The sequence below is a fragment of the Xenopus laevis genome, chromosome 8L (genome assembly GCF_017654675.1).
Source record: "Xenopus laevis strain J_2021 chromosome 8L, Xenopus_laevis_v10.1, whole genome shotgun sequence".
Lineage (NCBI taxonomy): Eukaryota > Metazoa > Chordata > Amphibia > Anura > Pipidae > Xenopus > Xenopus laevis.
This window is the reverse complement of record NC_054385.1, coordinates 132334591-132456968: the sequence shown is the minus strand read 5'-3', so window position 1 is coordinate 132456968 and position 122378 is coordinate 132334591. Positions and strand designations below refer to the sequence as shown.

The 122378-nt window shown below is 43.7% G+C and overlaps 2 protein-coding genes and 1 long non-coding RNA gene across 4 annotated transcripts; 2 read left to right on the top strand and 1 right to left on the bottom strand.

Moving 5' to 3' along the window:
- Window positions 1-23872: 23872 nt before the first annotated feature.
- Window positions 23873-85046, top strand: kcnn3.L (potassium calcium-activated channel subfamily N member 3 L homeolog). Its single transcript, XM_018231699.2, has 8 exons — window positions 23873-25514; window positions 44301-44396; window positions 66054-66472; window positions 68485-68626; window positions 74472-74582; window positions 77358-77485; window positions 82621-82690; window positions 83121-85046. Exons 1-8 carry the CDS (start codon window positions 24768-24770, stop codon window positions 83415-83417), a joined length of 2010 nt encoding a protein of 669 aa, XP_018087188.1. The 5' UTR covers window positions 23873-24767; the 3' UTR covers window positions 83418-85046.
- Window positions 85047-85075: 29 nt separating this feature from the next.
- On the bottom strand, window positions 85076-97638 carry LOC121397259. Its single transcript, XR_005963612.1, has 3 exons — window positions 97038-97638; window positions 87520-87596; window positions 85076-86210 (listed from the first exon to the last, which is right to left on the bottom strand). It is a non-coding gene; the product is annotated as an uncharacterized LOC121397259 (long non-coding RNA).
- A 3550-nt stretch (window positions 97639-101188) lies between these two features.
- adar-a (dsRNA adenosine deaminase) lies at window positions 101189-118896 on the top strand. Of its 2 annotated transcripts, none has more exons than XM_041573760.1 (15): window positions 101189-101648; window positions 103010-104286; window positions 105072-105252; window positions 105753-105883; window positions 106946-107081; window positions 107280-107494; window positions 107661-107814; window positions 112604-112775; window positions 112860-112953; window positions 114239-114358; window positions 114459-114592; window positions 116284-116466; window positions 116886-116998; window positions 118023-118147; window positions 118276-118896. In XM_041573760.1, the coding sequence occupies exons 1-15, from the start codon at window positions 101604-101606 to the stop codon at window positions 118511-118513; spliced, it is 3318 nt and encodes a 1105-aa protein (XP_041429694.1). In that variant the 5' UTR covers window positions 101189-101603; the 3' UTR covers window positions 118514-118896. The 2 variants fall into 2 exon arrangements, with proteins under 2 accessions (XP_041429694.1, XP_041429693.1); XM_041573759.1 differs by having other exon boundaries at window positions 101220-101648; window positions 105750-105883.
- Window positions 118897-122378: the final 3482 nt, after the last annotated feature.

Sequence of the window (122378 nt, the reverse complement as noted above, 5' to 3'; positions counted from 1 at the left end):
CGCCGGCTAAAATAGAAAAAAAAACGCTAATCACACGCGGCGATTTGTTTTCCGAAGTCGACCCAAAGTTTCCTCGTGAGGCGACTTCAGAAAACGAGGAGATTAGTCGCCAGGTGACCAAATCTCCCCAAAACACCCAGTGTGGCCTGACCCTTCCTGGGACTGGCACAGAATCAGCTGATAAGAGGAGGATGTTTATTTAACTGGGGAGAAGCTTTAGAGTCCTGAGTCACAGAGACATGACAACACCTTTAGGGCAGAGACAGATTCTCGGAAATTAGTCACCCGGCAACAAATCTCCTCTTCTTCGGGCAACTAATCTCCACAAACTGCCTTCCCCTGCCTTTGTTCCGGCTAGAATGTAAATGGCCGGCGGGATGGCCCTAAGAGCTATTCGTTTTCCGAAGTCGCCCGAAATTGCCTCACGAGGAAACTTTGGGTGACTTTCGAAAACAAAGAGCTCTGAGTGCCATCCTGCCGGCGATTTTGATTCTAGCCGGAAGGAAGGTGAGATTAGTCGCCCGAAGAAGAGGAGATTTGTCGATGGGCGACTATTACCCCCGAATTTGAGCTTGTGTCTCTGCCCTTATCATTCTGACACAATGCCCACTGTCCCTGGCATTCCTTAACCTCTAAACACTTCCCACACTCCCTAAACCCACTGTCATTAGATTCCCAAACACCTGCACTCTTCTTTATTCTCCTACTCCCAGCTACCCTAGATTCCCATGCCCCTGTCCTCTTCACTTCTTCCCTTACAAGTGCAAAAATATTTGGGAATTGCATTTAAATGCAAGTTGTTTTGCCTTGTAGTGAGGGGCAGGGGCACTACTTTCCGATCACCATAAGAATCTCATCATTTCTAATGTGATAAATAACCTGTACATGTGCTGCCACCTACTGGTCATATTGTTGCTTCCAACCTCTTTGTTCCTACTATAGCTAATGCTCTATTAGACAGATAAGTAGGGGTATATTTATCAAAAAGTGAAGTTAGCGATCACCACAGTCTGCTACAGTAAAATACCGCATCTCTCCCAAAAAAAAAAATTTCACTTTCATCCTTTGATAAATATGCCATATAATATCCCATATAAATTAATGGAGAGATGCGGTATTTCACTCTAGCAGACTGTGGAGATCTCTAACTTCACTTCTCAGCTGCCATAAAGCAGGACAGGACTGCTGCTTACAATGGGGATCAGATAGGATCTGTGCAGCCACTGGGACAGAATTTTCTGTTATACAGATAGCTAGAATCTCAGCTGCCATAAAGCAGGACAGGACTGCTGCTTCCAATGGGGATCAGATAGGATCTGTGCAGCCACTGGGACAGAATGTTCTGTTATACAGATAGCTAGAATCTCAGCTGCCATAAAGCAGGACAGGACTGCTGCTTACAATGGGGATCAGATAGGATCTGTGCAGCCACTGGGACAGAATGTTCTGTTATACAGATAGCTAGAATCTCAGCTGCCATAAAGCAGGACAGGACTGCTGCTTACATTGGGGATCAGATAGGATCTGTGCAATCACTGGGACAGAATGTTCTGTTATACAGATAGCTAGAATCTCAGCTGCCATAAAGCAGGACAGGACTGCTGCTTACAATGGGGATCAGATAGGATCTGTGCAGCCACTGGGACAGAATGTTCTGTTATACAGATAGCTAGAATCTCAGCTGCCATAAAGCAGGACAGGACTGCTGCTTACAATGGGGATCAGATAGGATCTGTGCAGCCACTGGGACAGAATGCTCTGTTATACAGATAGCTAGAATCTCAGCTGCCATAAAGCAGGACAGGACTGCTGCTTACAATGGGATCAGATAGGATCTGTGCAGCCACTGGGACAGAATGTTCTGTTATACAGATAACTAGAATCTCAGCTGCCATAAAGCAGGACAGGACTGCTGCTTACAATGGGGATCAGATAGGATCTGTGCAGCCACTGGGACAGAATGTTCTGTTATACAGATAGCTAGAATCTCAGCTGCCATAAAGCAGGACAGGACTGCTGCTTACAATGGGGATCAGATAGGATCTGTGCAGCCACTGGGACAGAATGTTCTGTTATACAGATAGCTAGAATCTCAGCTGCCATAAAGCAGGACAGGACTGCTGCTTACAATGGGGATCAGACTGCTCTGTTATACAGAATTTTAGCCATAAAGCAAGGCTGTTTTGTTACAGATAAGAAGAAGGATATAACCTTGCATAACCTGTTGATCTGTTTTCCCCAGCTTTTCTTTACTTAAACTGATACAGATCATGTTGATGGTATCTCCGTAGTTGTTGAGGATTTATCTGAATATCAGGATTACCCAGCCAGTCAGTTCTGGTATTTCTGAACATTTAAAACAAATTTTCCTTTTCTTGGCTGGGAATGAAATCCTATGGAGCGGCAGATCAATATGAGCAGCACAAGGACACTTTTGCTATTTATAAACCGTACAGAGGGGATTAGTGGCCCTGACACATTTCGGCAGTAGAAAGCTTTCCGATAGCTGTGACCCCTGGATAGAATTTAGTGAAGGAGAAATGGGATTTATTCCTTGTATCCCTCTCATTCATTATGGACTCAACTGCTTTCATCATCTATTAACCAGAACAAGTGGGAGTCTTATTACTGACACCCCTGCGCTCCAGCCAAGTGTGAAATAGATCCTGTTTGTGATAAGTGAGGGTGTGCCCAGAGCATTCCTTCTCTATTTGTATTTATTCTGTTTATTATATGGTGCTGTAATGTTACTACCTGCCTCTATATATATATATATATACTGTATATATATATATATATATATAATCAATGCACCTTCAGTAAGCGACTGCTGCACAATCCTACACTGAGAAGACACAAATTAATGGTAATTGTCACCCTAAAAATGACTTTTTTTTTGTAGCCTGCACAGAGTTTAATTTTTATGTCCCTTAAACGTCACTAGTGTATTAGAGAGTCAGCTCAGTGGAGCAGAACGGAAGGAGATGCCCTGGCACAATCAGGCTGACAGCGCCAGTGTTGTTATAGGGAAATGAGGCACCGGCAGAGATAAAGCAGAACCAAATTAGCCGGTTCCCTGTAGAGTTGAGCTACAGGCGCAGAGAAAGGGCTGGGGATTTGCTGCCTGGAAAGTGACCAATAGAATAGAGAACGACCCTCGCAGAAGCAGGATTTAATGAGAGATAAAAGGCCGGGAGTAATCTGCAGGGTTCTGCTCTCTGCACTTGTATCCAATAACTGCGTAGCTGGAGAGGAGACAGATAACACTCACACACAAGTCCAGGGAATAGGGAGCAATCCCAGGGCAACTCCAGCCCCAGCATTCCCACCCTTAGAGACTAGGGGCACAGCATTCCCACCCTTAGAGGCTAGAGGGCACAATATTCCCACCCTTAGAGGCTAGAGGGCACCGTATTCCCACCTTTAGAGGCTAGGGGGCCAATATTCCCACCCTTAGAGGCTAGAGGGCACAGTATTCCCACCCTTAAGAGGCTAGGGGGCACGGTATTCCCACCCTTGGAGGCTAGGGGGACAGTATTCCCACCCTTAGAGGCTAGAGGGCACAATATTCCCACCCTTAGTGGATAGAAGGCACAGCATTCCCACCCATAGAGGGTAGAGGGCACAGTATTCCCACCCTTAGAGGCTAGAGGGCACAGCATTCCCACCCTTAGAAACTAGGGGGCACAGCATTCCCACCCTTAGAGACTAGAGGGCACAGCATTCCCACCCTTAGAGGCTAGAGGGCATAGTATTCCCACCCTTAAGAGACTAGAGGGCACAGCATTCCCACCTTAGAGACTAGGGGCACAGCATTCCCACCCTTAGAAACTAGGGGGCACAGCATTCCCACCCTTAGAGGCTAGAGGGCACAGCATCCCCACCCTTAGAGGCTAAGGGGCCAGTATTCCCACCCTTAGAGGCTAGAGGGCACAATATTCCCACCCTTAGAGGCTAGGGGGCCAATATTCCCACCCTTAGAGGCTAGAGGGCACAGTATTCCCACCCTTAAGAGGCTATGGGGCACGGTATTCCCACCCTTAGAGGCTAGAGGGCACAGTATTCCCACCCTTAGTGGATAGAAGGCACAGCATTCCCACCCATAGAGGCTAGAGGGCACAATATTTTATTAACATGTATTTATATAGCGCCAACATATTGCGTAGCTCTGTAAAGTAAATGTGATTATACAACTACATCACATGAATTATATACATAGAACATATGGAGTAACAAACATCACAATCAATACCAGTACAAAAAGGTGAGGAAGGCCCTATGCAAAAGAGCTTACACTCTAAAGGGAAGGGAGTACTACACAAGGTGTGGGAGTGGGCAAGATCGAAGTAAGTGGGTGAGAGATGTGGTATTGTATGTGGTGTTGCGTTTGGTAGTTAAGCAGAGTGAGGGGAGGCTTCTCGAAAGAAGTGCGTTTTCAGAGATTTCTTGAAAGCAGAAAGGTTGGGAGAAAGTCGGTCAGACCGTGGGAGAGAGTTCCAGAGGAGGGGTGCAGCCCTTGCAAAGTCTTGAATGTGAGCATGTGAGGAGATAATGAGAGAAGAGTTGAGTAGCAGGTCAGTAGAGGAGCGTAGTAAGCGAGTGGGTGAGTATATAGAGATGAGTTCAGAGATGTAGGGTGGGGCAGAGTTATGAAGTGCTTTGAAAGTCAGTGTCATTAATTTGAATTTGATTCTGAAAGGTAACGGAAGCCAGTGCAGGGATTGACAGAATGGCGAGACAGAGGAGGAGCGGTTGCTGAGGTGTATGAGCCTCGCAGCAGTGTTTATTATGGACTGGAGAGGTGACAGTCTCTGGAGGGGGAGGCCAATTAAAAGAGAGTTACAGTAGTCTAGACGTGATATGATGAGAGAGTGAATAAGAATTTTGGCAGCGTCTTGGGTGATAAATGATGGTATTTTGGATATGTTCCTTAGGTGGAAGTGACCTGATTTAATAAGTGACTGGATATGAGGAGTGAATGACAGGGCAGAATCTAGGATAACCCCAAGGCACCGGGCCTGGGGAGAGGGGGGATAGTGGAATGTTAACTATGATGGATACTTCGGGGATGTTACTGGTGTTAGTTGGAGGAAAGAGAACCATTTCAGTTTTAGAGAGGTTTAATTTAAGGTAGTGTTGTGACATCCAGGTAGAGATAGCGGACAGTAGAGATGTCGCGAACTGTTCGCCGGCGAACTTGTTCGCGCGAACATCGGGTGTTCGCGCTCGCCGGAAGTTCGCGAACGTCGCGCGACGTTCGCCATTTTGGGTTCGCCATTGTTGGCGCTTTTTTTTGCCCTCTCACCCCAGACCAGCAGGTACATGGCAGCCAATCAGGAAGCTCTCCCCTGGACCACTCCCCTTCCCTATAAAAACCGAAGCCCTGCAGCGTTTTTTCACTCTGCCTGTGTGTGCTGAAGAGATAGTGTAGGGAGAGAGCTGCTGCCTGTTAGTGATTTCAGGGACAGTTGAAAGTTTGCTGGCTAGTAATCGTTTTGATACTGCTCTGTTATTGGAGGGACAGAAGTCTGCAGGGGTTTGAGGGACATTTAAGCTTAGGTAGCTTTGCTGGCTAGTAATCTACCTTCTACTGCAGTGCTCTGTATGTAGCTGCAGTGGGCAGCTGTCCTGCTTCTGATCTCATCTGCTGACTGCTGCAATAACAGTAGTCCTTGTAAGGACTGCTTTTATTTATTTTTTTGTTGTTTATACTACTACTACTACTACTACTATAAGAGCCCAGTGCTATTAGTCTAGCAGTGTTGGGGAGTGGGACTGGTGTGCTAATCTGCTGCTCCTAGTAGTTCAGCAGCACCAACTTTAATTTTTTTTTTTTAATATTCTTTTTTTTTTATTTTACTTTTTTTTATTTTACTACCGCTGTAGTAGTGTATAAGTTGACCTTTTAGGCATTATTTGCCCTGTAGGCATTATTTGCACACTGTTTTCTTCAACCCGCCATCGAGCTGTGTGACCTTGTTCACATTCTGTCTAAATATCCATAATATTACCGTCTCCAGAAAAAACACCGGAGTCACTTTTTTCAAGCAGCCATAATATATTTTACGTAATCCGTATCCACCGCTGTAGTAGTGTATACGTTGGCCTTGTAGGCATTATTTGCACACTGTTTTCTTCAACCCGCCATCGAGCTGTGTGACCTTGTTCCCATTCTGTCTAAATATCCATAATATTACCGTCTCCAGAAAAAACACCGGAGTCACTTTTTTCAAGCAGCATTCATATATTTTACGTAATCCGTATCCACCGCTGTAGTAGTGTATACGTTGGCCTTGTAGGCATTATTTGCACACTGTTTTCTTCAACCCGCCATCGAGCTGTGTGACCTTGTTCCCATTCTGTCTAAATATCCATAATATTACCGTCTCCAGAAAAAACACCGGAGTCACTTTTTTCAAGCAGCATTCATATATTTTACGTAATCCGTATCCACCGCTGTAGTAGTGTATACGTTGGCCTTGTAGGCATTATTTGCACACTGTTTTCTTCAACCCGCCATCGAGCTGTGTGACCTTGTTCCCATTCTGTCTAAATATCCATAATATTACCGTCTCCAGAAAAAACACCGGAGTCACTTTTTTCAAGCAGCATTCATATATTTTACGTAATCCGTATCCACCGCTGTAGTAGTGTATACGTTGGCCTTGTAGGCATTATTTGCACAGTGTTTTCTTCAACCCGCCATCGAGCTGTGTGAGCTTGTTCACATTTTGTCTAAATATTGATAATATTATCGTCTCTAGAAAAACCACTTGAGTTACTTTTTTTCAAGCAGCATTCATATATTTTACGTAATCCGTATCCACCGCTGTAGTAGTGTATACGTTGACCTTGTAGGCATTATTTGCACACTGTTTTCTTCAACCCGCCATCGAGCTGTGTGAGCTTGTTCACATTTTGTCTAAATATTGATAATATTATCGTCTCTAGAAAAACCACTTGAGTTACTTTTTTTCAAGCAGCATTCATATATTTTACGTAATCCGTATCCACCGCTGTAGTAGTGTATACGTTGACTTTGTAGGCATTATTTGCACAGTGTTTTCTTCAACCCGCCATCTAGCTGTGTGTATTATCGTTTCCAGAAAAACCAACTGAGTTTTTGTTGTTGTTGTTGTTTTTTTAAAAATAATGCCAGGCAAAGGCAGGCCGCCACGCAGAGGCCGTGCTAGGGGCCGTGCTGCTATGCAATCCTGTGGCCCTAGCAAATTTCCCAGTTTTAAAAAGCCAATGACCCTGAACTCCCAAAATGCTGAAGAGGTAGTTGACTGGCTTACACAGCACACCCCATCCTCTACCGTTTCTAACTTTACCACAACATCCTCCTCATCCTCCACTGCTATGGCCACCCCACGTAACACTTCCTCCACCACCGGTGCCCCTTCTTCACTGGGGTCAGAGGAGTTATTTTCCAATGAGTTTCTTGAACTGAGTAATGCGCAACCATTATTGCCAGAAGAAGATGAAGGAGATGAGGACCTTACACCAGATTTAATTCTGGCAGAGAACACGATAGAGATGGACATAATGAGTGATGAGGAGGAGGTCCCCGCTGCTGCTTCCTTCTGTGATGTGTCAGAAGAAATTGATGCATCTGAGGAGAATGATGATGAGGAGATTGATGTTTTGTGGGTGCCTAGTAGAAGAGAGCAAGAGGAGGGTAGTTCAGATGGAGAGACGGAGAGTCAGAGAGGCAGTAGGAGAATAAGACTTAGAAGAAGCAGGGAGGACAGCCCGCAGGGATCAGCAGGGCAACAACATGTATCGGCACCTGTGTTCAGCCGGCCAACGCACCCGCCATTGCCGCCAATACCGCCAACTCCGCCAACTTCTACTGTTACCGCCAGATCGCACACTTCCAAAAAGTCAGCAGTGTGGGATTTTTTTAATGTGTGTGCCTCTGACAAAAGCATTGTAATTTGCAATGAGTGCAGTCAGAAACTGAGCCTTGGTAAGCCCAACAGCCACATAGGTACAACTTCTATGCGAAGGCACATGAGCGGCAAGCACAAAGCACTTTGGGAGCAACACCTCAAAGGCAACAGGCAAACTAAAAGCCACACTCCTTCTGGTCCAGCATCTTACTGCTCTACCTCTGCTCTCCTTGACCCGTCTGAACCACCCTCCACTCCGCCTTCCACCTTGACCACCTGTTCCCATTCCCAGTCATCTGCCACCAGCCAAGTTTCTGTGAAGGCCATGTTTGAGCGTAAGAAGCCAATGTCTGACTGTCACCCCCTTGCCCGGCGTCTGACAGCTGGCTTGTCTGCACTCTTAGCCCGCCAGCTTTTACCATACCAGCTGGTGGACTCTGAGGCCTTCCGCAAATTTGTAGCAATTGGGACACCGCAGTGGAAGGTACCCAGCCGCAATTTTTTTTCTAAAAAGGGAATACCACACCTGTACCAACATGTGCAGAGCCAAGTTACCGCATCTCTGTCACTTAGTGTTGGGCCAAAGGTCCATATGACTACTGACGCATGGTCCTCCAAGCATGGTCAGGGCAGGTATGTCACCTACACTGCCCACTGGGTGAACTTGGTAATGGCTGGGAAGCAGGGAATGGGTAGCTCAACAACAACAGTGGAGTTGGTGTCACCGCCACGGATTGCACGCGGTTCTGCCACCACCTCTACTCCTCCATCGCTCTCTACCTCGTCTTCTTCTTCTTCTTACTCTGCTGCTGGGTCCTCCTTCTCCTCCTCCACACCTGTGCACCCCCAGCTCCCCCTAGGCTATTCGACGTGCCAGGTACGCCGTTGTCACGCTGTCTTGGGGATGACGTGCCTGGAAAGCAAAAACCATACCGGATCTGTACTCCTGTCATCTCTGCAGTCACAGGCCGATCGGTGGCTGACCCCACACCAACTGCAGATCGGAAAAGTGGTGTGTGACAATGGAAGCAATCTGTTGGCAGCGTTGAGACTAGGCAATTTAACACATGTGCCCTGCATGGCACATGTGTTAAATTTAATAGTCCAACGTTTTGTCTCCAAGTACCCAGGATTCCAGGACGTTCTCACCCAGTCCAGAAAGGTGTCGGCCCATTTCAGACGTTCCTACACAGCCATGGCACGCCTTGCTGACATTCAGCAGCGCTACAACATGCCAGTCAGGCGTTTGATTTCTGACAGCCAGACTCGCTGGAATTCAACGCTCCTTATGTTGGAACGTCTGCTGCAACAACAAAGGGCCGTCAACGAGTACCTTTTTGAACTGGGTGGTAGGACTGGATCTGCACAGCTGGGGATTTTTTTCCCCCGTTACTGGGTGCTTATGCGCGATGCCTGCAGGCTCATGCGACCTTTTGAAGAGGTGACAAATATGGTCAGTCGCACCGAAGGCACCATCAGCGACCTAATACCCTTCGCTTTCTTCCTGGAGCGTGCCGTGCGACGAGTGACAGATGAGGCTGTAGACCAGCGTGACGAGGAGCTGGAAGCGCACGATTTCTGGTCGGAATCACCAGAACGAACCCAGGCACCTGCTGCAACGCAGGGAGAGGTGCCAGAAGTGGAGTCAGAGGAGGAAGGTGGCTTTGTGGAGGAGGAGGAGGAGGACCAACAGGAGCAGGCTTCCCAGGGGGCTAGTGGTGACCTTTTGGGGACCCCTGGTCTTGTACGTGGCTGGGGGGAGGAGACCGTGGATGATGCAGTCCTTGATAATGAGGAAGCGGAGATGGATAGCTCTGCATCCAACCTTGTGAGAATGGGGTCTTTCATGCTGTCATGCCTGTTGAAGGACCCCCGTATCAAGAGGCTTAAGGAGAAGGACCTGTACTGGGTCGCAACGCTACTAGACCCTCGGTACAAGCATAAAGTGTCAGAAATGTTACCAACATACCACAAGTCCGAAAAGATGCGGCATTTACAAACCAGCCTGCAAAACATGTTGTACAATGCTTTTAAGGGTGATGTCACTTCAGGAACTCATCAACATTCCAGGGGCAGAGGTGCCAGTAATCCTGCCACGAGCACACCTGCAAGGACAAAGCCCTTTGGCCAGTCTGTAACGTCAGACATGCAAATGTTTTTCTGTCCAAGGCAGCGCCACAACCCTTCTGGATCCACCCTCAAAGAACGCCTCGACCGGCAGGTAGCGGACTACCTGGCATTAACTGCAGATATCGACACTCTGAGGAGCGATGAACCCTGGACTACTGGGTGCGCAGGCTTGATCTGTGGCCAGAGCTGTCACAATTTGCCATGAACCTCTTGTCTTGCCCAGCCTCAAGTGTGCTCTCAGAAAGGACCTTCAGTGCAGCAGGAGGGATTGTAACTGAGAAGAGAACTCGCCTAGGTCACAAAAGTGTCGATTACCTGACCTTTATTAAAATGAATGAGGGGTGGATCTCGGAGGGTTACTGCACGCCGGAAGACTTGTTCTGACTTCTATGCAGCTGTCCTTCTCTTCAAGCCTCATGACTCCACACACAGCTGTCCTTTAGCGTCCTCCTCCTCCCTCCGCCACCGTTACAAACTAGGGTGCAAACCCTACTGGTTTAATTTTTTCTGGCCTCTGTGCTTCAGTGGCTGCAACCAAAAAAACTGGGCAAACAATGTCTACAAGGTCAACGTATGGCAAAAAATGACTATTTTCAGCATTTATATGGCATATTTTTTCTGGCAACTGTGCTTCAGTGGCTGCGTCCAAAAAAATGCATATTTTCTGCATTTATATGGCATAATTTTTCTGGCAACTGTGCTTCAGTGGCTGCGACCAAAAAAATGCATATTTTCTGCATTTATATGGCATAATTTTTCTGGCCTCTGTGCTTCAGTGGCTGCAACCAAAAAAATTTATATTTTCAGCATTTATATGGCATAATTTTTCTGGCCTCTGTGCTTCAGTGGCTGCAACCAAAAAAATTTATATTTTCAGCATTTATATGGCATAATTTTTCTGGCAACTGTGCTTCAGTGGCTGCGACCAAAAAAATTACTATTTTCAGCATTTATATGGCATATTTTTTCTGGCCTCTGTGCTTCAGTGGCTGCGGCCAAAAAAACTGGGCAAACAATGCCTACAAGGTCAACGACGTTGACCTTGTAGGCATTGTTTGCCCAGTTTTTTTGGCCGCAGCCACTGAAGCACAGAGGCCAGAAAAAATATGCCATATAAATGCTGAAAATAGTAATTTTTTGCCATACGTTGACTCAACGTATATGGCAAAAAATGACTATTTTCAGCATTTATATGGCATATTTTTTCTGGCAACTGTGCTTCAGTGGCTGCGACCAAAAAAATGCATATTTTCTGCATTTATATGGCATAATTTTTCTGGCCTCTGTGCTTCAGTGGCTGCAACCAAAAAAATTTATATTTTCAGCATTTATATGGCATAATTATTCTGGCAACTGTGCTTCAGTGGCTGCGACCAAAAAAATGCATATTTTCTGCATTTATATGGCATAATTTTTCTGGCCTCTGTGCTTCAGTGGCTGCAACCAAAAAAATTTATATTTTCAGCATTTATATGGCATAATTTTTTCTGGCAACTGTGCTTCAGTGGCTGCGTCCAAAAAAACTGGGCAAACAATGTCTACAAGGTCAACGTATGGCGAAAAATTACTATTTTCAGCATTTATATGGCATATTTTTTCTGGCAACTGTGCTTCAGTGGCTGCGTCCAAAAAAACTGGGCAAACAATGCCTACAAGGTCAACGTATGGCAGTTGTTTAAAGAGAACAGTAGATTACTAGCCAGCAAAGCTACCTAAGCTAAAATGTCCCTCAAATCCCTGCAGACTTCTGTCCCTCCAATACAGAGCAGTATCAAGCAGATTACTAGCCAGCAAGCTTACTATCATCTGTCCCTGAAATCACTAACAGCTCTCCCCTACACTATCTCTTCCAAGCACACACAGGCAGATTTTTCAGATACATTTTTGCCCTTGATCCCCCTCTGGCATGCCACTGTCCAGGTCGTTGCACCCTTTAAACAACTTTAAAATCATTTTTCTGGCCAGAAATGTCTTTTCTAGATGTTAAAGTTCGCCTTCCCATTGAAGTCTATGGGGTTCGCGAACCGTTCGCGAACCGCTCGCATTTTTGCGCAAGTTCGCGAATATGTTCGCGAACTTTTTTTCCGACGTTCGCTACATCCCTAGCGGACAGGCAGGAGGAGACGCGAGTTAGGAGTTCTGGGTTGAGATCAGGAGATGAGAGATAGATCTGAGTATCGTCAGCATAGAGGTGGTAGTGGAAACCATACGAGTTGATTAATTTGCCGAGGGAGGAAGTATAGAGGGAGAATAGTAATGGTCGCAGGACAGAGCCTTGAGGAACCCCAACAGAAAGAGGTAGGGGAGAAGATGCTACTCCATTGTAGGAGACACTGAAGGAACGATTGGTGATGTAAGAAGAGAACCAGGACAGGGCTGTGTCACGAAGGCCAAGTGACTGGAGGGACTGGAGGAGGAGAGGGTGATCTACAGTGTCAAATGCGGCTGAGAGATCAAGCAGTATTAGTAGTGAGAAGTGATTGTTGGCTTTAGCGGTTAAAAGGTCATTAATTAGTCGAGTCAGGGAATATTCCCACCCTTAGAGGCTAGGGGCACAGTATTCCCACCCTTAGAGGCTAGGGGCACAGCATTCCCACCCTTAGAGGCTACAGGGCACAGTATTCCCACCCATAGAGGGTAGGGGGCACAGCATTCCCACCCTTAGAGGCTAGGGGGCACAGTATTCCCACCCTTAGTCTCTAAGGTTGGGAATGATGTGCCCTCTAGCCTCTAAGGGTAGGAACGCTGGGGCTGGAGTTGCCCTGGGATTGCTCCCTATTCCCTGGACTTGTGTGTGAGTGTTATCTGTCTCCTCTCCAGCTACAGCAGTTATTGGATACAAGTGCAGAGAGCAGAACCCTGCAGATTACTCCCGGCCTTTTATCTCTCGTTAAATCCTGCTTGTACACAGCAATCCCACCCTTAGATGCTAGAGGGCGCAGCAATCCCATCAGTGAGAATGAATAGATTTTTATCTGTGTGAGTATTAAGTGAATTCTCACCCACTGGTTGTGATACAAGGGCTCCCCTAGTGGCCAGTTATCACAATTACACTGAGTATAATGAGCAGCCCGAGCCCTGCGCCATCTCTTGTTCACGGGATCAATAACTAATGTACTGTTAGCCAGCATGGCCTCTCCTTCTCCACTCTCATTTACTAACATCCCAATTACATCAGAAAAGCCAATTATTCTACATTAATTCTCCCATCAGAGCAGGGACGCTAATCGCTTGGCCTTCTGGGATATGTGCAGTATTTAGGGTGGGACTGGCATATACAGCACCCACCCCAGTCACTATCTACTACATCCAGTGGCTGTGAGAGCGGGTCCTAGAGATCAGTTAGCCTTTGGGCCAAGTCATTGGTCCAATCACTTCATTGCAAGAAGCACCGGCAGCCAATTACACTCACATTCATGGGGGGGGGGGGGATGTCATTTAATCCTTGAACCCCTAAAAAAGTTACTGTGTCAGTGCAAAAATACAGGGAACTTGGGGGCCAACATTGCAAGTAATGTTTCTAGTACTTCCATCATTGTGACTCACTGTACTGGTGGTTACTCCCTAGTACTACCCTTCCTATGCTGATGGTGAGATCTCCTTTCCTCCCCACCAATGAATCACTCATTCCCCTCTCTTGGTAGGGAATCCCATAACATGACTGTCCTTACAGTAAAGAACCCCTTCCTATGCTGATGGTGAGATCTCCTTTCCTCCCCACCAATGAATCACTCATTCCCCCTCTCTTGGTAGGGAATCCCATAACCTGACTGTCCTTACAGTAAAGAACCCCTTCCTATGCTGATGGTGAGATCTCCTTTCCTCCCACCAATGAATCACTCATTCCCCCTCTCTTGGTAGGGAATCCCATAACCTGACTGTCCTTACAGTAAAGAACCCCTTCCTATGCTGATGGTGAAATCTCCTTTCCTCCCCACCAATGAATCACTCATTCCCCTCTCTTGGTAGGGAATCCCATAACCTGACTGTCCTTACAGTAAAGAACCCCTTCCTATGCTGATGGTGAGATCTCCTTTCCTCCCACCAATGAATCACTCATTCCCCCTCTCTTGGTAGGGAATCCCATAACCTGACTGTCCTTACAGTAAAGAACCCCTTCCTATGCTGATGGTGAAATCTCCTTTCCTCCCCACCAATGAATCACTCATTCCCCCTCTCTTGGTAGGGAATCCCATAAGCTGACTGTCCTTACAGTAAAGAACCCCTTCCTATGCTGATGGTGAAATCTGCTTTCCTCCCCACCAATGAATCACTCATTCCCCCTCTCTTGGTAGAAAACCCCATAACTTGACTGCCCTTATAGTAAAAAAAAACCCTTCCTATGCTGATGGTGATATTTCCATTCCTCCCAACCAATAAATCACGTATTCCCCTCTCTTAGAAATGAATCCTTAGACAGGTTCATACATTGATTTGTACTTGTTGATCATAGCTCCTTTTCATGATTCTGAAGATGTGGCTAGCAGGAGATGTGGTTGGCTGTTGGTGTGGCTGGCTGTTTCTGTGGCTAGCAAGAGATGTGGCTGGCTGGAGATATATTTGGATGGATATGTGGCTGATTGGACACATTGCTGGATGGTGATGTGGCTGTTAGAGATGTGGTTGATTGGAGGTGTGGCTGGTTAGAGATGTGGCTGTTAGAGATGTGGTTGATTGGAGGTGTGGCTGGTTAGAGATGTGGCTGTTAGAGATGTGGTTGATTGGAGGTGTGGCTGTTAGAGATGTGGCTGTTAGAGATGTGGTTGATTGGAGGTGTGGCTGTTAGAGATGTGGCTGTTAGAGATGTGGTTGATTGGAGGTGTGGCTGGTTAGAGATGTGGCTGTTAGAGATGTGGTTGATTGGAGGTGTGGCTGGTTAGAGATGTGGCTGTTAGAGATGTGGTTGATTGGAGGTGTGGCTGTTAGAGATGTGGCTGTTAGAGATGATACCTCTGGCTGCAGGGTTAGAAGTTAATATTTTTCCCCACAGGTTTCATTGCTCATATTCTTAGAAAGAAATAAAAGGCAAGAGAGGAAAGAAAGCAGCGTGCCCTTGGCAATGAGCAGCTCGAGCCCCCGCTCTGGTACAACAGTCACTGTCAGACGCAGCTGCAAAGCTTGGGAAGTCTCCCCTAGAGATCAGGCTGAGAATAAGGCGAGAGGAACAACGTGGCTGTTACTGTAATGAAACACCGAGAAGTAACAGCAAATTTCTCACCCCACTCCTCTCTTCTGCCACCTATGAACTCACAAGCACCATCTAAATACACTGCTTTTCTCTTCTATTCATTCCTTTCACATCCAGTGGGGTAGTCCTGGCACCAACCACCTCTGCTGGTTGGCTGTTCCACTTATTTTAGCATCCTCATAGATGGCACAGCACTCCTTCAGCTGGGAGTTGTCATTTAACTACTGGTGGATGATGGCTTGGCTTTATCCTAGAGACAGAATCCAGTATTCTCTATGTATCCCCAAACAGTGGCTCACACGTAACATGTCCTCACCAACCCAATCAATGTTCTTCCCAGTTGCCTTAAAGCAGGTGCTTATTTTTCAATACCTGGTTTGGGGGCAAATTTTGGCTAAAAAAAAACTAAGTGAGATTGTTGTGTACCAGTAATGAAATAGAGAAAGTACAGAGAAGAGCGACTAAGCTGATAAAGGGAATGGAAGGGATCAGTTATGGGGGAAATATATAAGGGGGATATGATCACTATATATAAATATATAAGGGGATATGATCACTATATATAAATATATAAGGGGATATGATCACTATATATAAATATATAAGGGGGATATGATCACTATATATAAATATATAAGGGGGATATGATCACTATATATAAATATATAAGGGGGATATGATCACTATATATAAATATATAAGGGGGGATATGATCACTATATATAAATATATAAGGGGCTATGATCACTATATATAAATATATAAGGGGATATGATCACTATATATAAATATATAAGGGGGATATGATCACTATATATAAATATATAAGGGGATATGATCACTATATATAAATATATAAGGGGATATGATCACTATATATAAATATATAAGGGGGATACGATCACTATATATAAATATATAAGGGGGATATGATGACTATATATAAATATATAAGGGGATATGATCACTATATATAAATATATAAGGGATATGATCACTATATATAAATATATAAGGGGATATGATCACTATATATAATATATAAGGGGATATGATCACTATATATAAATATATAAGGAGATATGATCACTATATATAAATATATAAGGGGGATATGATGACTATATATAAATATATAAGGGACAATAATGAAATAGAGAAAGTACAAGTGGCCTATGATAAAGTGAACAAAGAGAGTGGGGCAGTTATATAGTCACTACTTTCTGTTCCTTTATAATCATTGGCAACATAATCAAACTGAATGTTATGGAAATCTAGAATTTTCAGCTCTTCCCGCGGGAGACTTTGATCTCCTATAATTCCATTTCCACGGAATCTCTGCCTTTTGCTCAGTCTCTCCGCTGGTGCTTTCCATGGGCAGATGTTTCCTCCACTCCTGCTCCACCTTGATGCATCTGTGTGGGAAGGGTGCAGGGAGTGACGTTTCGCTCTCCCATTAAATGGTTAGTGGGTATAAGGAAGTCTGATTAGCAGCAACACAAACAGATATAAAGGGCAGAAAGTGGCGCTTTCTCTGTGCCATATGGGGGAGGTTTGGGGCAGATGTTGCTTTTAGACAGAATTCTTTAAAGAAAATAAATCTTTCCCAGACGTGGGGATTAATGGAGGTAAGTAGATTTTTATCTTAGGACTGAGCCACTTGCAGGGAACGGGGGGAATCTCTAGTGCAGGTGGAAGGAAATGAAGAACATATTATGGGGCTCATTTATAAACACGGGGCAAATTTGCACCTGGGCAGTAACCTATAGCAACCAATCAGTGATTGGCTTTTTTCAAACAGCGGCAGGTTGAGCACTGAAAGCAATCATCTGGTTGGTTGCCATGGGCTAGAGGGACACCAGGAAAAAACCCGGTGTGCCCAGGTAGCCCAGGCCAGACCCACTTCCTGCAAGCCACTCCTTCTGCTCTCCCTACCTGGCCCCGCAAGAAGGGGTTCCAGAGGGGGCTTTGCAGCTGCAGTGTGGGGGTTTTGGGGGCGAAGGTAGCAGCCCCGGTGAGCTCTGGAGCCTCAGTCCAACATTACCTTTATTTATCAGGGTAAAGTGGCTGCTGTGTAGTGTGCCCCCGAAATGTAACTTACCTGCTCTATGAAAGGGGCGGTTGACTTTAAGTAAGTTATAAAATGGCTAATTCTAAGCAACTTTTCAATTGGTCTTCATTATTTATTTCTTTTAGTTTTTGAACGATTTGCCTTCTTCTTCTGACTCTCTCCAGCTTTCCAATAGGGGTCACTGACCCCATCTAAAAACAAATAATCTGTAAGGCTACAAATGTGTTGTTATTGCTACTTTTTATTACTCATCTTTCTATTCAGGCCTCTCCTATTCATATTCCAGTCTCTTATTCAAATCAATGCATGGTTGCTAGGGGAATTTGGACCCTAGCAACCAGATGGCTGAATCTGCATCTGGAGAGCTGCTGAATAAAAAGCTAAATAAGTCAAAAACCACAAATAATAAAAAAATGAAAACCAATTGCAAATTGTCTCAGAATATCACTCTCTGCATCATACTAAGTGGCAGATCTATTAAGGGTCAAATTGAAAATTCAAATTTGATCAAAACTGTCAAATTGCACTAGGGAATTATCCAAACTCGATTCAAATAAGATTAAAAGAAAATTGAATTTCAATTTTCGAGATTTATCAAATTCTGGCCCATTAAGAATTCAAATTTGACTATTCGCCACCTAAAACCCACGAATTCATGTATATGTCAATGGGAGAGGTCCAGTGATCAATTTGGAGATGTTTGTAGCCTTCCTGACATTTGAGGTTTTTTTTGGAGAAAAAGTTTGGTCGAATTGGAATCGAATTCAATTCCAGTGTTTCTCCTACTCAATGTAACTGAATGTGTCTCAGTGGGACCTGGATTTTACTATTGAGTGCTGTTCTTAGATCTACCAGGCAGCTGTTATCTTGTGTTAGGGAGCTGCTATCTGGTTACCTTCCCATTGTTCTTTTGTTTGGCTGCTGGGGGGGAAAGGGAGGGGGTGATATCACTCCAACTTGCAGTACAGCAGTAAAGAGTGACTGAAGTTTATCAGAGCACAAGTCCCATGACTGGGGGCAGCGGGGAAACTGACAATATGTCTAGCCCCATGTATAAAAAAATCAGTCTGCTCTTTTGAGAAATGGATTTCAGAGCAGAATTCTGCTGGAGCAGATGTGTTTTGAATTTTTTTCCTATGACCGTATCCCTTAAGGGCAGAGACACACGCTAAGATTCGGGGAGATTTAGTCACCCAGAGATAAATCACCTCTTCTTCAGGGCGACTAATCTCCCCGAACTGTCTCCCGCCAGCCAAAATCTAAATTGCAGGCGGGAAGGTACTCGGAGTTAGGCAACTTTGGGCGACTTCGGAAAACGAAGTGCACCGATTGCCATCCCGCCTGCAATTTACATTCTAGCCAGCGGGAGGCAGTCGGGGAGATTGGTCACCCGAAGAAGAGTCGATTTGTCACTGGGCGACTAATCTCCCCGAATCTGAGCGTGTGTCCCTGCCCTAAAAGTGAAGGAGGCAAGTCCAGAGTTCATGCGAGTGCAACTGCACATATTCACCATCTGACGGTGTGTACAGCAGCCCCGGTGCTTAGCAGCAAAGTCTCGACCTTGAGAAGAGATGAGCGGTGCAATCCTCCCGGAGGTGCCGCTGCCCTGCTGTTCCACATCATTAATAAAGATTCACATGTAATCAGCTTATACAGTTGGGCACTTGGGGGGGGGGAGAGAGAGAATAACTTTGCTACCTGAAAGGGTTAACAACCCACCCATCCGATCCAATCACACTTTGACCTTTAGCCAGCAGACCTTTCTATGGAGGCTTAAAATAGACTGAAAGCTCTTGGGACCAGAGCTTTTCACCCACAACCCCCTGCATTTCTGTAATGTTTCCTGAGCAGAGAAGGAGCGACTCTCTGTGCAAGAAGCAGAGACACAGGGATTCCGGATGCTGATGGATCTGTTGTCGGGGGAGCCGACGCGCGGTGTAATTAACTGAAATAATAAACTTCATATTGTCTGCGCCTCTCGCTCTTATATATTGTAGCATCTCACACGCAGCGACATATTCATAGCAAATATACATTATTTATAGATTTATAGCAACTCGCTCGCCTCCATTTATTCTCCCTCAGACAGTACAGATTATTGGCTTCCCTCTCTCTGGATTTGTGTCTATACAACAGCCTCAGCTGCCATGTTTTGTCACTTAAAGGGTTTGGTCACCTTTAAATTAACTGTTAAGGTGGCCATACACGGGCGGATAAAAGCTGCAGACAGACCAAGTCGGCAGCTTATTGGCCCGTGTATGGGGCCCCCCCGACGGGCTTCCCCGATCGAGATCTGGCTGAAAGTCGAGCAGATGTCGATCGGACAGGACTAAAAATCCTGTCGGATCGGATCCCGTCAGATCGGCCGTTACCCATCGTTAGGATCTGATCGTTGGGCCCTAGGGCCCAAGATCGGATCAGCCTGATATTGCCCAACTCAAGGTGGGCATGTCGGAGAGAGATCTGCTCGTTTGGCGATCTCTCCGTGTATGGGGGGCTTTAGTATGGTGTAGAGAGGGCTATTCCGAGACAAATTGCAATTGGACTTCATTGTCTCTGAGTTGTTTCGCTTTTTATTCAGCAGCTCTCTAGTTTGCAATTTAGAATATCGGGTTGCTAGGGTCCAAATGACCCTAGCAACCATGCATTGATTTAGATAAGACTGGAATATGAATAGGAGAGGCCTGAATAGAAAGGTGAGGAATAAAAAGTAACAATAACAATACATTTGTAGCCTTACAGAGCATTTGTTTTTTAAATGGGGTCAGTGACCCCCATTTGGAAGCTGGAAAGAGTCAGAAGAAGAAGGCAAATAATTAAAAACTATAAAAAAGAAAAAATTAAGTCCAATTGAAAAGTTGCTTATAATCATTCTATAACATACTAAAAGTTAATTCAAAGGTGAACCACCCCTTTAAGGGCAAGTGAACCCTCCCCAGTCACTTTCCCCCCTTTTGGCATCAGTGCACTTGGGTCAGGGTCTCCCATAATACTAATATAGTGTAAGCTTTTTGGGGCAGGGCCTCCCATAATACATATAGAGTGTAATTGTCTTGGGACAGGGCCTCCCATAATACCACTAAAGTGTAAGCTCATTAGTGCAGGGTCTCCCATTATACCACTAATGTGTAAGCTCCTTAAGACAGGGTCTACTATTATACCACTAGAGTGTAAGCTTCTTGGAACAGTGCCTCCCATAATGCCAATAGAGTATAAGCTTATTGGGGCAGGGCCTCCCATAATACCACTAGAGTGTAAGCTCCTTGGGACAGGGTCTCCCATTATAACACTAGAGTGCAAGCTCCTTGATAAAGGGTCTCCCATTAAACCACTAGAGTGTAAGCTCCTTGAGACAGTGTCTCCCATTACACCACTAGAGTGTAAGCTCCTTGAGACATGATATCCCTTTATACCAGTAGAGTGTAAGCTCCTTGGCACAGGGTCTCCCATTATACCACTAGAGTGTAAGCTCCTTGAGACAGGGTCTCCCATTAAACTACTAGAGTGTAAGCTCCTTGGTGCAGGGCCTCTCACTGTTCAGACCCAATCTTACGAGACCCCCTTGACACTAATGCTCATTAACCGATTGCTCTTGTGATACATGGAATAGCCACAGATACAGCTGGACTACAAAGTTGCTTAAAGGGATACTGTCATGGGGAAACATGTTGCATCAGTTAATAGTGCTGCTCCAGCAGAATTCTGCACTGAAATCCATTTCTCAAAAGAGCAAACAGATTTTTTTATATTCAGTTTTAAAATCTGACATGGCGCTAGATATATTGTCAGTTTTCTAGCTGCCCCAGTCATGTGACTTGTGCTCTAATAAACTTCAGTCACTCTTTACTGCTGTACTGCAAGTTGGAGTGATATCACCCCTCATCCCCCCCCCAGCAGCCAAACAACAGAACAATGGGAAGGTAACCAGATAGCAGCTCCCTTACACAAGATAACAGCTGCCTGGTAGATAAGAACAGCAGTCAATAGTAAAATCCAGGTCCCACTGAGACACATTCAGTTACATTAAGTAGGAGAAATAACAGCCTGCCAGAAAGTAGTTCCATCCTAAAGCGCAGGCACAAGTCACATGACTGGGGGCAGCTGGGAAAGTGACAATATGTCTAGCCCCATGTCAGATTTCAAAATTGAATATAAAAAAATGTATTTGCTCTTTTGAGAATTGGATTTCAGTGCAGAATTCTGCTGGAGCAGCACTATTAACTGATGTGTTTTGGAAAAAACATGTTTTCTGATGACAGTATCCCTTTAAGTAAGACATGCATCTTGCTTTATGTCCGAAACCTCTGCTGAGAAGTAGTGGCCTGTATACACTACCTTTAAAACCTTTCTGTTGACTCTGATTAGATTTCAAGCTCCGATCTCCACAAAAAGCTCTCTTACTCTGTATAAAACGTATTTAATAGTAAGAAGAAATAACAATATCCACAGAAAGAACTGAGAGCAGAATGTCTGTACAGTTACGTCTTTGCTCTCAGTAAACGGCACAGCAAAATTGCTTTTATATTTAGCATAAAACAGCCTTTGGGGAACTGGGTGTGGATGGAGGGTGCGAATATAAAAGAACGGGGGCTACACAATGAGAGGTGACACTTTTTCTCTGCCCTGATGAGACACCTATGAGTTTCCTTTTCGCACCTTACCCTGCGTGTGTGTATGTAGAACCTATAGAATTACTGCTGAGGGAGACTAGGGAAGCATGGGAGTGTGAAGATAGAGCTGGCATTGCACCTTATGGGGAATCCCTTGTCAACAGGGTGATCCTACCAGCAGACTTAAGTGATAGAGGAGTAGAGAAGATAAGTGGAATTAAAGTGAGTGCTTGTCAGGCACAGATCTGGGGCTCACTTATAAATGGAGTCACCCACAAAATCTGGGCACAGGGCCCACTATCCATTCTCCTCTTCCTTCTATTCCTTTTATCTCTCCGTAACCCCCTTTCCCTTCTCTCCTTCTGTCTCTCATCCCCTCTCCTTTCCTTTTCTCCCCCAACTGTTTGGCCTTACTCTCCCCCATCCTCCCTCTTCTCTCCCCTTCTATATTTCTCCTCTCCCCCATTTGTCTCTCTACTCCCTAACCCCCTTTCCCTTCTCCTCTCTCCCTCTGTCTCTCATCCCCTCTCTCATTGTGTTGGAAGAAGGAGTCATTACTTGAGTGTGTATCAAAGTTGCCTTCTCTGTTACATACCAGCAAGAATCAGAGGCCGGTCAACATTGAAAACTACAACTCCCAGAATTCCCCAACATCTGCCAGCTGGCTGATAACACTGGGAATTGGATGTAGCACAGATGTGATAATGTGACAGTTGTTGGGAGGTCAAACAGCTGCCTTCTCCAGTCTGTTGATGCAGGGGCCCCTCAGTGTAGTCTCTGCTGCCCCCTAAGGATCATGGGTACTGAGTATTCTCCAGAAGCGACTGGGCCCATGGCATTGGGACCACCTTTTGCAGCAGAACAGCTGACGGATATAAACGTGCGAGCCCCCTCCCCTTCTAATAATATTTCAGCAAAAGCAAAGAAAGAAAATTTAGAAAGAGCAGAGAGAAAAAAGCTGTGTCCATGGCAACCCCTTCTTACTGTAGCTACAGAGGACCATCCGTGTAAACTTTCTATTCCCGTCTATGGGAATTTGGGGAGGGGGGGTTCTGTAAACAGAAAGGACACCCTAATGGCACCTTCAGGGAATGCTCCTTTGCAGGGTCTCAAGGGTCTCCATAGCCTCCAAGCACAGCCAGAGGGGGTTAAATAGTGTGTTTTTCATTTAATGCTACATGAAGGAATTCAAACAGCTGTCTTTTCTGTGTGTGACAAAGTAAATATGGCAGGTCATTGAGCAGAAATGAAAAATGAAGCCCCCCTTTTGCATGGGGGGTGGGGGTCGGTGTAGCCTGCGGCATTAATAAAGCCCATTAGAAATGTCAGACTGCAAGTGATCAGTGTCAGTAAGTTTTGTCAATGGAGGGGTGGGGTAACCAGCTAATTGCCCCCTCTATCTACCACTTTATATAATATTCATTAAAATCCCTCCCATCATCATTTTTCTTTCTGATCAATACCCCCCCCATATTCCCCAGGGGACACAGTATAAGTGTCAGTTCAGTTTAAACAACATTTACTTTAATATTAGATTCTACTCATTTGTGCAGGAAATAATTAAGCTCCCTCATTAAGCCCAGAGCCAATACATTGGTTATTGATAACAACAGCCATGCAACTTGCCGCATTTTACTTCCTATCTGAAACGTACAATTCCCCGCGTCTAGTATTAGTAATTCTAAATCAACTGGACTTGCTGAGTAGAATTAATCTCTTGTAATCTCCAAATAATCCAAATTTTTAAAAATGATTTCCTTTTTCTGTGTAATAATAAAACTTGAGCTTGTACTTGATCCCAACTAAGATATAATTAATCCTTATTGGAAGCAAAACCAGCCTATTTAGGTTTATTTAATACTTACATGATTTTCTAGTAGACTTAAGGTATGAAGATCTAAATTACAGAAAGATCCGTTATCTGGAAAACCCCAGGTCCCAAGCATTTTGGATAACAGGTCCTATATCTGTACTAGATATACCATGACCGGGATGAATGAAAATCTTCATAGTCAGAATTCTCAGTGGTTCTCAGATCTAAACAAGATTATTTATGAGGCTACGTGTAATTATAATATTAATGGTTCTAATCAGTCTAACTACTTGCCTGGTTGTCAGGGTCACTGAGCTTAGCAACCCTATAAACAGCTGCCTTTGGATCAGGGTGCTGTGTGCTTGTATGTTCTCCCTGCGTGGGTTCCCTTCCTGGCTCCAAATACATACAGGCAGGGTTCATGGTTTCGTATGAAGGCTCCCCTTGTGCCTATGAGAATTAGGAAAGTGTGAGAGTCAGTGGGAGAGGAAGGGAAGAATGAAACAATCACTGTAGGGCGCTGCTGCTTTAGAAATAAAGGAGAATAAACCACAAAGGTTCCTGCGTGTGCAACAAATGAGTCAGTTCAGTTACAATGTATCACAAGCTCATTCATGCACAAAGGAAGCCCCGTCCAATTGGAATTGGTGCTGAATGGGTACCAAGCAGGTTACCTGTGTGCCGGCAACATGCAGTACTTACCTCTGTAGCTCCGGAGAGGTTAACGTGACAGTTGCAGGGAAGGGCTGTTGCATGTGACAGTTAACAGGCAAACCAATGAGAGGTAGCAGCCAACTGGTGGGCTTGGCTAGGGAACGGGAGAGAAGGAACAAGAGACAGAGAGAGAGAGAGAGGCGAGTGCAGCTCCTAGCCCCTGGCACAATGATCCTGAGGAGCTCAATGTGGAGGAACTGAAGGATCACTTACCACCGAGGGATCCATTCGGCTCATCCTGGGGGGAGGGAGGAGACAACCCCGCAGCTCGTTTTTACCCCATAGGAAGCTATCCATTCCAGGAGGCAGAATTGGGGGGCTGAAGGTTGCCCACCAAAGCCAAAGGATGGACACATCCGGTCACTTCCATGATTCTGGGGTTGGGGACATGGAAGAGGACCCCAGGTGCCATTGCCCACTTACTGGGGAGGACCACCAGCAGCATCCGCTGAGCCAGCTGCAGAGTCAGACTTACCAGCCCAGCCTGTTGCACTGCTCTCCAGCTGCTTGCAGGGCACCTCCTTCCAACAACTCCAGCGCTCTCCACCCTTCCTCCAGGCAGGGCAGTCAGCTCAATTTAAATGACCACTTGGTTGGACACTCTCCAAGTTCGGCGTCTACAAGTGGGGCAGGATGCAAGCACAGACAAGCCAGTCCTCTGGTCCACAGGAGAGACAGCAACCCCTTCACCGAAATAGCCATGAGCTCTTGTAAATACACCGGCGGGGTCATGAAACCCCTCAGCCGACTAAGTGCCTCCAGAAGGAACCTGATCGAGTCCGAGCCCGAAAGCCAACCTCTTCAGCTCTTCAACTCCACCAACCCCCCGGAGATAGTGATCTCTTCCAAGGATGAGCACCTCTCCAACCAGACCTTGCACCACCCCAATCACCAACACTCAGGCAGCAACAGCACCAATAACCACCCCAAAGCCAACAAGAGGAAAAACCAGAACATCGGATACAAGTTGGGACACCGGCGGGCGCTTTTCGAGAAGAGGAAACGGCTCAGTGACTACGCTCTCATTTTTGGGATGTTTGGAATTGTGGTTATGGTTATTGAGACAGAACTCTCATGGGGGTTATACGAAAAGGTAGGGTACGGCGTATGTTACTTTGGGGGTATCTTGGGTGGGGGAAATGGCTCCTTAGCAAATCGTATTCCCTTCTTAGAGGAAAATGTATACAGCAGCTTTGTCTCTAAGAGGGTGCTGGGAATTGTAGTTTAACAGCAATATATATATATATGGAAAGAAAAGCTCAGAATTACAGAAAGGCTGCCTCCCGCAGACTCCATTTTATCCAAATAATCCAAATTTTTAAAAATGATTTCCTATTTCTCAGTAATAGTAGCTTGTACTTGATCCCAACTAAGATATAATTAATTCTTATTGGAGGCAAAACCAGCCTATTGGGTTTATTTCATGTTTATATGATTTCCTAGTAGACAAGGTATGAAGATCCAAATTATGGAAAGATCCGTTATCCGGAAACCCGTTATCCAGAAAGCTTTGAATTACAGAAAGGCCATCTCCCATAGACTCCATTTTATCCAAATAATCCAAATTTTAAAAAATGATTTCCTTTTTCTGTGTAATAATAAAACAGTAGCTTGTACTTGATCCCAACTAAGATATAATTAATCCTTATTGGAAGCAAAACCAGCCTATTGGGTTTATTGAATGTTTGGATGATTTATACTTACAATATAAAGGTCCAAATTACAGAAAGATCTGTTATCTGGAAACCCGTTATCCAGAAAGCTCTGAATAATGGAAAGGCCATCTCCCATAGACTCAATTTTATCCAAATTTTTAAAAATGGTTTCCTATTTCTGTGTAATAATAAAACAGCATCTTGTACTTGATCCCAACTAAGATATAATTAATCCTTATTGGAAGCAAATGTTTGGATGATTTTATAGTAGACTTAAGGTATGAAGGTCCAAATTAACGAAAGATCTGTTATCCGTAGGGTTGCCACTGGCCTGGCCGGTAAAAATGATGCTTGTTCCCAATGTTATTAACAGGGAAAAAAGATACATTTAAAGGAAGGCCGGTATTTTTTTCCAGAAAAGGTGGCAACCTTAGTTATCCGGAAAACCCCAAGTCCCTAGCATTCTGGATAATAGGTCCCATACCTGTATATATATATTTCTTCTTGTGCTGCCTTCTAATTCCATCTCTCACCGGCAGAGTTAAATTCCAAAACACACACGTTTCACGGAGCTTCCAAAATTGGGGAGTTGGTATGTGTCTGCCTCTAGTCTCTGTCACAGATTGCATGCAATCAGATCACTGTGTGTATGGGGATTATATGTATAGGAAGAAGGAGGCTTTCTGTCTTGTGAATTGTGGGAGAAAAATGGCTACAGGTGTGAGGGAGGCAGGGAATGTGGGAAGTGGGTGTAGGAAGTGCTTGTTGCAGGAGAGCAGAGACATAGCAGCACTTACAGGCATTCAGCTTTGAAGCATCAATATAATGCTGAGTAGTGCAGGCAATGCCTTGGGATCAGGGGCTTACAATCTACCCCCCCCCCATCTTATTCTAATACATTGGAGAGAAGCCCCCGTTTTCCATCTCTGAGCTTCCCCAACTGCCGATTCCTGTGCTGCATGGCAGTTTGAATGAACGATTAGCTCATTCTCATTCAGCTTTGGCAGCACAAAATCCAATGCACATATTTTGGGTTTATCGAATGCAGGTTTCGCTGTGGGTTTCAGCAGACAGACTCCTTGTGCCGCGGGCTCATGCCCCCCAATGGGTTTCGCCTGCCAGTCAGAGTGCTGGCCTAGCAATGGGGGCTGATTAGCCATTCACTGTTATGGCTGGGGAGGGGGCAGAATCCTTAAAGTGATATAACGTACAGCTCATTCAGGTGGCAGAACTATAACCTTAAGCCACTTACTGTATATTCATAGGACTGTGAGCCCCTGCCAGTGACTAGGCCTACAGACACCAGCTGTGATACACCCCTATTCACCCACCATTACTTCCCATACAGATATAAGGGGAATGAGGACTTATAGCAACAGGTGGGCCTCAGCTATAGGCCTTACTCTAGTAGTAAGCAGGTAGTTGTAGGTACTACACATGAATCATACTAAACCATAGCAGCAGGGATGTAAGTTGGGGGTACAATAGTTGGGGGGCAATGCCAATGGGCTGGAGAAGGGGCACCAATATTCCTTAGCCTGGCACTGCATCGTGGGGTGTTCCCTTCAGCAAGAATGAAAAGGGTAATAGATACATGGAATGGAAGCCCTGAGAATATTTAGTCATTACCTTCCCTGGCTACAATCTTTATGGGTTATATATGATAGATATAGTCTCCCCTCCTATTCCTTTACTGTATAAGTTCCACCACCCCTGCTGGGAGTCTGTTCCCTGTATCTATCCCCCTTTCTGTAAAGTATCACTTCCTTATGTTCCCTTTCACTCTCCCTCCTATTCCTTTACTGTATTAGTCCTACCACCCCTGCTGGGAGTCTGTTCCCTGTATCTATCCCCCTTTCTGTAAAGTATCACTTCCTTATGTTCCCTTTCACTCTCCCTCCTATTCCTTTACTGTATTAGTCCTACCACCCCTGCTGGGAGTCTGTTCCCTGTATCTATCCCCCTTTCTGTAAAGTATCACTTCCTTATGTTCCCTTTCACTCTCCCTCCTTTTCCTTTACTGTATTAGTCCTACCACCCCTGCTGGGAGTCTGTTCCCTGTAACTATACCCCTTTCTGTAAAGTATCACTTCCTTATGTTCCCTTTCACTCTCCCTCCTATTCCTTTACTGTATTAGTCCTACCACCCCTGCTGGGAGTCTGTTCCCTGTATCTATCCCCCTTTCTGTAAAGTTGCACTTCCTTATGCTGAATTTTTCCCATCCGTTTTGGGACATGTCTATGCTCTTCTCAGTTAATTCCCTAAAATATATATATATAAATGATTTTCTATGTCCTCTCCCGCTTCTGTTTCAGTGTGTAGATGCCGGGCCCTAGAGCCCCTCCTGTAGTTCTGTATGTAGAACCATTAATGGTAATGGAAAGGAGTGCAACACTGGGGGCTAGTTTTGACCTGATACTGTTTTTTAGATATAAGGAGGAAGCAAGAGGTTCTGCAGCAGCATTCAAAGTGGGATGAGGTCCATTTGCGAGTAAATCAGTAGCTCAGGTTTTAATAAAATAAAAAGACTTAATTAGGACATACAAGAAGCCTAACGCGTTTCGTGCCTATATGGGCACTTAATAATAGGCTGTTCTGCAGCAGACCCACCTCTCGCTCGGAGACAAAAGCTACCCCCCCACCTCTATGAGATCCTTATCCCGGGAAAGACTGGGCTCTGGGCAGGGGGTGACATTTCAGCTGCCGGGGGGGTGAGGCTAATTTCGGACATGTGCAGCTGTCACAATTGTGTGAAATGCTCCCGAGGGGTGAGGAGACATTTAGGCCCATTATCTTTTGGCTATGGGGCTTTCCTGGGAGACGGGGGGTTAATTTAAGTCCAATGAGAATTCAGGTTACTGACATATAACATATAGACACCACTTATATACATATTACACTTACTAATATCCCACCATGTACCATGGGATTGTGTGCAGTTTTATTTACCCAGCGTTATTTATTAATAAAAGAACATTCTCAATGTGTATTTATTTGCTGCCTATTTATATACAACTCCAGATCCAGGCAGGCTGTGTGAGTGGGCTCTGAGCCTGTGACTAATAGGAGCCACCCTTCAGATGAACAATGATGCCTTCATCTATCTCCCCTGCCCAACTGCCACTTGCATAGTTAGGGGCAGTTGTTCTACTGAAGGCCGGCTGCTATGAGTCCAAGGGACTACTTGCTTTGCACTGGAACTGATAGCAGCCGGCCTTCAGCAAAACAACCAATTTAACCCTGTAAGCCCCAATCTATGCTGTCTGTACAATAACTGGCACTTGCGTGGTTAGGCAGTTGTTCTACTGAAGGCCAGCTGCTATCTGTCACACCTGCTTTGCTGGAACAATTAGGAGCCTGCCTTCAGCAGAACAGCCAATTTAACTCTGTATGCTCCTATCTCTGCCTTTAACTGGCACTTACGTGGTTAGGCAGTTGTTCTGCTATCTCTCAGAACAGGAACTGCCAGCAGCCTGGCTACATCAGAACAAATACACACAGGGAGTTAAATCAAATTGTAGAAACAATTACGGTGCCACGAGATCCACCACTTACTTACTTACGTATCCCACTGCATTGCTTTTTTTTTCACACAATTACCACCTCGGCTGGGAGGCGATTCCCTCTTGGAGTTACAGAATTGGGGTAGAGACAGGGGGATGAGGGGGCAGATACTGCTCAGGGAAAGACGGGGCAGATGCAGGTTACAAGGCAATATGGGAGGGGCAGGGAAGAAGCGATGTGTATGTTAATCTCTTTATCCTCTTTAGAAAGAAAATCAATATTTCCCATTCTATTGAGTTTTTTAGCTCAGAAAAAATAACCTCCTGCTTTGTGAGAAATGAGTTAATCTGGTGAGTGTTGTGTCTGCTGGATTGATGCCCATAGGCCGGCTCAGGAGTTGCACACAGAGGTTAATGGGTAGTCACCAATCAGCTGAGCATTACTGCACCCACTTACACACCCACCACTTATTGTACCCCGACACAGCAACAACACAAACTGAGCATTACTGCACCCACTTACACAACCACCGCTTATTGTACCCCGACACAGCAACAACACAAACTGAACATTACTGCACCCACTTACACACCCACCACTAATTGTACCCCGACACAGCACCCACTTACACACCCACCACTTATTGTACCCCGACACAGCACAAACTGAACATTACTGCACCCACTTACACACCCACCACTTATTGTACCCCGACACAGCACAAACTGAGCATTACTGCACCCACTTACACAACCACCGCTTATTGTACCCCGACACAGCAACAACACAAACTGAACATTACTGCACCCACTTACACACCCACCACTAATTGTACCCCGACACAGCACCCACTTACACAACCACCGCTTATTGTACCCCGACACAGCAACAACACAAACTGAACATTACTGCACCCACTTACACACCCACCACTAATTGTACCCCGACACAGCACCCACTTACACAACCACCGCTTATTGTACCCCGACACAGCAACAACACAAACTGAACATTACTGCACCCACTTACACACCCACCACTAATTGTACCCCAACACAGCAACAACACAAACTGAGCATTACTGCACCCACTTACACACCCACCACTAATTGTACCCCGACACAGCAACAACACAAACTGAACATTACTGCACCCACTTACACAACCACCACTTATTGTACCCCGACACAGCAACAACACAAACTGAGCATAACTGCACCCACTTACGCAACCACCGCTTATTGTACCCCGACACAGCAACAACACAAACTGAACATTACTGCACCCACTTACACAACCACCACTTATTGTACCCCGACACAGCAACAACACAAACTGAGCATTACTGCACCCACTTACACACCCACCACTAATTGTACCCCGACACAGCAACAACACAAACTGAGCATTACTGCACCCACTTACACCCCCTGCAGCATAGAGTGATACTGAACATTACTGTACCCAGATACGCCCCCGGGGAGCACACAGAGGTACATTATCACATTATTCTGAGTGCTTTATAGTTTAGGGTTGAAGGAGAGGACAGGCTGGGTGTTATCCTCAGAGATCCTCTTTGTAATTAAAGCTCTGAAAATTGCAAATTGCTTCCCCTGGGCCTTTAACAGACCCCGCAGCAAACAGAGTGGAAAGGACAAGGCGAGGGCGTTTTATTTGGGAAAGTCTGTCCTTGTGGCTTGAATAAAGCAGATGATTCGGGTGTTTCCCAGAACAATCTCTCACTGTAAGATCTGTCTGTCAATCATAGGGGGGCAGGATTAAGGGGGAGTCAGTTTCCCCCACTTTACTGTTTGTTCATAGAATGGCTTGCGGCTGGGAAATCCCTTCATGTACAGGGAAATGGCTGGTTCCTATCAATAATGGAAGATAAACAGGGACCTGCAGGTGTAACGGGCTGAAAGAAGAGCCGCTGACAGGGTCATAATAGAAAGAGGGGGTACAGCACCCACATGTGAATGTTATTCGCTGGCTCTTTGCTGGACAATGGAATTGGGCATCAGGGAAAACCTGACTGTCAAATGATTCTTAGCCTTTCCAGGATTAAAGGGGAAGTCAATTTAAGGCTTAATTAAATAAAAATAAATAAATAAAATAAAGACAGCATTAGAGATGTAGGGACATCATACACTATACACATCAAATGGGATATATTGATGACTTACTCACAAATCTCGCCCTACAGTCATACTACACATTATAAAACATTACGGGTCATGGAATCAGATGGAAAGAATAATGCAAAACCTAAGAGATTTATTATATTATCAGGCCAGACTCAGGGACAGGATTTTACTCGAATCAATCATTCTCTGTCTTCGGCTTCAGGGCTATTTTTCATCTTCCCATAGCTCTAGAGCCCCTCTGGGACTGAAATGGGAAACCCCAGCTACAAACAGGAACCGCCATCAGAAATCGCAGGGCCCCATACGACAAAATTTCCTGGGCCCCCTGGGCTGCACCTACCACAAGCCCCACCTACAGGTCCGCCCCCCACCACACAGTAAAAAAAACAAAAAAAATATTGGTGGCTAGGGTTCCCGCATGTTAATAAAAAATAAAAAGATATTGGTGGTCAGGGCCCCCACATAAAAAACATTTGTGGCCAGGGCCCCCCCATTAAAAAATATTGGTGGCTAGGACCCCACATAAGAAAATAAAATTGGTGGCCAGGCCCCCCCCCACACATTATGAGAAAATTGGTGGCCAGGGCCCCTTAAACGTCCATGCCTTCCCGAAGTCAGCAGCTCTCAGAAAGATGGGGGGCCCTGCTAATCAAGTAAGTGTGGCGTGGCCGGGCCCCCCTTACCCTCGGACCCCCTACAACTCTTACCCCTGATGGCAGCCCTGGCTACAAATATAGGGGATGCTGGGAAATGTAGTGCACAGCAGCCAAGAACTGGAATGGGGTCCATCACCTTTAGGTTTTGAGTATATTATAGAATGACATACTCCTAGCAACTTTTGAATTGTCTCTTTATTTTTTTTTATAGTTTTTGAATTATTTGCCTTCATTTTCTGACTATTTCCAGCTTTTAAATGGGGTCACTGACTCCAGCAGCCAAAAACTGCAATTTTATGGTTATTGTTACTTTTTATTACTTAGCTTTCTATTTAAGTTTCATATTCATATTCCTGTCTCTCTTTCAAACCACTGCCTGTTTGCTAGGATAAATTAGACCATAGCAACCAGAAATTGCAGCTGAATAAAAAGCTAAATAAGTCAAAAACCACAAATAATAAAATATGAAACCCTAATATCCCTCTCTATTTATACTAAAAGGTAATTTAATGACGTACAATCCCTTTAATGAGGTATTCATGGTGTATTAGTCCTAGGCACCTGAAAATGAGAGCACCCCAGAAATGGTCGACTTCTTGTTTTTAATTCCTAGTGTCTCGAGCGCACTGTTCCCCTAGGAATTATTTTATATTCTCAGGCTGAGACTGCACCCTGCGTGTAATAACCTTTAGCAATTTATAGATCCCAATGACTGTATTCTGTTTAGTTTTATCTCTTGATTAAAGATTTGCTCTTTCGCGGACAAATCATATCATCAAGGGTGGGGGGTTGGGAAGGAAATAATACAAGTTAATTAAAAAGCTAATTCAATAATGAAGTTTCCTGTAATCAGGTTATTCCTCACTTGGTTTTCTAGAAGATATTCCAATTGTGTTCTGTATAGTGATCCTTATTGAGTTGTTCAGAGAATCTGAGACCAGTTTGATAATGCTTTTTGCACATAACATATTCCATAATAATGCCAATGTTTGCTCAGGATTCCCCTGCCTACAAGGTTACAGATATATAGAAACATTGGGGTGTCACCCTGCTATAGTTCCAGGGGTACCCAGGGTACAAATAAGCACTCACCCCAAATCTCCCCCTAACTGACCTTCAGACTGGGACCCCTTAGCTCATAACAAGGTTACAGATATATAGAAACATTGGGGTGTCACCCTGCTATAGTTCCAGGGGTACCCAGGGTACAAATAATCACTCACCCCAAATCTCCCCCTAACTGACCTTCCGACTGGGCCCCCTTAGCTCATAACAAGGTTACAGATATATAGAAACATTGGGGTAACAGTCACCCTGCTATAGTTCCAGGGGTACCCAGGGTACAAATAAACACTCACCCCAAATCTCCCCCTAACTGGCCTTCAGACTGGGCCCCCTTAGCTCATAACAAGGTTACAGATATATAGAAACATTGGGGTGTCACCCTGCTATAGTTCCAGGGGTACCCAGGGTACAAATAATCACTCACCCCAAATCTCCCCCTAACTGACCTTCCGACTGGGCCCCCTTAGCTCATAACAAGGTTACAGATATATAGAAACATTGGGGTAACAGTCACCCTGCTATAGTTCCAGGGGTACCCAGGGTACAAATAAACACTCACCCCCAAATCTCCCCCTAACTGGCCTTCAGACTGGGCCCCCTTAGCTCATAACAAGGTTACAGATATATAGAAACATTGGGGTGTCACCCTGCTATAGTTCCAGGGGTACCCAGGGTACAAATAAGCACTCACCCCAAATCTCCCCCTAACTGACCTTCAGACTGGGACCCCTTAGCTCATAACAAGGTTACAGATATATAGAAACATTGGGGTGTCACCCTGCTATAGTTCCAGGGGTACCCAGGGTACAAATAATCACTCACCCCAAATCTCCCCCTAACTGACCTTCCGACTGGGCCCCCTTAGCTCATAACAAGGTTACAGATATATAGAAACATTGGGGTAACAGTCACCCTGCTATAGTTCCAGGGGTACCCAGGGTACAAATAAACACTCACCCCAAATCTCCCCCTAACTGGCCTTCAGACTGGGCCCCCTTAGCTCATAACAAGGTTACAGATATATAGAAACATTGGGGTGTCACCCTGCTATAGTTCCAGGGGTACCCAGGGTACAAATAAGCACTCACCCCAAATCTCCCCCTAACTGACCTTCAGACTGGGACCCCTTAGCTCATAACAAGGTTACAGATATATAGAAACATTGGGGTGTCACCCTGCTATAGTTCCAGGGGTACCCAGGGTACAAATAATCACTCACCCCAAATCTCCCCCTAACTGACCTTCCGACTGGGCCCCCTTAGCTCATAACAAGGTTACAGATATATAGAAACATTGGGGTAACAGTCACCCTGCTATAGTTCCAGGGGTACCCAGGGTACAAATAAACACTCACCCCAAATCTCCCCCTAACTGGCCTTCAGACTGGGCCCCCTTAGCTCATAACAAGGTTACAGATATATAGAAACATTGGGGTGTCACCCTGCTATAGTTCCAGGGGTACCCAGGGTACAAATAAACACTCACCCCAAATCTCCCCCTAACTGACCTTCAGACTGGGCCCCCTTAGCTCATAACAAGGTTACAGATATATAGAAACATTGGGGTGTCACCCTGCTATAGTTCCAGGGGTACCCAGGGTACAAATAAACACTCACCCCAAATCTCCCCCTAACTGACCTTCAGACTGGGCCCCCTTAGCTCATAACAAGGTTACAGATATATAGAAACATTGGGGTGTCACCCTGCTATAGTTCCAGGGGTACCCAGATAGAGATATTTTAGTATCCTATTGATATCTTCACTCACATCCCAATGTTTCCCTCCACAGACTTGTGTAATGATTGGCCAATCATAATTCTCCTTTTCCCAACTGTCATCCAACCTTATTTCAGTAACAGTGCCGGGAGCCTTGTGCCATAACTGTGTTTATATGTAATTAATATAACATTGCCTGAGGCCTTTATCCCTTATAGAGGCGGGGGACAGAATGACAGGAGAGCTGTGATTGCAATTCTGAGAAGAAATCGATTTGAAATAATCAACTCCCCATCTAAGCATAATCAGGGGGATTTATCAGAGAGAAACCAGGGTACGGCACGTGAGATTTAATAACACAGAACATAAAAGTCTAAGGACGTTCATTCACTTATATCATATACTGAAGATTATAGGTAGGAAAAACATTTATTATGCTTGCAGGTTAAAATTAAATTGCTGCTTACAATGGGGATCAGATAGGATCTGTGCAGCCACTGGGACAGAATGTTCTGTTATACAGATAGCTAGAATCTCAGCTGCCATAAAGCAGGACAGGACTGCTGCTTACAATGGGGATCAGATAGGATCTGTGCAGCCACTGGGACAGAATGCTCTGTTATACAGATAGCTAGAATCTCAGCTGCCATAAAGCAGGACAGGACTGCTGCTTACAATGGGGATCAGATAGGATCTGTACAGCCACTGGGACAGAATGCTCTGTTATACAGATAGCTAGAATCTCAGCTGCCATAAAGCAGGACAGGACTGCTGCTTACAATGGGGATCAGATAGGATCTGTGCAGCCACTGGGACAGAATGCTCTGTTATACAGATAGCTAGAATCTCAGCTGCCATAAAGCAGGACAGGACGGCTGCTTACAATGGGGATCAGATAGGATCTGTGCCACTACGACAGAATAGCTTTAAAACAAGTGAAATGTTTAATTAACGTTTCTTGCAAACTTGTTTAGAATTAAATTTCCTTTCCTGTTTTGATAAAATATTGTTTGGGTGGAGTTCCCCTTTAAGTTAATTTTTACAAAGCATTGCTAAGCAGAAAGTTTATGCGTGCCATGATGATGATGATGATGAGTGAGTGTAGGGAAGGGAGGGCTATAGGAGCAGGGAGGTGGGGTGCATGATGGTGGATAAGAGAGCGCAGAGACATCTGAAGACCAATCACTCGGTCTCTGTAATGTCATTGTGTCCAACTGTCACCTCCTCAGTGCAAGTAATTTACTCTGAAAGGAACATCAATGTTGATGCTGAGAAACCCGATGTAATGCTTTCCACACAACAAAAGGCCTGTCTGTTACTGGGGTCGGCTCATCAGAAGTTCCCATCAATCACTGCAGCCTGTAATGGAGGCTCGGGGAGGCTGCCATATTGAATGACAAACACCCAGGTCCAAATCAGATTTGCTCCTGAGCTGCGCCGAGTAATGTGTTTGTGGTGTCAAGAGGCAGGTGCACCCAAAGGCACATCTATAGATCAGGCAACAGAACTCCAGGAATATAGACGGGCATTCCACCCGATACCACTATAGATTGGCGGAACAAACAATGAGCGCAAGACACAGGCTGGCAGGTTAGGGGAGAATTAATGGTACAGAATGAATGATGGCTTGAAGGTTTGAGGACTCCAAAGTTTTATTTTAAAAACATCCCCAGCAAAAAGATTAAACATTGATTAACAGAAAAAAATGGGATGGTGAGATCTCCTTTCCTCCCACCAATGAATCACTCATTCCCCCTCTCTTGGTAGGGAATCCCATAACCTGACTGTCCTTACAGTAAAGAACCCCTTCCTATGCTGATGGTGAGATCTCCTTTCCTCCCCACCAATGAATCACTCATCCCCCCTCTCTTGGTAGGGAATCCCATAACCTGACTGTCCTTACAGTAAAGAACCCCTTCCTAAGCTGATGGTGAGATCTCCTTTCCTCCCCACCAATGAATCACTCATCCCCCCTCTCTTGGTAGGGAATCCCATAACCTGACTGTCCTTACAGTAAAGAACCCCTTCCTAAGCTGATGGTGAGATCTCCTTTCCTCCCCACCAATGAATCACTCATTCTCCCTCTCTTGGTAGGGAATCCCATAACCTGACTGTCCTTACAGTAAAGAACCCCTTCCTATGCTGATGGTGAGATCTCCTTTCCTCCCCACCAATGAATCACTCATCCCCCCTCTCTTGGTAGGGAATCCCATAACCTGACTGTCCTTACAGTAAAGAACCCCTTCTATGCTAACGGTGAGATCTCCTTTCCTCCCCACCAATGAATCACTCATTCTCCCTCTCTTGGTAGGGAATCCCATAACCTGACTGTCCTTACAGTAAAGAACCCCTTCCTATGCTGATGGTGAGATCTCCTTTCCTCCCCACCAATGAATCACTCATTCTCCCTCTCTTGGTAGGGAATCCCATAACCTGACTGTCCTTACAGTAAAGAACCCCTTCTATGCTAACGGTGAGATCTCCTTTCCTCCCCACCAATGAATCACTCATTCTCCCTCTCTTGGTAGGGAATCCCATAACCTGACTGTCCTTACAGTAAAGAACCCCTTCCTATGCTGATGGTGAGATCTCCTTTCCTCCCCACCAATGAATCACTCATTCCCCCTCTCTTGGTAGGGAATCGCATAACCTGACTGTCCTTACAGTAAAGAACCCCTTCCTATGCTGATGGTGAGATCTCCTTTCCTCCCCACCAATGAATCACTCATTCCCCCTCTCTTGGTAGGGAATCCCATAACCTGACTGTCCTTACAGTAAAGAACCCCTTCCTATGCTGATGGTGAGATCTCCTTTCCTCCCCACCAATGAATCACTCATCCCCCCCTCTCTTGATAGGGAATCCCATAACCTGACTGTCCTTACAGTAAAGAACCCCTTCCTATGCTGATGGTGAGATCTCCTTTCCTCCCCACCAATGAATCACTCATTCCCCTCTCTTGGTAGGGAATCCCATAAACTGACTGTCCTTACAGTAAAGAACCCCTTCCTATGCTGATGGTGAGATCCCTTTCCTCCCCACCAATGAATCACTCATTCCCCTCTCTTGGTAGGGAATCCCATAACCTGACTGTCCTTACAGTAAAGAACCCCTTCCTATGCTGATGGTGAGATCTCCTTTCCTCCCCACCAATTAATCACTCATTCCCCCTCTCTTGGTAGGGAATCCCATAACCTGACTGTCCTTACAGTAAAGAACCCCTTCCTATGCTGAGGGTGAGATCTCCTTTCCTCCCCACCAATGAATCACTCATTCCCCTCTCTTGGTAGGGAATCCCATAACCTGACTGCCCTTACAGTAAAGAACCCCTTCCTATGCTGATGGTGAAATCTCCTTTCCTCCCACTAATGAATCACTTATTCCCCTCTCTTGGTAGGGAATCCCATAACCTGACTGTCCTTACAGTAAAGAACCCCTTCCTATGCTGATGGTGAAATCTCCTTTCCTCCCACTAATGAATCACTTATTCCCCTCTCTTGGTAGGTAATCGTAGAAAGGGGTGGTTGATGCCAACTAAGCTTACATGTGTGTCAAGGGATGGTTCTATTAGTGCATAACTGTTGTAACAGCCGATGTGTAGACCAGTGGGAGGGTCTATGGATTCAGTTAGAATGGATATACCAAACAGACTGATATGACTAAAGGTGGTCATAGACGTAACAATTGGAAAAGATCTTTCAAAGAAAGATCGTCTGTTTCAAAACATACGTGTAGAGCTGAATCGTCAGACAATAGAATTCTATTGTTTGGATGTTTGGATGCCTTCCAAAGCACCCGATCAAAAATTTCCGTCAAGCCAGAATGACCGATATCCAAGTCTTCTGCCGATATCGGTCGGCTCTTTACCCACCATACACGCACCGAATGTGGTACGGAAATTAGTTTTGTACGATATTATCTGTGCGTCTATGGGCACCTTAAGTCAGAGTTGTACCAGCCAATGGCTGTAGACTGATGTGAGGGTGAGTATGTAAATGATTTGCTAAGTGTTGTTTTAAACTATGGTTCTGGAGGTGTGCCAAAAGATGGGTGTATACACTGAAGTGCAATGTACTTCCAATGTTGCGTGCACCTCCACAAACCAGAAATCAGCGGTGATTTTAAGAATATCTGTATTTCCCCAACACATCATGTTACCACACGAAACGCGTTAGGAGGAGTGTTGGGGAAATAAAGTTATTCTTAAAATCCCCGCTGATCTCTGGCTTGTGGAAGTGAACGCAACATTGGAAGTACATTGTCGTTCAGGCCTCCCTAAGCTACGGGTTTGGGGCATTGCCAAGGACTTTGAGCGGTGAGTAACCTAAAAATACATGTGAAGGTCACTGTTTAAGCGAATGGTCCCGGGCACTTGCACCTGGACCCACCCAGTAACAGGATGAGCGATTGTTGCCAACTTTCTTTTGCACATATATATACACTGAAGTGCCCAATAATGATTTTGCCCAAGCCTGTAGGCCTTATCAGTTGTTGGGGGTCCACCAGGGCTGGGAGACCAATTTACAACAGCATAAAATATATCTCATTCTATCATTCTATTACTCTCTTGTCCTACTGTCTCCACCTCATCCACTTCTTCATCTTGCCTCACGATCATCATCTTGCCCTGCTATACATATTCTCCCATGCTTCTTCCAACAAATGCTGGTCTATGGGGAACTGCTATCTCTAGATCCTAAAGAAGTCACTGTTGTGGTTCCCTAAACACAGCTCTGAATGTTTTATTCTGGGAAAGCCATGCGGACCCTATATCATTCCTTGTCAAGGGTCCCCCTTTTTAGTCAATATCCTCCTCTACACAAACTAAAATCCATACACAACAACAGCACTAACCTCAAGTAAAAGAGCACCAGAGAGAATCAGCAAGAAATGGAAATAGGAAATGACTCCCTAGTAATTAAATCATCACTAAACCTTATCTGTGGCTCCCTGTTCCCCCGGCCATGTGTTCCATCAGCTGTAGGATCTCCCAGTGACTTACAGGATGAGAAACAGAAGATTTAAAAAAAAACAAAACCCTCGCCTTTGAACTTGGGCAAATGTTGTGGGGTATAAACAGACAGGCTCGCCACCTTCTGGGTGCCAGAGAGAATCCCTGTAGGAGAGGCGGGTGAAGGGAGGATGAGGCCATCTGTTAGAGAGAGAATCCACTTGGCATCTCCTTTATTAATTGGATTTTATGTTTATGCTACAAGAAACATGCAACAGGCTTATTTAGACAGGAGTCTTTGCCCTGAAGAGCTAACAATCTAATTTGAATAATAATGATCTAATGTCTAGATCATGGGGTCCCAAATGAAAATTCCAACTGTACCTTCTCAAGATGGTGACCCAACCACAGATTCTCAGGAAATACCTGGTGATGTCCCACTTTACCCCCATATGGAGATTTCTGGGGTTACGTAACCATGCCTACTATGAAAATTTTAGGGGTGGCCCAACTTTCTCGCCTGGCAACTAATCGCCTCGTCTTTTGAGTGACTATCTCTCCGAACTGCCTCAGAGTTTTTCCCCATAGGCTAGAATGAAAACTCGCTAATGCACACGCGGCAATGAGTTTTCAATAGTCGCCCAAAGTTGCCTCCTCGGGCGACTATAGAAAACCCATCGCCGCGTTGCATTAGCGCAGACGGCTTTTCATTTCGCCCCAAGATTAGTCGCCAGGCAACATAATCTGCCCGAATCTCCTTGTGTGGCCTTACCCTAACTGGGGTAGCCACAAGCTTATCAGCTCAGGAGATACCTAGGACAATACTAACCATACCTGCTCAGGAGATAAGTAATGGGGCACCCTTATCTGCTAGGCAGATAGGATATACAGGAATTGGGGAGCTTACCTCCTCAGTAGATACCTGAGGTGTTCCAAACATACCTCCCTGGGAATTAACAGGGTGCTTCCCCTCCATACATAATGGAGAGACACCTAGGGGTGTCTTGGATATATGATGACTCCATAAATGACCAGTGACTATACACCATTAAGCGGAACCCTCCCACTGCCCACTCCCTGTAACTTCCTGAAAGCTCACAGGCACTGGTGGGTTAAATCTGCTGAGAAGAGAATGACATTCATCTTAAAAGAAGCCACTTTCTAATTACAATTAATTACTGCCATTTTTATGCCATAACACCCAGGAAGAGGCAGCCAGCTCCTAATAGAAGTATTGGCAGAACACTGTGGATATGAGCAGAGAGTATGGAAATAAAAGTCATATTTTATCCAGCAGAGCCCCCTGTCCCCAAAGTGCAGCCAAAGATGCTCCATTGCATTGCTTCCAGGCTGTTGGAGGCCCTTTATCTCAGCCTGGGTATCTCAGGTTCAAAGAAGAGACCCACCATGAGGGACCCCAGTTTTCCTTGACAACCAATAAAATTCTGTAATTCTGGCAGCCCAGAACAAATGCCGTCACACTCTTTCCCTAAAACGGCCCTGTCCAATGGGGCAAGATAATGCCCAAATGCTTAATATGACATCTCCCAGCATCCTCTGATTTCTCAGGTCACATAGATTATATTCTACATTTTCAATGATGTTCAAGTTGTTATAAATGTAACAGCTACTGAAAGCGGCATCAATCTGGCTGTTTATATTCTCTGCACTGCTGTCTATAACTCCTGACAGAATGTAGCAGAAGCCAACCAACCCGACCTACAAGACAATTGACTTCTACTGCGCTGTTTCCAAAGTCAGAAGCAGAAAATAAAATAGTTGCACATAATTGAACATGTAATACGTGTATCAGACAATTGCTCCGAATCCCGTTTTCGTTTTTTGGGTTTACATCTCCTTTAAAGGAAAACTAAACCCCCAAAATTTTTTGAAGTATTTTTGAAGTATTTTTTGGGCTACTTCGACCTTCAACGACGACTTTGAATCAAAGGATTCAAACTAAAAATCGTTCGACTATTCGACCATTCGATAGTTGAAGTACTGTCTCTTTAAAAAAAACTTCGACCCCCTAGTTCGGCAGCTAAAAGCTACCGAAGTCAATGTTAGCCTATGGGGAAGGTCCGCATAGGCTTGGCTTTGGTCGAAGGATATTCCTTCGATCGTTGGATTAAAATCCTTCAAATCGTTCGATTCAAAGGATTTTATAGTTCGATCGAAGGAATAATCCTTCGATCGTACAATCGCAGAATTTGCGCTAAATCCTTCGACTTCGATATCCGAAGTCGAAGGATTTCAATTCCTAGTCGAATATCGAGGGTTAATTATCGAACGGGCGAATAGTCGCAGCGACTATTCGCCATTCGATAGTCGAAGTACTGGATCGAGCGCAAAAAAGCTGCGACTATTCGCCCATTGAATAGTCGTAGTACTGGATAGAGCGCAAAAACGCTGCGACTATTCGCCCGTTCGATAGTCGAAGTACTGTCTCTTTTAAAAATACTTCGACTGCCTTCTTCGCCACCTAAAACCTACCGAATTGCTTTAAAAGCCGGAAAGTCCCATAGGCTTGTTTTCCAAGTTTTTGATCGAATAAAAAGGCATTCGAAAATACTTCGAGCGAATATTCGATCGAGCGCCTATTCGCCTGGCGAATATTCGCCAACTCGACTATTTGCCCGAATTGCCTATTCGATTCTATTCCCCAGTCGAATTTCGAGGGATTTAACCCTTTGAAATTCAACCCTTGATGAATTTGCCCCTAACTGTAACAGGAAGAAGTGTGGATGCAAAAGACACAACTCTGTCTGTTAATTGGTTCATGTGACCTAACATGTATGGTTTGTTGGTATGTTTGTGAGTACAGTGAATCCTACGATCCCAGGGGGCGGCCCTTATTTTTTAAAATGGCAATTTTCTATTTATGATTACCCAATGGCACATACTACTAGAAAAGTATATTATTATGATAATGGTTTATTTACATGAAGCAGGGTTTTACACATGAACTGTTTTATGCAATATCTTTTTATAGAGACCTACATTGTTTGCGGGGTAAAGTTTTCCTTTAAGGACAACAGGCTGTTTCTCTCCAATCAAAGCGTCCCTGAACTCCGGATGTACACCCTGCAGGAAGCAGCCGGCCTCACCTAATTATAAATTACAGTAACAAGACAAAGACATAGACTTTCTGGCACAGTCACTTCCCAATTAGCGAACCTTCCTCTCCCCTGACACTACCTAATTACAGCAAGACGGTGGCCATATTTGTCACTGCCCAAAAGCATTTGTTCCACAGTTCTGCAGCTGGTTATTATTGCTTTTAATTCTCCCAAAGGTTCTTTCTTGATTGCAGGGATGGCAAATGCCACTGTAACGGAGGGGCAGAGATTTGGGCAGTGGGTGAGGAGGCTGAAGGGGGCGTAGGATACATGTCTTTATAAAATCCATAAAGAATGGAATGTAGGCCCTCTCTTGTCAAGAGTCAATTAAAACAAACAATGATATCTCCCATTAAAATATGTGCTCCCATTCTTATATACTTGGTCAGTTACAGAATTTTTTTTGGGTTCCCATTATGTTTCCTTTCTTTTAAAATTCTTTTTATTAAATTTTCAATAAAATACAATGACTTAACAAGATAAAATACATATGTTTCCAAAAGAAAAGATTTTACATATGATGAAATTCCAAAGATTTCTTCATGAAAACAATAAAAATAAAAACAAAACAAATTAGAAACAAATTGACCTGTTATTTGCATTTCAAAATAAATACAATGTGGCCAAAACAGTGACATATGTGAATGACTTAGATTTTACAAGGTTACCTTATTCGTTCATAATCTCATTTTACCCCATAAGTTTAAGAATAAATTCCTTTTTATTAGTCTCCAAGGATGAAATATAAAGGGACCATCTACATTTAATTCTATTATTATTTTTAGTTACAGAATTTTATGTGATATGTGAGATATTAGATGTTCAATTTTCAGTCTTTCATCTACTGCTGGTACAAACCTTTGGCTATAAAGAAAAGCTGGGAGTTGCAGGATCTATAATTTCATCCTAAAGGTAATTATATTCATGACAAAGAGCAAAAACCACAGCAGGGTCTGATACATGGCAGAGTTTCTTGTCTTAGCTGGTAGAGACCAATTACAGTAGTAGGGGATACTGTTTTGTTGCAGCTGGACTTCTCTTTCTAATTTCATCTTCTGTCTCCTTTGCAGAATTCCATGTTTTCCCTGGCCTTGAAATGCCTTATAAGTTTATCGTCAATTATCCTTTTGGGACTGATCATCGCATATCACGCACGGGAAGTGCAGGTAGGTTGGTTTGCTGGGGTTGGAGTAACATATTATGTAGGGGATTCTGGCCTCTATATTGTACAGAGCAGAAAGAAAGAGAGAAAAGGCTTTGCTTCTCCGCTTAGCATGGCAGAAAGGTGTCAAACCCCCTGCAGTGCTTGGTATAACAGTTAACTATGGTGAATCTCTTGTAATTAACGGCCTCAAACACTTCCCTACACTGGTCTGGAACACTTAAATCTTGCAAACGCCATAATCACTCCTACTACTAGCTTCATGATTTAGCAGGAGCCACATTTTTAACACTTAGAAATTAGCTACCAGCGAGAGCAAAAGCCAGCTATGTATTATCATGAATACATCTAAAGGGACTTGCATCTGTTGCTCAACCCTAACACGTTCACGGGTCTGTTTATAAATCTTTAGCGATATCATGTACCTTGAAAATATCCTGAAAATGTGAGATGAGCATCAAAACATAGTATAGAAATAAAACAGTTCAGTTAAAAAGGAATAGACTAGGAGATAGAATAGGGCAGTCGGAATGAAACAAAACAGAGAAATAAACAGAGAACAGAACAAATTGTTTAGAAATAAATGGAGAATAAAACAGTTCAGTCAAGAAGCAAAATACTTTAGTCAAAACAACAGTGAACAGACTCATTCAGCTAGAAAAAGGTATAGAGAACAGTTACGATAGAAGGAAATAGAAAAGAGAACGAACCAGTTCAGTTAGAAAAAGAACAGGACATAGAACAGTTCAGTAAGAAAGAAATAGAGCAGAAAAGAGTTCTGTGTGAAAGAAATAGAATAGAGTACAAAGCAGAACAGAGAATATAACAATTTAATTAGCAATAAATGGAACAGAGAATAAAACAGTTCAGTCAGAAAGAAACAGAAAATAAAAAAAAAGTATCATAAAGAAACAACAGTGAACAGGACTTTTCAGATAGAAAAAGACATAGTGAACAGTTATGATTCAGTTAGAAACAGAACAGGACATAGAACAGTTCTGTAAGAAAGAAACAGAGTACAGAATTGTGAGAAAGAAATAGAAAAGAGGACAAAACAGAACAGAGACTTAGAAATACATCGAACAGAGAATAAAACAGTTCAGTCAAGAAACAGAGAGTACTTTACTCATAAACAACAGTGAACAGGATCATTCAACAGTTGAGATAGAAGGAAATAGAAAAGAGAACAAACCAGTTCAGTTTAAAAAAAAAGGACATAGAACAGTTGTGTAAGAAAGAACTAGAGAAAATAGTTCTGTGAGAAAGAAATAGAGTAATGTACAAAACAGAACAGAGGATAGAAAAGAGATAGTGGACAGTTATGAAAGTTAGAAAAAGAGCAGGGCATAGAGCAGGGCATAGAGCAGTTTAGTAAGAAAGCAAATACAGTAATAGTTCTGTGAGAAAGAAATAGAATAGAGAATAGAACAGTTCAGTCAGAAAGAAACAACAATGACCAAAACAGCAAAAAACAAAGAAAATAATGAACAGTTCAGTTAGAAAAAATATAAAAGCAAACAAAACCAAGAACGCTATAAAGCAACAGAATAGCAAATAAAGCTATTTAGTTAGAAAGAAACAGCACAGTTCAGCCACAAAGCAATAGACTATCATATAAAACAATGGGATAGTTAGAAATAAATAAAACAGTTCAGCTAGAAAAAAACAGTATAGCAAAAAGAACAGAAATAGAACAGACATAATAGGAATACAAAATGTTCAAATCAGAACAAAACAGTGAACATAACAGTTCAACAGTAAGAAAATAATGAATACAACAGTTCAGTTAGTTAAACATCCTGCTAATGTTGTTTTAGGTGAAGCAGATTCTGCCAGTATATAGTAATGCGGTAGAAGAAAACGCTATGGATGTAAGTGGAGGTTACAATGAAAGGACAACTCAAGGGTAGAACAATGGGATTTTCTGAAGGTACATAGTGGCAGATTGCTAACAGAAAGCTTTTGTTTCTCTATATAAAATGACTGCAAGTTCCTCACCCAGCCTAAACTATAGTGTATTTCATTGGTCTCTGTAACAGCAGTGGAACTTTCTCAATCGCTTTTCATGGGACTTTCTGCTCCTCACTTTTACTTTCTTTTGGGACTTGCTGCCCATCAGTCACTTTCTGGCCTGGGATGTCAGTCTGTCTCATTATATTTGCTGACTCACCAGTCCTGAGATTGCTCTTCACTATTAATCACTGTGCTGCCTACAAATCAAAACTGCTTAATTATTGCTTATATGTCATGGAACTTCTAGCACAGATGAATGTGGTTGCGGCAGTGCACTCCATCCCATAAGGTTCCCGCACCCCACTGGGATTCTGACCCTGACCTATCGGGGCCCAGCTTGGGATGGTAGATATTATTACCTTGCTATTCTCAGTATCCGGATGTTTCTTTTCCAGACCTCTTGACCTCCCTTTGAAGTCTTGCTTTTTTCCTACCACCTCCAGGGTCCTATTTGCTCTCTGAGGTCACCTCTCTGGGGCAGGTGTTGAGGAGGAGAGTAGTTACAGATGACATGCAAGAATGCCGCAGTTAAATAATAACACACAAATGTATGCCAAATTATAAATATTAGCCCCACCATGGCTCAACTCCGCTATCTGCAGCCCCTCACATCTAATTCTTCCTAGAGCACTTAAAGTGTTTAAATGTAAATAAGGAGGTCTCTGTCTCACACAGAGTTCAATCTAAATTAATATGGACGTTCATATGTAGACACCAGTGGGTGGGTGCTGCATCTCATAGTGACAGCGGTACAGGTATGGAAAGATTAAGGAAGAATAACGCCATGTTCCCCCTGCCAGAATATCCCATCTAAAAGACTACCAACTTGCATACAAGGGAACAGGACATTTGGCAGTTTGGCAAGATCTTCTGGTACACGGTGAGCTGGTACTGGCCAATCTCAATTAATAAACACTTACAAGGGCCCACAACGTACCTGCCCATAGGGAGACATAGCAAATAGTCCCCTGGCTGGGGCTCAAACTATATCAATCTTGTACAGCTTGGGTTCTCCAATGTCTCTAGCTTTCCCTAGTGTCCTCATCTTGTTCTCTTAACTCTAGCTTGTCCTACTGTCTCCACCTTACCCTACTGTCCTCATCTTATCTTGTCTCTAGCTTTCCCTACTGTTTTCACCTTGTCCTACTGTCACAATCTTACCCTATTGTCCTCATCTTGTACGCTTGACTCTAACTTGTCCTACTGTCTCCATCTTACCCTACTGTCATCTTGTTTTCTTGTCTCTAGCTTGTCCTACTGTCACCATCTTACCCTACTGTCCTCATCTTGTTCTCTTGTCTGTAGCTTTTCTACCATCTCCATCTTGTCCTACTGTCACCATCTTACCCTACTGTCCTCATCTTGTTCTCTATCTTTCCCTACCATCTCCATTTTGTCCTACTGTCACAATCTTACCCTACTGTCCTAATTTTGTTCTCTTGACTCTATCTTGTCCTACTGTCTCCATCTTACCCTACTGTCCTCATCTTGTTCTCTATCTTTCCCTACCATCTCCATTTTGTCCTACTGTCACAATCTTACCCTACTGTCCTAATTTTGTTCTCTTGACTCTATCTTGTCCTACTGTCTCCATCGTAGCCCTACTGTCCTCATCTTGTTCTCTTAACTCTAGCTTGTCCTACTGTCTCCATCCTACCCTACTGTCCTCATCTTGTTATCTTGTCTCTAGCTTTCCCTACTGTTTCCACCTTGTCCTACTGTCACCATCTTAACCTACTGTCCTCATCTTATTCTCTAGCTTTCCCTGCTGTCTACATCTTGTCCTACTGTCTCCATCTTACCCTACTGTCCTCATCTTATCTTGTCTCTAGCTTTCCCTACTGTTTTCACCTTGTCCTACTGTCACAATCTTACCCTATTGTCCTCATCTTGTACTCTTGACTCTAACTTGTCCTACTGTCTCCATCTTACCCTACTGTCCTCATCTTGTTTTCTTGTCTCTAGCTTGTCCTACTGTCACCATCTTACCCTACTGTCCTCATCTTGTTCTCTTGTCTCTAGCTTTCCCTACCATCTCCATCTTGTCCTACTGTCACCATCTTACCCTACTGTCCTCATCTTGTTCTCTTGTCTGTAACTTTTCTACCATCTCCATCTTGTCCTACTGTCGCCATCTTAACCCTACTGTCCTCATCTTGTTCTCTTGACTCTAGCTTGTACTACTGTCTCTAGCTTGTATTACTGTCTCCATCTTACCCTACTGTCCTCATCTTGTTATCTTGTCTCTAGCTTTCCCTACTGTTTCCCCCTTGTCCTACTGTCACCATCTTACCCTAATGTCCTCATCTTGTTCTCTTGTCTCCATTTTACCCTACTGTCTTCTTCTTGCCCTACTATCTCCATCCTGCTTTACATTCACCATCTAGTCCTACTTTCATCATGCTGCCCCACTCTCTTCATTTTGCCCTACTCTCTACATCTGGTCCTACTGTCCTAAATCCTGTGTTTGAATTTTAAGGCTGCACTCCCTGTCCCTTCATGCATTGTTGAACTATTTGGTTACTTGGAGGCTACATAGTGCAGCACCGTGGTTTAATAACAATCTATTTAAAAAATCTGATACTAGTAAAATTGAGCACCATGATTGATTCAAATCTTGCATTATTATCCTTTGGAACTTTTGAATTCAGTATTGTGGTTGAAAACTCTGCTTGGTTTATACCCCATTATTTATTTATTACTACTAATTAGTAGCACATTGTTAACAGTGTATCCTCCTGTTCATGTTTTTATGGGAAAGGGAAGAACTTTTTTCAAGTTGTTTAAATAAAATATATGTGATCTTATCTATAGGATTAGTCTGACAGTGACCCTATAACTACCAGGGGAACGGTTTAATTGGTTTCATAAAGGTAATACAATTTTGTTAATTATTGATTGGGAAACCGAAATTCCCTGGTAGTCAGGGGGTCGTTTAATTTTTTGCAGTGTGTTTAACTGAATCCTGTTCTACAGTCTCCATCTTGCCCTACAGTTTCCATATAAGCCTACTGTACTCATTTTGCTTGCTAGCCTCCTTCTTACCCTACAATCTTTATTTTGTCCTACTGTCTCCATCTTGCCCTACTGTCTCAATCCTGCCCTTCAATCTCCATCTTGTCCTACTGTCTCTATCTCGCCCTGCTGTCTCCATCCTGCCCTACAATATCCATCTTGTCCTACTGTCTCTATCTCGCCCTGCTGTCTCCATCCTGCCCTACAATATCCATCTTGTCCTACTGTCTCTATCTTGCCCTGGTGTCTCCATCCTGCCCTACAATATCCATCTTGCCCTACTCTCTCTATCGTGCCCTACTGTGTCCATACTGCCCTACGATATACATTTTGTCCTACTGTCTCCATCTTGCCCTACTGTCTCCATCTTCTCCTACTGTCTCCATCTTACCCTACTGTCTCCATCATGCCCTTTTGTCTTCATCTTACCCTACTGTCTCCATCATGCCCTTCTGTCTTCATCTTACCCTACTGTCTACATCATGTTCTACTGTCTCCATCCTGCCTTACAGTTTCCATCTTGTCCTGCTGTGCTCATCTTGCTTGCCTGTCTAATATTGCCATCTTTCCCTACTGTCCTCATCTTGCGTTCTTATGTTCTTCTTTCCTTTCTATCTCCATCCTGTGCTACATCCTCCATCTAGTCCTGCTGTCAACGTCCTGCACTGCTGTCTATGTCTTGCTTTCCTGTCTCCATCTTGCTCTATCTGCCATGCTTGAATCATGCTGCAAACACCTTGATATAAGAAAACCGATATCATTATGCTAAATAATATATCTGAAAAACACGATTCCACTGTAGAACCTGCATTTTATTTAATTGCCAGTTTTCAGCCCCCCTCACGCTAAGGCAGCACCCGCCATTCTGCGTTTGCCAACCAGATGAGGCGTAGGCCTGGGCACTCCTAGTTTTCTTGCTTCTAAATAAAAGACTTTATAAACAATTGCTCCGGTCTAATTCTAGTGTGAGATTGTTCTGAAGGAGTTGGGGGAATAAAGGCGGCCCAGTGGGAATCAAAACCTAGTACTGTACATCGCTGCAGAGTTCTCTGTGTATTGCAGCGCTCCATGGAAGTACCGAATGTAGGTGTATTGCATGAAACGGCAAATTATCCACTTCAACCGCACATATGAGCTTTTCTTTGCTCACATTTATAATGATGAACATGAATATAAATCATGTTCTGTGTATTTGGAGGGGGGGAATAAACCCCCTGTTACTTATAGAGGCCTTTTCTTTTGTTTTAGGGTGAGTTAATAAGAATGCATGGACAAATCATACTGTTACGTGCCATCAAGTTGGCTTTGACTACTGCTGACTATATGGATTGAACTGTGTTTCTCTTCAGATATCTCAATAGCAGGACCATGTGATTGATTCTATCTATTATTCTATTGATGATCCTCATTCCCTTCAACCTACTTTCCCTTTAACTGTACAGAGCATAGACTGGATAATCGCATAACAGGTCCAGAATAAATATTCTTTAATCCAGTCACTGAGCTTGAAGAGCAAGTTCAAGTGTGATTTGTTGTAGATTCTACTCATGTTGTATCCTCAGGAGTCTTTGTCAACAATAAAATACATCAGTACTTTTCCTGTTCTGTTTCCTTATTGCCCAGCTTTCATATGTTTAAGGGCAATGGAAGAAAAAACTCTTATGGGAGCTATAAGCACCGTGACAAAAGCAGCCCCCCATAGAGTTTAATGTAAAATGGCTTCAAATGCCCATTACAGCATTTTGGAGTCCAGGTTTGGTTCAATATTCAGCCCAGTCTTTTCTGGAACATAGTAAAAGTGTCAGGAAACAATGACTCTTTATCTGAAAGCCTAATTAACACTACAGAGCTTCTCCATGATGCCTTTTGACTCATTATCAATGGGAGTGGGAGGGATAATAATCACTTAACTTTAAAAATATATAAAAATATGAAATTTGAAACCCTAATGAGACAGAAACTAACATAACACTATAAAAGCTTGTGTAAAAAAAAAACAGATTTATGATTAAACATGGTAATTGTTTGATGATAATATCTATGAAGAGTAGAGGGTTTCTGGTTTTTGTGATCTAAGATTTTTTCACAACCCCTTCCCTTATACAGTATGTAAAGATCTCACTGTATCAGTAATGCATAGATTCATCTGTATTTCGTGCAGCAAATCTGCTGCTCTGGGTACCCCTGGAACTATAGCAGGGTGACTGTTACCCCAATGTTTCTATATATCTGTAACCTTGTTATGAGCTAAGGGGGCCCAGTCTGAAGGTCAGTTAGGGGGAGATTTGGGGTGAGTGCTTATTTGTGCCCTGGGTACCCCTGGAACTATAGCAGGGTGACACCCCAATGTTTCTATATATCTGTAACCTTGTTATGAGCTAAGGGGGCCCAGTCTGAAGGTCAGTTAGGGGGAGATTTGGGGTGAGTGCTTATTTGTACCCTGGGTACCCCTGGAACTATAGCAGGGTGACACCCCAATGTTTCTATATATCTGTAACCTTGTTATGAGCTAAGGGGGCCCAGTCTGAAGGTCAGTTAGGGGGAGATTTGGGGTGAGTGCTTATTTGTGCCCTGGGTACCCCTGGAACTATAGCAGGGTGACTGTTACCCCAATGTTTCTATATATCTGTAACCTTGTTATGAGCTAAGGGGGCCCAGTCTGAAGGTCAGTTAGGGGGAGATTTGGGGTGAGTGTTTATTTGTACCCTGGGTACCCCTGGAACTATAGCAGGGTGACACCCCAATGTTTCTATATATCTGTAACCTTGTTATGAGCTAAGGGGACCCAGTCTGAAGGTCAGTTAGGGGGAGATTTGGGGTGAGTGCTTATTTGTACCCTGGGTACCCCTGGAACTATAGCAGGGTGACTGTTACCCCAATGTTTCTATATATCTGTAACCTTGTTATGAGCTAAGGGGGCCCAGTCTGAAGGTCAGTTAGGGGGAGATTTGGGGTGAGTGCTTATTTGTACCCTGGGTACCCCTGGAACTATAGCAGGGTGACTGTTACCCCAATGTTTCTATATATCTGTAACCTTGTTATGAGCTAAGGGGGCCCAGTCTGAAGGTCAGTTAGGGGGAGATTTGGGGTGAGTGCTTATTTGTACCCTGGGTACCCCTGGAACTATAGCAGGGTGACTGTTACCCCAATGTTTCTATATATCTGTAACCTTGTTATGAGCTAAGGGGGCCCAGTCTGAAGGTCAGTTAGGGGGAGATTTGGGGTGAGTGTTTATTTGTACCCTGGGTACCCCTGGAACTATAGCAGGGTGACACCCCAATGTTTCTATATATCTGTAACTTTGTTATGAGCTAAGGGGGCCCAGTCTGAAGGTCAGTTAGGGGGAGATTTGGGGTGAGTGTTTATTTGTGCCCTGGGTACCCCTGGAACTATAGCAGGGTGACACCCCAATGTTTCTATATATCTGTAACCTTGTTATGAGCTAAGGGGGCCCAGTCTGAAGGTCAGTTATGGGGAGATTTGGGGTGAGTGCTTATTTGTACCCTGGGTACCCCTGGAACTATAGCAGGGTGACTGTTACCCCAATGCTTCTATATATCTGTAACCTTGTTATGAGCTAAGGGGTCCAGTCTGAAGGTCAGTTAGGGGGAGATTTGGGGTGAGTGCTTATTTGTACCCTGGGTACCCCTGGAACTATAACAGGGTGACACCCCAATGTTTCTATATATCTGTAACCTTGTTATGAGCTAAGGGGTCCAGTCTGAATGTCAGTTAGGGGGAGATTTGGGGTGAGTGCTTATTTGTACCCTGGGTACCCCTGGAACTATAGCAGGGTGACTGTTACCCCAATGTTTCTATATATCTGTAACCTTGTTATGAGCTAAGGGGGCCCAGTCTGAAGGTCAGTTAGGGGGAGATTTGGGGTGAGTGTTTATTTGTACCCTGGGTACCCCTGGAACTATAGCAGGGTGAGTGTTACCCCAATGTTTCTATATATCTGTAACCTTGTTATGAGCTAAGGGGGTCCAGCCTGAAGGTCAGTTAGGAGGAGATTTGGGGTGAGTGTTTATTGGTGCCCTGGGTACCCCTGGAACTATAGCAGGGTGACACCCCAATGTTTCTATATATCTGTAACTTTGTTATGAGCTAAGGGGGCCCAGTCTGAAGGCCAGTTAGGGGGAGATTTGGGGTGAGTGCTTATTTGTGCCCTGGGTACCCCTGGAACTATAGCAGGGTGACACCCCAATGTTTCTATATATCTGTAACCTTGTTATGAGCTAAGGGGGCCCAGTCTGAAGGTCAGTTAGGGAGAGATTTGGGGTGAGTGCTTATTTGTACCCTGGGTACCCCTGAAACTATAGCAGGGTGACTGTTACCCCAATGTTTCTATATATCTGTAACCTTGTTATGAGCTAAGGGGGTCCAGCCTGAAGGTCAGTTAGGGCAAGCACCTATAGTATTTGTTGTATCGCAGTATTCAGCCAAATCTTGTCGGGATCATTGTATTTGTGTTATACTATTTTGCTAGTGACTGATACTAAATCCACCACACATGGTATTTAAAAAACATCAGAAAATAGCACAAAATAGGCAACAGGTCCATTTTAATAAATGATTCCCTATATAGTTTTGAAAGGGCCTCCCTTCTCCGGTGCTTCCCAGCCGTAGCTCTGCCATCTCACTTTACTTCAGGGATCTTTACAAAGCATCTTAAGCAGAGATGAGATTAAATAAATTGCCTCAAGGCAAAATTTTCCTGCAATTTTCAGAAAAGAAACGGGATTTGGTGCAGGCTCTCAGCAATAACATTTTCCACAGAGGCTTTGACAACGAGATAGAACATTTCCTCTTTATTGGGGGGAGGTTTGGGGGGTATTAGTGTGGAATAAACATTATACTGTCCATTTCCCATCTGTTCAAAAAAAATTGCTCTTTAAATTAAATGGTTGTGTGAGTGTAGAAAGTCCAGTGGTTGCAGAACAGCAGCCGTCTGACCTGAATTTAAAGAGATCTTGAAACTCTGAGCTATTGGTTGGGAGGAGCACAAGACATTTAGACAAGTAAACTCTGTACTCTAATATAACTGCCAGCAAAAAAGTGTCCTTTGTATGCAGTGACATCCCTCCAACATGTGCTCACTATTCTGAATATGAACTGTATCCCCCTCTACCACCTGCACACAAACTACCTACCCACATACCTACTGTACCTACTGTACTGAGACTGTGTATCCCTCCCCTCCCCCAACTGCACACAAACTACCTACCCACATACCTACTGTACCTACTGTACTGGGACTGTGTATCCCTCCCCTCCCCCACCTGTACAGAAACTACCTACCCACATACCTACTGTACCTACTGTACTGGGACTGTGTATCCCTCCCCTCCCCCACCTGCACACAAACTACCTACCCACATACCTACTGTACCTACTGTACTGGGACTGTGTATCCCTCCCCTCTCCCACCTGTACACAAACTACCTACCCACATACCTACTGTACCTACTGTACTGGGACTGTGTATCCCTCCCCTCTCCCACCTGCACACAAACTACCTACCCACATACCTACTGTACCTACTGTACTGGGACTGTGTATCCCTCCCCTCTCCCACCTGTACACAAACTACCTACCCACATACCTACTGTACCTACTGTACTGGGACTGTGTATCCCTCCCCTCTCCCACCTGCACACAAACTACCTACCCACATACCTACTGTACCTACTGTACTGGGACTGTGTACCCCTCCCCTCTCCCACCTGTACACAAACTACCTACCCACATACCTACTGTACCTACTTCACTAGGGGGGTGATCTTCTCAGTGGGAGGGAGATGTATACTTAGTAAATTATTTGATCACACATTTCAATATTTTTCCGTTCTGTGTGCCAGTTTGCCTTGGACCACTCCCAGGTTGCACTGCAGTATTTATTGTGGGCCCGCTGCCAGTCATGTTGCCAACCCTAATGTGGCTGCCAGCAAAAGGTGAACTAGTGATAGGGTGGGCAGTCTGATGAAGATGTAGAGGCGCAAACACAGGTGGAGGGGGTGACATAAGTGAAGATGAATTAAAACCAGAGATCTTTGAGAGACATTAGTAAATAGACTATTTTATCTATTGCTCAGTAATGGGTATAGTTTATTTAGGAACACTTCCAACAGTATGCTGCTTAGAGGGCTGTCCTGGCTGAATTGTGCTTAGTACAGAGGAATACCTATGCTGCCATAGTTTTGTGGGATCTCTCTGTACAGACTATGAGCAAACTTAGGGACTGTTCCTGCTGAATTGTGCTTAGTACAGGGAATACCTATGCTGCCATAGTTTTATGGGATCTCTCTGTACAGACTATGAGCAAACTTAGGGACTGTTCCTGCTGAATTGTGCTTAGTACAGGGAATACCTATGCTGATATAGTTTTATGGGATCTCTCTGTACAGACTATGAGCAAACTTAGGGACTGTTCCTGCTGAATTGTGCTTAGTACAGGGAATACCTATGCTGCCATAGTTTTATGGGATCTCTCTGTACAGACTATGAGCAAACTTAGGGACTGTTCCTGCTGAATTGTGCTTAGTACAGGGAATACCTATGCTGCCATAGTTTTATGGGATGTCTCTGTACAGACTATGAGCAAACTTAGGGACTGTTCCTGCTGAATTGTGCTTAGTACAGGGAATACCTATGCTGCCATAGTTTTATGGGATCTCTCTGTACAGACTATGAGCAAACTTAGGGACTGTTCCTGCTGAATTGTGCTTAGTACAGGGAATACCTATGCTGCCATAGTTTTATGGGATCTCTCTGTACAGACTATGAGCAAACTTAGGGACTGTTCCTGCTGAATTGTGCTTAGTACAGGAGATACCTATGCTGATATAGTTTTATGGGATCTCTCTGTACAGACTATGAGCAAACTTAGGGGACTGTTCCTGCTGAATTGTGCTTAGTACAGGGAATACCTATGCTGCCATAGTTTTATGGGATCTCTCTGTACAGACTATGAGCAAACTTAGGGACTGTTCCTGCTGAATTGTGCTTAGTACAGGGGAATACCTATGCTGCTATAGTTTTATGGGATCTCTCTGTACAGACTATGAGCAAACTTAGGGACTGTTCCTGCTGAATTGTGCTTAGTACAGGGGAATACCTATGCTGCCATAGTTTTATGTCTCTGTACAGACTATGAGCAAATTTAGGGACTGTTCCTGCTGAATTGTGCTTAGTACAGGGAATACCTATGCTGCTATAGTTTTATGGGATCTCTCTGTACAGACTATGAGCAAACTTAGGGACTGTTCCTGCTGAATTGTGCTTAGTACAGGGGAATACCTATGCTGCCATAGTTTTATGTCTCTGTACAGACTATGAGCAAACTTAGGGACTGTTCCTGCTGAATTGTGCTTAGTACATGGGAATACCTATGCTGCCATAGTTTTATGGGATCTCTCTGTACAGACTATGAGCAAACTTAGGGGACTGTTCCTGCTGAATTGTGCTTAGTACAGGGAATACCTATGCTGCCATAGTTTTATGGGATCTCTCTGTACAGACTATGAGCAAACTTAGGGACTGTTCCTGCTGAATTGTGCTTAGTACAGGGGATACCTATGCTGATATAGTTTTATGGGATCTCTCTGTACAGACTATGAGCAAACTTAGGGGACTGTTCCTGCTGAATTGTGCTTAGTACAGGGAATACCTATGCTACCATAGTTTTGTGGGATCTCTCTGTACAGACTATGAGCAAACTTAGGGACTGTTCCTGCTGAATTGTGCTTAGTACAGGGGAATACCTATGCTACCATAGTTTTATGGGATCTCTCTGTACAGACTATGAGCAAATTTAGGGACTGTTCCTGCTGAATTGTGCTTAGTACAGGGAATACCTATGCTGCTATAGTTTTGTGGGATCTCTCTGTACAGACTATGAGCAAACTTAGGGACTGTTCCTGCTGAATTGTGCTTAGTACAGGGGAATACCTATGCTGCCATAGTTTTATGTCTCTGTACAGACTATGAGCAAACTTAGGGACTGTTCCTGCTGAATTGTGCTTAGTACAGAGGAATACCTATGCTGCCATAGTTTTGTGGGATCTCTCTGTACAGACTATGAGCAAACTTAGGGACTGTTCCTGCTGAATTGTGCTTAGTACAGGGGAATACCTATGCTGCCATAGTTTTATGGGATCTCTCTGTACAGACTATGAGCAAACTTAGGGACTGTTCCTGCTGAATTGTGCTTAGTACAGGGGATACCTATGCTGATATAGTTTTATGGGATCTCTCTGTACAGACTATGAGCAAACTTAGGGGACTGTTCCTGCTGAATTGTGCTTAGTACAGGGAATACCTATGCTGCCATAGTTTTATGGGATCTCTCTGTACAGACTATGAGCAAACTTAGGGACTGTTCCTGCTGAATTGTGCTTAGTACAGGGGAATACCTATGCTGCCATAGTTTTATGTCTCTGTACAGACTATGAGCAAACTTAGGGACTGTTCCTGCTGAATTGTGCTTAGTACAGAGGAATACCTATGCTGCCATAGTTTTGTGGGATCTCTCTGTACAGACTATGAACAAACTTAGGGACTGTTCCTGCTGAATTGTGCTTAGTACAGGGGAATACCTATGCTGCCATAGTTTTATGGGATCTCTCTGTACAGACTATGAGCAAACTTAGGGACTGTTCCTGCTGAATTGTGCTTAGTACAGGGGATACCTATGCTGATATAGTTTTATGGGATCTCTCTGTACAGACTATGAGCAAACTTAGGGGACTGTTCCTGCTGAATTGTGCTTAGTACAGGGAATACCTATGCTGCCATAGTTTTATGGGATCTCTCTGTACAGACTATGAGCAAACTTAGGGACTGTTCCTGCTGAATTGTGCTTAATACAGGGAATGCCTATGCTGCCATAGTTCTATAGTTTGTCTTAACACGTAATTATAAAAATATACTTCAGCAGCAGTATGGCTGCCATACCTCCTGTCCACTGGGCCATTCAACATTGGCTGCTGATGCTTTCTTTCAAATTAAAAATGATTCTGAAATAAAGGTTTAGTTGACCTCTAATTTTACTAATGACCCAAACACATTTAATAAGTGTTTTCACGTCAGGTTGAATTTCCTTTATCCAGAGGGAAATGCATGCGCAAGTTCCAGTAAGAGCAGAATTCGCATGCATAGCGATTATATAAACGTCTCCGCATTTAATTGAAGTTGCAGCAGAAAGTCTACTCAGACAATAAAACAGGATCAATTTTGTCTTATTGAGCTGCTGGAATTCAGGGGTTGGTTAGACAGAGAGCTCAGACCACATAACTACAGGTGTACGGAGTCACATTTTGCTCCATTCCATCTGGCAGCACCAACAGGTTCATAAAAAAGCAGATTGATCTGCTTTACAGGATCCTGTATAATGACTTTCTGAGTCCCCTTTCTCCTAATCGTGACTAAGCTGTGAAGAAAAAGGCTATAAATTACCAGCTTGTCTGAATGGGACTCATTTTGTAAATGGCTTGTTTAATGTTGGGAGGAAAGCTGCCTGCAAGGAACACTGGCCAAGAGTAGCGCAGGAGCTTCCCATATCTCGATTTGGAGGTTTAATATAGAACAGTCATATGAAAAAGTTTGGGAACCCCTCTTAATTCTTTGGAGTTTTGTTTATCATTGGCTGAGCTTTCAAAGTAGCAACTTCCTTTTAATATATAACTTGCCTTATGGAAACAATAGTATTTCAGCAGTGACATAAAGTTTATTGGATTAACAGAAAATATACATCATAACATAGTAACATAGTAACACAGTAAGTAAGGTTGAAAAAAGACACATGTCCATCAAGTTCAACCTTTTAGTTTTTTTTTTTATCTGCCTCAAGGTGGCCATACACGGAGAGATCCGCTCGTTTGGCAATGTCGCCAAACGAACGAATCTCTTTCCGATATGCCCACCTTGAGGTGGGCAATATCGGCCTGATCCGATCGTGGGCCCTATCCTAACGAATGGGAATGGGGGTCGGATCGCGGGACCGCATCAACGAACAGATGCGGCCGCGATCCGACTGAATTTTTTGTGATTTTTAGAGCTCGATCGGGGAAGTCCATCGGGGGGGCCCATACACGGGCCTATAAAGTGCCGACTTGATCTGTCTGCAGCTTTTATCGGCCCATGTATGGCCACCTTAACTGCCAGTTGATCCAGAGGAAGGCACAAAAACCCATCTGAAGTCTCTCCAATTTGCCTCAGAGGGGGAAAATTCCTTCCTGACTCCAAAATGCAATGGGACCAGTCCCTGGATCAACTTGTACTATGAGCTATCTCCCATATCCCTGTATTCCCTCACTTGCTAAACACCATCCAACCCCTTCTTATACCTATCTAATGTATCAGCCTGTACCACTGATTCACTTCCCAGCTCTCCCTGTAACACCCCTTTCCCTCCTCTAATCTCATTGGCTCCCTCCTGTCTGCTGGGAGGAGCTACTGGTGAATAAAGCATCCGACCCTTCCTTGTACCTATCTAATGTATCAGCCTGTACCACTGATTCACTTCCCAGCTCTCCCTGTAACACCCCTTTCCCTCCTCTAATCTCATTGGCTCCCTCCTGTCTGCTGGGAGGAGCTACTGGTGAATAAAGCATCCGACCCTTCCTTGTACCTATCTAATGTATCAGCCTGTACCCCTGATTCACTTCCCAGCTCTCCCTGTAACACCCCTTTCCCTCCTCTAATCTCATTGGCTCCCTCCTGTCTGCTGGGAGGAGCTACTGGTGAATAAAGCATCCGACCCTTCCTTGTACCTATCTAATGTATCAGCCTGTACCACTGATTCAGGGAGACAATTCCACATCTTCACAGCTCTCACTGTAACAAACCCCTCCCAATATTTAGGCGGAACCTCTTTTCTTCTAATCGGAATGGGTGACCTTGTGTCAGCTGGAAAGACCTACTGGTAAATAAATCATTAGAGAGATTATTATATGATCCCCTTATATATTTATACATAGTTATCATATCTCCCCTTAAGCGGCTCTTCTCCAGCGTGAACATCCCCAATTTGGCCAGTCTTTCCTCATAGCTAAGATTTTCCCTTTACCAGCTTAGTTGCCCTTCTCTGTCCCCTCTCTAATACAATAATGTCCTGTTTGAGTGATGGAGACCAAAACTGTACGGCATATTCTAGATGGGGCCTTACCAGTGCTCTATACAGTGGGACCCCCTCCTCCCGTGACTCTCTGCCCCATTTAATACAAGTCAAGACCTTATTTGCCCTTGATGCTGCTGACTGGCATTGCTTGCTACAGACAAGTTTATTATCTACAAGGACTCCAAGCTCCGTCTCCATTATGGATTTGCCTAGTGCAGTCCCATTAAGGGTATAAGTGGATATTGTTACATCCCAGGTGCAGGACTTTACATTTATCAACATTGAATCTCATTTGCCACTTAGCTGCCCAGATTGCCAGTTTGTCAAGATCATGTTGCAAGTGCCACATCCTGGATGGAATTAATTGGGCTGATAGTTTTGTCTCATCTGCAAACACTGATACATTACTTACAATACCCTCCCCTAAGTCATTAATGAACAAGTTAAATAAAAGTGGACCCAATACCGAGCCCTGAGGCCCTGAGACAGGTACATAAATTTGGGCACCCAACAGAGATATTACATCAATACTTAGTTACAAATGTAACAGCCTCTAGACACCTCCTATAGCCTTTGATGAGTGTCTGGATTCTGGATGTGGCTATTTGTGACCATTGGTCCATACAAAATCTCTCCAGTTCAGTTAAATGTGATGGCTGCCGAGCATGGACAGTCTGCTTCAAATTATCCCATAGATTTCCCATGATATTCAAGTCGGGGGACTCCAGAATATTGTACTTGTCCCTCTGCATAAATGTCTTTGTAGATTTCCAAGTGAGTTTAGGGTCATTGTCTTGTTGGAATATCCAACCCCTGCAGCAGAATTTCAACTTTGTGACTGTTGCTTGAACATTATCCTGAAGAATTTATTGAAATTGGGTTGAATTCATCCGACCCTCGACTTTAACAAGGGCCCCAGTCCCTGAACTAGCCAGGGAAAAATAGCCTGTGTAGTTTCTGGTCAACAGGGGCTCCAGCCCAGAGTATCAGGTAAGTTATTACAATCACTGGGGGGAGGGTGCCTAACATTTGGAACCCCCCAGTGACTGAGAGTTTCTTTCTCCTTTAAGTTGGAGACAGTAGAGTAAAATGGAGACAAGAGGAAAAAGATGGAAGCAAAAGAGTAAAATCAAGACAAAATGGCTACAGAAGAATGTGAGAGAGATCACAAAGAAAGCTGGTGGCACAAGGGCGAGATTTCAACAATACGGTCAAAGTAGGGCAAGATGGTGCCAGCAGGAGACAGTAGATCGCTGTTTCATTTGTTTAAGTACTGTCTCTGTTGTTGATGATGATGATGATGGTACGGTGTTGTGGGACTCCTTAACTGAGAAGGATTTGGTGGTATTGTGGATAACAGACTGTTCAACTCTAGGTACTGTCATTCAAGCAAAAAAGCATAATTCATAATTCCTTTATAGGTCCCTGGTAAGGCCTCAGCTTGAGTATGGGAGGTAGTTTTGGGCTCCAGTCCTTAAGAAGGATATGCCTATGAATAAGGGCGGTTACGCACAAAACGCGCAAGGTGTTGGTATAGAGGTGGTCTGCTTTATATGGAATAAAATAAACGTAATTTTTTAAGTAGCACAATGCCGCTGCTTAATTTTTTCTTCTTATCAGTGGATCCTTGAGGCTTGAGAAACGCACCTGTGCTTTATCGATGCAGGAATGTATTTGGAGCTGAGAGCAGCGATCCTGTTTTAAATGGTACTTAAGAGGGATATAAATGAGCTGGAGAGAGTGCAGAGACTAAGTGCAACTAAACTGGTTAGAGGGAGGGAAGAGTTAAATTATGAGGGGAGACTGACAAGGTTGGGGTTGTTTTCTCTGGGGGAAAAAAGGCGCTTGTGAGGGGACATGATTAGACTTTACAAGTACATTAGAGGACATTATAGACAAATAGCAGGGGACCTTTTTACCCATAAAGAGAATCACGTACCAGAGGCCTCCCCTTCAGACTAGAAGAAAAGAAGTTTCATTTAAAGGAACAGAGTAGGGGGTTCATCACAGTCAGGACAGTGAGGTTGTGATGGCTGATTCTGTTAAAGGGGAAGGAAAGCTAGTCGGCGCAGAAGGGTAGGTAACAAGTTAGGGGCATTTGCCCAGCGGGACGGGTAGGCCAGGGGGAGGAGGGTGGGTGGGCAATAAACGGGAGGGGGGGTGGGGGGTTTGCGCCGACTAGGTTTCCTTCCCTTGTAAGGACTATATGAGGGACTTGGATGGACAAGGAGAATATCAAAGGATTTTGAGATCTTAATATATATATATATATATATATATATATATATATACACATATAAATTGGTCTGTACATATATATATGTATATGTGTGAGGGTATAGATTCCAAACCTGGGGGCCGCGTGCGCATACGCAAAAACTGTGGCGGTATGCCATGCGCAATAAACGGTGCCATGCACATGCATGAATGTCCACGCATGTGTGAGGGAGTGTACGACTACAGCGGGCCCCGCAACAAACAATTTCTTTTTGTTTCGCCAGATCAGAGAGTGGGGGGTGTAGCATTCCGAACCTGGGTTGTACCCAGCCGCTGCCCGAATATTTTGTGCGATTGTTGGCCCAAACCCCCCTGAGCCACGGATAAGTCCTGAGGGCTTTGAGCAGACCCACACATCACTAGCATATGTATATTTCTATATTAGCACTGCACAATATTTTGGCACTCTAAAAATACATGTTAATTATATATATCTATATATATATATATATATATCTATATATATATATATATATATCTATATATATATATATATATATATATATATATACATATACATATATATATATATATACATATAACTAGATAGGTGCACTCAGATGCCTAGGTGCTGGAACAAAAATTCATATCTATAAAGGAAAACAACTTCCGCACACATAGGTCTTGATAAGTGAAAAAAAGCTGGTAGATTTATTTCAACGTTTCGGCTTACAAACTCAAGCCGTCATCAGGAAGGGCAAAGCCTAAAGTGAACATGAAGTTATATACACACACAGGATTCAAATATAGCGCCAAAACCATGAATCCTGTGTGTGTATATAACTTCATGTTCACTTTAGGATCTGCCCTTCCTGATGATGGCTTGAGTTTGTAAGCCGAAACGTTGAAATAAATCTACCAGCTTTTTTTCACTTATCAAGACCTATGTGTGCGGAAGTTTTTTTGCTTTATAGATATATATATATGTATTGTATGTGCGATTATAGATAAGACTGTATAGGTACTGTGTATATATGTGTCTATATATATATATGTATATATTTAGGACTGTACAGGTGGTTTAATATATATATATCAGTCAATTTAGGACCGGTGCACACGGTAAATCAACATCCAATGCCTGTGTGCTGGTTCAAAACAATAATGATTATAACCAAAAAAGAAACCGCACCAAACAGGGCTTTACATAGTGTCAAAATTTTCAAAAAATGTATTCTCAACGTTTCGGCTGTGCTTCTTGAGCCGTCTTCAGGAATAAAAAAAGACGGCTCAAGAAGCAGAGCCGAAACGTTGAAAATAAATTTTTTGAGAATTTTGACACTATGTAAAGCCCTGTTTGGTGCGGTTTCTTTTTTGGTTTTATATATATATATATATATATATATACATATACACTAGGGATGCACAGAATCCACTATTTTGGATTTAGCCAAACCCCAGAATCCTTCGTGAAAGATTCGGCCGAATACTGAACCGAATCCTAATTTGCATATGCAAATTAGGGGTGGGAACGGGAACATTTTCTTTACTTCCTTGTTTTGTGATGAAAAGTCAAGCGATTTCCCTCCCTGCCTCTAATTTGCATATTGGATTTGGTTCAGCCAGGCAGAAGGATTCGGCCTAATCCTGGCCGAATCCTGAACCGAATCCTGAATTCGGTGCATCCCTAATATACATACACAGACCTACTAGAAGGCATTTGATGGACTTTTGTCTTTTTTTTTCAACCCAAATTATCGACATAATCAGCATTGTGCCATATCCTTTGCACACTTACATATCCACACAGAGCTACATACCTTTACAGGGACACATGAAGCCATTTGTACACAGAATAGACTAATAAACACCAATGTAGAGGGTACGTAGAGCATGCAATGCTCTCTGCTCATAGAGGTGCAGCTCCCCATGTTAGCTGGTGCAGTTCTGCTCTGTCTTTATCCTGACTCTAGGGAATCTTAATTAGGCAAGTCTTGGACTTTGATGCAGTTGCCATGGTAACTCCAACTGTCAGTCTCCATCCTTGTTAAAGACAACTGAAACCCACAAAATGAAGTTCGGTTTCATTTAATTTCAAGTACCGAACCATGTTAGCACCAGGATTTACTGAATTCCTTGCACAAGAGCAAACACTTTTCCTTTTTGGAACTAGTCAAACCAAAGTGATACATTACTGCCATAGTGTGTAGGAACTTTCAGCCTCACAGCTAGGTAAGCTATACCCTCATAGTGTACCATCTAAGAGAATCAATATGGCACCTCCTCCCATATGTATAAATACAAATATACAGAGAAGGTTTATTCTCGGTACACAATAAGCTATACCCTCATACTGTACTGTCTAAGGGAATCAATATGGCACCTCCTCCCATATGTATAAATACAAATATACAGAGAAGGAATGTTCTGGGCACACAATAATCTATACCCTCATACTGTACTGTCTAAGGGAATCAATATGGCACCTCCTCCCATATGTATAAATACAAATTTACAGAGAAGGAATGTTCTAGGCACACAATAAGCTATATCCTTGTATTGTACTTGGAAACAACATGGCAGCCTCCACAAGACTAAAGAAAAACAGCATTGGTAATGTGAAATGATTTGTTGGTGGAGTCGGAAGCTGAGATATAAAGGCATATGATGTAGCAGGTGTCTGTGCCAAGATGAGCGAGACTGCCAGGACTGCAGTAGGCTGCACTTACAGGCCATGTGTGCGGGTGTCACAGCCCTATATCCATGCCATTGTATAACATAATACAAGAAAATAATACGACTGGGAATATTCTGCTGCTCCTGCTAATTCCTACTGAGCTGATCTTTATATCCCATTCCTAACCTCCCTATTTCTTTATGCAGTATAGAAGGATTCTCCCCTTGTCACTAGTCCCAGTTCTGAGTTCAACTGGGCTTCTGTACCAGACTTCCTGTTTTCAGCTTAAACCTCCAGGGCTAGGGCTTGAGCATGCTCAGTTTGTTCCTCCTCCCCTCCCTGCTGTAATCTGAGCTCAGAGCTATGAGTGAGCAGGCAGGAAATGATGTCACACCAAGCTAATATGGCAGCTGCTATCCTAAACAAACAGAGAGCGTTTCTAGAGCAGTTTGCTCAATTTTGGGGAGTTTGTAAGTACCTGTCATCTCATTTCCTTACCTAATATTAAGTCCTGGCCTGAGACATCTCCACACGGCAAAGACTGACCAATCCAGGACCTGTAGTTGTCACTAATGTTCTAGAACACTCCATGCTAACCTCTTCTTAAAATTCTTTTGCAGCTTTTTATCATTGACAACGGTGCTGATGATTGGAGGATAGCGATGACCTATGAGAGGATCTTTTACATCAGCTTGGAGCTGGTCATCTGTGCCATCCACCCCATCCCCGGAGAATACAAATTCTTCTGGAATGCTCGCTTGTCCTTCTCCTACACACCATCCCAGGCGGAGGCAGACGTGGACATTATCCTCTCCATCCCAATGTTTCTGAGACTTTATTTAATTGCCAGAGTCATGTTACTGCACAGCAAGCTCTTCACGGACGCCTCGTCCCGGAGCATCGGGGCCCTAAACAAGATCAACTTCAACACCCGCTTTGTCATGAAGACTCTAATGACCATTTGTCCAGGGACTGTTCTATTGGTCTTCAGCATATCTCTGTGGATCATTGCAGCTTGGACAGTCAGGGTTTGTGAAAGGTGAGCAACAGATAAACATCACAAGGAAGAAGAGATCCCATATCCCAATACAGTAAAGAACCCCTTCTTATGCCGATGGTGAAATCTCCTTTCCTCCCCACCAATGAATCACCCGTTCCCCCTCTCTTGGTTAGGGAATCTCATAACCTGACTGCCCTTACAGTAAAGAACCCCTTCCTATGCTGATGGTGAGATCTCCTTTCCTCCTCACCAATGAATCACTCATTCCCCTCTCTTGGTAGGGAATCCCATAACCTGACTGTCCTTACAGTAAAGAACCCCTTCCTATGATGATGGTGAAATCTCCTTTCCTCCCCACCAATGAATCACCCGTTCCCCCTCTCTTGGTTAGGGAATCGCATAACCTGACTGCCCTTAGAGTAAAGAACCCCTTCCTATGCTGATGGTGAGATCTCCTTTCCTCCCCACCAATGAATCACCCGTTCCCCCTCTCTTGGTTAGGGAATCTCATAACCTGACTGCCCTTACAGTAAAGAACCCCTTCCTATGCTGATGGTGAGATCTCCTTTCCTCCCCACCAATGAATCACTCATTCCCCCTCTCTTGGTAGGGAATCCCATAACCTGACTGTCCTTACAGTAAAGAACCCCTTCCTATGCTGATGGAGAGATCTCCTTTCCTCCCCCACCAATGAATCACTCATTCCCCCCTCTCTTGGTAGGGAATCCCATAACCTGACTGTCCTTACAGTAAAGAACCCCTTCCTATGCTGATGGAGAGATCTCCTTTCCTCCCCCACCAATGCCTCACTCATTCCTAAACTCTTGGTAGGGAATCCCATAACCTGTTAATTCTTACAGCCAGTTTCTGTTATGCAGAAAGGGAAATATCCTTTCCTCAAGGCACCTGCCTCATTAAACTGTATCTAATTATCATTGGGAAGAAAAAAAAAAAATTATATATACCTATATATATATATATATACATACAGCACCCCTATATGTAAGATCATTCATACGCTAAACTAATTTTTACCATTGTCTTTAACATTGTATTCCCGAAATGCATGCTAACCTATAAGTGTTTCCAACTGCTGTTAACCATGAAATTGTAAAGCTAATTGCAATGCAGAAGTGCCCAGGGCACAGGGAGAGTAAATGCTGAAATCCAATCCATGTAGATAAGTTATGCACTGACTGTGTCTGAAGAACAACCAGCTCCTTTAAGCCTTGTGCATGTGATCCTGTCCCTTTAACTGACTTTTCTCTGGGATCATAAAGGCCTTGGAGGTTGATATAAATCTGCTACAGCTCACTGAATTCTCATATACGGTAAATATGTATATTTATATCTAAATTGAACTGAAGATGTTATCACAGTTACAGGTCTGGATTGAGATTGAGAATAGGTCCTGGCCATTCAAGTACACAAGACCCAAGCAATCCCCACAGGCTCAGGAAATGGTGACTTGCTATTGGATTTTACAGCAGTCCCTCTGGCTACCATGCTGTGACCCATTTATCTGGAAATAGGCCATATATCTATAAGGTCCTATTGGACCTTCTTTGGGCTGTTGTGGTCCTCTACTAATAGGTCAGAACAAGCTGCTAGTATGATCTGGTCCTGGGGCCAAAATATTGGCCTACCTCCAAGGTGATCAAACAGAAGAAAGATTGGCTGGGGTACATGAGGGGTACACACTTTGTATGTCAACACACACACCTAAGGCCTTAGAAGTGATCAGCAAGTTTATCAGAGCACAAGTCACATGACTGGAGGCAGCTGGGAAACTGACAATATGTCTAGCCCCATGTCAGATTTCAAAATTAAATATAAATAAATCTGTTTGCTCTTTTGAGAAATGGATTTCAGTGCTGAATTCTGCTGGAGCAGCATTATTAACTGATGCATTTTTCCCATGACAGTATCCCTTTAAGAATGACCACAGTGCTGCCTAATCCATAGCTGCCATTTAATACTCAACATATGGAACATCCCCTCATAAGCCCATTCATCTTCCATATTCATCTCCACGCTTGTGTCTTCTGCAGGTACCACGACCAACAAGATGTAACAAGCAACTTCCTTGGCGCTATGTGGCTGATATCCATCACTTTCCTTTCCATCGGGTACGGCGACATGGTCCCAAACACTTACTGCGGGAAAGGAGTTTGCTTACTCACTGGCATCATGGTAAGACACTAACTGGCAGCTCCCTCAACCTCGACCTTCCCTGAACCACTGAATTGATGCTACTGCTATCTACAGTGCAATACAAGGGAAAACTTCCCCTTTAAACGTAACTTAAACAAGAGGCAGTGGAGGTGCCGTGCATCTGTGAATATCCCTAGCTCAGAATTAGCCATGGGCTCTGTATAACCGGCCTCCAGTTGATTAATAATATCTCCTTCTAATTCAAGGCTCCCAATTATCCTCTCCACTGGATTCCAGCAGTAATTATTCTGCAAGTGTTTTACATTTCAGGGGGGGGGGACATTTATAAAATTCTCTACTTTCTCTAATGGCCCCCCAGTATTTCTGGGCTTATTTCCCCTATTGTATAATTGACCGTATTGTGCAGCTGAGTCACTTACTGTCAGGGTTTCCCCCTTCTCTTCAACCTGTGTCCCTCACCGGTGGCTCCCCTCTCTCCCATTGATTATCATTGTTCGGCTGGTAATGGGCTCTTAGCGGTAGGTCTTACAGCTGCGTTTCCATGGCAACCGAGTCGGCCCCAAACGCTGCCTATGGTATATTCCGGCACCAAGTGGAACATTTTTGTCACATTGTAAATAGGTTTAATCACTGTTTTCTTTTGAGCTTCCATGAGCAGGGCAATTAACATTGCTAGAGAGAAGTGGCATTCACCCACCATGTGCTTCTTAAAGATACAGATTCAGGCTGGGTACAGAGCATTCCCTGCAAAGGTAGCGGGACCATAAACGGTTAAATTGGGGAATTTGTAAATATTTGTTGAAGAGGGCGCACTGCCACCTTTCAAGCTTATTATTATAGGTGTCAGAGGGCAATTTAAGGCATATTTGGCCTAGAGTAGCTAAACCCTCCTTATAAATAAAAGGCAATTCCCCTTTAATCGTTCCTGGACATTTATACGCTGGCGAATTCTCCGGGGTCGTCCGTTCAGAGGACATTTGTACACATACAGATTTTTCAGATGTTCTCTTCTCGCTTCACATCAGACTAATTGGAGGTGCTATGAATTTTGTATGATTTGTCACCCATCTGATTCCTGACCTAGTTCTTGCCGCGTCCTCGCATAACGGGATGTTTCCGCTGAGATTTCTGATTTGGCCAATTGCAACGGGGATGCCAGGCGAGGAAATCTAATGACTCGCTGGGATGTGGAACTAAAATTGGGGCCTGGGGGCTAAAGAATGTCAGCTCAAGGTTGTTACAATGCACATTCCATTCACAGGGGTGTCAATCTTTGGCTCTTTAGCATATGTAAATTCCCAGCCCCCGACAGGCAGCGTTAGTTTATAAAGGAGTTACAACAGACAATTATACACAGTAATTATCCATCTATCTATTATCTTCATACACAGGCTTTAATAGGGTGATGACTCTCCTTGGACCAATGGAGATGCTAACACAAGACCTACTAATACCCTCCCAATGGCACTACCCACCTAGGTGCTCTCAGGGGCTTTCTCACTGGAGATGCCAAATGGCTCCCTGATGAAGAGCGAGGTATGGCTTCTCCAGCACTTTCCCACTAGCAGAGGCACCTTCCTCTATTCCTGGACGGTAGTCTCACCTCTAGATGGCTGCTGCTGGCCCTTTTTAGCATCTGGTGGTGTCTCCTACAATCTCCAGGCAGCAACCCAGCACCCAGGCTCCCTTGCTGGCGACGCAGACTTCAAAGGAAGCAAATGAAGGGCTGTACGTTAAGCAACATTGGTCTGCATTATACAGTCACCATATACTCCCATTGTTCTCATCATGTCCAGCTGTCGCCATCTTGTTTTACTGTTGTCTTACAATCACTATCTTCCTCTTACACTAGTCTCAACATCTTTTGCTACTTACCTTCATCTTGCCCTATTGTCTTCATCTTGTCTTACAGTGATCAGCTTGTTCTACTGTATCCATTTTTCTCTACTGTCTCCTTCTGGCCCTTATCCTACTATTACAGACGTGCCCTACTGTATCCAAAGTAAGCTGTCTATATGTTGCTCTACCATTTCCATCTCCTCTACTCTCTCATCTCTCTCATAATCTTCCCCTAATCAAAACATCTTTTCTTGTTCTTCTGTAACCAGTTTCTCCTACTGTCTTCATCTTGCCCTACTATCTCCATTTTGTCCTACTGTCTCCATCTTGTCCTACTGTCTTCATCTTGTCCTTCTTTATTCAGTTTCTCCCACTGTCTCCATCTTGTCCTACTGTCTCCATCCTGTCCTACTGTTTCCATTTTGTCCTACTGTCTCCATTTTATCCTACTGTCTCCATCTTGTCCTTCTGTATCCATCTTGTACTACTGTCTTCATCTTGTCCTACTGTCTTCATCTTGTTCTATTGTCTTCATCTTGTCCTACTGTCTTCATCTTGTTCTACTGTCTTCATCTTGTCCTTCTTTATTCAGTTTCTCCCACTGTCTCCATCTTGTCCTACTGTCTCCATCCTGTCCTACTGTTTCCATTTTGTCCTACTGTCTCCATCTTGTCCTACTGTCTCCATCTTGCCCTACTGTCTCCATCTTGTCCTACTGTCTCCATCTTGCCCTACTGTCTCATCTTGCTCTTCTGTATCCTGTTTGTCCTACTGTCTCCATCTTGCCCTACTGTCTACATCTTGCCCTACTGTCTCATCTTGTCCTTCTGTACCCAGTTTCTCCCACTGTCTCCATCTTGTCCTTCTGTATCCAATTTCTCCCAGTCTCCATCCTGTCCTACTGTTTCCATTTTATCCTACTGTCTCCATCTTGTCCTTCTGTATCCCACTTGTACTACTGTCTCCATCTTGTATATCCATCTCAATCTTGTTCTACTTTCTCCATCTTGTCCTTCTGTATCTAGCTTCTCCTACTGTGTCCATCTTGTCCTACTGTCTTCATCTTATCCTACTGTATCCATCTTTTCCTACTGTTACCACCTTCTCCTACTACTGTCTCCATCTTGCCCTACTGTCTCCATCTTGTCCTACTGTCTCCATCTTGTCCTACTGTCTCCATTTTGCCCTACTATCTCCATCTTGTCCTACTGTCTCTATCTTGTCTTCTGTATCCAGCTTCTTCTACTGTCTGCATCTTGTCCTTCTGCATTGCTGTCTTCAGCTTGTCCTCCTGTCATCATCTTTTCTGAGGGTCTTCCTAATATCCTTCTGTATCTATCTTGTCCTACTGTCTTTGCCTTGTACTAATGTCTTTTTATGATCATAATGTCAACATCTTCCCCTTCTGTCATTGTCTTCCCCTACTGTCTCTGTTTTGGTCCTTCCCTTCCCATTTTGTCCTACCCTTGCCATCTTGCTATGATCTAGACCAGGGGTCCCCAACCTTTTTTACCTGTGAGCAACAGTCAGAAGTAAAAGGAGTTTTTACAACGCAAGCATGAAAAATCTTCATGGGGTGCCAAATAAGGGTTGTGATTGGCTATTTGGTAGCCTCAATGTGGCCAGTCAACTTACAGGAAGCTCATTTTGGTAGTACACCTCATTTTTATGCAACCAAAGCTTGCCTACAAGCTAGTAATTCATAAATAAGCACTTGCTTTGAGGCTACATGGAGCAACATCCAAGGGGTAAGGGAGCAACATCCAAGGGGTCGGAGAGCAACATGTTGCTCACGAGCCACTGGTTGGGGACCACTGATCTAGACATTGTTGCTACATATGGTACACAGCCATGATACAAAGCATTGTGCCACAGGGTAGTCATTTTGCTAGCAGCTGCCAGCAGAGAAAGGCATTTTGAGGGACTCTTTCTGATCAAAGACACCCAAGTGCCTTGGAAAGATAAACAAAGCATAGGTGTGTCTGTTTCTCTGCCAAAGCCAGCGGGTTCCCTGTGCAACACATTACTCTGGCACCGTGACTTTACTGCTGAATAATGTATATTCCCCAGGCACAATGCTGTCTTTCCAATATGCAATTTATTTTAATCTGCTTTTTGGTATTCTCGAGAAAACACCAAAGACAATAGAATATTATTTTCTCTACAAGACTGTCAGCAGATTTTCTGAATTTCAGGATTTTTATCTCTTTTAGAGTCGACTATTTTTCTAACATTTTGGTTTTAATCGCCTGCTTGGGTGGCACAGTATTCTGGGAGTTTACAAGAGCCCAAGTTGGCATTCAATATAGCCTTAATTAGGCGCACAAAGGCAGAGCACAGCTTAATGAGCGATGAGAGAAATTAGGCTGGAATTTCTGAATGGGGGAAGTAGGAAATAAATACGCTGAAAAGAGAGAGGGGGAAAAAATAGATAACGTTGGCAGATCCTGAAATAAAGGGAGCTGGCTCTTTCTGAATGGGCCCATTTAGGAGGAACAAACGAGGCTGAAATGTGTCAATGTACGAAATCTGCTTATTCCCAGCCGTCGGGTTTTGATGATCTAATTCTTCTCCTTTTCTTCTCTGCGTTTGGGTACAGTGTGTGGCATCTGAAAGGAGCTTGGTTTGTGGATAAAAAAAAAAGTATTATTCTGCTGAGAGGGCTTTGTGCCAAACAGACAAAATGTCCCCAAAATGATGAGAACGTACAAGGGAATAAAAAAGTTTGAGCTGTGTACAGAGAGAAAGCAGGGCCCAATTATTAGTGATGCTGTACTGACTGCTTGATACATCAGTTCTATGCAGATGCACAAAGGACACGTTTAGGGATGTCTGAGGATGTGCTGCTGAATTTTTAAGGTCCCATTACTTTTACACCTGTAAATAAATAAGAGACAGCTTTCCTTTAGGAGCAGTATGACATGATAAAAGGCAGGATGCAGCAGGTGCTGCGCTACATCACTGTTAGCCCCATGGGTTTACCTGTAATGCTCCTAAGCCAGTGAGGGCCATTAAGAGACAGCCCCGAGTAATTACCAAGCTAAACCAGGGAGACTATTTATATATAGAACTAGCGTCTGTTTATGGGAACTCACAAGAGACTCTCATAATTACAGCGCTGTCCTTTGCCTCACAATCTACCAACCGGAAGTAGTTGTATCCCCAGGGCCCACGCAGTCAGATCTGCAGAATGTCACAAGCAAGAGCAAGAGCAGCAATCTAATCCAGGCCCCTACATTACCCACGGTGCCCTTTATGTTGTGCTGTTAAAGACGGAGAAACAGAGAACCTTCAAAGGGATACTGTCATAGGAAAAAATGTTTTTCCCATGACCGTATCCATGGGATACTGTTAATAGTGCTGGTCCAGCAGAATTCTGCACTGAAATCCATTAAAATCTGACATGGGGCTAAACATATTTTCAGTTTCCCAGGTGCCCCCAGTCATGTGACTTGTGCTCTGATAAACTTCAATCACTCTTTACTCCTGTACTGCAAGTTGTAGCGATATCATCCCCTCCCTTTCCCTCCAGCAGCCTAACAACAGAACAATGGGAAGGTAACCAGATAGCAGATCCCTAACACAAGATAACAGCTGCCTGGTAGATCTAAGAACAATACTCAATGGTAAAATCCAGGTCCCACTGAGACACATTCAGTTACATTGAGAAGGAGAAACAACAGCCTGCCAGAAAGCAGTTCCATCCTAAAGTGCAGGCTCTTTCTGAAAGCACATGACCAGGCAAAATGACCATGACAATGACAATATTACAACTAAATACACTTGCTGGTTCAGGAATGACATTTTATATTGTACAGTGAATTATTTGCAGTGTAATTTAAAAAATAAAAACTACATCATAAAAATCATGACAGAATCCCTTTAAAGACTTTTATTAGTAGAAGCACTAGGGTTTTCCAGCCCAAACGGAGGTCTATAGAAGAGTTTATTCTTCCTGTCACACAGGAGGGAGCTCATCGGTAAACGGCACAACCAATGACCTGATCCTTCTCTCTTATCACAGGGAGCCGGCTGTACAGCGCTGGTTGTTGCTGTGGTCGCTAGGAAACTGGAGCTCACCAAAGCGGAGAAACACGTACATAACTTCATGATGGACACGCAACTGACCAAGCGGGTATGGCATGGGTACCTGGTCACGTCAAGTTGGTCTGTGCCAATGGGGGGGGGGTATATAATCCAGAGTTGGCCTGTGGTTCCTTAGTCAGTCACTATAATCCCACTATAATCAGATGTGCACAAAGAAGGAAATTTGGGTTCATTTTCATTATGACAAGGTATTTTATTGATTACAAGAAATCGAACGTGTGGCCCTTATGAGGAATTAGGACCATATCACTAAATGTGCTACCTAATCTTTAGCAGGAATAAAGTCTCCTGTTTATATGTGTATCAAAGGCCATACATACACCGTATATCTTGCTCTTTTAGTGTTACTTCCCATATTGTTGAAAGACAGAGTAACTATGCACGTGCCTGACAGTATGAAGCACAAATACATGGCCATATGTCGCCAGGCAGACGGGTAGCACTGTTCATATATAGTACCCAGGGGCAGAATTGATTTACAATCCCAGGAACATCCCTCTGCTCTGCTTAATTATTTATACCTTATGATTATACTCACAGACTGGCATCCTCACTTGTCTTGGCTTTCCTGCCCACTAGAGGGCACCCCTGTTTCAAGTCTGGTACCTCTGGTCTGTTTGAGCTGCTACAAAGGGTTATTGTTATATTTACACAACAGCAAGAACATCCCCATTGATCACCACTCTCATGGCCTGTAATCACTGAGCCACCATGCAATCCAACCATAAAACATTGCCTGCGTATATAATAACCCCTGTACTGAGCATTGTTCTGTGGGAACAGCCCCTTAGCCTTTCCCCATAACTGATCCCTTCCATTCCCTTTATCAGCTTAGTCGCTCTTCTCTGTACTTTCTCGATTTCATTAATGTCCCTTATATATTTATGTATAGTGATCATATCACCTTATATATTTATATATAGTGATCATATCCTCCTTATATATTTATATATAGTGATCATATCCCCTTATATATTTATATATAGTGATCATATCCCCCTTATATATTTCTATATAGAGATCATATTCCCTTATATATTTATATATAGTGATCATATCCCCTTATATATTTATATATAGTGATCATATCCCCTTATATATTTATATATAGTGATCATATTCCCTTATATATTTATATATAGTGATCATATCCCCCTTATATATTTATATATAATGATCATATCCCCTTATATATTTATATATAGTGATCATATCCCCTTATATATTTATATATAGTGATCATATCCTCCTTATATATTTATATATAGTGATCATATTCCCTTATATATTTATATATAGTGATCATATCCCCTTATATATTATATAGTGATCATATCCCTTATATATTTATATATAGTGATCATATCCCCTTATATATTTATATATAGTGATCATATCCCCCTTATATATTATATATAGTGATCATATCCCCTTATATATTTATATATAGTGATCATATCCCTTATATATTTATATATAGTGATCATATCCCCTTATATATTATATATAGTGATCATATTCCCCTTATATATTTATATATATAGTGATCATATCCCCTTATATATTTATATATAGTGATTCATATCCCCCTTATATATTTATATATAGTGATCATATCCCCTTATATATTTATATATAGTGATCATATCCCCTTATATATTTATATATAGTGATCATATCCCCTTATATATTTATATATAGTCATCATATCCCCTTATATATTTATATAGTCATCATATCCCCCTTATATATTTATATATAGTCATCATATCCCCCTTATATATTTATATCTAGTCATCATATCCCCTTATATATTTATATATAGTCATCATATCCCCTTATATATTTATATATAGTCATCATATCCCCTTATATTTATATATAGTGATCATATCCCCTTATATATTTATATATAGTGATCATATCCCCTTATATATTTATATATAGTGATCATATCCCCCTTAACTGTCTCTTCTCCAGTGTAACCAATCCCAACTTGCCTTTCCCCATAACTGATCCCTTCCATTCCCTTTATCAGCTTAGTCGCTCTTCTCTGTACTCTCTTTATTTCATTACTGGTTAAAATTTACAAGATTCTCAGCTTGCCGTGACAGCCAACTCTCCATCAGCTCATAGCCAGCCTTTGTATAAGAACAGCACAGACAAGGAATTATATTTTTACTTAAATCCTGCTGTTACTATAGTGTGTAATTAATGCACCTTCCCTGTTATTCAGCCCTCAAAATAGTCCCATCTGGGAGAGGTTTATGTATCAAGGTTTTCTACCCATTCCACCATCCTTACCAGTGTATCAACTGCTCAGTGTATCTCCTCTAATCCCTACATTTAACCCAATACATTTCATTTACCCCAGGCCTGAGCCTGAAGTGGGATGTGAATAAATGGTCAGTTACTCCTCCCCTAATGGCAAGATGGCTGCCCTCACAAGGAAGGGCAATGGTGCATAATAAGGGCATGGGGCTTATATATTTGTATAATTATCTGAAAGAGACCTAATTTAAGAAGTGCCATAACAATAGACTTTTGGGGATTATGTTACATGCTTTGTCATGTAAAGAACATAATGCAAGCATCTTAACAGCACTATTGCTTCTCCCAGAATCCAACTAACACTTGCTGTACCCTGCTCTTCCCACGCACCCATACACTTATGAGCATTACTCAGAACTATTTGTGGACTATTCTGTAATCAAAGCCCCCAAGGCCACACTGTCGCAGTATGTAGAGAAACCATGACATGTACCCAACTTTCTACTCCCCATCAGCTTTCCTCTTGTTACAGATTAAGAATGCAGCAGCAAACGTTCTGCGGGAAACCTGGCTCATATACAAGCACACTAAGCTATTAAAGAAGATTGACCATGCCAAAGTCCGGAAGCACCAGAGAAAGTTCCTTCAAGCAATCCACCAGTAAGTACTGCAGCCTTGTGCCTTTATATGGTCACAGAACAACCCCTCAGTGACTTCTAATATCCTTATCATTTACAGTAGGGGGTACATTATCCCTTATAATACATGAGTGATACTCAGAGTTCCCTGTATAACTCAGCCTGCAGCCTTGTGCCTTTATATGGTCACAGAACAACCCCTCAGTGACTTCTAATATCCTTATCATTTACAGTAGGGGGTACATTATCCCTTATAATACATGAGTGATACTCAGAGTTCCCTGTATAACTCAGCCTGCAGCCTTGTGCCTTTATATGGTCACAGAACAACCCCTCAGTGACTTCTAATATCCTTATCATTTACAGTAGGGGGTACATTATCCCTTATAATACATGAGTGATACTCAGAGTTCCCTGTATAACTCAGCCTGCAGCCTTGTGCCTTTATATGGTCACAGAACAACCCCTCAGTGACTTTTAATATCCTTATCATTTACAGTAGGGGGTACATTATCCCTTATAATACATGAGTGATACTCAGAGTTCCCTGTATAACTCAGCCTGCAGCCTTGTGCCTTTATATGGTCACAGAACAACCCCTCAGTGACTTCTAATATCCTTATCATTTACAGTAGGGGGTACATTATCCCTTATAATACATGAGTGATACTCAGAGTTCCCTGTATAACTCAGCCTGCAGCCTTGTGCCTTTATATGGTCACAGAACAACCCCTCAGTGACTTCTAATATCCTTATCATTTACAGTAGGGGGTACATTATCCCTTATAATACATGAGTGATACTCAGAGTTCCCTGTATAACTCAGCCTGCAGCCTTGTGCCTTTATATGGTCACAGAACAACCCCTCAGTGACTTCTAATATCCTTATCATTTACAGTAGGGGGTACATTATCCCTTATAATACATGAGTGATACTCAGAGTTCCCTGTATAACTCAGCCTGCAGCCTTGTGCCTTTATATGGTCACAGAACAACCCCTCAGTGACTTCTAATATCCTTATCATTTACAGTAGGGGGTACATTATCCCTTATAATACATGAGTGATACTCAGAGTTCCCTGTATAACTCAGCCTGCAGCCTTGTGCCTTTATATGGTCACAGAACAACCCCTCAGTGACTTTTAATATCCTTATCATTTACAGTAGGGGGTACATTATCCCTTATAATACATGAGTGATACTCAGAGTTCCCTGTATAACTCAGCCTGCAGCCTTGTGCCTTTATATGGTCACAGAACAACCCCTCAGTGACTTCTAATATCCTTATCATTTACAGTAGGGGGTACATTATCCCTTATAATACATGAGTGATACTCAGAGTTCCCTGTATAACTCAGCCTGCAGCCTTGTGCCTTTATATGGTCACAGAACAACCCCTCAGTGACTTTTAATATCCTTATCATTTACAGTAGGGGGTACATTATCCCTTATAATACATGAGTGATACTCAGAGTTCCCTGTATAACTCAGCCTGCAGCCTTGTGCCTTTATATGGTCACAGAACAACCCCTCAGTGACTTCTAATATCCTTATCATTTACAGTAGGGGGTACATTATCCCTTATAATACATGAGTGATACTCAGAGTTCCCTGTATAACTCAGCCTGCAGCCTTGTGCCTTTATATGGTCACAGAACAACCCCTCAGTGACTTCTAATATCCTTATCCTTTACAGTAGGGGGTACATTATCCCTTATAATACGAGTGATTCTCAGAGTTCCCTGTATAACTCAGCCTACAGTGTTGTGTCTTTATTTGGTCACAGCACCTACTTCTAATATCCTTATCATTTACAGTAGGGGGTACATTATCCCTTATAATACACGAGTGATACTCAAGAGTTCCCTGTATAATTTAGCCTGCAGCCTTGTGCCTTTATATGGTCACAGAACAACCCCTCAGTGACTTCTAATATCCTTATCATTTACAGTAGGGGGTACATTATCCCTTATAATACATGAGTGATACTCAGAGTTCCCTGTATAACTCAGCCTGCAGCCTTGTGCCTTTATATGGTCACAGAACAACCCCTCAGTGACTTCTAATATCCTTATCATTTACAGTAGGGGGTACATTATCCCTTATAATACATGAGTGATACTCAGAGTTCCCTGTATAACTCAGCCTGCAGCCTTGTGCCTTTATATGGTCACAGAACAACCCCTCAGTGACTTCTAATATCCTTATCATTTACAGTAGGGGGTACATTATCCCTTATAATACATGAGTGATACTCAGAGTTCCCTGTATAACTCAGCCTGCAGCCTTGTGCCTTTATATGGTCACAGAACAACCCCTCAGTGACTTCTAATATCCTTATCATTTACAGTAGGGGGTACATTATCCCTTATAATACATGAGTGATACTCAGAGTTCCCTGTATAACTCAGCCTGCAGCCTTGTGCCTTTATATGGTCACAGAACAACCCCTCAGTGACTTCTAATATCCTTATCATTTACAGTAGGGGGTACATTATCCCTTATAATACATGAGTGATACTCAGAGTTCCCTGTATAACTCAGCCTGCAGCCTTGTGCCTTTATATGGTCACAGAACAACCCCTCAGTGACTTTTAATATCCTTATCATTTACAGTAGGGGGTACATTATCCCTTATAATACATGAGTGATACTCAGAGTTCCCTGTATAACTCAGCCTGCAGCCTTGTGCCTTTATATGGTCACAGAACAACCCCTCAGTGACTTCTAATATCCTTATCATTTACAGTAGGGGGTACATTATCCCTTATAATACATGAGTGATACTCAGAGTTCCCTGTATAACTCAGCCTGCAGCCTTGTGCCTTTATATGGTCACAGAACAACCCCTCAGTGACTTCTAATATCCTTATCATTTACAGTAGGGGGTACATTATCCCTTATAATACATGAGTGATACTCAGAGTTCCCTGTATAACTCAGCCTGCAGCCTTGTGCCTTTATATGGTCACAGAACAACCCCTCAGTGACTTCTAATATCCTTATCATTTACAGTAGGGGGTACATTATCCCTTATAATACATGAGTGATACTCAGAGTTCCCTGTATAACTCAGCCTGCAGCCTTGTGCCTTTATATGGTCACAGAACAACCCCTCAGTGACTTCTAATATCCTTATCATTTACAGTAGGGGGTACATTATCCCTTATAATACATGAGTGATACTCAGAGTTCCCTGTATAACTCAGCCTGCAGCCTTGTGCCTTTATATGGTCACAGAACAACCCCTCAGTGACTTTTAATATCCTTATCATTTACAGTAGGGGGTACATTATCCCTTATAATACATGAGTGATACTCAGAGTTCCCTGTATAACTCAGCCTGCAGCCTTGTGCCTTTATATGGTCACAGAACAACCCCTCAGTGACTTCTAATATCCTTATCATTTACAGTAGGGGGTACATTATCCCTTATAATACATGAGTGATACTCAGAGTTCCCTGTATAACTCAGCCTGCAGCCTTGTGCCTTTATATGGTCACAGAACAACCCCTCAGTGACTTTTAATATCCTTATCATTTACAGTAGGGGGTACATTATCCCTTATAATACATGAGTGATACTCAGAGTTCCCTGTATAACTCAGCCTGCAGCCTTGTGCCTTTATATGGTCACAGAACAACCCCTCAGTGACTTCTAATATCCTTATCATTTACAGTAGGGGGTACATTATCCCTTATAATACATGAGTGATACTCAGAGTTCCCTGTATAACTCAGCCTGCAGCCTTGTGCCTTTATATGGTCACAGAACAACCCCTCAGTGACTTCTAATATCCTTATCCTTTACAGTAGGGGGTACATTATCCCTTATAATACGAGTGATTCTCAGAGTTCCCTGTATAACTCAGCCTACAGTGTTGTGTCTTTATTTGGTCACAGCACCTACTTCTAATATCCTTATCATTTACAGTAGGGGGTACATTATCCCTTATAATACACGAGTGATACTCAAGAGTTCCCTGTATAATTTAGCCTGCAGCCTTGTGCCTTTATATGGTCACAGAACAACCCCTCAGTGACTTCTAATATCCTTATCATTTACAGTAGGGGGTACATTATCCCTTATAATACGTGAGTGATACTCAGAGTTCCCTGTATAACTCAGCCTGCAGCCTTGTGCCTTTATATGGTCACAGAACAACCCCTCAGTGACTTCTAATATCCTTATCATTTACAGTAGGGGGTACATTATCCCTTATAATACATGAGTGATACTCAGAGTTCCCTGTATAACTCAGCCTGCAGCCTTGTGCTTTTATATGGTCACGGAACAACCCCTCAGTGACTTCTAATATCCTTATCATTTACAGTAGGGGGTACATTATCCCTTATAATACATGAGTGATACTCAGAGTTCCCTGTATAACTCAGCCTGCAGCCTTGTGCCTTTATATGGTCACAGAACAACCCCTCAGTGACTTTTAATATCCTTATCATTTACAGTAGGGGGTACATTATCCCTTATAATACATGAGTGATACTCAGAGTTCCCTGTATAACTCAGCCTGCAGCCTTGTGCCTTTATATGGTCACAGAACAACCCCTCAGTGACTTCTAATATCCTTATCATTTACAGTAGGGGGTACATTATCCCTTATAATACATGAGTGATACTCAGAGTTCCCTGTATAACTCAGCCTGCAGCCTTGTGCCTTTATATGGTCACAGAACAACCCCTCAGTGACTTCTAATATCCTTATCATTTACAGTAGGGGGTACATTATCCCTTATAATACATGAGTGATACTCAGAGTTCCCTGTATAACTCAGCCTGCAGCCTTGTGCTTTTATATGGTCACGGAACAACCCCTCAGTGACTTCTAATATCCTTATCATTTACAGTAGGGGGTACATTATCCCTTATAATATATGAGTGATACTCAGAGTTCCCTGTATAACTCAGCCTGCAGCCTTGTGCCTTTATATGGTCACAGAACAACCCCTCAGTGACTTCTAATATCTGTATCATATACAGTAGGGGGTACATTATCCCTTATAATACATGAATGACTTTATATGGTCCCAGAACTTATAGTGTACAGCAGGGGGTACATATAACATGAGTGATAGCCAGAACAAGCACTTAGCAATGGTCTCTGTCAGTGTTAAAATGCTGTGTGTCTGTCCCAACAGGCTGCGCAGTGTGAAGATGGAGCAGAGGAAGCTGAGCGACCAGGCCAATACGCTAGTGGACCTCTCCAAGGTAAAGAACATGACGTAGAGCAATTGTCTGATTGTACACACTGCCCCCCCTATCTCATTCTGCAGGAGAGATGATAAATATCTGTCTTGTGTGAGTGTTAATAGCTTCTGTCTTCCAAGATCAGTTATCAGCCGATTCTTTCAGCTCTTTTCGAACATTTCCTTTCTTTCTCTCTTGATTCAGCTCTCCTTGAAAATCAAAGCTAATTCTTGTCTATTTATCACCAAGACTTATCTTCCTTCTCTAAGGCAAAGAGGTGTAAGGGTGCAGACAATTTCTCCTCTTGTTTCTTCTCCCTCAATGTAGCATTTTCTCCAGTGCAACCAACTGATGAGGTCTGTCACTCATTAATTGGCAGTTGGCTTGTAAGTGCTCATATTATCAGCAAATCTGGGACAGTTCTAACCTCCTTCCTCTTCAACCTCCCCAGATGCAGAGTGTAATGTACGACCTTATTACGGAGCTGAATGACCGGAGCGAAGATCTGGAGAAGCAAATCGGGAGCCTGGAGACCAAGCTGGACCAGATCGTCTCCACGTTTAACACTCTCCCTGTCCTTATTGTGGACGTTCTGCGACAGCAGCAACAGCACCTCCTATCTGTCATCCTCGAATCAAGAGGACTCGGAGTTGCAGTGGGCACACCACAGACCCCTCTATCGGACAGTCCAATGGGAATCAGTTCGGCTTCATTTCCAACGCCGCACACCAGCTCCAGCAGCTGCTGAGAGGGAAGATGTTAGGAGCTGGGATAGTGGACAACCAAGCAGTGTGCTCTCTCCATGAATAATTAGAAGGGGGTCAGCTTTGAAAAAATTTTGGCCTGGTAACCATCACGCAATGTCAGCTAACTAAGGACACCTCGCATTGTTGGAAACCCAGTAGCTGATGAGCGGTGGAACTGTTACTAACTCAGAAGTAAATATGAAGAGAGCGGCCTGACCATTCACTGACAAGTTGCCTGCAAAGCTTTGCTGAGCAGAAACAAAAATGGGCTCTTTTATCAATTGTCCTGTTCTAACATCCCCAGTCCTTCATTCCTATGACCCTCGCCATTACTATCAACAACAGCAGCATCTTTTTGACATGAAAGTTACTTTAGTTTTTTAAAGGGATACTATCATTCCCCTCAAAAAAATCTATACCTGAAAACAATGCCAGTCACTTTTATGTGTAAGCCACTTTTTCTGTTTCATCCAGTCTCTTTTCAGTTATCAGATTGTGGCTGTCTGTACAGAACATCAGTCCTGGAAGTGGTCCTTATGGACACGCCCACTTTCCTTGTCTAAACATATCAAGAAACAGGACTCTTGGACCCTTTATTGGATTCAGCTGAGCTAAAATCCCAGGGCTGGAATTTAACAGAGGCCTATCTGGAAGCAGAAAAAGTGGCTATGCCTTCTTCAATGAAGATCCAAATTTATTCATGAATTATTTTCAAGCAAACCCTTTTTTTATTTTGCTGAAAGTATGACTTTAAAGAAGTGCCAGTACAATGAGAATCCTTCGCTTTGCAATTATGGTGCTCTTAGTGGTGAGGACAGGGAAGTACAGATTCAAACAAATGAGGTAAGTTAAATAAAAAATACACAGAGAAAGATTTACAGCAGTAAAAATAACCAAAATGTGCCACCTTTACGGCTCTAAATAGGCAAAGTTTAGTGTGTGTCTGTGCCTAGGCAAGTATAAAGGTTGGAAGCTGTAGTAGATGGAGACGGTAGAATGATTGATTTTTACTAGATCAGGCTTACAGGGTATTTTAGTCATAGAACTCACAAATTTAGTTCATGAAGTTATACAGTGTTTTGGTAACAATGAACTGGATGGCTCCAAGTTGCCTAATTCCAGAATGATGTGTGAATGCTCAGAGAGTACCATGTAAGAACCAGGGGTATCAGTTAGGAGCTATAAAGAAGTATCGTACACAATCTTATATAACATTTCTCACAAAGCTGGGAACATTTCAGAACTAGGTAGATTAATGACCTGAACTGGTGCCTTATTGGTGAATAGCAAAACTGGAATCCTCTTTGGTGATCACCGTCACGGATGAAGTGGCTGAATTTGGCAACCACCATCTTTTCTGTGAGACTCTGAAGATTGGTATGGCTAAGCAGGTGAGGCTGCAGTAGTTCAGGAGGGAGGCAAGTGCACGCACCCTATGTTGGTATCGTTTAGTTGACTCATAACATCCCCTCCAGAAATTATACAAGGAGCATTTTCCCCACCAACCAATTGTCTGCGCATGATTCCTCTAAGATACAGTTAGGGTCAGGACACACGCTCAGATTCGGGGAGATTAGTCGCCTGGTGACAAATCTCCTCTTCTTTTGCGTGACAAATCTCCCCGAACTGGCTCCTGCCGGGGGAGGCAACTTAGGAAAACGAAGTACTCCGAGTGCCATCCAGCCGGCAATTTACATTCTAGCCAGCGGGAGGCAGTTCGGAGAGATTATTTTCCCTGAAGAAGAGGAGATTTGTCGCCGGGCGACTAATCTCTGAATTTGAGCGTGTCCCCAATGTGGCATAATGTTTGGAGAACAAGGAAAGGCAAGGGTGGAACAAGGAAAAGCAGAGTGATAGCAGAGCAATGAAGTGTTATATAAAAATTTTAAACTGAAGTAATAATGATTAAATAAAGAAAATGGATGAGGAAAAGAACAGGGGAGTAGGAAAGAGCAGAACGAGGAAAAATTATGACAACGGAAAATTATGATTTTACAGATTAAAATTGACTTTCATTCCCAAAATGGATAAGTCAATGGGTCACAGTACGATAACAATTCCCAGCAGCCTCTATCAGCCAGAGCCAGTTGGCAGTTGCAATGGTGGAGAAGGCAGAACAAGGGGATTTATGGATTCCGCATTATTGAATCAATGAAATCTAGTAACTATACGATAAATAGCAAGTCAACCCCAAAATAAAAATGTGCCTAATAAAAGAAACCATAATTCTAAGGAACTTTGCAATGTACATGCACTACAAATGTTCTGGAGTTAAGCAAATGCTGCTTTCAATAGCAATTGTTTTTACAATTAAAAAAATTTTAATCCATGTATATTGGAAAAGTTGCTTAGAATTATGTTTTTGTTTACTATGCAAATTTCTACTTTTGGCTTGACTTACCTTTAAAAGTTTTTTTGTGGCTTGTTTTTCCTCATAATAAAGTAGGGCTAATTTACTAATATAGGGGCCGTTACCCACAGCCACCAATCAGATCTGTGCTTTAATTTTCTAAATTGTAGTTAAATTGAATTGTTGGCGGATATGAATAGTGCACTGGTGGAGTTTAGGGCCTGTGGGCAGTACATTAGCATCAGTTCGCTTGTTTCCAGGGGCCCTTTCAGAACAAGGGGAGGCCACAGAGAGACCGTTACTGTGCAGAACTAGCCAATGATATACTGCCTCTTGTTACCTTTATATTCATAACGGAACAGCAAGGGTTATATCTCTTTTCACAATATATCCAATCCTTTGCATCTCAACATCTCAACTCGATCTCCTTCGGGTGCATAGTTCACTGTGAACAAAAGTGTTAGGTTAGTAATAACAAGGCACGGGGGAAAGAGAAGTTCCTGATCTGTAGTGATACACACGCTATAAGATCATGTTTGTGGTTAATAATGGCAACTGGGATGTATACTGTGCACCCTCTCAGCAGTATTCTATGATTATTCGCAATCTGTATCTTTTATTATTTTTTGTGGTTTTTATCATATTTACATTTTTTTTTTATTCTGCAGCTCTCCGGCTTGGAGTTTGCAAACTGGTTGCTGGGGCTTGATTACCCTAACAACTAGGCAACAGCTTAGATGTCAGAATGGAAAATCAACAGCAGAGGGCTTAAAAAAAAAAAGCGTCCTGACTTTTGATTTCTGGGGTCAGTGACCCCAACAGTAAGATGAGTAAGCAGCCTAGAAATGTATTATTTTATGGGGGGGTGGAGATACAGGTCTCCTTACAAAAATAAATGGACGGGGTGTGGGGTCACCCCGAATCTGCTCTCACTCTAACAGTGAAGGAGGCTTTACATATATTATAGTGATAATTTATGGGATCTGCATCACAAGCAGATGGGTCTTTGGAATTGGAAGGGGGTCGAATTTCTATATGTGAGACAATCACCCATTAGTGTCCATAGTTGTACTGATCCCAAAAATCGTGATTAACAGGTAGCGACCCCTTTTATCTGCCCATTGTCAAGGCAACCCTACTAACAAAGCGACTTTCTGCTTGCGACATTGCAGTATCTTGCAATGAGACCCTCCGTGAGCAACAAGGGATTTTACATAACTAGGGATGCACCGAATCCAGGATTCGGTTCGGGATTCGGCCAGGATTCGGAGAATCGTTCCGCCGAACCGAATCCAAACCCTAATTTGCATATGCAAATTAGGGGTGGGTAGGGAAATCACATGACTTCTTGTCAAAAAACAAGGAAGTAAAAAATGCTTTTCCCTTCCCACCCCTAATTTGCATATGCGAATTAGGATTCAAATTCGGATTGGTATTTGGCTGCATCTTTTGTGAAGGATTCGGGGGTTCGGCCGAATCCAAAATAGTGGATTCGGTGCATCCCTATACATAACAAACAGAAAGTTTCCTTTATAACTTTCATTTCCTAGTCGGCAGAGTGGGGCGATGCGGCTGGTATAACTCAGCAGGGTGCTTCTCTCGGACACCCCAAACCTTATCAGCATAGAAGACTGTTCCTACTCATTTATTTAGGTACAGACTTCCTTAACCCCCCACCCCGATGTGCCTGATCTCTTCCAGACTTCTTGTATCTGAATATAACGCAAAATGATTTCCAATCAAGTTTTCTGCACCTTATTAGAAGGTCCTCCTGGTGATGCGAGGGTTACGGATCACACGTCCAAAGAGCGTATCCTTAATCGCAATGTTGCTACATAAGGAAGAGAGAAAAACATCTGTTATTGTAGATGAAATATAATGATAGAGTATATATATATATATCTATTTTCAGAGAATAAAACTACAAATGGTTGTACGTGCCATCATACATTGCCTGGTTCATGTGTATTGCAAAAAAAAAATAGAAACAAAAAAATATATATATTTTTTAGCGCCAACGTGCAAACTAGGATCTAATGTTGCACATTTAGCCATAATTCAGCTGTGACCAATCAAGAGTCGCCCTGCACGGGGCCAAATCATTTAGAATGTACTGTAGGTTTCTCTCCGGGTGATGTCTGGTGTCCGTCGCTCTGTAATAGGGACCAAGTAGTGACATAAAGGGGCAGTGTGAGGATCTCCTGACACACAGACGCACGCTCACCTGTATATAGTGGGATATGGGGAGGCTTCTCTTATACACAGGCCATTAACAATACAGGTATGTACTAGTGATGTGTTAGTAGAGAAAAACTCAACCCGCACCTGACTTCCCACTTCCATTTATAGACCACATCGACCCGTCCCACCAATGACATCACAAAAGGGGGCAGGGCAGGAATGAGCTTATAAAACAGGAAGCAGGAAACCAGCAGTGTAAGGTTGCGGGCAGGGAGAGCAGGCGGAAGAGCTGAAGCTGAACCCGCAAGAGGAGCAGCGAGGTCGGCCTGAACATCACTAGTATGTTCCTGTCAACCCTCCTGCTAAACTACTACTTCTCATGCCCTCCACAGGGGGGGGGGCTCCGTCCTGTAGTATGGCAACAGCTGGACTATCTGACGGGACTATCATGAAAATTTAAAGTGGACCTGTCACCTACACATAAAAAGCTGCATAATGAAAGTCCTTTGCAAATTAAATATGAAACCCCAAAAATTTTGTAATAAAGGTGTTTAAATATCTAAACTGTCAATCAAATATTACCTGCCCCGCCTCTATGCCCGTGGCATAGACGAGGGGCAGTCAATTACTTTCACTTTCCATTCAGCACTTCCTACATGTCCCTGTTCTCCTCACATTCCCCCTTCCCTCCTCAGGCTATACAATTGTGTAGGGCACTGCACATGGACATTAGGTCCCCCATTCTGGTGCATACACAAGATTTTGGGGTGATACACAATTTCCCTTGATAACCGTGTCCACAAAATGGCTGCTGCCTGCTTGCTGTGATTGTATAATTCCAAAACAGAAGGAAACAAAATTTAAATAATAACTACAGTGTAAGTAAAGTTTATTTTGCTCAACTAACATGATAGAAAAGAATTTGAAATTATTTCTTAGGGTGACAGGTCCCCTTTAATATAAGCTTCATCATATTGAAATAAGAAACTTTATAAATACAATCAATTAAAAATTCTGTACTGTTTCTGAAATAATCCAGTTTATGTTCACTATTCCTCTCTCAGCATCTGTTTCTCTTCATTCTCTCTTCATGCAGCAGTTGGGTGTCAGATATTCACTGACAGTTACATCCAATATATCTTATAGGGGGGCTCCTTTCCTAGCAGATGTATTAGAGCTCACTCAAATAACTGATTCCAGTACAAACAAGCAAAATAACTGCCTTTTGCACAAATTCTGCATGTAGAGAGACATGATGTCTGGTGAGTTTAATAGAGTGAGCTCTAATACATCTTCTAGGCAAAAGGAGCCCCCCTATAAGATATATTGGATGTAACTGTCAGTGAATATCTGACACCCAACTGCTGCATGAAGACAGAATGAAGAGAAACAGATGCTGAGAGAGGAAACTTGCATATTTCAGAAACAATACAGAATATTTAAATGATTGTATTGAGAAAGGCTCTTATTTCAGTATGGTGAAGCTTATATTACATTTTCATTTTCGCAACAGTTCCCTTTTAACTCAAGTATAACACTCTGACTTTCTGTATTCTTTGTGGTCCCAATTCCTGGCATGCTCCCTTTCTATTGGTCAGACTATATCCTTCCCCTGGGTGGTTAAATTGAATCATCCTGGAATTTACTCAGGAACAGATTCTCTGTACATCCTGCTCCTGGGCTACTCCCATTGTCTGACAGGAGCCAATCTTCCCCCACGTGCAGAACTCTAATTCTCTGCACTTCTTGCACCACAACTGTTCTCTTTCCCAAGGTCAGGCATTAAATGAGGGGCTTAGTAACTATGGGGCCGATGCATCAAGGGTCGAATATCGAGGGTTAATTAACCCTCGATATTCGACTGGGGAATGAAAATCCTTCGACTTCGAATATCGAAGTCGAAGGATTTTGCGCAAAAAGTTTGATCGAAGGAATAATCCATCGGTCGAACGATTAAATCCTTCGAATCGAACGATTCGAAGGATTTTAATCCAACGATCGAAGGATTATCCTTCGATCAAAAAAATTTAGCCAAGCCTATGGGGACCTTCCCCATAGGCTAACATTGGGTTCGGTAGCTTTTAGGTGGCGAACTAGGGGGTCGAAGTTTTTTCTTAAAGAGACAGTACTTTAACTATCGAATGGTCGAATAGTCGAACGATTTTTAGTTGAAGTCGCAGTCGAAGGTCGAAGTAGCCCATTCGATCGTCGAAGTAGCCCACAAAACACTTCGAAATTCGAAGTTATTTTACTTCGAATCCTTCACTTGAGCTTGGTGAATTGGCCCCTAAGTGTAAAGGAGGTGTGGCCATTAGAGGGAGCTCTCATTGCATCACACTAGTAATGTGATACCCGCGGGTCGTCGGGTTTGGGCCGACCTTGCACCCTCATTTGCGAGTGATGGGCAGGTCCAGGTCGAGCTCTTCTTCCTGCTCTCCCACCCGCCCACTTTACCGAGTTCTGTTTTTATAGCCGCGTGCCTGCTCACCCGCCCCTTTTGTGACATCATCAGCGGGACGGGCGAGTCTATAAAAGGAACATCGGAAGTTGGGTGCGGGTGGTGAGAGGGCGGATATTGGGCCGCACATTACTACATACACAGCAAAACTAAGGAGAAATCCCTTACTGGATCAAAGGCCCCTTCACTTCCTGACCATGGGAAAGAGAGCAGCCACGTTGCAGGAAGTACAGGGAATGAGAGCAGGTATCTGCGCGTGACAGTTGGAAGCTGCAGGCCGTCTGTGTGGCGGGAGACTCCAGACATAATAGGCCCCCGTACAGAGACTGCTAATCGTGATAATGTCTCGTCTGTTGCCGCAGAAGAATGTAGCACGTTCCGGACTGTCTCGTTCCTGCGCCCCAACTTCTCTCATTTGCCGAAACATTCTTTTTTATATTTTATAAGAGATATCCTTAACTGAGTGAACTATTTTTTATCTTTCTATATAGACGGGATGCTGGCGGGGTGACCTGACTCCCCCACTTGCACTCACACTTATTAGTGGCACATAAAATGATATCTAAATATATAAATATATAATAAATTTACAATGAAACTGTAAGGTGTGTGTCTCTTTCTTGTGCTCCAGGAATCCATTCACTAACACTTCCCCTGTGTAAAGTCCGAAACTGGATGGGAAGAACATCTTGTGGGGGTTCCGTATTCCCTATAGCTGTATTGTCTGTGAATCCATACTCCCCACACTACTTTACCAGTATAGATGTGTGATTCTCACTATTTCCACTTCTTGCCTGCTCTCCTTCCCATGGTCACCTAACATTAGCCCTCTAGTAAAGTAAATCCAAACTCCCCACACTACTTACCCATGTACTGAGCTCTGATGCTACTTAATTCCTTTCCCTGACACTCTTCATAGGGAATCCCATAACCTGACTGCCCTTACAGTAAAGAACCCCTTCCTATGCTGATGGTGAGATCTCCTTTCCTCCCCACCAATGAATCACTCATTCCCCTCTCTTGGTAGGGAATCCCATAACCTGACTGTCCTTACAGTAAAGAACCCCTTCCTATGCTGATGGTGAAATCTCCTTTCCTCCCCACCAATGAATCACTCATTCCCCCTCTCTTGGTAGGGAATCCCATAACCTGACTGCCCTTACAGTAAAGAACCCCTTCCTATGCTGATGGTGAAATCTCCTTTCCTCCCCACTAATGAATCCCTCATTCCCCCTCTGTTGTTAGGGAATCCCATAACCTGACTGCCCTTACAGTAAAGAACCCCTTCCTATGCTTGATGGTGAAATCTCCTTTCCTCCCCACCAATGAATCACTCATTCCCCCTCTCTTGGTAGAGAATCCCATAACCTGACTGCCCTTACAGTAAAGAACCCCTTCCTATGCTGATGGCGAGATCTCCTTTCCTCCCCACCAATGAATCACTCATTCCCCTCTCTTGGTAGGGAATCCCATAACCTGACTGCCCTTACAGTAAAGAACCCCTTCCTATGCTGATGGTGAGATCTCCTTTCCTCCCCACCAATGAATCACTCATTCCCCTCTGTTGTTAGGGAATCCCATAACCTGACTGTCCTTACAGTAAAGAACCCCTTCCTATGCTGATGGTGAGATCTCCTTTCCTCCCCACCAATGAATCACTCATTCCCCTCTCTTGGTAGGGAATCCCATAACCTGACTGCCCTTACAGTAAAGAACCCCTTCCTATGCTGATGGTGAGATCTCCTTTCCTCCCCACCAATGAATCACTCATTCCCCCTCTCTTGGTAGGGAATCCCATAACCTGACTGCCCTTACAGTAAAGAACCCCTTCCTATGCTGATGGTGAGATCTCCTTTCCTCCCCACCAATGAATCACTCATTCCTCCCTCTCTTGGTAGGGAATCCCATAACCTGACTGCCCTTACAGTAAAGAACCCCTTCCTATGCTGATGGTGAGATCTCCTTTCCTCCCCACCAATGAATCACTCATTCCCCTCTGTTGTTAGGGAATCCCATAACCTGACTGTCCTTACAGTAAAGAACCCCTTCCTATGCTGATGGTGAGATCTCCTTTCCTCCCCACCAATGAATCACTCATTCCCCTCTCTTGGTAGGGAATCCCATAACCTGACTGCCCTTACAGTAAAGAACCCCTTCCTATGCTGATGGTGAGATCTCCTTTCCTCCCCACCAATGAATCACTCATTCCCCCTCTCTTGGTAGGGAATCCCATAACCTGACTGCCCTTACAGTAAAGAACCCCTTCCTATGCTGATGGTGAGATCTCCTTTCCTCCCCACCAATGAATCACTCATTCCCCCTCTGTTGTTAGGGAATCCCATAACCTGACTGCCCTTACAGTAAAGAACCCCTTCCTATGCTGATGGTGAGATCTCCTTTCCTCCCCACCAATGAATCACTCATTCCCCCTCTGTTGTTAGGGAATCCCATAACCTGACTGTCCTTACAGTAAAGAACCCCTTCCTATGCTGATGGTGAGATCTCCTTTCCTCCCCACCAATGAATCACTCATTCCCCTCTCTTGGTAGGGAATCCCATAACCTGACTGCCCTTACAGTAAAGAACCCCTTCCTATGCTGATGGTGAGATCTCCTTTCCTCCCCACCAATGAATCACTCATTCCCCCTCTCTTGGTAGGGAATCCCATAACCTGACTGCCCTTACAGTAAAGAACCCCTTCCTATGCTGATGGTGAAATCTCCTTTCCTCCCCACCAATGAATCACTCATTCCCCCTCTCTTGGTAGGGAATCCCATAACCTGACTGCCCTTACAGTAAAGAACCCCTTCCTATGCTGATGGTGAGATCTCCTTTCCTCCCCACCAATGAATCACTCATTCCTCCCTCTCTTGGTAGGGAATCCCATAACCTGACTGCCCTTACAGTAAAGAACCCCTTCCTATGCTGATGGTGAGATCTCCTTTCCTCCCCACCAATGAATCACTCATTCCCCCTCTCTTGGTAGGGAATCCCATAACCTGACTGCCCTTACAGTAAAGAACCCCTTCCTATGCTGATGGTGAGATCTCCTTTCCTCCCCACCAATGAATCACTCATTCCCCTCTCTTGGTAGGGAATCCCATAACCTGACTGTCCTTACAGTAAAGAACCCCTTCCTATGCTGATGGTGAAATCTCCTTTCCTCCCCACCAATGAATCACTCATTCCCCCTCTCTTGGTAGGGAATCCCATAACCTGACTGCCCTTACAGTAAAGAACCCCTTCCTATGCTGATGGTGAAATCTCCTTTCCTCCCCACCAATGAATCACTCATTCCCCTCTCTTGGTAGGGAATCCCATAACCTGACTGTCCTTACAGTAAAGAACCCCTTCCTATGCTGATGGTGAAATCTCCTTTCCTCCCCACCAATGAATCACTCATTCCCCTCTCTTGGTAGGGAATCCCATAACCTGACTGCCCTTACAGTAAAGAACCCCTTCCTATGCTGATGGTGAAATCGCCTTTCCTCCCCACCAATGAATCACTCATTCCCCTCTCTTGGTAGGGAATCCCATAACCTGACTGCCCTTACAGTAAAGAACCCCTTCCTATGCTGATGGTGAGATCTCCTTTCCTCCCCACCAATGAATCACTCATTCCCCCTCTCTTGGTAGGGAATCCCATAACCTGACTGCCCTTACAGTAAAGAACCCCTTCCTATGCTGATGGTGAGATCTCCTTTCCTCCCCACCAATGAATCACTCATTCCCCCTCTCTTGGTAGGGAATCCCATAACCTGACTGCCCTTACAGTAAAGAACCCCTTCCTATGCTGATGGTGAAATCTCCTTTCCTCCCCACCAATGAATCACTCATTCCCCTCTCTTGGTAGGGAATCCCATAACCTGACTGTCCTTACAGTAAAGAACCCCTTCCTATGCTGATGGTGAAATCTCCTTTCCTCCCCACCAATGAATCACTCATTCCCCTCTCTTGGTAGGGAATCCCATAACCTGACTGTCCTTACAGTAAAGAACCCCTTCCTATGCTGATGGTGAAATCTCCTTTCCTCCCCACCAATGAATCACTCATTCCCCTCTCTTGGTAGGGAATCCCATAACCTGACTGCCCTTACAGTAAAGAACCCCTTCCTATGCTGATGGTGAAATCTCCTTTCCTCCCCACCAATGAATCACTCATTCCCCTCTCTTGGTAGGGAATCCCATAACCTGACTGCCCTTACAGTAAAGAACCCCTTCCTATGCTGATGGTGAGATCTCCTTTCCTCCCCACCAATGAATCACTCATTCCCCCTCTCTTGGTAGGGAATCCCATAACCTGACTGCCCTTACAGTAAAGAACCCCTTCCTATGCTGATGGTGAAATCTCCTTTCCTCCCCACCAATGAATCACTCATTCCCCTCTCTTGGTAGGGAATCCCATAACCTGACTGTCCTTACAGTAAAGAACCCCTTCCTATGCTGATGGTGAAATCTCCTTTCCTCCCCACCAATGAATCACTCATTCCCCTCTCTTGGTAGGGAATCCCATAACCTGACTGCCCTTACAGTAAAGAACCCCTTCCTATGCTGATGGTGAAATCTCCTTTCCTCCCCACCAATGAATCACTCATTCCCCTCTCTTGGTAGGGAATCCCATAACCTGACTGCCCTTACAGTAAAGAACCCCTTCCTATGCTGATGGTGAGATCTCCTTTCCTCCCCACCAATGAATCACTCATTCCCCCTCTCTTGGTAGGGAATCCCATAACCTGACTGTCCTTACAGTAAAGAACCCCTTCCTATGCTGATGGTGAGATCTCCTTTCCTCCCCACCAATGAATCACTCATTCCCCTCTCTTGGTAGGGAATCCCATAACCTGACTGTCCTTACAGTAAAGAACCCCTTCCTATACTGATAGTGAAATCTCCTTTCCTCCCCACCAATGAATCACTCATTCCTCCTCTCTTGGTAAGGAATCCCATAACCTGACTGTCCTTACAGTAAAGAACCCCTTCCTATGCTGATGGTGAGATCTCCTTTCCTCCCCACCAATGAATCACTCATTCCCCTCTCTTGGTAGGGAATCCCATAACCTGACTGTCCTTACAGTAAAGAACCCCTTCCTATGCTGATGGTGAGATCTCCTTTCCTCCCCACCAATGAATCACTCATTCCCCTCTCTTGGTAGGGAATCCCATAACCTGACTGTCCTTACAGTAAAGAACCCCTTCCTATGCTGATGGTGAGATCTCCTTTCCTCCCCACCAATGAATCACTCATTCCCCTCTCTTGGTAGGGAATCCCATAACCTGACTGTCCTTACAGTAAAGAACCCCTTCCTATACTGATAGTGAAATCTCCTTTCCTCCCCACCAATGAATCACTCATTCCTCCTCTCTTGGTAAGGAATCCCATAACCTGACTGTCCTTACAGTAAAGAACCCCTTCCTATGCTGATGGTGAGATCTCCTTTCCTCCCCACCAATGAATCACTCATTCCCCTCTCTTGGTAGGGAATCCCATAACCTGACTGTCCTTACAGTAAAGAACCCCTTCCTATGCTGATGGTGAGATCTCCTTTCCTCCCCACCAATGAATCACTCATTCCCCTCTCTTGGTAGGGAATCCCATAACCTGACTGTCCTTACAGTAAAGAACCCCTTCCTATGCTGATGGTGAGATCTCCTTTCCTCCCCACCAATGAATCACTCATTCCCCTCTCTTGGTAGGGAATCCCATAACCTGACTGTCCTTACAGTAAAGAACCCCTTCCTATGCTGATGGTGAGATCTCCTTTCCTCCCCACCAATGAATCACTCATTCCCCTCTCTTGGTAGGGTTGTTTCATAGAACTTTGTTTGGTGCCCATCAGGCTAAAACAGCAAATACCACAGAAATGAACAGGGGATTGTTGTTTTCTAGACATAACCTTGAAAAGCTCTGCCTCATACCTTCCCCCTGTCCTGGTTTTCCCTGGACATTCTCATTTTTTGGGGTCCACAGTCCCAGATAGTCCTTTAAAGGGGTTGTTCACCTCAAAATTAACTGTCAGTGTGATATAGAGAGTGAGATTCTGAGACAATTTGCAACTAGTTTTATTTTCTTTTTATTATTTGTGGTTTTTGAGTTATTTAGCTTCTTATTCAGCAGCTCTCCAATTTATAATTTCAGCAGTCTGGTTGCTAGGGTCTAAATGACCCTAGCAACCATGCATTGATTTGAATAAGCGACTGGAATATGTGTGGATTGAGTGAAATGGTAGAGGGGCTGCTATAAGATGCCACAGTCACACACACAATATTGTCCTTGTTGGTTGGAGAAATCAGCGCCATTACCCTGTGACGTCACAGTATGAGGTAAATGAAGAGAAAAATGAAGGTGAATGAAACCCACAACCAAGGTCATTATAGGGGATTTGGTAGAAAGAGTCACAAGGTGGCAACCAATCAGCAAGCTCCTACATTTGTTGCTATGGGTTACAAGACACTAACGTTTGAAGCACTTCCTGACTAAAACATGAAGTAAAATGAGTTCAGAGACTATGTAAGTCGCACCAAGCAAATCAGAACACTCTCTGCGATCCCCACATATTTGAATAAACATAAGAAATAACCTCGCTTAGTTTATACAGAACATTTCTAAGAAACTATTGGCGGGAAATTGACTCACCGCTGCATTCCACCACTCCCACCACTAGAGGCCGCCAGCGACGCAATCCAATGTGAGCATGCGCCCCAGGTCAGCTCCACCCTCTGCGCGTGACGTGCCTCTCCGCGGCTAGTCGTCACTCGTCAGGTCCCCACTGGGCGGGAGATTTTGTTTCTTTTGCTCCGGAAGCGGAAGTTTACCGGCCGGAAGTAGTGGCGTGCGTGGACAAAGAAACAGGGACTGCAGGGCTTCGCCGCCGCCACACGGGATCGGTAAGGAAAGAAGTAAGCCCGAGGCTGAGTGCATTAGCATGAGCGGGAGGGACAGTGTCACGTGTAGGGTTTCTGTCAGCGAGTGGCTTCCCTGTGGATCTGGACGAGTTCTTCTGCCTGAATGAGTGGGCGGGGCGATAGGAACATCTTCCTCCTGCATCATGGGACCCCTTGTCTATTAATTCTCAGTGTCACCGCTTTGCTTATTGTCTTCCGATGCCTCTGCCCCTTGTTTGAATCAAACCCGAACCCCTCCCCCCTGTAGAACTACAACTCACACCATTCTCTGCCAACTCTGGTTCTAAGGGGATTCTGGGTACAGTACAGTATGAGGGTATAGCTTATTGTGTGCCCAGAACATTCCTTCTCTGTATATTTGTATTTATACATATGGGAGGAGGAGGTGCCATATTGATTCCCTTAGACAGTACAGTATGAGGGTATAGCTTATTGTGTGCCCAGAACATTCCTTCTCTGTATATTTGTATTTATACATATGGGAGGAGGAGGTACCATATTGATTCCCTTAGACAGTACAATATGAGGGTATAGCTTATTGTGTGCCCAGAACATTCCTTCTCTGTATATTTGTATTTATACATATGGGAGGAGGAGGTGCCATATTGATTCCCTTAGACAGTACAGTATGAGGGTATAGCTTATTGTGTGCCCAGAACATTCCTTCTCTGTATATTTGTATTTATACATATGGGAGGAGGAGGCGCCGCCATATTGATTCCCTTAGACAGTACAGTATGAGGGTATAGCTTATTGTGTGCCCAGAACATTCCTTCTCTGTATATTTGTATTTATACATATGGGAGGAGGAGGTGCCATATTGATTCCCTTAGACAGTACAGTATGAGGGTATAGCTTATTGTGTGCCCAGAACATTCCTTCTCTGTATATTTGTATTTATACATATGGGAGGAGGTGCCATATTGATTCCCTTAGACAGTACAGTATGAGGGTATAGCTTATTGTGTGCCCAGAACATTCCTTCTCTGTATATTTGTATTTATACATATGGGAGGAGGAGGTGCCATATTGATTCCCTTAGACAGTACAGTATGAGGGTATAGCTTATTGTGTGCCCAGAACATTCCTTCTCTGTATATTTGTATTTATACATATGGGAGGAGGTGCCATATTGATTCCCTTAGACAGTACAGTATGAGGGTATAGCTTATTGTGTGCCCAGAACATTCCTTCTCTGTATATTTGTATTTATACATATGGGAGGAGGAGGTGCCATATGGATTCCCTTAGACAGTACAGTATGAGGGTATAGCTTATTGTGTGCCCAGAACATTCCTTCTCTGTATATTTGTATTTATACATATGGGAGGAGGAGGTGCCATATTGATTCCCTTAGACAGTACAGTATGAGGGTATAGCTTATTGTGTGCCCAGAACATTCCTTCTCTGTATATTTGTATTTATACATATGGGAGGAGGAGGTGCCATATTGATTCCCTTAGACAGTACAGTATGAGGGTATAGCTTATTGTGTGCCCAGAACATTCCTTCTCTGTATATTTGTATTTATACATATGGGAGGAGGAGGTGCCATATGGATTCCCTTAGACAGTACAGTATGAGGGTATAGCTTATTGTGTGCCCAGAACATTCCTTCTCTGTATATTTGTATTTATACATATGGGAGGAGGAGGTGCCATATTGATTCCCTTAGACAGTACAGTATGAGGGTATAGCTTATTGTGTGCCCAGAACATTCCTTCTCTGTATATTTGTATTTATACATATGGGAGGAGGTGCCATATTGATTCCCTTAGACAGTACAGTATGAGGGTATAGCTTATTGTGTGCCCAGAACATTCCTTCTCTGTATATTTGTATTTATACATATGGGAGGAGGAGGTGCCATATTGATTCCCTTAGACAGTACAGTATGAGGGTATAGCTTATTGTGTGCCCAGAACATTCCTTCTCTGTATATTTGTATTTATACATATGGGAGGAGGAGGTGCCATATTGATTCCCTTAGACAGTACAGTATGAGGGTATAGCTTATTGTATGCCCAGAACATTCCTTCTCTATATTTGTATTTATACAGATACACCTTCTGCTCACTGTTAAAGGGTAACTACAACCTATACAAAACTTGCTGTATATGAGAAGTGTTGCTATGTACATATTACCAGACTGCATACGTGTCCTGGTACTTGTGTGATCCTCTATGCATATGTGTACCGGTGGTGGGTCACCTTTAAGGGTCAAATTTCATATTCATGTGACGTTTTTTTAAAACTCACATGAACATGAAATTTTTAAAAAAAATCAAATTTTCTAAACTCGGATGAATAGGATCAACCCAAAAACTTGATTCGAGTTTTTTCTCTGAAAAAAAAACCCTCGAATGTCAGTTTGGCTGCAACAACTTCAAATTGATCCCAGGGCTTCTCCCACTGACTAAAACAGCAATTTGGCAGATTTAAGGTGGGTAATGGTTGAATTTGAGTTTTTAAAGGGACAGAGTATGATAAATCTCAATCGAAGTCGAATTTTTTTTTAAAAAAAAAATTGGATTGTTTTGGCCATAAAAAAATTAAAAATTCTAATTTTCAATTCGACCCTTAATAAATGTGCCCATTAGTATTTTATAGACTGGCCAGCTGTAAGCAAGTTTTGAATGTAAGTGCAACTATTGTATCAATTCTAACAGCCGCCTTTTTAATGAAACTCGTTGTTTCTAAGGACAAAGATTAGAATTGTATCAACCAAATGTATCAATTAATATATCCATTTAGATGAGTGTTTGAAGGCAAACAAGCGTCTTAAAGTCTTGTGCCTGATGCTCGTGTGTGGCTTTTGCTAATGAGTCTGTTACTCTGTTAACTGGAGAGGGGCTTTTACATGGGCAGGCATTACACAGTTAAATGATCAGAATTGCCAGGTTTTGTTTGGTAAAGGCCGGAGAGTGTTAAAGGAGCAGTTTACCTTTTTCCCCCCCAATACTGATTAAATGAATAGGCTTCTAGCACTGAATAGGGCAAAGTCCTAAAGCCCTTTGACGCTCTCTTTAAGGGCATGAATTAACAAACACAGGTTATAGATATGTAGGCACATTGGGGTAACAGTCACCCTGCTATAGTTCCAGGGGTACCCAGGGTACAAACAAGCACTCACCCCAAATCTCCCCCTAACTGACCTTCAGACTGGGCCCCCTTAGCTCATAACAAGGTTACAGATATATAGTAACATTGGGGTGTCACCCTGCTATAGTTCCAGGGGTACCCAGGGCACAAATAAGCACTCACCCCAAATCTCCCCCTAACTGACCTTCAGACTGGGCCCCCTTAGCTCATAACAAGGTTACAGATATATAGAAACATTGGGGTAACAGTCACCCTGCTATAGTTCCAGGGGTACCCAGGGTACAAATAAGCACTCACCCCAAATCTCCCCCTAACTGACCTTTAGACTGGGCCCCCTTAGCTCATAACAAGGTTACAGATATATAGAAACATTGGGGTAACAGTCACCCTGCTATAGTTCCAGGGGTACCCAGGGTACAAATAAACACTCACCCCAAATCTCCCCCTAACTGACCTTCAGACTGGGCCCCCTTAGCTCATAACAAGGTTACAGATATATAGAAACATTGGGGTGTCACCCTGTTATAGTTTGGGAGTGCAGAGATCATTGTGCTGCTGGAATTGCTGATTGATTTGGGGAATGTGCTTGAGGGGATGGGGGAGTTGATTTGGGGTCACTGTGACCTTGTTCAATATTCCAGTATTTTCTGCTGTGGCAGCATTAACCCTGTGTGGCTCAGTATTGCTTTATGAGTGCTGGGCATAATGTGGACTTGGCATGATGATCTGTAGCACATTTGGCTAATGAATAGTTAATTTATTGGGCGGGGGTTGCCTGTGTAACAGTCTTTGCAGTGTGACCTCAGGGCCAGGACACTGATTGGCTGCTCAGTTAGTTGATGGAGCAGCTGTGCATTCTGGGATGTTTCCCAAGGGGAAGTTGTGCTGAAGATTAATGTGGCAGAAGAGTTCCTGGTGTTGTTTCCCAGTGTCTGTGTGTGTGAATGGGAAGCCCTGCCCCTTGCTCCGCCCCCAGGCCTGATATTTGATGCTGAGGCAGGAGAGGAGGGAGAGATTTGGGAGAAAGGAAACTGAAACATAAAGTGGCATTTAACCAGGAAACGGCTGGAATTTGCCTCCCAGTTACTCTCACACGCCTTGGCTAAGTGCTGGCGGGCCCGGGCGCTCCTCCTGCTATCTATTTCTGTTTTACTTGTCCTTTAACTTTCTCTGCTCACCCTTAAAGGTACCTCTCATGCTGTCCCATGCAGACTCCCTCTATCCATTCTCTAAGCCACAGGTAAGGCCTTTCCTTTTGTTGTGGTGCCACTATCAGCTCGGCCAATATCTGTATTTGTTAGGCACACGTTGCTTGGCACAGAGAGGGTGGATTTAAAGGGACAGTAGTGTAGGTATGTCTGTCAGCCTGGGAAATCATTCAGGTGTTGCTGCAAGTCTCCTGAAATGATTTTGTCTTCCTGAGAGTCTTTGCTTTTGTTTATGTAGAGTTGAATTGTTACACGGTGCTTTACAGAGAGTTTTGGATTGTAAGCTGTAGTCGGCAAGGCCCTCCTGCTCCATTCTGCAACCCTTGTTTGTTGATTTTATAACAAGTTCCCTGTTTCTTCGAACATTAAATTTAATTGGATCATGTTTTTTTTGCTGCTTGTGTACACAGTACTGTAAGTTTTACTGTAGTAGTACTGACGGGGGGACAAGCATTGCACAGTTTAAAGGGGAACTATCGCGATAATGAAAATGTAATGTTCGCTTCAGCATACTGAAATAAGAAACTTTCTAAATACAATCAATTAAATATTCTGTGCTGTTTCTGAAATAATCAAGTTTGTCTTTACTATTCCTCTCTCAGCATCTGTTTCTCTTCATTCTGTCTTCATGCAGCAGTTGGGTGTCAGATATTCACTGACCGTTAGATCCAATATATCTTATAGGGGGGCTCCTTTTGCCTAGAAGACGTATTAGAGGTCACTCTATTAAACTCACCAGACATCATGTCTCTCTACATGCAGAATTTGTGCAAAAGGCAGTTATTTTGTTACATTTAGTTTGTACTGGAATCAGTTATTTGAGTGAGCTCTAATACATCCGCTAGGAAAGGAGCCCCCCTATAAGATATATTGGATCTAACTGTCAGTGAATATCTGACACCCAACTGCTGCATGAAGACAGAATGAAGAGAAACAGATGCTGAGAGAGGAATAGTGAACATAAACTTGATTATTTCAGAAACATTTGAAATTGATTATATTTGGAAAGTTTCTTACTTCAGTATAAGGAAGCTTATATTACATTTTCATTTTCGCAATGATTCCCCTTTAAGAACCCGGAGTATGGAGGTCCCTGCCCCCTGGATCTTACAGATTGTTAGCCTCCAGTGAAGGGTGCCTTTGTGCTGTAGGTGCTCTAGGGAATCTACGGGCCGTCTTTTCATTATTTATTCTCCTTTTAACAGGGTCTTTCAGCTGTTCTGTAAGTGGAGCCCCCTGCCCATCAGCCGCTGCTCCCAATTGAATTGCATTTGGTCAAGTAATGAACAAAGGACCTAAAAAAGTGCAAGGTTCTAGGCCAATGTACCAAACTTATAGCTGCTTCCCCCAGGCTCCTAATCCTGCGTCTTTCACTTATCCTTTCCCCCAACAGGAATACCAGCCACAAAGCTTCCTTGACCAGCAGAGAAACTTCCTCTTGGGAAACACCTCGGCCTCTTCTCTCCCCACTGCTGCTTGGCACTCATACCGCACCCCCCCAAAGGACTGCGACCCACCCAAATATACACGGCCACAACCTCAAGTGCAAGCCCAGCCACACTTCGGCAACCGGGGACCTCCTGGACATATCTGCAGTCTCTCCCAAGCTTTCGGATCACTGTCAGTCTCTCGCGACCCCTTAGAAAATATCGTATTGACCTTCTTCAGGGGGCAAGGGGACACCCAGACCTTTACAGCAAAAGCATTAGCTTGGCAGTTTAAGGTGAAAAAAAAGCACATTAACTATTTCTTATACAAATTTCAGACAAAGGGTTTGCTCTGCAAGAATTCTGGGACACCTCCACTGTGGAAAATCTCATCTATCACCTCCCATCCTCCAGCGACCCCAAGCAGTGGCAGCAGCTATCCGGGGAACTCCTCTCCAGTAGAAGCGTGGGCCACCACTGATTCTGAAGACACTTCAGTTACCAGCTCCCCCGAGGACATGGCAACAAACAGTGCGAAAGTCTGTGAGTTCCTTTACAATTCTCCACCCTCCACGCCCTTCATCATCCGCAAGAATGTCGGGATCTCTAAAATGCCCGAACTCACTCAGATCTTAAACACTCTGGAAAAGCAAGGCGAAGCGTGCAAGGCGAGTACGAACCCCGTGAAATGGACTCTCACGGCCAAGAAGCGCGAGAGGATGCTGATTAAAAAAAGGGCGGCCGAAATCCACGAGATGGAGATGAAATTGGAAGAAGTTACAGAAACGGAGGTGCCGGAGCCTCCCACTGAGAAGGAACTTGAAAACGGGCAACAAGCCGTCCCTGTGCTGGAAGCCAGCAATGTGGAGCTCGTCGAGGGGCAAGTCCCTGGTGGGGGTTTTCTTGCTGACCAAAATCTGGAGGCATCTGATGAACCTCCAAGGAAGCGTGCAAAGGGGGGTGATGAGTTTGATGACTTTGAAAATGGCAAGTGGGCTTCTGATGATATCCCCGAAGCTATGAACACTATGAACACAGCCGATGCTCTGGCAGTAACCCAGGAGGAACTCGGGAAGGAATACCCACAGGCTTATGAACCCGTCAAGGAATTAAGCCGTTTGGATAAGCTACTGGCGTGCCAAGAGAAGAACCCTGTTAGTGGCCTCCTGGAATTTACTCACTACTGCTCCCAGCAGTGTGACTTTGTTCTCCTCAACCAGAGTGGACCTTCTCACGACCCCCGGTAAGGCCAACTTTGATTATGATAAAATTGCCTAAAAACAGTTTTTTGGTGTTGTGTTCCTTTAATCTAACACACCCGGCCTCTTTCCATCCTGAGACAGTGACCTTTAAAGGGATATTGTCATGGGAAAACATGTTTTTTTTTTTTTTTTTCAAAACGCATCAGTTAATAGTGCTGCTCCAGCAGAATTCTGCACTGAAATTTCTCAAAAGAGCAAACAGATTTTTTATATTTAATTTTGAAATCTGACGTGGGGCTAGACATATTGTCGGTTTCTCAGCTGCCCAATGTCATGTTACTTGTGCTCTGATAAACTTCAGTCTCTCTTTACTGCTGTACTGCAAGTTGGAGTGATATCATCCCCCCTCCCTTTCCCCCCCAGCAGCCTAACAGAACAAAGCAGCTCCCTAACACAAGATAACAGCTGCCTGGTAGATCTAAGAACAACACTCAATAGTAAAATCCAGGTCCCACTGAGACACATTCAGTTAGATTGAGTAGGAGAAACAACAGCCTGCCAGAAAGCAGTTCCATCCTAAAGTGCTGGCTCTTTCTGAAATCACATGACCAGGCAAAATGAGCTGAGATGCACCTACACACCAATATTACAACTAAATACACTTGCTGGTTCAGGAATGACATTTTATATTGTACAGTGAATTATTTGCAGTGTAAACCGTGTAATTTAAAAATAAAAACGGCACCATAAAGATCATGACAGAATCCCTTTAAGCTTGTCTTCTGCTGTTTTCTGCCAAATTCCAATGGCTTTTCTGTCCCCACAGCTTCAAAATACAGGCCGTGATCGATGGCCGCCATTTCCCAGTGGCTGAAGCCAGCAGCAAAAAGACGGCCAAAAAAGATGCAGCATCGCTTGCTCTTCGTATACTCCTCCGAGAAGAGCAGGGTGGGACAGAAGAAGAGGTTATGATTGAATACATGCAAGTTCCAGAAGTTAATGAAGAGGTGGGTGCTTCAAATGGGGGTGCTGGGTGCCTCCAGACCAGGTCCTGTTTATTAAGGGACTAGCGCAGTCAGTAGATCAGATTAGTTTCCTGTTATTTACACCATTTACCCTGGCTGTGTGTGTTTGTACATGGAAGGGATCTCTTATGCAGAATGCTCAGGACCTGAGCTTTACCGGATAACGTATCTTTCCCTAATTATGATCTTCATTCCTTAAGTCTAATAAAAAATCATGTAAATATTAAATAAACCCAATAGGCTGGTTTTGCTTCCAATAAGAATCAATTATATCTTAGTTGGGATGAAGTACAAGCTACTGTTTTATTATTACAAAGAAATATCAAATAATTTTTTAGAAATTTGGACAAAATGGGAGATAGCCTTTCCGTAATTTGGAACTTTCTGGATAACAGATCCCATACCTCTACCTGCAGTAAACTTCACATTTTTCCCACAGTGCATCTCTTTGAAACATGTTTATCCGTTTGCTTTTGCAGCAGAAGTTACCAGCGCAGCCATCTTTCCCCTGCAACAAAAATCCCATCAGCGTTCTCATGGAACACGGGCAGAAGTCTGGCAGTATGTGTGAATTCCAGCTCGTTCAACAAGAAGGACCTCCCCATGACCCCAAGTAAGTCTGAGGAGCAACTGCAGGCTGACCGAAATCTTGGGGGCTCTTGTGCAGCAAATTGGGGTACAAGGAAACTTCTAATTCCTTGTGAAGGGGTCGTTCACCTTTAAATTAACTTTTAGTATGTTACAGAATAGCTATTTCTAAGCAACTTTTCAATTGGCCTTCATTTTTTATTCTTTATACTTTTATTATTTGCCTTCTTTTAACTCTTTCAAATGTCACTGACCCCATCTAAAAAGAATAATCTGTAAGGCTACAAATGTATTGTTATTGTTTTACTCCTCTTTCTATATTCCTATTCATTTTCCAGTCTCTTATTCAAATCAATGCACAGTTGCTAGGGGAATTTGGACCCTAGAAACCAGATGGCTAAAATTGCAAACGGGAGAGCTGTTGAATAAAAACTAAATGACTCAAAAACCACAAATAATAAAAAAATTAAAACAAATGGCAAATTGTCTCAGAATATGACTCTACTTCACACTTAGGGGCCGATTTACTAACTTCGAGTGAAGGATTCGAAGTAAAAAAACTTCAAAGTTTTTTTTTTGGGCTACTTCGACCTTCGACTACGACTTCAAATCGAAGCATTCGAAGTAAAAATCGTTCGACCATTCGATAGTCGAAGTACAGTCTCTTTAAAAAAAACTTCGACCCCCTAGTTCGCCATCTAAAAGCTACCGAAGTCAATGTTAGCCTATGGGGAAGGTCCCCATAGGCTTGCCTAACTTTTTTTTATCGAAGGATATTCCTTCGATCGTTGGATTTAAATCCTTCGAATCGAAGGATTTTATCGTTTGATTGAAGGAATAATCCTTCGACTTTGATATTCGAAGTCGAAGGATTTCAATTCCCAGTCGAATATCGAGGGTTAATTATCACTCGATATTCGACCCTTAGTGAATCAGCCCCTTACAGTTCATTTAAAGGTGAACAACCCTTTTAAGCATTTTTAATCCATGTAACTATAGGCAACATATTGTACTTTAGCAAGAACACAGTCTAGAACTAGTGAAAAGTCATACTGGAAGTTAAATCCTTTTTTATTCCTGTTTGTAGGTTCACCTATACTGTAAAGATTGGAAACCAGACCTTCCCTCCTGTAGTGGCAAACAGCAAGAAGATGGCCAAACAGCTAGCCGCTGAAGCTGCAGTGCGGGAACTCCTGGGAGACGGCGCGCTGCAGCCTGAGATGGTAAAGAAGGCTCACAAACTAGAGAAAATTTGCTTTATGTATCCAGCTGGTGCATTCGTTGTTACACTTTACAATTTAAATGTTCCACGTTAACTCTTGTCCAGATTGTGAAGATCATTGTTTGCCCTTTAAATGTAGAATTAGTTGAGGGAGAGTGTGCTTCGAAAAAAGCTAACTTTTCTCCTGTTTGCCTTTTAGTTCGACCCATGTTGCAATCCCAGCGCAACTGAGTTTCCTACAATTCCAGAACTCTCTGCAGAAGATCTGAAAATGGCTCAGACGTCCAGTGTTGGCGACTTAATTAAGTATCTAAACGCCAACCCGGTCAGCGGCCTTCTGGAGTACGCTCGTGCCAAGGGATTTGCAGCGGAGTTCAAGATGGTCAACCAAACTGGACCACCCCATGACCCAAAGTACGTGAACGCTTTACAAACTGAAAACTAAGATGTTAATGTTAGTGAAAACATTTATTGATCCAGGGAGCAGTCGATCTTGTAGCCAAGTTTTCCCTGTTGCCTGAAATTCTTGTGATCCCTTCCGTTTTGGATGAGAAGATAATTTCTCCTCTTGGCCTCACAGGTTTGTGTTTCAAGCAAAGGTTGGCGGTCGCTGGTTCCCGGCCGTTAGCGCATCTAACAAGAAACAAGCCAAGGCTGAAGCTGCCGATGCAGCGCTGAGGGTTCTAATCGGTGAAGCAGAAAAGGCAGCTCGGGAAGGGGATATCATGGCTGAGGTAGGTAACACTGGAGAATACATGGTGGGGGCAACACAGGTTACAGACATTTGCCAAGTAAAGATCTTAGTGGGGGAAAGAATTCAACTAAATTGATCAAAGTACACAGCGATACTTTGTTAATATGAGAGATTAGCAGTTTTAAGGTGGCCATGCAATTCACAAGTGGAGAGAGTCCATTTTTGAATAAACAGGTGTAAAATACTTTAACCATTTTCACAAACAGAAATCTGCCTAAATACGGCCACTTTTCAAATTTTACTGAAAGAGACCGTTTACAGACACTTATGAATTTGTCTTTCAAACGACATAAAAATGGCACAGAAATGACATTTTATCCCGCGTTTTAAAAATGGAGGAAAGCTCAGTATAACTCTTCCCCATGTGTCAGATCAATTATTAGATAACGTGCTCTGCTTTGGTTCCCCCAGTCATTTCACAACTCCTGTAGGTTTCCCATTGGGGAATTATTATCATATTAATAGAGATTAGCAGGTTCTAGTCAGGGCACAAGTGTCTGTTTAACCCTATGGTGTTACATCTGCATTAACAAACAAGTAAAACACCGATGAAACAAAGTTTATTTTATACAATTTTATACGTAAAGTTTTTAACTCACACGTGTGTAATTTTACTCGTTTGTTTAATCAATGAGGCAATGTTAGCAATTTGAGTGAATATATTATCTAAAGTAAAAGTAAAGCCTCCCAGGCAATTCTTTACTTTCAGCAGCAATTTGACCCTTGAGCTAAGATAATAAAACATTTCTGATCGGTAAAGCTGCTGTACCGTGTTAGCCATTAAAAATGTTACAGTGCAACCCTTTTGGAAAAAAGAAAAGTGGTATACAGGTTATCACAATAAAGGTATCACCTTTTTCTCTGTTGTCTCAGGACTCTAGTGGTTAAGCTCCACCCTCTAGGAGGCAGGACACTTACAGCTAATTTGTGAGGGGGCGTGTCCAGGACTCCGTCTTATCCTCACACTGCCATAATCCCTCAGTTTTTAAGTGTCCTGCTTACTAGGAGGACTGGGCAGTCCAGCTATCTCAGTCACTAGCCTAACTACAGAGTCTACAGTCCATTGTGGACAATTTAGGCCAAGCCCTCGCCAAGTTAGGACAAAGGTCCAGCGGGAAGTGTAAAAGGCCATCTAGCCCTAAAGACACTCGAAAGTTTTCAAAGTCCTATCCCTTCTCTAAAGACTTAGTGGACAAATGGTCGATGCCTCATACTGTCGATGCATTAGTATCCAGACTGCCTTAACCACAGCCCTATCGGTCACAGACGCGGCAGCCTTCAAGGACCCAAGTGACGGGCGACGTGAAGGTTTTCTCAGAGCAACGTACTCATCTGCTAGATCGACCCTGGGCAAAGTCAAACAAACTTGGCCGCGGGCCAATCCTGGGCAATGCCGGACTGGACTGTAATAACAACAGACGCAAGTTTGCTGGGTTGGGGCGCTACGTGGAACAATCTATCGGTACAAGATCCATGGTCCCTCAAGGAGTCCAAATTGTCCATAAACATCCTAGAACTTCGGGTGGTAAGACTAGCACTCACTCAGATTCAGGAGTTCACTCTAACGCTCTGCCTTTGGTATTTGTAAGGGTGCATCAATCCTCTCAGAATAACTTTTCTTGGTAGGCATCAATCAGATAAGGATGAGGGGAGCACTCAAAAAGCCGGAACTGCTGTGAGTTTTTTTTAATGTAGGACTACATACACGTATGTAGTCTCTAGCTTCTCACTAGCACTCATCGTTCGTCTCGCCATCTTCAAGCAATGTCGGTTTGAGTACAAAGAGACAACTCCACCACATAAACAGACAAGGAGGAACCTGCAGCAGGGCAGCCCTAGCGGAAGTACAGCAGATCCTACGCTGGGCGGAGCTCAGTTCAGTGAGATTATCTGCCATCCACATACCAGGAGTATCCAACACAAAAACGGATTTCCTAAGCCGGAATCAATTAGACCCAGGAGAATGGGAACTTCACCCGGAAACATTTGCGGAGTTGGTAGAAATCTGGGGCCAACAGCAAATTGATCTGTTGGCATCCAGAACCAACCGCAAGGTGAACAACTTCTTTGCTCGCTATCGGGATCCGATGGCAATGGGAGTAGATGCCATGACCCAAATTTGGGAATTCAACCTTGCATATGTCTTCCCTCCACTTCCCATGCTACATCGGGTATTGAAGAAAATCAGACAGTCACGGATTACAGTAATTGTGATATTGGCCCAGGAGGATTTGGTGCTCGTATCTTCAAGAAATGGCAATGGCCCGGCCAATTCGCCTAACGCCCAGAAGGCAGCAAGGTCCCATAGTTCAACACAACCTGGGACTCTTTGCTCTGACGGAATGGTTGTTGAAGCAGCCATTTGGAGGCAACAAGGCATAGCCGAAGATGTCATCACCACAATGCTTAAATCACGTAAACCCACATCTTCCAGAGCTTATCACCGAGTCTGGCGGAGCTACTGGAACTGGTGCAATGATGCGGGCCTATCGTTCCTAGAATGCAACATACCAAGGATGTTGTACTTTTAAGGAACTCAACTTCAGTCCTAACTGAAGTCCTTTTTGAAGAAAGGATACGTTTCAACCCTTCAGTTTTATTTCCATCTTGCCTGGCTATGGACAACTCTATCCGTACCTTCCTACAATGAGTAGCACGCATCGTTCCACCTTTTCGACTCCAGTTCCTGCGTGGGACCTTAATATCGTCCTAGACTGTCTACTGTACTCCCCTTTGAGCCTCTGTGGGTAGTCTCGCAGAAGTGGCTTACATGGAAGGTGGTATTCCTAGTAGCGATCTCATCGGCCAGAAGAGTATCGGAGCTTAGTGCCCTATCATGTGACCCCCTCACTTCTGGTCTTCCACAAGGACAAGGCAGTACTACGCACGGTGCCATCCTTTCTCCCTAAGGTCGTATCATCATTCCACATTAACCAGGAGATCGTGGTACCATCCCTTTGTCCAGATCCCAAAAACGAGAAAGAACGTTGGTTGCACAAGCTGGATGTGGTTAGGACGCTATGCTGGTACCTATAACCCACTATACCATTTCAACGATCTTAAACTCTATTTGTGGTCCCAACTGGGCCGCGAAGAGGCATGACAGCGTCCAAGACTTCCATTGCAAGGTGAATTAGAGAGACCATCCGTCAAGCATATCTATCCAAAGGAATGCCGCCACCGGAGAAGGTTCGAGCACACTCCACAAGGTCCATGGGACCATCTTGGGCATGGCGCAACTCGGCCTCCTTGGATCAGATCTGCAGAGCAGGTACGTGGTCCTCTACATACTTTCACATAATTCTACAGCCTAGACATGTTTTCCTCTGCTGAGGCCGACTTTGGCCGCAAGGTGCTGCACTCCGCGGTGCAGTAACGTGTTAGAAATATATTTCGCTCCCGCCCTGCTGTTACGGGACTGCTTTAAGTCCCCTAGAGTCCCTGTGTCCCTCTGAGATGACAGAGAAAACGGGATTTTTTGATACTCACCGTTAAATCCGTTTCTGTGTAGTCGATAGGGGAACACAAGGCTTCCCGACCCTGAGTGAAAGTTGACCACGTTGGTCCATAGGAAAGGTTCTCCTGAATTGCTAGTTCTGCAAGTTTATGTTTTAAAAATCCCTGTCTTCAGCAGTCTCTTTGGTACAAACTGAGGGATTATGGCAGTGTTGGGTTAAAATGGAGTCCCGGACACGCCCCCTCCAAAATTAGTTCTGTGTCCTGCCTCCTAGAGGGTGGAGCTTAACCCCTAGAGTCCCTGTGTCCCCCTATCGACTACAGAGAAACTGATTTAACGGCAGTCTGTGGGTTCTGGCAAATGCCAGAGGGGCTGCTATAACGTCCCATAGAAAGTCACTATTTAGTGGGCTGGTGGGGCCGTTTGGGCCTCTTTGTGGGCTCATTGGGCCTCTGTGTACCTGAAATGCCAGGGCCTATTTTAATTCTCAGTCCGGACCTGTTTAACGGTGAGTATCAAAAAATCCCGTTTATACCACTTTTTTGTTTTTTATTTCAAAAGTGTTGCCCTGTAGCATTTCGGATACAAATCCCTATATTATACAAAATAGCATTTTTTGTATTTAGACCCTTATATCTTGTTACAGAAGTGGAATTACACAAACATTTAGGCAGCTTTACAAAGCCCAGGTTATCCTGAAAAAAACGATTTATAATTTTCCTAGGTAAAATCAACCCCCTCCCCAGAAATTCCAACTTAATGGGTGACTGGTTTAGTAAGCGCTAGAGACAAATTCAAGAAAAATGTCGTTAATGACGAAATCTGAAAACTGTCCGTTTAAATGACAAAAGTGGAGGTAGAGATTTGTGAATTTGGTGCGAAATCCGACATTTTTATCTCCACTTTTATTTTGTCTCAATATCCGCATAGAGATCTCTCCCCGATATGCCCACATTCAAGGTGGGAGATAACGGCTGATCCGATCGTGGGCCCTAGGGCCCAACAATCTGATCATAATGACTGCATCAATGAAAGATACGCTCCATAATCCAACGGGATTTTTACCCCTTCCTGATCAACATCTGGCAAACTGTGGCCAGGTATCGATCGGGAAAGCCGTCGGAGGGCCCCACACATTGGCTAATAAGCTGCCGACAGATAGCGTATACATTGTATGGCCACCTTTAGACTTCTAATACCAAGGTTTTCACCCAGTGTATGAAAAGCTTCTGCTGTTTTTACTTTAACCACCACCCCTCCACCAACCTTAACAATTGTGCCTAAGTATCCCTTTCTTTTATCCGTCCTGCAGCTCCCGGTGAGCGGAAGTACTTTCCACGACCAGATTGCCATGCTAAGTCACCAGAAGTTCAACAGCCTTACAGCCCGGATCCAGAATAGTCTGCTGGGCAGAAAGATCTTAGCTGCCATCATCATGAAGAAGAGCAGCGATGACTTGGGCACCGTGGTCAGCATTGGGACTGGTAGGTATCACCCCTTTTCTCCTGCTTCAGTAACACTTCTCTTTCCAGACCCCTGCAGCAGTCTCTTGGTGTTTGTCTCAATAGGGAATCGCTGTGTGAAGGGAGAAGAACTGAGTCTGAGGGGAGAGACCGTTAATGATTGTCACGCAGAGATTGTCTCCCGCCGGGGATTTATAAGGTAATCACTCCTTTTCTATCGGCACCTCCCCGATTCCAAATGAGAACACCCCAAAACGGTATCTCCTGTCTTTTCAATTCACTAGTAAATAGGACATTTAAGCAGCCCCATTTGTCCTAAGGAAATCTACATTTTTATTTTGAAAATAAAATGCTTATGTTTAGGGGGGGGGGTGAAGCTTTGCTTTAAAGGGGAACTATCGCGGAAATGAAAATTTAATAGATGCTTTTAATATGAAATCTGCTTGTGTTTGGGGGTAAGTTTTGCTGTAAGGAGAATATGAGCTGCAGGTGGTAGGTTTAACACTGAACTTCCCTGAAAAGATGATGGGTTGATGTATCACAGCAGCACAATGATAATAAAAAAATCAAGCCCTTTAAATTCCCCCTGTGTAGTTTGTGCTGCCCTCTCCTTGCAGTTAGTAGCTGTGCGCATTTATGATTAGGCATGTTCACTTGGCTGGTAATGGCACCAACAGGAGACCCTTTTATGCATATACAGCATTTGGGAAACTGTGAGCCATGGAATTTAAATTCCCTTGGAGTTCATGAATATTTTATTAAAGGGATACTGTCACGGGAAAACATTTTTCAAAATGAATCAGTTAATAGTGCTACTCCAGCAGAATTCTGCACTGAAATCCATTTCTCAAAAGAGCAAACAGATTTTTTTATATTCAGTTTTGAAATCTGACATGGGGCTAGACATTTTGTCAGTTTCCCAGCTGCCTCCAGTCATGTGACTTGTGCTCTGGTAAACTTCAATCACTCTTTACTGCTGTACTGCAAGTTGGAGAGATATCACAATGGGAAGGTAACCAGATAGCAGCTCCCTAACACAAGATAACAGCTGCCTGGTAGATCTAAGAACAGCACTCAATAGTAAAATCCAGGTCCCACTGAGACACATTCAGTTACATTGAGAAGGAAAAACAGCAGCCTGCCAGAAAGCATTTCTCTCCTAAAGTGCAGGCACAAGTCACATGACCAGGGGCAGCTGGGAAATTGACAAAATGTCTAGCCCCATGTCAGATTTCAAAATTGAATATAAAAAAATCTGTTTGCTCTTTTGAGAAATGGATTTCAGTGCAGAATTCTGCTGGAGTAGCACTATTAACTGATGCGTCTTGAAAAAAACATGTTTTCTGATGACAGGATCCCTTTAAGTTTCCAGGTAAACACGAAGTTTCCTCTTGTGTGCATACGTAGAAATTGCAGTTCCTACCCCATATTCTTTGCACGCCATGTGTTAATACCTCTTGTGTTCTCATGCTGCTTGTCTCTAGGTTTCTGTACAGCCAGCTGATGAAGTACAACCCAGACGTGCCAGGTGACAGTATATTTGAAGAAGCAGACGGGGATTTGTTAAGGGTTCGCCCAGGTGTGACCTTCCACTTATATATAAGGTAAAGTCGGGATGTATTCTCTGACAGCTTTTCTGTTTCTGCAATGTTACATTTTGTATATGTTATTGCTATGTTTAACGAGGCAGCTTTTGTCTTGCAGCACTGCTCCTTGTGGTGATGGGGCGCTGTTTGACAAATCCTGCAGTGACCAGCCTTCTGCAGAGGGGGACACCAAGCACTGTCCCATTTTTGAGAATGTGAAGCAGGGCAAGCTGCGAACTAAAGTGGAAAATGGTGCGTTGCTCATAGTTCTCTATGTGTATCTCCTTTTTGTAGTGCAAGTTAAATTGTGTTCTTGGTCACTGGCCACAGCTAAGTAACTATTGGTACCTCCTTAACTAAGGTCTTAGGTGCTCTGGGTTCAGTTCTACCCGATCCCTATGGGGACAGCGAGCGATAGTGATATCACTTTATAGATCCCTGGTAAGGTCTCACCTAGAGCTCTGGGTTCAGTTCTACAGACCCGATCCCCAGGGGACAGACAGAGACAGTGATACCACTTTATAGATCCCTGGTAAGGTCTCACCTAGAGCTCTGGGTTCAGTACTACAGACCCGATCCCCAGGGGACAGAGAGACAGTAATACCACTTTATAGATCCCTGGTAAGGTCTCACCTACAGCTCTGGGTTCAGTTCTACAGACCCGATCCCCAGGGGACAGAGAGAGACAGTGATACCACTTTATAGATCCCTGGTAAGGTCTCACCTAGAGCTCTGGGTTCAGTTCTACAGACCCGATCCCCAGGGGACAGAGAGAGACAGTGATACCACTTTATAGATCCCTGGTAAGGTCTCACCTAGAGCTCTGGGTTCAGTTCTACAGACCCGATCCCCAGGGGACAGAGAGAGACAGTGATACCACTTTATAGATCCCTGGTAAGGTCTCACCTAGAGCTCTGGGTTCAGTTCTACAGACCCGATCCCCAGGAGATAGAGAGAGACAGTGATACCACTTTATAGATCCCTGGTAAGGTCTCACCTGGAGCTCTGGGTTCAGTTCTACAGACCCGATCCCCAGGGGACAGAGAGAGACAGTGATACCACTTTATAGATCCCTGGTAAGGTCTCACCTAGAGCTCTGGGTTCAGTTCTACAGACCCGATCCCCAGGGGACAGAGAGAGACCGTGATACCACTTTATAGATCCCTGGTAAGGTCTCACCTAGAGCTCTGGGTTCAGTTCTACAGACCCGATCCCCAGGGGACAGAGAGACACTGATACCACTTTATAGATCCCTGGTAAGGTCTCACCTAGAGCTCTGGGTTCAGTTCTACAGACCCGATCCCCAGGGGACAGAGACAGTGATACCACTTTATAGATCCCTGGTAAGGTCTCACCTAGAGCTCTGGGTTCAGTTCTACAGACCCGATCCCCAGGGGACAGAGAGACAGTGATACCACTTTATAGATCCCTGGTAAGGTCTCACCTAGAGCTCTGGGTTCAGTTCTACAGACCCGATCCCCAGGGGACAGAGAGAGACAGTGATACCACTTTATAGATCCCTGGTAAGGTCTCGCCTAGAGCTCTGGGTTCAGTTCTACAGACCCGATCCCCAGGGGACAGAGAGAGACAGTGATACCACTTTATAGATCCCTGGTAAGGTCTCACCTAGAGCTCTGGGTTCAGTTCTACAGACCCGATCCCCAGGGGACAGAGAGACAGTGATACCACTTTATAGATCCCTGGTAAGGTCTCACCTAGAGCTCTGGGTTCAGTTCTACAGACCCGATCCCCAGGGGACAGAGAGAGACAGTGATACCACTTTATAGATCCCTGGTAAAGGATCTAACTGAGACAGTAAAACTAAAAAAAGGCCTTTCCTAGATCTGTTTATATTTGATGCATTTAGCAGTAGGTAGGAAGATGTTTTCTCTGTTACTATTTTGCATGCTGTCTGTAGTACTGACTGTGCTTTACCCATACAGGTGAGGGAACTATTCCTGTTGAGTCCAGCGATATTGTTCCCACCTGGGATGGGATTCAGCACGGGGAGAGACTTCGTACCATGTCTTGCAGCGATAAGATCCTGCGCTGGAATGTACTGGGCCTTCAAGGAGGTCTCCTTACACACTTTATGGAGCCCGTGTACCTCAGCTCTCTAACACTCGGTAAGAGCACAGCTTTTGGTGTGTCTGAATGTATCTCACCCTGAAATCACTAGATCATCTCTAACAGTGTGTTTTTATCTGTCCATTAACACTGGCCTTTCTGAATACTTTTATTGACGGTCACATTGATTAAATGATGTACATTGAGCTGTGCTGAGCTTCTCACAGTGTGTGGGTGTGGGTGTGTGTGTGTGTGTGTGTGTGTGTGTGTGTGTGTGTGTGTGTGTGTGTGTGTGTGTGTGTGTGTGTCTGAGCTGCTGTTTAGAAGTTGCTTGTAAACAAAAAGAGGTCCCTACTACAAGCTGTGGAGTAATGAAATATATTTGGAGTCCTAGGTACTCCGGAAAGTAATCCCCGTGTGTTCTGGTGTAAATTTCATGGGTTTGTTTGTTAAAGCTCATTGTTTTGGTGCTTCCCAGGTTATCTGTTCAGCAAAGGTCACCTGACGCGGGCCATCTGCTGCCGTATGTCACGAGACGGAGACGCCTTCCAGAACCAACTGCCGGACCTTTATCTCGTTAACCACCCAGAGGTAACAGGACTTCCACCTTTGGTTCTTGTACCTGATGCTGTGCCTTTGTATTTACTATGCACCTCTTTAGTTATATCTCCAGATCTAGTGCTAATTAACACTGATCCTCAGAGCTGCTACAATCAGAATGAGCCAGTAGTTGCTTGTAGTAAAAAAGGTAGATCTGAATCTGCCAGTAGCCCTTTAGCTGGTGATCAGTAGATCTCAAGACTCTGTCTACTAACAACTTGTCTCAATTAACCTCCTATTTCATGTTTTTCATTCATATGTTAATGTTACACAAGAAATTGTTGTTTATTAAATATAGCAACATACATTTTCTCATAAATCAATATAATATTTAAGTCCTATTTTCCATGGAACAGAATGCTAAAAATTATTTTATGGATGTAGAACATAATTGGACAATATCACCTGACATTAGTAAAGTATGAGCACTCCTGTAGTAGTTCCAACCAAATTCCCTGCAGAACCCGAGCCCTCTATTCACTCAGGAAGAGGTTAGTGATGTGTGGGCCGGTTCGGGCCGACCCCACACTTCTTCGTGGGTACAGGTTGAGCTCTTCTCCGGCTCTCCCTGCCCACCACCGTTAAATGACGACTATGGGTTTGTCTTTTATAGACGATGCACCTGCTTGCCCCGCCCCTTTTGTGACATCATCGACGGGCCGGCACTGGTCTATAAAAGCAACCCGGAAGTGCGGATGCGGGCTAAGGGAAAGGCGGGTTAGGATCAGGGAAATCCCAACCCACACATCACTATTAGTGAGTGAGCAGGAGTTCCCTCTGCTGGCCACAAGCAGTACTAGCGCTTCAGAGGAACTTTCCCATCTATCCCCTGGCCTGGAGATATAACCTTGTGTATAACAGGGAAGGTAGCATGGTGTTTTGTAACGGATATTCAGTGATTATATCAAGATAATATTTCTAACAAACTCCACTGTTGCCACAGTGTTCTGTGAAACCCATTTAGTAACAGAATTACCATAATAATAATAATAATAAAACCCTAAACTGTCCATAGGTGGGACGGGTCAGTGTCTACGATTCCACACGACAGACGGGAAAGACTAAAGAGTCCAGCGTGAACTGGTGTCTGGCAGACGAGGAAGCGGAAGTGCTGGATGGAACCAAGGGAAAAGTGGAGGGGTAAGTTGCATTGTCGCATTTATTGATAAACTGCACTTGAATGGGAGATGCCGCCCCCCTGCTGTATTTACAACATTGTGGCCAATGGAATGTTGCGTTTTTACTCCAACCCTCCTATTGCCTTTCAGAGCCAAACTTGAGATCTCGCGTGTGTCCAAACTGCACATGTTCACCCTGTTCCAAGAACTCTGCCTCCTGCGCGGGCGCCACGACCTCTTAGCGCTCAGCAGCTACAGCGACGTCAAGGCCACAGTCGGCACTTACCAAACTGCCAGGGGACAGTTCTTTAGGGCTCTGGAGCAGATGGGCTATGGCAACTGGATCAGCAAACCGCAAGAGGAGAAATGCTTTTCCCTCTCCATTTAACATTTCCTCGCCGTCGCTTCTGTTTTGTTTTTTTAATTCTGTAAAGGAATGTTACCAGATCTGCACTGAGTGTCTTTGTAAATGGTTCTATCCGAAATTAGCAACCCGCCCCCCCCCCCGGCTCCTTTATTATTTTAACCGCCTGTACGCAAGTGGAGTGCCAGACAAGTCAAACAAACCAGCAAATCCGTGACTTTTTGGGGTTTTTATTTTTAATGCTTTCTTTGTTTTTTTTTTTGTTTTTTTAAAGCCGGAATTGAAAACAATGTACTATTCCCGTTTCTTCGTTTTCACCGTCTTTCTCGTCCGATGAGATCTCTCCATGGAATGTAGAGTCATTGAAGTATATTTTCATGATTAAATAATGTATAGTGAAGAACTGACTCCAGCGCGCCTCATAGTTGTACATTTTGTATTAGTCGCTATAGTTGCACCACGGCCAGTGATCTGCCTAGCGCACACAACGTGGAGTCCCAAAACTCCCAAAAAGGAGGAATCCAAACGTTTTCTTTTGCTCTTTGTTTGCAGACGAACGCACGAGAAACTATGGATTGGCGAATACAAGCGTTACTTGATTTCAGTCCGAGCACCATGAATTCGATCAAGACCATGGCTGCCGACCCCTACTGAATGAGATCAATTATTGCACCGTATTTAAAGGGGAACTATCGAGAAAATGAAAATGGAATATAAGCTTCATCAAGCTGAAATACGAAACCTTCTAAATACAATCAATTAAATATTCTGCATTGTTTCTGAAATAATCAAGTTTATGTTCACTATTCCTCTCTCAGCATCTGTTTCTCTTCAATCTCTCTTCATGCAGCAGTTGGGTGTCAGATATTCACTGACAGTTACATCCAATATATCTTATAGGGGGGGCTCCTTTTGCCTAGCAGATGTATTAGAGCTCACTCTATTAAACTCACCAGACATCATGTCTCTCTACATGCAGAATTTGTGCAAAAGGCAGTTATTTTGTTACATTTTGTTTGTACTGGAATCAGTTATTTGAGTGAGCTCTAATACATCTGCTAGGAAAGGAGCCCCCCTATCAGATATATTGGATCTAACTGTCAGTGAATATCTGACACCCAACTGCTGCATGAAGACAGAATGAAGAGAAACAGATGCTGAGAGAGGAATAGTGAACATAAACTTGATTATTTCAGAAACAATGCAGAATATTTAATTGATTGTATTTAGAAAGTTTCTTCAGTATTCGGAAGCTTATATTAAATCATAGTTCCCCTTTAATACAGTTCCTTGTGTCGTCTTGGTCCGAGAGACACAAATCACGGACGTTTCCCGGCACACTTGTCCGACGTCTTTAATAGGCAAGAAATGTGCCGTCTCTGGAGCGGAGACCCTCACCCCCATATATTTATTTATTGGATAGGTTGGGGCAGATCCTGGCAGTGTGGATTCACTCTTTACCCTACAGCCCCACCTCGCTTATATTTTTTGATGTTTTTGAAAGTTTTAATTTTTTTAAGCCCCTCCTCCTTCATGTCAGGTTTGCATTCTGCAGTTGTGATGTAGTAAAAGACCATCGCGTGCCGCTGCATGTCCGATTGCTACAAGTACCTGGAAATGCAATATTTTTGTTTAGAGAAATTGGAGAGGGGGACAATCCCCCAGACTTTAGCCGAATAGAAATTTTATGTTTTTGTTTGTTTTTTGGTTTTTATTTTCGGTCAGGATTTTTAACATTCCACAATAAATTTTCTGGAAATTCATGTTGGGTGTCCCATTTCCCTTCACACAGCCAATGTGTCGTCTCTCGTTCTAATGAAAATGTGGCACTGGCGTGCACGACTCATGACAAAATAGATCTTGTATCTGATGCTGCCGTCGTGCAGTCTTTTTCTAGTGACCGCGAATAAGAAAAATGTGTAACTGCGCAGTAAGGGGCAGATTTATTAAGGGTCGTTTTTGTCAAAACTGTCAAATTTGACTAGGGAGTTATCCAAATTCAATTCGTTTTTTTAAAAAAAAAAAAAAAAAAAAAAGATTTTCGAGATTTCTGGCCTTTTTAAGAATTCACCACCTAATATCTGCCGAATTGCTGTTTAAGTCAATAGGAGACTCCAGGGATCAATTGTTTGAGATGTTTTTCCGAGAAAAATATTGAATCGAGTTTCACCGAATTAGTTTCAATTCGTCCGAGTTGAAAAAATTTGATTTTATTAATAAATTTGATTGGTCAAATTTCTAATTTAGGTGAGTTTTGGAGAAAAAAAAAAAAAACTTGCATGAATTCGAAATTTGATAAATGTGCCTCTAACTGTTTATTTTAATTTAAACCTGAAGAAAAATATATCTGGTTACTGTGGGTTACTAGATCTCGGGGTACTGGAAGCAAAGATCTGGTTGGTCGAGAAGTAACAGTAATGGTCATTGGCTTCTGAGACAGAATTCTTTGTTCTGCTCATGTTATCCCTCCCCTGATATTTTATTATCAAAGCTCCAGTATTAAGGGCTCATTACTGCAGGTGACATCCCTTTATATTTAATGCCCAGCCTGGAGGCAGTTATCTGAAAGCCTGTCTAGAGTCTAAATCTGACCATACACTAGAAGAGCTTTCCCCAATATTCCCACCAGCGGCCGGGCAATGTCTGGTTAATCAGAACGTTCGGCCCAACCGACAAACTATTGGATTAATACAAAGGAAAATGGGTCGCCGACAGGTCGTAGGTCAGCATCAACTATCTGATGTGATCCTTGATTGGAGGAAAAATCAAACATGCCCAATCAATATCAGGCCAACTGCCCGTGTATGCCCACCTTAAACTGGCCATACACTTGTTGATCTGCTCTGAGCAGATGTTTCCCTGATATGCCCATTCTAAGGTGGGAGATATTGGACTGATCCAATCAATGGCCCTGGGGCCGGTAATACAGGTGGTTGGAGTGAGGACCATGTCAATGAACCAATGTTCTCCTCACTCCAGTGGTCTTTTTAAGACTGTTAGATTTTCACCTAGAAATCCGTCTGGGAAAGCCTATCTGAGCTCCCCATCCATCGGCCAATAAGCTGTTTTCTTTTATCAGTGTTTGGCCACCTTTAGAATCTTTGTGTGGTTTGGCCAACTAGACCATGTATAGGGCTTATTCAACTTGTAGCCATTTAGAATACAAGGCTTTCCAATGTTCAGCCAATCAGATCTTTGCTATGTTTAAATGCTTGACCAACCTGCAGCCAATCAGATCATCATTCAAACTTTCCAATCAAGCTAGGGGCATTAGAATGTTTCTGGTGGTTCCATGTCAACTGCAACAGACAAAGTTACCCCTCTACTAATCTAAGTCCTAGTTGGATTCCAACCACCACTTCCATTTCTCTGGGAAGAGTGGGTTCATTTTTGGAATTGATGCAGAGCTCGTAGAGGATTCCAACTGACCAGAAATCAATGTGGAGACTCTGGAGACCAGCCAGGTGTGACCTGGAGCTTCTGTACACAGGGTATTGAGGGAGCACTGCCTGACAAAATACCAAAATAAAAGCAAGAGATGTTCAGATCAATCTGTGCTTATTAACGAAGCTTTAACCAGAGCCACATAGCCAAACATGTTCATAATCCTTAATCCATCTGGGCTGATCTACGGTGTTTGTAGTCATGTGACTAGCCTCTGCATAAGAAAGTCCAACAATGGACCAAGGTGGGGCTCAGGGTTGGCTCATTCCAACTAGAAGACCAGGACTCTTCTTTCTGCAAAAATGAAGTACAATAAATCCCGAAATGCTCTGTTGAGAGCTAAAGGTCAATTTTGACAAGACAAACCTCTCCATAAAGAAAAGATTTCAATGGAAACCACAAGAGAAGTGGTCAAGGCGGGCTTATCATGAAGCCATCAAAGAAA

Bases quoted from the DNA above. Each gene is read 5' to 3' on its own strand.
- kcnn3.L (XM_018231699.2), top strand. From the start codon at position 24,768: ATGGACACATCCGGTCACTTCCATGATTCTGGGGTTGGGGACATGGAA. The intron at 25,515-44,300 runs GTAGGGTACGGC...TCTCCTTTGCAG, and splicing joins CATGGGGGTTATACGAAAAG to AATTCCATGTTTTCCCTGGC. The intron at 77,486-82,620 runs GTAAGTACTGCA...CTGTCCCAACAG, and splicing joins TTCCTTCAAGCAATCCACCA to GCTGCGCAGTGTGAAGATGG.
- adar-a (XM_041573759.1), top strand. From the start codon at position 101,604: ATGCTGTCCCATGCAGACTCCCTCTATCCATTCTCTAAGCCACAG. The intron at 112,776-112,859 runs GTAGGTATCACC...TTGTCTCAATAG, and splicing joins CGTGGTCAGCATTGGGACTG to GGAATCGCTGTGTGAAGGGA. The intron at 116,467-116,885 runs GTAAGAGCACAG...GGTGCTTCCCAG, and splicing joins CCTCAGCTCTCTAACACTCG to GTTATCTGTTCAGCAAAGGT.